We start from the raw sequence: 144,179 nt of genomic DNA on the forward strand, positions 1-144,179 counted from the left end.
TGATACGCAAGGGGTGGGGCCGTCACTGCAGCCTCTCCCCACACACCAGCCGCTGCCTCCCCAGACACTAGGAAGGGCTCCTGCCAGGGCCTGCTCTCTTGTGCCCGTGGCTGCAGGCTCGCCGGCACAACCCATCCCCACCGGGCCTCCTGTGACCCCAGCTGCTGCCACCTCCTCCTCTGCAGCCTGTCCCCACCACAGTGGGAACTCTCACAACCCAGCCACCATCACCTCCACGCCCCCTCCTTGCCGGGGAGGAATTGTGCACTCTGTGGCAGCCTCAGGAACAGACCTCTGTGGGTGGCCCACATTCAGAGGTGGGGCTGAAACCACAGCTGAGCCCCAGGGGCTGTGCAACTAAGGAGTAAAAGCTGAAATCTCTCCTTGCAGCTGGGCAAACTGCAAATTGACACCCCTGTGACCAGCTTTGTAAACCCAGCACTTACAGAACATCTGAATGGACATTGAGTGCCCATTGAGTGGGTACATACACATGAGGGTTGGGCCAGGCCAGAGTCTGAGGTGCTCCCATCGTGCCCACAGTGGGTCCAGATCCATGATTACTGCAATCCTGGGACCTGACTTCAGTGGAGCTATGCTGGTGGCCTGGTGAAAGCAACGTCTGAGAGACACCAGGGCCAATTGCTGGCATGCCCATGGTTAAGGTGGGGCTGAGAGCAGTGCCAACAACAGTGTAATCTGAGAGCTCGCACAATGGGTGAAAGGTGACACAACAGAGCACACCCACAGGTGAACAGTGGCTTCTCTCCCAGTGGGAGTGCTCCAACCCCAGCTACCTTGCACCACAGATCAGAAACACAGCTAAGAAACAGATTTGAGGACCTCTACTCCAATAACTAGGGAGCAGACCCTGCCCCTGACAGGCAGGGACAACCACAGAGCGAAGGAGAGGCCCTGTTCAGTATCCAGTGCAGGCTCTGGTCACCACAACATCAGTCACACCTCCTATCAGAGGGGATAATGGCCAGCATACACGGAGGAAAGAGGTGAAAGACATCTATAGTAAAAACAACCCTCACACCAAAAAATATTAGATCCACGCAGGCTACAAAGGGGCACTCCCACAGAAAATTAGTCCTCCAAGACAGTCTGAGGGTCTGGCATTGGGTGGAAGAACTCCCAGAGCATTTAGCTTGAAGGTCAACAGGGCTTGGAGGAAGGAGATCCTCAGGGCTGGGGGAAAAAGAAACTCCACTCTTGGAGGGTGCACACAAGGTCTCACGTGCACTGTGACCCAGCACAAAGAAGTACCTCCATAGGAACCTGGGCTACACCTACCTAGGGAGTGTCTCCTGGGGAGACAAAAGTTGACTATAGCTCACTGTTGGGGCAAGGACACTGATAGCGGAGGCCCCAGGGAATACTGATTGGAGTGAGCTCTCCTGAAGGTCCACACTTCAGCACCAAGACCCGGCCCCACCCAACAGCCTGCAGGATCCACTGCTGGAAAGCCTCAGGCCAAACAACACAGCCCCACCCATCAGAAGACAAGCTGCATAAAGTCGTACTGAGTTCACAGCCACCTCAAAACACACCCCTTGACATGGCCCTGACCATCAGAGGGACAAGACCCAGCTCCATCCACCAGAGGGCAGGCACCAGTCCCTCCCACCAGGAAGCCTGCACCAGTCCCTCCCACCAGGAAGCCTGCACAAGCCCCTGGACCAACCTCACCAACGAAGGGGCAGACACCAGAGCAAGAGGAACTACAATCCTGCAGCCTGTGGAAAGGAGACCACAAGCACAGAAAGTTAGACAAAATGAGATGACAGAGAAATATGTTGCAAACGAAGGAATAAGATAAAAACCCAGAAGAACAACTGAACGAAGAGGAGATACGCGATCTATCTGTAAAAGATTTCAGAGTAATGATAGTAAAGATAATCCAAAATCTCATAAAAAGAATGGACACACAGACCAGGAAGACACAGGAAATGTTTAACAAAGAGCGGGAAGATTTAAAGAACACAGAGATGAATAATACAACAACTGAAATGAAAAATATCCTAGAAGGAATCAATAGCAGAATAACTGAGGCAGAAGAACGAATAAGTGAGCTGGAAGACGGAGTGGTGGAAATCAATGCCAGAAAACAGAAAAAAGAATGAAAAGAAATGAGGAAAGTCTCAGAGACATCTGGGACAACATTAAATGCACTAACATTCTCATTATAGGGGGTCCCAGCAGGAGAAGAGAAAGAGAAAGGGCCTGAGAAAATATTTGAAAATATTATAGCCCCAAACTTCCCTAACATGAGAAAGGAAACACTCACTCAAGTCCAGGAAGCTCAGAGAGTCCCATACAGGATGAACCCAAGGAGGAACATGCTGAGACACATATTAATCAAACTGACAAAAATTAAAGACAAAGAAAAAATATTAAAAGCAACAAGAGAAAAGCAACAGATAACATACAAGAGAATCCCCATAAGGTTCTCAGCTGATTTTTCAGCAGAAACTCTGCAGGCCAGAAGGGAATGGCACAATATATTTCAAGTGATGAAAGGGAAAAACTACAACAAAGAATACTTTACACAGCAAGGCTCTCATGCAGATTCTACAGAGAAATAAAAGGCTTTACAGACAAGCAAAAGCTAAGAGAATTCAGCACCACCAAACCAGCTTTACAATAAATGCTGGAACTTCTCTAGGCAGCAAAGAGATCAGCAACTAAAAGCAACCTTGTACATATATAGACTGCTATATCAGAACTTCATGGAACAGCAAACCCCAAAACTGCAATAGATACACGTGAAAGAAAAAGCAACCCAAACACAACACTAAAGATGGTCATCAAACCACAAGAGAAGAGAACAAAAGAGGCAGGGCAGAAAAAAGACTTACAAAAACAAACCCAAAACAATTAAGAAAATGGCAATAGGAGCATACATATTGATAATTACCTTGAATGTAAATGTATTAAATGCTGCAACCAAAAGACATAGACTGGCTGAATGTTTTTGAATACAAAAACAAGACCCATATATATATGCTGTCTACAGGAGACCAACTTCAGATCTAGGGACACATACAGACTGAAAGTGAGGGCATGGTAAAAAATATTCCATGAAAATGGAAATCAAAAGAAAGCTGGAGTAGCAATACTCATATCAAACAAAATAGACTTTAAAATACTGTTACAAGAGACAAGGAAGGACACTACGTAATGATCAAGAGATCAATCCAAGAAGAAGATAGAACAATTGTAAATATGTAAGCACCAAACATAGGAGCACCTCAAAAAGGCAAATGCTAACAGCCATAAAAGGGGAAATCAACAGTAATAATGGGGGACTTTAACACCCCACTTATATCAATGGACAGATCATCAAGACAGAAAATTAATAAGGAAACACAAGCCATAAATGACACATTAGACCAGACAGACTTAATTGATATTTATAGGACAGTCCATCCAAAAGCAGCAGAATACAATTTCTTCTCAAGTACACATGGAACACTCTCCAGGAATAGATCACTTCTTGGGCCACAAATCAAGCTTCGGTATATTAAGAAAATTGAAATCATATCAAGCATCTTTTCCGACCACAATGCTATGAGATTAGAAATCAATTACAGGGAAAAAAAACTGTAAAAAACACAAACATATGGAGGCTAAACAATATGTTACTAAACAACCAATTGATCACTGAAGAAATCAAAGAGGAAATAAAAAAATACCTAGAGACAAATGACAATGAAAACACCATGATCCAAAAACCTATGGGATGCAGCAAAAGCTGTTCTAAGAGGGAAGTTTATAGCAATACAGTCTTACCTCAGGAAATAAGAAAAATCTCAACTAAAGACCAGTCACAGGAACTGAAATTGAAACTGTGATTAAAAAACTTCCAACAAGCATAAGTTCAGGACCAGAAGGCCTAGCAGGCAAATTCTATCAAACATTTAGAGAAGAGTTAACACCCATCCTTCTCAAACTATTCCAAAAACTTGCAGACGAAGGAACACTCCCAAGCTCATTCTACAAGGCCACCATCACCCTGATACCAAAGCCAGACAAAGATATCGCAAAAAAAGAAAATTACAGGCCAATATCTTTGATGAACATAGACACAAAAATCCTCAATAAAATACTAGCAAACCGAATCCAACAACATATTAAAATGATCATACACAATGATCAAGTGGGATTTATACCACAGATGCAAGGATTCCTCAATATACATAAATCAGTCAATGTGATACATCACATTAACAAACTGAAGAATAAAAACCATATGATCATTTCAATAGATGCTGAAAAATTCAACACCCACTTATGATAAAAACTCTCCAGAAAGTGCCTGTAGAGGGAACATACCTCAACATAATAAAGGCCATATGTGACAAATCCACAGCAAACATCATTCTCAGTGGTGAAAAACTAAAAGCATTTTCTCTAAGATCAGGAACAAGACAAGGATTTCCACTCTCACCACTTTTTTTTTTTTCTTTTGTGGTACATGGGCCTCTCACTGCTGTGGCCTCTCCCATTGTGGAGCACAGGCTCCAGACACGCAGGCTCAGCGGCCATGGCTCATGGGCCCAGCTGCTCCACAGCATGTGGGATCTTCCTGGACCAGGGCATGAACCCGTGTCCCCTGCATCGGCAGGCAGACTCTCAACCACTGCGCCACCAGGGAAGCCCCTCACCACTTTTATTCAGTATAATTTTGGAAGTCCTGGCCATGGCATTCAGAGAAGAAAAAGAAATAAAAGGAATCCAAACTGGAAAAGAAGAAGTAAAACTGTCGCTGTTTGCAGATGACATGATACTATACATAGAAAATCCTAAAGATGTTACCAGAAAACTACTAGAGCTCATCAATGAGTTTGGTAAAGTTGCAGGATACAAAATTAATGCACAGAAATCTCTTGCATTCCTATATACTATCAATGAAGGACCAGAAAGAGAAATTAAGGAAATGATCCCATTTACCACTGCACCAAAAAGAAAAATATACCTCAGAATAAACTTATCTAAGGAGGCAAAACACCTGAACTCAGAAAACTATAAGATACTGATGAAAGAAATCAAAGATGACACAAACGGATGGAGAGATATACCACGTTCCTGGATTGGAAGAGTCAATATTGTCAAAATGGCTATACTACACAAAGTAATCTATAGATTTGATGCAATCCCTATCAAATTACCAACAGCATTTTCACAGAATCCGAACCAAAAAATATACAATTTGTATGGAAACACAAAAGACCTGAATGGCCAAAGCAATCTTGAGAAAGAAAAACAGAGCCGGAGGAATCAGGCTCCCTGACTTCAGACTGTACTACAAAGCTACAGTAATCAAAACAGTATGTTTCTGGCACAAAAACAGAGATACAGATCAATGGAACAGAATAGAAAGTCCAGAGATAAACTCACGCACCTATGGTCACACTAATGTATGACAAAGGAGGCAAGAACATACAATGGAGAAAAGACAGTCTCTTCAATAAATGGTGCTGGGAAAACTGGACAGCTACATGTAAAAGAATAAAATTAGAACATTCTCTAACACCATACATAAAAGTAAACTCAAATTGGATTAAAGACCTCAATGTAAGACTGGATACTATAAACCTCTTAAAGGAAAACATAGGCAGAACACTCTCTGACATAAATCACAGCAAGATCTTTTTGATCCACCTCCTAGAGTAATGAAAATAAAAACAAAAATAAACAAGTGGGACATAATTAAGCTTAAAAGCCTTTGCACAGCAAAGGGAACCATAAACAAAACGAAAAGACAACTCATAGAATGGGAGAAAATATTTGCAAATGAAGCAACCAACAAGGGATTAATCTCCAAAATATACAAACAGATCATGTAGCTCAATATCAAAAAAACAAACAACCCAATCAAAAAATGGGAGGAAGATCTAAGTAGACATTTCTCCAAAGAAGACATACAGATGGTCAAAAATCACATGAAATGAGGCTCACCATTGCTAATTATTAGAGAAATGCAAATCAAAACTACAATGAGATATCACCTCACACCAGTCAGAATGGCCATCATCAAAAAATCTACAAACAATAAATGCTGGAGAGGGTGTGGAGAAAAGGGAACCTTCCTACACTGTTGGTGGGAATGTAAATTGGTGCAGCCACTATGGAGAACAGCATGGAGGTTCCTTAAAAATCTAAAAATAGAGCTACCATATGATCCAGCAATCCCACCACTGGGCATATATCTGGAGAAAAACGTGGTTCAAAACGATACATGCACCCCAGTGTTCATTGCAGCACAGTTTACAGTAGCCAAGACATGGAAGCAGCCTAAATGTCCATCGACAGATGAATGGATAAAGAAGATGGTACATGTATACAATGGAATATTACTCAGCCATAAAAAGAATGAAATAATGCCATTTGCAGCAACATGGATGGACCTGGAGATTATCACAGTAAGTGAAGTGAGTCAGACAGAGAAAGACAAATATCATATGATATCACTTATATGTGGACTCTAAAAAAAATGATACAAATGAACTTATTTACAGAACAGAAACAGACTCAGAGACTTTTAAAACAAACTAATGGTTACCAAGGGGAAGTGGGGGGAGGGATAAACTGGGAGATTGGGATTGACATATACACACTACTATATATAAAATAGATAACTAATAAGGACCTAGTGTATAGCACAAGGAACTCTACTCAACACTCTAATGACCTATATGAGAAAAGAATCTAAAAAAGTGGATATATGTGTATGTATAACTGATTCGCTTTGCTGTACACCTGAAACTAACACAACATTGTAAATCAACTATACTCCAATAAAAATTAATTAAAAATATAAAACAATGAAAATAAAAGAAATGAGGCAAGTAAAAATGTATGGAAATAAAGGAATATTTTAAAATCCTATAATAATATAGCTAGAGAATGAAATCAAAGCTGATCTAACATGTAAAATTTAAGTCCACATAGAAAGAGTGAGGGGCTAAAGCCATGAATCAGAAGAAAGAGTGAACTTTCCTTGTGCCAGGAAATTTGACCCCAAATGGTCAGCGTAAGTCACATCCTTGAGTTACAGGGCTTTAAAGATAAAAAAAGAATCTTTTGGGCAGCTGGGAAAAAAAAAAAATTAAATCACTTAAAAGAGGAGGTGGTAGGAAAGGGATGTAAAGCTGGCCTCAGTTTCCTCCGAACGTTGTTCAAAGCCAGAAGGCAGTGATGCCAGGCCACAGGCTGCTCAAGAGAAAGAAGGACCAGATGAAGCTTGTATACCTGGCCAAATAATTTTCACCAGCAAGGACTCAGGAAATATTGTTTCTCTAAGTCCTTTCTGAGGAAACAGAAGAAAACTTTAGCCAATCAAGAGGCAAGTGGTGACAGCCCAGTATTTTGTAATGATAACACCCAGAGTGTGGGTTAGGATTAGGGAGACAGGACAGAATGTACCTTTTATATGTCCCGGACAAGGCAGAAACAATAAAACTAACAAAACTGAGAAGTGAGCAGGAAGGAAGGCAAGAGGTGGAATAAACTCACTGATTCTCATCTACAATGGCCGAGAGCCAAAAGACATAAAATAAAGCTGCAAGTCAATCAAAAGTAGTGTACACGTACATCACAGTACAAAGGTAATATTAAGACTGGCAAAATCAGGTGATGGCAGGGGTGGGGGAGCAGGAAAGAAATGCTCATCTGATCATTGGCCACGGAGGGGAGCTAAATGTCCATCAACAGAGAAATGGATAAACAAGATGTGGTACATATATACAATGGAAAATTACACAGCCATAATAAGAAGGAACGAAATTGTACCATTTGCGAGACGTGGATGGATCTAGAGACTGTCACACAGGGTGAAGTAAGTCAGAAAGAGAAAAACAAACATCATGTATTAACACATATATGTGGAATCTAGAGAAATGGTACAGATGAACCTATTTGCAAAGCAGAAATGGAGACACGGACGTGGAGAACAAATGTATGGACACCAAGGGGCGAGGGGGGTGGGATGAATCGGGAGATTGGGACTGACATATATACACTACTATGTCTAAAATAGATAACTAATGAGAACCTTCTGTATAGCACAGGGAACTCTACTCAGTGCTCTGTGGTGACCTATATGGGAAGGAAATCCAAAAAGGAGGGGATATATGTATACATTCAGCTGATTCACTTTGCTGTACAGCAGAAACTAACACAACATTGTAAAACAACTATACTCCAATAAAAAAAAAATGTAAGACTAAGGGATTCTCTCTCTGCCATCATATAAGCTGTAAGTATAAAAGTAACCACCATACTAAAAGCACACGCTTTCCTGGATAAAAGAACTACATACACACACATACACACACAGACACACAAACCCCTCAAACAAAACAAAACAAAAAAACGCATAGAGAAAAAGAAGAATGATACGAATTGAACATAAAACATAATAGTAAGACAGATACAAGATGATTGTCATGAGAATGAACGTAAATGGACTTAGCTTATCTATTTTAAAGATTTCTTGAATGGATAGACAGAAAAACTCCATTTTGTGGATGATTCGGAAAGATTGGAAATAAGGGTTGGGCACATCCCAGGAGGCTTATGCAAACAATAACATAAGGTCTGGGGTCTTAATACCAGTCAAGGAGGAATTTAAGCCAAAAGGCATTAAATGATATAAAAGGGAGCACTTTGCCTTATTTGTTAAAGGGACAATTCCTAATGAATATATAATATCATACCTATGGACAAAGCAAGACAGTAGCAACGTTTCTAGAACAGATTAGATGAGCTCTATGGAAACAGGAGACTTCAAGTCCTCCTGTATTAGTTTGCTGGGGCCGCCAGAACTAAATACGACAGGCTGGGGGGCTTAAACGGAAATTTATTTTCTCACACTTTTGGAGGCCAGCAGTCCAAGATCAAGGTGGCAGCAGAGCTGGGTTCTCCTGAGGCTGCTCTCCTTGTCTTGCAGACGGCCACCCTCTTGCTGCCTCTTTACATGGTTGTCCGTCTGCACACGGGTACCTCTGGGATCTCTTCCTCTTCTTGTAAGGATGCCAGTCATTTTGGGTCAGGGCCCTTCCAGGGGCCTCATCTTGTTATAATCACTTCTGTAAAGGCCTTATCTCCAAATACGGGTACATTCTGAGGTGCTGGGGGCTGGGATTTCAACATATGAATTTTGGTGGGGAGGGGACCACAATTCAGCCCGTAACACCTTCTCTTAAAAAGGAAAGATGTGAAAACCCACATAGCCTAGTAAAGTAGAATTGATGGATGTAGTTCAAATTGTTTGCCATGAGGGAAAAAAAGCATCGTCTTTTCGAGCACCCATAGAACATGGAAACTGGCCTGTATTAAGCCACAAAGAAAATCTCAGTCAGTTCCAAAGGCTGGACATGTTACAGGTAAAACTGACTGATCCCAGAGCAACCAAAGAGGAAACTATTAGAAAGCAAAAAGCCAATTCCACTGGAAAATTTCAAAAAAAAATCTCTCTGACTCCCTTTGGTGAAAGAGGAAATAAACCGAAAAATTACAGAGTTTTTAGAAAATAATGATAATAACACTATATGTCAGAATGTCTGAAATATAATTAAGTCAGCACTCAGAGGAATATTTATTGCCATAACTGCTTATATCAAGGAAACGGAATGAAAACAAATTATCAATCAAAAACTAAGAGGGAGAGATTCATAAAACTAAAAGTGGAAATAAGAGCAGTAAACAGTAGAACTAATCAATGAAAACTTATTTAAAAATAAATCCTTAGAGTAAACAATAAAATGGATAGAGCATGAGCTACCTGATACATATTACAAAAGAACACAAAGACACACAATAGGAAATAAGGGGAAAATAACCACAAAGACAGGAGAAATGGGGAAAAGAATCATAAGACTGTGGTGCTTTAAATAAAATTTGGAAACTTGGGTTATAGTGGATAATTTTATATGAAATCTAATTTATCAAAACATTTTAGTAGAGAGAGAACATCTAAACAGAGTTATTTCCATAGAAGACAGAGAATGTTGTCAAGGTGCTAGCTCCTCAAAGAACACTATGCCCAGGGAACTTCTTAAGGGAATTCTACCAAACTCTTAAAGAGCAGATGCTCCATTTCTGTACAGAAGCTCTTCCTTGAGCACAGGAAAAAGGGTAAACATCAAATTTCTTTTTAAGAAGTGAATGCGGCATTGATAGTAACACCTGACAAACTGCAGAAAAAGAAAACTACAGACCCACTATGCTTGCGAATATGGCTAGAAAATGCTAAGTAAAGTACGATGAAACAGAATATAAAAGCACGTTAAAGCAATAACACATCATGATCAAATAAAGATGATGCCAGAAGCACAAGTGGTTTAGTATTAGGAAAGCTCGTAATATAACTCACAATGTTGTTAAATCTAAGGAGATAAAACATGATATCCTCCACAGGTGATGAAAAGGCACCTCACAAAATTGTAAGATTTATGATAAAGTTCTCAAGGAAATAGGAAGAGATGGTATGTGAGTCAGGGTTCTTCAGAGAACCAACAGGACACAGATTTATTTTAAGGAATTGGCTCCCATGATGGTAGAGGCTGGCAAGTCCAAAATCTACAGTGCAGGCCGGCAGGCTGGAGACCCAGGGAAAAGTTGATGTTGCAGCTCAAGTCCGAAGGCAATCTGGAGGCAGAGTTCCCTCTTTCTGCAGGGACCTCAGTCTTTTTCTCCTAAGACCTTCAACTGATTGGATGAGGCCCAATCACATTGCAGAGGGTAATGTTCTCTACTCAGCATTCACTGATTTAAATGTTAATATCACCCAAAAATACCTTCATAGAAACACTGACACATAAAATTAACCATCAGAGATAGATTCTTCCTCAACATAAGAAACTGTATCTTTCTCAGCCATTAGTGTCAGTTTTTAAAGTTGGGAACAAAATAAGGATGCGCTTTACTATTTAGCTCTCTACTAAAGGTACTGGACAATGTAGTCAGACAAGAGAAGGGAAATAGAGGTATAAAATTGGAAAGAATGATATGATACTATCACTAATCGTATACCTGCAAAACCCCAAATACTCGCCTGAAAAGCTCAGACAAAAGAATTCATGAAGATAGCACAATACAAAATTAATACACAGAAACCATCAGGTTCCATATTCACAAAAAATCAACCAGTTAGAAGTTTTAATGGGAGAAAAGATCTCTTTTGCAATAACAAAAAAGATTAAATGCCTAGAAATAAATTTAGTAAGAACTTGGCAAGACCTATGTCAAGGAAGTTTAAAAATGTTCTGAAGGAACAAAATAGATGTAATTAACAAATAGAAACACACTTCCTCTTCTTGGATAGGCTATCTCAAGATCAGAAAGGGGTCAACTCTCCCTAAGATAAATTATGTGTGATCCCCACCAAATCCTAATGTGTATTCTGGAGGGGGGCTGATTCAGGTGTTGATATGAAGAAATAACTTTGAAAAAGAAGGGTAATGTGAATGAAGTAGCCATGATGACTATTAAAGCTGTTAAAGGTTTAAAGTTTTAACACCTGAAACAGCAGAGTTCCAGCAAGTGATGGGACAGACCAATGGAGAAGAAATATAAATGGAAGAAGAAAGTTCAGAAAGAGACCCAAATACACACAACAATTAAGTGTGTGATGCCATTTTAAACCAGTGGAAATGATGAACTATTTAACTAACAGTGTTGACATAACTGGGTAAGCCATCCGACAGAAAAACCATACCCCACATCTTGCACGCGCATATATTCCACATGGATTAAAGATTAAATGTTTAAAAAAACAAGCCATAAACACACTAGAAGAAAACATGTTTATATGTTTCTTTATAAAGTTGGAGTCGGGTAGGCTTTTCTAACAGACTCCAATCCAGAAGACTCAGTAAAACATGTTTCGTAAATTTGAATATGTGTGTGTATACACCTTTCTCAAAGGCAGAAACAAAACCAAGAAAACCCCAAAACCAACACAAGCAAAGCCAGAGGACATGACAAACTGGAAAGAAAAACTGCAACTGATAATCATACCCCTTAAAGTAATTATCATCACATACGGTTCTTCTTATGTGACGGGCACTGAACTAAGCACTTAAAAAGATCAGCTCAGTTAAACGGTACACCAGCCCTGAGAATTATTACTAACCTCATTTCACAACTGGGAAATTCAAGCAGGGAAGGGTAAGTAATTTACCGAGGTCAGAGAGCTAGTACAAAGAGACCTTCATATATGAACCCTGTAACGTGTATACCAATATAGAGGATTCCCTAGAAATTGACCAACAGCCCCATAGAAAAGTGGGCAAGAGATTCGAAGAGTTCATAAAAAAAGAACTCCAATTGGCTCTTACGTATATGAAGACGTATAAAGTTGCTCATAATAAAAGATATGCAAATTAGAACTTCACTAAAATATCATTTTCCACCTATTAGCTGGGCAAACGTTCGAAAGCGTAATACTCAACTTCCTGACGAGAAAACAGGGAAAAAGGCTCAGTCATCGATTACCTGTACGAGTGTCAACTGGACCAAATCCCTAGAAAGACAATTGGACAGTGCTTGTAAGGATGACAAATGTAGGTGTCTTCTGATTCACAGTTCCCTTCCTGGAAATGAATCCTACAGATGGACCTGCACACATAATGATGTTTGTATAAGGTTATTCATTGCAGCAACGTTTGTAGGAGCAAAGATGGGAAACCCAGATGTTCTCAACATGGGACTGGTTAAACAGAGAATAATGCATCTGGAAAAATGAGCGATCTCCAAGGTAAACTACGTGACTTTTTTCTTCCTTTTGAAAGAAAGCAGCCCAGCATATATAGTTTGCTACCTTTTTATGGAAAAAAGAGGGAAATAAGAATATATGCCAATCAGTGCCTAAAGATAAATTGAAAGTCTACATGACAAACTCATAACAGGTCACCTTGGCAGAGGTTGGGGGGAAGGGGTTGAAACTAGATAGATGAGGGGTCAGTAGTGGGAAGGAGATTTTTCACCACATGTTGTTTTGATTTTTGAACTTTGCGAATGTATAACCTATTAAAAATTAAGTTTAAAAAACTGGCTTAAACAGTGTGCTATATGCCATGATAGGCATTAAAAAAAGAAGAAAGGAACAGAAAATAAAAGGTGCACATATTACAAAGGAGATAAGATTACCATCATTTGCAGATGACATTAGTTTCTTCTTGGAAACTCCCAGAAAATAAAAGCAGGAAAAAAAACTTGTTAGAAACACTAGTTTCCTAACATTAACCTAGTTTTCTATGTTCAATTACAGGACATAGAAAAATAGGTACTTTCAGATATATGAGCAATAACCAATTTTAAAATATTATAGAAAAAAAAAATACCCCACCCGTAATGACAACAGAAAATTCAAAACCCTTGGGAATTAAATTATCAAGAAATAGGCATGGATCTACATGAAATAAACTTTACTGAGGGATGTGAGAGATGACAGCTAAAGATAGAACTACACCATTCTATTGAATTCGAAGGCTCTGTTTTGCACAATGTAGATTCTTCCTAAATTCATCCATAAATTTAGCATGATTCCAAAACAGATCCCCACAGGATGATTTTAGAAACATTACCCAATATTTCTAAAGGACATCTAGGAGACTAAGTATATGATACTATTATGTGAGATGACTAACTGCAGGATATAACATATTAACCCTATTTTAATATTAATTAATTATATTATTCCTCCTATGTATTAAAACCATATCAACAGTGACAGTAACTAAAACACTGGGCACAGGTGTGGAAGCAGATACTCACATAGAATCCGAAAGGGGCAGCAATGGCCCTAGTGAATGTAGGAATTTAGAAGATGCTCAGGCTGGCGATTACTCAATCAACAGAATCAAGTCTGTTGGCTGATCATGTAGCAAACACAGCATGAATACGTCGTTTAGAAACATGGAAGTTAAGTACCAGGGCAAACAAGACTGAAGGTTACCTCTGCAAGCAGCATCTAAAGGTGGGTAGGGGGGAGGCAGGTGACCACTGTTTTTTTGTGATAAGCCTCTCTTGAGATTATCTGAATTTTTAATAATGCTGTAAATGTGTTACTTGAATTAAAATAAAAATTAATTGAAAAACCCCTAAGCCATCCCTTTCCATTCATGATCCCCACTTCTTGGGGTAACAGGTTAGTGTGAATTTCATATACTCCCTAGACTCATAGTTTATACCCTCACATTCACATTAATATATTTCTCTTCAAAAATGGATGCCGTTTTGGCATATTATTCAGCAAATCGCTTTTCTCGCTCTACACTATTCCCTTGTCTGCCCACATTTCTGTTTCTTTAGAATAGATTTCTAAAAGAAGTATTGATTCAGCAATGACTTGGATGTTTTAGGGCTCTCTCAAATGATTTTTCCAATTTACGCTTCTCATCAGCAAAAGAGGAGATTGCGCACCACTTGGGCAGCTTATTTGCCCTTGAAAACTTTGTTCATTTGATTTTTAGCTACTTCATTTATCCTTAAGACCGCACACTTGCAGGTTTCTTGACCGTATTTGTCAGCTCTCGTTCATAGCTTTTGCATGTTTTTCTCCCGGGCTCTCATGTTCTTTTTCTTCAGTGCTTAAGGGTACCTTGGGTTTGCTTTAATGAGGGTAAGACATGCAGCAGCAGAAATGACTGTCACGAAGGAGGAAGTTTGTTTTACTCACAGATCCCTAGAGACAGGAGGCACAGCGTCCCGTGTGGGCCACTCAGGGAAGCACCAGGCCAAGGGAGCATGCAGGAGGGAGAGGAAGGGAGAGAGCAAGAGGATTTACTGTAGTTTCCACAGGAAGCAATGAGCAAGGCAGGGTGAATAGGTTTAGGACTCTGCCCAGACTGAGTAATTTCAGCAGGCTCTGGGGCATGGGGGCTGCCCTTAATCGTCTGGTACCTGACCCTGGGGTGATTAGGGCAGTGGATGGTGGCCCAGAGTGTGACAGTCCGTAAAGGGTAAAGGAGATCTCAGGGATGCAGGCTCTGGATTGGTTGCTCTGTATTTGAAAGACACACAGCCAGGTGAGTTGTTTGCTTGCAGGTGAGTTGCCTGCTCTCTCTGGGAGTTGGCCAGCCCTGGGAGTCCCGTCTCTCCAGGGTCAGCAAGGACCCAGATTTCAAAGCATCAGAATATTTAGAATATTTGTATGCAATTTTTACATGTGAAGGACCTTTTCAGTTTTATTTATTTACCACGGTGACACACCGGGTTGAGACCTTCCTTTCTCTGTACCCTTCGATTTCTCTGAATCTGTGATCTCTGGGCCCCCTGCCTACAATATTTTGTAGTAACAATGTGTACCTGAAGGGGAGTTCTGAGGATGAGATGTCATAATGCATCTAAGATGCTAGAATTTGCTGTTCAATAAATGTTAGCTTCTCTCCTTGTATTTGTGACAAATACTTTCCCCAATATTTTCCGTGGTAGCGTTTTTTTCTTAGCATACATCTTTTTAATTTTTTAAAATAACTTTCCTTTCAATTTCCAATTTTTAACCTTACCAAGACAGTAGCTTAATGGTTGAGATCATAGGTCTGGTCATCAGACAAGCTGGTTCTCCAGTCTGGACTCTGCCACCACACGTGGGGACTTTTCCGCATCTCCCTAACTCGGTTTACTTCTCCGTGACACAGCCAAGTTCTCCCGCCACGGCAGGAGATGCGTATTTGGGGACTGCCTCCAAGATTTACTGCACATCTGGCCAGTATATTTGGCAGAGTCTATTTTGGAGAAAAATGGAGGAGTGGATACTCTTGATAGTTGCTGGATGTAGTTTCATTACAGACACAGTGGATACAAGTCTGTGAAGCCACACAGGATGAAAAATATAAAGGCACAAACGCCATTCCGCAAAGTTTCACAACAGCACCACCTAGTGGCAATCATGAAAAATCACATTTGCAATGCCACACACAGCTGATGGATCGCAAAACTGATAAACCTGGGCATCTAGCATAGAAAAAAGTGAAAACTGAAATCAAATAATCTCCTTTATTATTAGAAATTATACCTCCTATTCTGTTTCTCCAGTAACTATTGCTTTCCCTCCTAATGGTCTGACCCTCTTTTTTTTTTTTTTCCTTGTCTGGGTATTGTCAACCAAAAAGTGTCTAGTGCCCGAAAGAAGGGTACTTTTCGAGTGTTGCTTACGGCTCAGGGATGATGTCCGTCTCCATAAAGTATTTCTGCTTCGCCTGAGTTGGCGCACACCCCCCTCTAGAGACTGACCCATCGGCTGGATCCTTAGGCTTCTGGAAGGCGTGATTTAGCATGGCACCTGGGCGGGAGAATGTAGTGCAGTCCTGGAAGCTTTGCTTTTGGAGGTGGACGAGGCTGGGTCCATTCCCAGGGCTAACCCTTTGCTTGTGTTTTCCTGGGCATGTGACTTGGAGCTGGTTTCTCACCTGTAGAATTTGGAGAATGCCATCTCCTTGCTGGGTGATTGTGGGAGTGGGTCCGGAGCATTCCCAATCCGGCCGTTTTCAGTCCCCGTGTGACAGCCCTGTTAAATTCTTGACTGTTTAGATGTGCTTATTGGGGGCTTTTCTATAGGCGGTTTCTCTCCACTCCTCCCCGGGACGGTTCTCTTCTCCCACTTCCAGCCTATTGTATACCTTAACGGTTGGACTTGGCCCCTGCCTTCATTCGGTTTTCTCTTGGATACTTTCCAGGAACCCACATTAAAGTAGGGGAGGTAAGCAGAGCGTGACACGTCACCGACAGTAATTTCAGAAGCGTGACTTGACCCAAGTATTAAAAAAAATCCCAAACCCAACAAATTGGAAGTATTATTTATTCAAACAAACCAAACTCTTTTATCTCCTTTTCAATGGTACATATCTCAAATTGGAACAGACAGGTAGAAAAATAAGATTATTGTAGAAAATTCCACTTTTGAGGTGCATAACAATTTGAATACTTGTCAGTAGCTAAGATAGCATCTTCTCAGACAGCATGAATACCTCTGTAGTCCAGCTCCTGGTCCTATCACGACTTTGATTTAAATCAACATGATATACTAAAAATAGAGGAAAATTTCAAAAGGGAAATATAAAATAACCTGAAGCGTTTTCAGAAATACAGGTTACACTTAAGCATTGTGTATTAAAGGATGTAAATGTGAGATACACACATAAGTACATGTTCTAAAGCACTCTTTCAGGACTTTTTCTTTTAGAATACAAGGCTTGTAGCCCTTCAGCCCAAAGAGAAACACTGCTGGTGCAGAAAAGTCACCCTTTTTGAGAAAAAAATGAGTGGCTGCTTTACGTGAATGAACATAGGGATTTTACATTTTAAGTATATTTAACGGTGCGAATTAACAGATACAGTAGGAAATACATCATCCTAGATTACAAAAATTCATCTCATATTAGCACATGGTAAATCTCATTCATTCTTTTCCCTCTCATTATGCTAATTCCAACCCTAAACAGAATTTCCAGCCTCACTGATAAGAATGTATAAGATTACATCCACAATTAGGAAATGAGAAAAAACAATTCCAAGTTGTTCATACTAGCAGCAAAGAACACAAAACTGTAAAAGAAACTGGGGTTATGGAAGTTTCTTTTTGGTGATTTTCATTATAAGTGAATAAATCCTTAATTAGCTTTGCTTATTTTTTATCTCACAGAGATAAGTTTTGAAGGTTTTCTTAGCTTTCACTCAGAAGTGTTGACTACCAGGGCGTGAGGCGCAGGTGAAATTTTAAAGCAAGTTGAAACCTTAGTTATATTAGGAAACTTTCAACTACCCTCACACGGAGCGTTTAAAAAGAAGAAAAAATAAGCCCTCTTGGAGACACTTGCCTTCTCATGCGATTCTGATCCATGCGTGCATCATGAATAAAAATACAATTATTCCGGGCTTCCCTGGTGGCGCAGTGGTTGAGAGTCCGCCTGCCGATGCAGGGGACACGGGTTCGTGCCCCGGTCCGGGAGGATCCCACATGCTACGGAGCGGCTGGGCCCGTGAGCCATGGCCGCTGAGCCTGCGCGTCCGGAGCCTGTGCTCCGCAATGGGAGAGGCCACAGCAGTGAGAAGCCTGCGTACCGCAAAAAAAATACCAACAAAAAAACCCAATTATTCCAACCAAAAGGAAGGAAATTGTATGGAAAAACATCAGTGTCAAATTAGGCTAGGTTTCAAAGATTTTTAAGACCTCAAATCTCCTTTTAGTGCTATCATTAGTATGACAGCTGTGCTTGTATTCAAAATCTATTTTATAAACCTATAATTAATAATTATATAATTTATAAATCTACATTGGCAAAAAATATTCTATTCAGACTGATAGGTGTGGGGTACACCTGTGTGTTACGTGCAATTTAAACTTTACCCAGGTGATCCTCTACAGATGACTCTCCACCTGCAAAAAGAACTGCCCACTTCTCATTGCTGTTCCCAGGGTACTGGCAAGCCCTGACCAGACGATATCTAGAGGTGAGATTTACCATCACACCCTCTCCCGTATCCTGAGATGCTAGCTCGACACATCAGAATCACCGCTCTGCCAGTGGTGTCCCAGCAAGTACCCGAAGGCTTTATGGGACACATGGAGGCCCTTGAGCACCAAAGCTCAGGTGCTGTGGGGTCACTCTTGCTGTGGGCTGCATCTGAGTTTATCTGGAACCTTCATGTGCCTCTTGCCAGCCTTTAGGTACTGGGTGCCCTTTAAGAGCACGTGTGCTGTGAGGTCACACAGTACAATGTAGTTTACAAACACTGGACGTCTGTAGGCAGTATCTGATTATAGGAAACCCAGAGAAAGCTGAGAGATGGGGGGAAAACACTGTACTGATTGGTCACATCTTGTCCTTGTGACACTCCTACTCGATCCCACTAACTAGAAGTTTTGCAGACTGCATCACCAGGAGGCCCGGCTTTGCTCTCACGACCACATCTCACAAGGTTGCTGACCTGGGGCATCAGGCTGTTTCCACTGGCCACCCCCCTCTCCCCACAGGGAAGGCATTCTCACCAAGTCTCCCAGGGAGCCCGGAGCTGCACGGTTCTGATGAGGGCTGGCGTGCACTCTGCGACTGCGTGGACTCGAGGATGCTGGTGCCCAGGCTCTCAGTAGGCATAGCAGTGCCCCAAGGGAGCCTTCTGCTGCCCTCAAGCCCTTCTTTCTGGAAGTGTACCTGACAGCAGGTGTCCCCAGAGAAGGAGTACGGTCAAGAAGCTGCAGGACTCTTTCTGAGTCAGTGGGCTGGCCAGCAGGGCTGGGTGGACATGGCCATATCTGAGTTTTCCAGCTTTCAGTGCAACTACCAGGGTGGCTGCAGCCAGGAGGCCTCCCCAGATGCTCAGATCCCAAACTCTGCCAACCTCCCTTTGGCTCCAGACCCTTGACCCCTGCCCTATGAACTTCCCAGGGCACAACCCTGAACCTACAGCCTAAGGACAGGGTCCTGCTTGGGAGTTCAGGTGTCTCTAGTTTTGTTAGAACACAGGTGATGGCCGCAAAGCAAGTTTCTCTTTGACAAATTACGCATCCTGAGGGGTTCCCTTGGAAAATTCCTAAAAAATGTAGGCCGTGCCAAAAACTCAGGGAAATGAGTTTCCTGCGACATCCTGTGTTGTTCTCAGTTTGTCCAGACCTTTGCAGTCATCTGCTGACCAAGGGACACGACTTCTTACCCCACCACCCTTCCCAGGTTCTAGAATTTTCCCACTCCCAACCATCACCTACTCTGTGTTCCTTGGATGCCCCAATCTTCCCCGGGATCGGTGTAAGCGTAAGGGGCCACCTTTTCTCCCTGTTTCCGTGCTGACATTTGACACACGACTCCAGCCTGAACGTTCTTGAAGTTTGGGGGTTGTGGCTGCGTGAAATAAATCACATCTGCAACTGCTTCGGCAGCTTTAAGGGTAAAAGGAATCTGAGGATTCCTGGAATTGAAGCTACTTTTCCAAAAGAGCTAATTCTGCTTATTTTGTTAGCACACTTTCGATTATATTTTTATTTTTTTCCTCCCCACTCTCTTGCTATTTAATTGGTAAACTGCCATAAGTTCAAATCTGAAATTCTGAAAACCCACTAGAAATGTACACAATAACTTCTGTTGTGTGGAGGGTTTTTTGCACTAGAAATCTAGTATCCCTCTTGGCAAAACCCATAATTTTACATTTTATGGTGTTTAGCTGTTTTTCCTAAAAAAGAAAAAAAAACCCCACAAACTCAGTGGCAAGCTTTCCCTCTGAACAGTTCTGTAATAAATTCTAGTAAGTTTGTGCAAGAGAAAAATGCACTGGAATTCCACTCAATTATTTGGTTTCTACTAATAAGGATAAAGTCTATGAAACCCAATTATTGTTGTTTATGGAACCAGCTGTCGGGCAGTGATTTATTTCCAATGACATCAAGTGGCCCTAGGCCAGAACTTGAAACTGAACCATGCCTGGCAACTCCACCGGTGGGGACTTGGTAAGAGGGATTTAACCAATTTCCATTTGAGAGGAGAACCTATTAAAGAAAGAAATAATCCTTCCTCTCCTCTTAAAGGAGATGACAGAATCCCCAAATCAAAACTGCTTTGCAAAATCTACTACCCAAAGCTCTGTGAAGTTGTTAATGCTGCATTACTGTGAGTTACTTTCATAGTTTTGAACTGTAATTGACCCCAAATTTATCTCTGACCTCAACATCTGCGTTACACAGAATCAGGTAAAAAAAAAATCCTTACAAAAGTTTGGGAGTGGACTGCGTTCAGGGAGACCTTCCCTGTTGTCACACACAAGGAATCTGTTTCTTTAATGCCAGGTACTTGTTTTTTGGTTCATGAGAAATACAGAATTGTTCACCATGGTAAATGCCATAGTGATCAGACACCAATCACTTGTTCTTTTCCAGAGGAAAAGAATGAATGAATCCCCATCCATTACTATTTTTCATCAAGTTTCAGTTTCTGAAGACAGGATTTCATTTCAGGCTTCTGAATAAATTATCAAGACTATAAAGCATCAGCCTATTAAAAACAGAAACAAAAACAAAACATTGTTCATGTAGAAGCATCCATGTCCCATCAGAGAGTTGACAAGATTCTGACAAAAACCTAATGCTAATTTTCGTCTTTCCGGAGAGGACCATCTTCCATAACCTTCCACAGTGTGCTGTGAGGTAAAAACGACACCCCCAGAGGACTGCTACCCCCTTTCCTGTTCAAAGCAAGCCTCCTTGAAGGTTTGCCAAGCTAAGCATCAATTTACATAACTGGAGGAGTTGAGTGTCACTAACAGGGTTTTGACTCAAAGTCCAATTTTCAGCAGCAAGGTATGCCAGGAGAATGTCGTACTTTCAACTATCTATTTCATTCTTGTTGCTAAGTTATGCTTTTGTAATTTAAGCATTTCCATTAAAATGTCACATCCAATGACATCTCAGATGAAAAGGTAGAGAAATTTGATAGGAAATACAGAGCATTATAGCAAATTTCATTCAAATACCCAAACTTGAAATCTAACTTGCTTTTATCAAGTGTTTTGGGAACAGTGCCTGCGAGTCTACAACTAGAGAAATGGTCCCCAGCTTGGAAACAGAACACGGGAAAATGAAACAGAAGATGCCTGAGTGAGGAAATAAGTAGCAAAACTAACAGGGTCATACTTGCAATTCCCTCCTTTTATTTCAGGGGTTTGGATTTTTCACACCAAGGGGAAGGCACTGTCTAGGGTTGTTGCCTTCACACCTAGGTAAAGCGGCCCACAAAATAGGAACCCATGAAAAAGCCAAGAGGGCAAAAAGAGAATTGGAATTCCAGAGGTTTCTATCTCTGAAATGTATTTTGAAATTATTACCTCTCAACTAGCTGAGAGTGGAAATGATAATGAGCTTCTGATAACAGAATCTCCTATCATCCCATTTCAAGAGGGCATCGTTCCCACCACGGCCATGCCTGAATGAATCTTGAAGAACACAGAAGGTCCATGTTCTAAGACACAACTCAAACCTTCTTCACAAGAATCCCACAGATTCTTGTGGCTTCTAGAGGGTCTGTGAGGACACCAAGAGATGTATAAGTGGCTCCACATCTCTTTGGCATGGTCACCTATTTCTCAATACGGAGGTGACCTGGGGAGACACTGTGCAGGGCAGGTGGCTGAAACATCCATAGGAAGCCTATTTTGAACACACATAACACTCCAGCCAGAGGAGATACTTCAGTTAGCCCTTCCAATGGGGTTGTAGTATATATCCAACCCATCCCAATAGCAATGCAAAGGGAACCCTGAACTTGGCACCCAGTGACAGAAGGGATATTGGCTTTAAACCCTTCTTCAAATGACATCACGTTAAAGTCATCTGCTTTTCTTTCACCAAAGCCCTCAAATAAATGACAGCAAGTGTGGATTTCCCCAAATAAGGATACCACTGCACACCCAACTCATCACCAAAGACTGAACACGCCAAAGGGAAGATGCATGTAGGTCAACTGTTGACGGACTTGGTTAAGCTGTTTCAGATGGGTGTGCTCGAGCCTAGGGAGTCCTGCAAAGAGAAGCACATGGTTCCAAAGCACAGGAAAAAGTAGAAATTCCCTAGCATCTTTTGCATGTCTTGTGCCTTCCTTCCTCGGAGAGCTGGTCAGGAGTATGGGTATTTAGCCATTTATCTATTCCCCAAAAGAATAATCAGCAACCTACCTTCAGAGGAGAATTGGAAAAAGAAACAATTAAGCTAGTGAAAGAGAATTTGTTTTTCTCCTTAATACAGTGTTTGTTCATTTTAAGTAAGAGTAAGCTTATGTGACGGTAACCAGCTTGGTGACAGAACGTCTCCAGGTTGACGTGTGGTTCAGCACCTATAAGGTCTCGCCTGCTGGAAAGAGGATTCTTAAGGTGAGGGCAGCGGCTGGAACCAGGCTGCCTGTACCCCCATCAGGCACAGGACCCTGGGAAAAAGTCTCAACAGAGGTAGTTTTTACTTTTATACCCACAATACTATGGAAGTACTGAGTACAAAGAGTAGGTTTCCTTCCCACTCGAAGGCCTTCCATCTTCAGAAGAGGCTGGTGAAGACTTGAGTGCTCATCTCTCCCTAGTAGAGTCCAGCTCCCGGTCAGAGCACAGAGAGACCCAGAAAAGGGGCCTGCTGCTCTTTCTCCAACTCAGAAGGGGGCAGGATGGTTAGACCATCAGGCCCCAGACTTCTTCTGCAGTCATACTGTGAGCCTTCTTGTACCACGTTGACGCAGGCCGAGCCTGGTACAAAATACCCTTAAATGTGATTAATACAAAAAGCTTCCCATTAGCTAAGAAGAGTTATAAACTATATGCACTTATTTCTCCAGAGAGAGGAGGGAGAAGAGAACAAGCCAAACAAGCAAGGCTCTTGGTTTTCTTTTCTTTCCTTTTCTTTCTTTTGGGGGGTGGGGGGGTGGCACACCTAGATAGTTTGGCATAACCAGCTACATAAAGCCTGAAGCCCAATTCACTCTGTTTTGATTATGAATGAGGTGTCTTTTATTATCATTTTCCTTGGAAGTAGGAGAGTAGGCGGAAGCTTTAAAATCAAGAATCAAAATACAGTGAATCTGGAAGGCATCTGGGAGCAGAACAGAGACTTAAGACTAATGGACACAGGAAGAAACCTTGCCTTATAACCCCTGCCTGCTGCCCCTTGAATTGTCATAATCCTTGAGTTCAAGGTTGCTAGAGTTTAGGCTTTTCTCTTCATTTCCAGCGATGCCGGACGAGAGAGGACTCATCATTGACGACCTCGGGATCTGGGGGTAGATGCCGGCACCGGAACGGAAGTAGCAGCAGGATGATTAAGGTAAGAAGGATGATTCCACACACGCTCATGAGAGTGTAGGACACGATCCACAAAATGGGCTCACTCAGAGGCAGGGCAGGGACGCAGTTACTGGCTATGTCCTCTGTCGAGAAAGGCCCAGAAATTTCAGACACCGGAGCACCTGCGATTTCTGAGGAGACAGAAGGGGGAAAATCCACAGCTGTGAAATGAGCAGTCCACCTCTATCACATGACAAAAGAGATAACCCTGTGCTTTATCAGTCAGGCCACATGGGCACCAGGTTCCAAGGGCCCAGGCCTCTGCGCACGCACCGAGGGGGGTCTCGGTGGCCGTGTGCCTTCAGAGGGTCCGGTCCCCTTCGCGCTGGAACGGCAGCACGTTTCAAGGTCTGCAGGCGTTGGACCCACACGGCGGGGAGCAATGTGCGGAAGGGCCCACGCGGAGGCGTCAGGTGATTCGAGGAGGCTGGCAAGGCCGGAGCGCTGTGCAGGTGAGGGCGTGTCAGTCAGAGCCTGTCAGGAGCTGTGTGGTCGTGCTTCCTCAGAGGAGATGAGGAAGGAAGAGCGGGACAAGGAAGTAGGAAGAGAAGTAGCATCTAGAACAGAAAACTCAGCCGCACCTGCCAGACTCTCACGGATCTCCCCCGTGGAGTCCACCGGAGTGCGTGCTCCGCGGTGGCTTCCCCAGGAGGTAACATGCTCACGTCAGCCTGACCCACATTCCTAATGGGTTCCAAGACCAGCTGGGTAAGCCTGGCCCAGGAGACCCTTCCCCACTGCACTCCTGTCCTATGTCACATCTCCAGTGTACACAGGACGCAGAATCAAGAGTGGTTCGTGAGGGCAACAGCAGATTCAGGACGTGACGGGTAACCAAGAAAAAGCACGGCTGCAATTCATCCCGTGACTTTTGCAAACTGACTCTTGAAAAATGTTCTTCCTGGAGAAGGAAGTTGAAGTGATTTCCTGAAGCAGGTTGGGGATTGCCAGTATTTCATTTGTCTACACTAGCCTGATCGGCTCCTTTTAGAAGGATAGAATTTGCTTGGCATCTCCAGTTCTACCTGGAAAAAGAAAAAGGCCTCATGACCCATTTACCTGTATTTAACTGCAGAAATGAATATTTAGGTGCCAGAAAAGAACATTGCTAAGCATTAATTTTCCTGTAAGTAAAGCCTCCAGATCCTAAGACTTACCAAGTAAGATCTTTTTTTTTTTTTTACTGAGGAAAGAAAAAGTCAAAATAACAATGGAATAATAGTTAAAAGTATGGTTTAAAATGCGGGAAAAGACAAACTCAAATAGTTTGCAAAGAGGTTACGTTTTCTTGTTACAAATGTGGATTTTGTTAATGTGGATCCTCTGATCCAAGGAACAGAGCCTGCAAATACCTACGAGCAGAGGGATGCTGGCCTTCAGTTAATCTAGACACCCAAGTGCCTACAGCATCTTCAGCTACCGGCAGCCTGCCAGGTCCTTTTGAAAATCAAGTTTTGTTGGAACACAGCCACTTTCATTCACTTATGTATTGTCTATGGTTATTTTTGTGCTAAAACAGCAGAGTGGGACAGTTGTGACAGAGACCATCTGGCTCAAAAACCTAAAATATTTACTATCTGGCTCTTCGTGGAAAAAGCTCGCCAATACCTGGCCTATAGCATTTAACAAACATTTTAAATAACAAAAAATCACTCCACTCTTCTTATTACAAAGGCGGTACATACGTACAATAGAAAGTTTGAAAATATAAGTGAATAAGGAAATAAAAACTCATAAATTCACCACTCAGAAACGTCAATATTCATAGAGTATAATCATAGGCATCAATTTTTTAAACAAAGATGGGATCATGTAACGCATGCTGTTTCATACACTGTATGTTCACATTACATGTGATAAAAATCTTTTGATATCACAATGATATTAATTTTTGATATTAATTTTCCACAATGCTGTTTTTATGACTACACAAAAAGCCAAACTATAGATGTATCGCATTTGCTTATCAATCCCTATCTGTGACTTTAAGTGGTTTTCAATATTTCCACCATTATAAACACTGAATATGAAACACAGTGTACCTAAATCTCTTCCCATATTCTTATTATGTTTCAGAATGAATAAATAAAGTAAAATATGGCTCAAGGTAGGCTCACTTTTAGGCATCTGGATATATGCTGACAACAGGCCCACAAGAAAGGCTGAGCCACTGTGCACACATGCCCACCAGCGCAGGATGGGGGTGCCACTTCCCACTCTCGCACCAGCATCTATAAGGAAGAGTGATGGTCCTCAACCCAACATCATAATGTTTACAATTCTTTGATTACTAGTTGGGGGACCATTTGAAAAATACACTCACTGGCCATTTCTATATCTATGATCATTTCTATCTTTTTCTCATGGATTTGTAAGAGGCGTTTATATGGTAAAAAACTTTTTTCTTGCTGCAAATGTCTTTCCACAGTAGGTCATTTGTCTTTTCAAAGATTTATTTACTTTGTAAATAGAGAAGCTTTAACAAATGCAATTATGAGAGTGAAACATGCTTAGTGCAAAGACAATCTCTTAATAGAGCAAAGCACAAAGAAATGAAAAATCACTTGAAGCCACTTCTGCTTCTAGACAAGATGGAAGAGGAACCAGATTTACCCTCCCACCTGAAACAACTAAAATAGAAAAAGAAAACAAACATGAAAAAAAGACTCTGAAGATATTAAAACTTGAACAAGGAGAGACAGTAAATCCTGAGAGATGGGGAACAGATGGTGTGAGCCGCACAGGTGCCCTTCTTGCTGCCTTGGGAGAGTTTCTGGGTTGTGGCACAGAGAAGGGTGACACTGGCGGAGTATGGTGGTCTCCCCAAGTTGGGGAGACAGAGGCAGAAATCCAGAGAAGCAAAGGCTGTTAGAGTTTGCACGGAGAGGGATGCAGAGGGGACAGCTACACAGAGAAATGCCACACATCTCCAGAGGGCCTCCCCTGAGCCTCCAGCGGAGTGCTGACCTTAAAATGAATGAACGCCAGTGAAAGAACTACTCGGAAGGATTAAAAGAAACAGTGCTTGGAGTTCACGCAGGGCTGAGAATAATGCCTATGGACAATTATTTCCTGTTCACTCTGTTTCCCACAGTGAAAAAAACAAACAAAACCCCAGAAAAACTCACTCAATTCACAGGGTACTTAGAGTACTAAGGGTCTTTCCTCTGTAATAGGAAAGATTAATCACAGACTACACTGCTCTGATCCCTCTGATAAAGCTTAAAAAGGATCAGTCTCTTCCTAAGGAACTTAGCTGTGACCCAGAGCAAACCTCAAGAGTAGTTTAGAGAATACAAACGTATTCAGTGCCCGACCAGGTAAAATCCACAACGTCTGGCGTCCAACACAAAATTACCAAGAGGCAAGGAAAGAGGAAACACAAGACGTAGCAGGGGAAAACGAATCAGCTAAAACTTAGCAAGAAGCGACACAGGTGACAGAATTATCAGACAGGATATTAAGACGGTTATTATAGCTCTGTTCCACTCAGGAAACTAGAGGAAGTATTAGACATGTTAAACAGAGACGTACAAACTGTACAAAAAAGAAAGACCTACATCAAGCTTCTAGAGATTAAAAACTGCATTACGTGAGATGAAAAATACACTGAATGGTGTGAATAGCAGATGATACGCTGCAGAAAAAAGACACGTGAACTTGAAAACATACCAGTAGGAACTATCGAAATGAAACAAACAAAGAGCAAAATACTGAAAAAAACAGAAAATCAGTAAACGATGGGACCACCTAAATGAGAGGAGAGGATGGGAGACAGAAAAAGTATTTGAAGAAACAGTAACAAAAATTTTCCAAATTTGATAGAAAGTATAAACCCACAGATCCAGGAGGCTCAAAGAACCCCAAGTATAAGAAACATGAATACACCAGTGAATTGCTAAAAACCGGTGATAAAGAGAAAAATCCTTAAAGCAGAGAGAAAAGGAAATATTATGTACAAAGGAACAAAGAAAAGGATTACAGAAGATTTCATGTCGGAAATAACACAAGCCACAGGATAGTGGGGCAGCATCTTTAGAATACCAGGGGGAGAAACTCTGCAGCCTAGAATTCTATACAAAGCAAAAACATTTTTCCAAAGTGAAGATAAAAAAGATGTTTTAGACACACACGAGCAGAAACAATTTATCATAGGCAGACACACACGCGCGTGCACAAACACACATATGCATAATGAAGTATTATTCAGTCTTAAAAAATAAGGATATCTTGCCATTTGTGTAACATGGATGAGCCTGGAGGACATTATGCTAAAATGGAATTAGCCAGACACAGAATGACAAATACTGCATGATCCACTTACATGTGAAACCTAAAAAAGTCAAACTCATAGATTCAGAGAGTAGAATGGTGGTTGCTAGGAGCTGGGGGGTGGGAATGTGGGGAGGTGTTAAGGCACAAAGGTGCGGTTATGCAAGATGATTAAGTCTGGGATCTAATGTACAGCATGCTGATTATAGTTAACAATACTGTATACATGAAATTTGCTAAGAGGGTGTATCTTAAGTGTTCTTAACACTACCAAGAAAAAAAAAAAGGAAGAAAGAAAGAAACTACTAACTCTGTGAGGCGATGAACATGTTAATTAGCTTGAGTGTGGTAATCATTTTACAGTGTACACATATATCAAAACATCAAGTTGTCTACCTTAAATATGTATCACTTTTGTCAATTATATCTCAATAAAGCTGAAAACAAGAAAGAAGTCATCACCACAGAGCTGCACTACAAAATGAACCAAAGGAAGCCCTTCCAGCGGAAGAAAAATGATATCAGGTGGGAACACTGGACCTACATACAGAAAAGAACACTATAAATTGTAACTATGTAGGCAATTGTAAAATCTTCATTTCTAACTTTAAATATTTAAAAAGATAACTGATTAAAGCAAAAATAATAACAATATATTGGGTGGTTTGTAACACACATCTAAGTAATATGTGTGACAATAACTGCACAAACGACAGAGGGGAGAAAGGGAAGTACGCCGTGTAGGTTCTTATACTACAGGAAGTGGTAGATGTGACAAGGTAAAGGTGGATACTACAAACCCTAGAGCCACTAAAATAACATAGCAAAGAGTCACAGCTAATAAACAAGGGGGAAAAAAGGCTCAGTTCAAAAGAAGGCAGAGGGGCTTCCCTGGGGGCGCTGTGGTTAAGAATCCACCTGCCAATGCAGGGGACATGGGTTTGAGCCCAGCTACGGGAAGATCTCACATGCCGCGGAGCAACTGGGCCCGTGTGCCACAACTACTGAGCCCACGTGCCACAACTACTGAAGCCCGTGTGCCTAGAGCCCATGCTCTGCAACAAGAGAAGCCACTGCAATGAGAAGCCCACGCACCTCAACGAAGAGTAACCCCTGCTTACTGCAACTAGAGAAAGCCTGTATGCAGCAACAAAGACCCAATGCAGCCAAAAAAAAAGGCAGAAAAAGAGAAAAAGGGGAAAGAAAGAACAGATGAGACAGAGAAAACACATAGCAAGACTGCAGACTTAAACCAAACCATATCAATCATCACATTAAATATAAATACTCTACACTAGGGGTTTGTGGACTTTTTCCATAAAGGACCATGTTAACATGTTAGGTTTTTTGGGTCATACATGATTTCTATCATATATTCCTTTTGATTTTTTTAAACAACCTTTTAAGAATGTAAAAATCATTCTTAGTTCACGGGCCACAGAAAAGCAGGCTATGCTCCAGATTTAGCCTGCTGCCTGCTGTTTGCTCAAGTCTGGTCTAAACACCCCAGTTGAAACACTGAGATTGTCAAACTAGATAAAAAGCAAGACCAAACTATAGGCTGCTTACAAGAAGCCTACTTTAAATGTAAATACTCCATTATGTTAAAAGTCACAGGATGGAAAAAGATGTATAGTGCTAATGCTGATAAAAAGAAACCCAGAGTGGCTATTTTAATATCAGACAGAGTAGATCCAGAGCAGAAGACTGTCAGATAAACATGGTAATTTCATAACAATAAAATGTTCAATTCATAAATATGACATAATTTCTGCCTCTAGCAACAGAATTTCAAAATATGTAAAAGAAGAATGGTAAAGTACAAAAGGAGGAATAGACTTCACAAATATAGTCATAGATTTCAACATCCTTTGCTCAATAACAGAGCAAGGAGACAGAAAGTAAGTAAGGATATAGACAACCTGAACGATTCTATCAATTTGACAATTACACAAAACTCCACCCACACAGCAGCATATACATTGTTTTCAAGAGCACATAGGACATTTACCCAGATAGAGCATATCCTGGGCCACACTACAAGTTTCAATAAACTTTAAAAGATTCAATTCATACTGTGTTCTCTGGCAACAGTGGAACTAGACATCAACAACTAAATTTAAGATAGCTGGAAAATCCCTAAATATCTGGAAACTAAATAACACATTTCTAAAACTATAAAATGTCTAGGAAAAACACAGGAGGAAATCTTTGTGTCATTGAGGTAGGCAAAACATTTCTTAGCTCTAACACCAAAAAGCACAATGTATAAAAGAAAAATACTGATAAATTTTATTTCATCAAAATTAAGAACCTGTCCTCTTTCAAAGACAATATTAAGAGACTGAAAAGACTGGGAGAAAATATTTGCGAGTCACATTTTTTTTTTTTTTGCGGTACACGGGCCTCTCACTGTTGTGGCCTCTCCCGTTGCGGAGCAACAGGCTCCGGACGCGCAGGCTCAGCGGCCATGGCTCACGGGCCCAGCTGTCGCTCCGCGGCATGTGGGATCTTCCCGGACCGGGGCACGAACCCGTGTCCCCTGGAGAGTCACATTTTTGATAAAGGATTTGTATTCTGAATATAAAGAACTCTGAAAACTCAAAAATAAGAAAACAACTCAATACAAAAATGGGCAAGAAAATGTGAAAAGACACTTCACCAGAGAAAATGTGTAAATGGCACATAAGCACATGAAAAGACATTCGAGACCATGAGTCATTAGGGAAATGCAAATTTAAACCCCAATAAGATACAACTAACTACCTGTTAAAATGAAAAAGAGGGACCATATCAAATGCTGGTGAGGATGTGGAGGCACTGAAACTCTCATACACAGCTGGTGGAAATGGAAATGACAGAGCCATCTCTGAAAAACAGTCTGGCAATTTCTTAGGCAGTGAAACCTATCCCTCTCCTATGACTCAGCCATTCCACCCCTAGGTGTTTACTCAGGAGAAATGAAAATTATGTCCAAGGACTTCTACACTAATTTTCAGAGCAGCTTTATTTATAATAGCCAATAAAACCTGGAAACAACCCAAAAGTTCAACAGGTGAAAGGGGTAAGCCAATTATGATATATCTATGCAACTGAGCATTGCTCAGCATAAAAATGAATGAATTACTGATACATGAAAAAAAGAAATCAATCTCAAAATAATTATGCGAGTGAAAGAAGCCAGACAAAAAGGAATGCATGCTATGATTCCATTCATATGATATTCTAAAAAGTGAAAAGTAATCTATAGTGACAGAAGGCAGATCAGTGGCTACCTGGGGTTGGGGTCGGAGGCAGCAAGGGCTGGGGGGCAGGAAGGACAGAAAAGTACAAGGAAACTCTGGGGCATGATGAAAATGTTTATCATCTTGTATGTGGGGATGTCTTTTTAGGTTGCACACCTAATGTAAAACTTACCAAATTGTACCCTATAACACAAATGGCTCATTTCATACCAATTATATCTCAATGACGCTTTCAAAAAATCAAAAGAACAAGGCAGTCAAAAAAGTATGTCAAAGAATAACACATGTGACATGATTGCATTTAGGTTAAAAAAGAAAAACAAAACCAACGCCAGCTCTGCTAGGTACCTAGGGATTTTAGTATTTTAGTATTGTTCTTCAAGTGGAACGCCCAAGTTTACACGTTTCCATATATGAGACACACACACGTCTGCCTAGATTTAAGATGGGGTTACAGCCCAGTAAACCCATGATGAGTTGAAAATATCATTAAGTCAAAATGCATTTAATACACCTGACCTACTGAATATCCTAGCTGAGCCCAGCCTACCTTAACAGTGCTCATAACACTTACATTAGAACACTTACATTAGCCTACAGGTGGGCGAAATCATCCGATACAAAGCCTATTTTATAATAAGGTGTTGAATATCTCCTGTAATTTACTGAATACTGTATTGAAAGTGAAAAACAGAATGGCTGTCTGGGTACAGAATGGTTCTAAGTGTGTCATCGGTTGTTTACCCTGGAGATCGTGGGGCTGAGTGGCAGCTGAGGCTGCTGGTGCCCAGCACCCCAAGAGCATCGACGGCAGATTGCTAGCTCAGCCGAAGATCAAAATCCACACCTCAAAGTCAGCTTTCTACCGAATGCATATGGCTTTCACACCATCATAAAGTCAAAAAATCTCAAGTCAAACCACCATAAATCTAGGACCATCTGTACATATAGACAAATACAATAAAAATAGTAAAAAAAAAAACCCAACATCATCCAATTTTCTTTAATGTACACGTATTATTTTTATAATCAGAAAAGTTATGTATTTGTTTTTAAAGTTTTTGAGAACTAGCCCCAATTTAAGGTTGTCAGACATAATGTATTATCTGGAAACAACAGCCTTCTCACATTCGCTAACCAGCCACCCAATGTTAAAGTTGATTTAAAATTACTTCTGGAGAATATTTTCTAGAAATGCCATTCACTGAAAAGCCTGTGTATTTATTACACATACTACTAATTCTGCGGTCACAGAACAGATTTTCACTTTTCACATTGGATCTGCTTATGAGAGGCCATAGTGTGCCGTGGCTAAGAGCACGGTCCCTGGGGTGCAAGTCCTAGTTGCCGCTTATGAGCTGTGTCATTTTGGTCAAGTTACTGAACTTCTTTGCCCCGCAGTTTCCCCATCTGTGAAGCGAAGCCAATAATAGCAGAGTCTTGTTGTATAGATAACCAAGTCAACAGGAGTTAAGCACTTAGCAGGGTGCCTGGACTAAGGTGAGTGTTTACTAAATGTCAGCTGTTAATACAGTTACTTTAAATTCTTTCATCAAGGGCTTGGGTTAAAATTTTAATTATGCATTTTCTGTCTTGTCTCCTAGAAGGTCAGGACCCAGCTGATAATGAGTGCCTGAGGAAGACAGCTCCTCTACCAACTATAAAAATTATAGTAGTCAGGTCTTTTCCACCACAGCATACAAAATGAAGTGACCCGTTCCCTCCCATGGATTAGTTGGTACTGAGATGCTTTCTGAGTGGACGTGGTTTACTTGGAAGAGTGTCCTGGAGTTATAGGACCAGTGCAATGGATTCAGTACCGTTTTGCTCTGAAACCATGTGAAGCCACTTACCATCCCAAAGCCTCAGTGTTCTTTTCTGTAAAATGAGGAAGCAGGGCTGCCTAATCTATGTCTTTGGGGGCCCTTGGCTTTGCCATCTTTTGGTTGTACTCTAAGTAGATAGCAGAGGCATATCTCTGAGACACTGTTCTTAATAGCTAACTTTCCTATTTTTAAACATGAACCAGAATATCCAGTTTCAACCTGCCGCAAAGAAAATTCACAGTTAAACGACTGCCACAATCCATGATGTGTCTCAAATTGTCTAAGCTGAAATCTATACAGTTCTTGGGTGCTAAATGTCTCAATCTATAAAAAGAGATGGGTGGTATTTCAGAAGTTTTGGATACATTAAGAGAAAGCTGTCAGTTTTAACACGCTACTATTTTCCTAGCTATAGGACATTTGGTCCAGGCAACAGAGAGGCAGGTGAATGTGCTCCAGTCCCCGGTACCTGTTCCAGGTATGTGCGACTATGTGCTGCAGACCCAAGCTGGCCATCTCCATGACACACCACGACTGCCACCTTGTTTATCTGGCTCTGATCTGAGACTAGAATAGTGACTGTTCGTAGGAGTGGAGGGTGAGTTGAGGAGAAGCAGGGGCAGCAGAAGAGAAGCATCTGGGGATCTTCTTCCAAAATACCCATCAAGCACCCACCCACCACCATTCCTGTATACCTTGGCTGAAAAAGGAGGTGAGGATGTAGACCATGCATATTTTAAAAAGCTCCCCAGGAGATTCTAATCAAAGAGCTCCCACTCACTGCCCTCTTTCCCACCCCAAACCTTATAGAGAAGCCTAATCCCATAAGCTAAGTGTTATCTGACAAACACAGATTATTATGAAAACCAAAATAAAGACACTAGGGGAGAAGGGCAGCTCCCAAAGATTTTCAAGTTCTGGTTGGTGCAAAGGTAGAACTTTCTCCTGCTATAACACACAGAATTGAGTACAAAAACAACCCTTAATTTTAAATTTGTAGCTGAGCTCAGAAATAGGTGTTAGGGCTAGGTTCCAATTCCCAACAAGTTGGGGGTGGACAGAAGACTTGACCCCAGCACCAAGGACATGGGTGCTAGAGATGACATGCCAGCAAAAGTCTGGCCCATCAGTACAGGGAGCCAGGTAAACTCTACCAACAAGGAAGCCTGACTCTGAGGTTTGAGGAGGGTGGAAGCTGAGTGCAAGAAAGGCTGTCCCATGAGAAACAGAACCTCAAAACCAATACCTAAATCATGGCTGGCATCTAAATTTACACAACTTGGTGTAGAAACACTATACTTCTCATGGTTTGAAAAACACTCAACAGAAACATGCAAATTGCTTTACAGGAACTTTTTTACAACCCAGAGTGCACTGAACTCTCTCAGATTGGAAAAAACAAAACAAAACAAAACACTCTCACTAAAGATAAGCTCACAACAAAAAACTACAAACCAAGTGAGAAAAAAAAATCCACCAGGAGAAAACAGTCAGCAGACACAAAAACAAGGAGATTAGTTCTCTATAAATGATAGAAAATACAACAATCTGCTTGCATTATACAACAGCTGTGTTTAAAGGGATTAAAAACTCACTAAAATACCAACAAGATTATTTCTTTAAACAAGCTGATTCAAAAGTTCATAAAAACCATTGTAAAGCAATTATACTCCAATAAAGATGTTAAAAAAAGTTCATAAAGGAAAAGAAAATTAAGACTAGCAGGGAAGTTTTGAAAAAAGAACAATAAAAGGAAACTAATACTATACAACATATCAATGGAACAAAAAGAACTAATACTATACAACATATCAATGGAACAAAATAATAAATATATATCTCCCAGGGCTTCCCTGGTGGCGCAGTGGTTGAGAGTCCGCCTGCCGATGCAGGGGACACGGGTTCGTGCCCCGGTCCAGGAAGATGCCACAGAGCGGCTGGGCCTGTGAGCCATGGCCACTGAGCCTGTGCATCCGGAGCCTGTGCTCCGCAACGGGAGAGGCCACAACAGTGAGAGGCCTGCATACCGAAAAAAAAAAAAAAAAAATATATATATATATCTCCCAAATATTTACTCGAATTTGGTGTGCAGTAATAGTGGGATTTCAAATTAGTCAAGAAATGATAGTTCATTTGATAAATGTTATAGGAACAATCTGGTAGTCATCTTGGGGAGAAAAGATTTAATCTGTATTCTATGCCAAGGGAAATCAAACATAGAAGTATATACTTAAACAACTCACAAAATAATTTTAGTGAGAAATGTAATTTTAAAAGGGACATTAAACCCAAGAAACTTAAAGCAAAAGACTGATATATTTACATGCATAAAAGTAAACATTTTTACACTAAAATTCATCAGAAGCAAAGTTTAAAAATAATTTCTGATTGAGATATGAATTTTAGCTTTTCTTCCTCCAGACAAATGAAGACATAAAGAGCTCTTACAAATTGACACCAAAAAGTAAAAACCCAACAGAAAAAAATGGGGAAAAGATAGGAGTGGATAGATCACAGAAAAGGAAAAGCAAACACCCTTAGATATATGAAAAGAAACTCAACCTCACCCATATAAAGCAATACAATTAAAACTGCACTGAGATGATCTTTTTTCACCTATCAGATTGGCAAAATTCCCCAAAGTGCGTCACTATGTTGGTGAGTCTGACTGGAGAAACAGGCCATCACATACATTGCTAGAGAACTAGTATAGTCAGGTATAAGTGAGTATAACCTCTATGGAAAGCAATGTGACAATATTCACCAAGATTACAAATGATACACCCTTCAACCCAGTAATTCTACTTCTAGTTATCTAACCTGGAAGTATACTTTCTTATTTGTGAATAGACATATATAAACAGTATCCATTGCAGCACTGTTGTAACAACAAAAGATTAGAAACAACATAAATGCCTATCAATAAAGATTAATTAAACAAATTAGGAAACACCCATACAATAGGAGATCATGAGGCTCAAAAAAGTAATAACGAGGGAAGATTTTATGTACTCATGTGATTGAATCTGAGAGAGTGGGGTGCTGTATAAATCACTGTACCTTTTGAATATTACCCAGCCGTTTTCTAAAATTAAATAAAAAATGATAAAGGAGATAAAGGAAATACAAGCCACAACAAAATTATTGCAGGCCACTACAGAAAAGTAAACTAGTACATTTGAGAAAGTACAAAACAGAATTTCTGAAAATGAAAAATACAGTCAACATAATTTAAAACTCACAGAATAGGTTAAATAGATTGAACACAGCTGAAGAGAGAACTAGACCAATATAAGATGTACCTGAGGAACCTACACAAAATGCAGCAAAGAAAATATGAATGAAAGGTCAAGGGTTATGGAGGAAAAAACGAGAACTCCCAAAATTTATTTCATAGGAGATTAGACGAGAGTACAAGAATGGGTGTGGAGATACAGCTGAGAATTTTCTAGGGTTGATGACAAGGAACATGAGTTGTCAGAATCAGAGAGCACAGTGAGTCTTGAGCAAAATGAAAAAATAATCTAGGGCTTCCCTGGTGGTGCAGTGGTTGAGAGTCCGCCTGCCGATGCAGGAGACACGGGTTGGTGCCCCGGTCCGGGAAGATCCCACATGCCACGGAACGTCTGGGTCCGTGAGCCACGGCCGCTGAGCCTGCGCGTCCGGAGCCTGTGCTCCGCAACGGGAGAGGCCACAAAAGTGAGAGGTCCGCATACCGCAAAAAAAAAAAATCTATATCTAGATATATCATGGTGAAAGATCAAAATGCTAAAAATTTAAAATAAAAGAAGTCTCAACAGCACCCAGAGAGAAGGAATAGATTACCCTTAAAGGTATAACAACTGAAACTCACTGGAGTCTTTTCACCAGCAATGATGATGGCAGGAGAGTATTAAAATAGCATCTCCAGAACACTAAGGGAAAACAGTTGACCTAAATTCCACACACAGCTAAATTATGATTCAAGAGGTGTGGCAAAATAAAAATTACCTTTCACAAACTTTTATAAGAGAAATCCTAAAGTACATTCTGCAGCAGAAAGAAAATTGCTGTGTAGTGTCCCAGTGAATGGAAAGATGACCATTTATTTATCTGTTCTCCTTTGAAGGACTTTGGACTGTTTTTAGTTTGATGAAAATGATAGTTTTATGTAATTATCATGAATGCAGCACTTTGGTTAGTTTTATGAATGAAGCTGTTTCTGGTCAAGTCTTTCAGTGGACATACACGTTCATTTCTCCTTTGCATATAGCTAAGAGTGAAATTTGCTCAAATCCATTGAGTAGGAGTATTTTTAACATTAGTAGAAACTGTTGAGCAGCTTTTTAAAATTCATACTAAACAATGTCAGCAACTAGGAATCCCTTAATTGAGGATTGGAAGGGACTTCCACAAACCTAACCCATCCATTATGCTCAATGGTGAAGTATTTTAATCACCCCCATTAAAGTAAGGAGAAATGTCCATCACTATTTTCTATTCAATAGTGTCTCTAAAAGCATCAGTAAAAGAAAAATAACTAAAAGATAAAAGATTAGAAATGCTAAAAAGCGTATTATTTGCAGATCATCTACCTTTCCAAAGAGAATCCAAGGGATTCTAACAACTATTTAAAAAACGGAGAATCCAGTAAGGTGGCTGGACAGAAGATTACTACACAATAAAATGGAAAGCCTGTATACCAAATAATCCATTAGAAAATACAATTTTAAATAATCTCATCTATAATAACAGTAAGCGCTAACAGGTATCTAGTAATAAGTATACGTGTAAGACCTTTTTAGAGAAAACCACAGGACCTTGCTGTAGGACATCAAAGATGACCTAAACAAATGAGATTCAGCACATTCATGGGGTAAAGACTCATACAGTAAAAATTTGATGTCTTCTCAAGTGAATCTATAAATTCAATGTAGTTCTGATCAAAATCTCAATATGATTCTTCAGGGATCTTGACAAGCTGAATAACAGGATAAAAGTAGCCAGGACAATTTTAAAGATGAATAAGGAGAAGAGTCAAACACCTACCAGACATTGAATCTTATTATAAACTACAGAAATTAAAACCATATGTTATAGCACAGAGATACACCACTATCCCCGCTGGGACAGAACAGAATGCTCAGAAATAGACCCAGATATATATACATGCCAAAGAAATTATTAAAATTCAGTAGGTACCTTGCAAAAACTATTTACCCTGAATCTAATCAAGCCTCTAGTCCTAAGTTTCCAGGAAATATGATATCAATCAAAAATGTTAAATGATACCATCAGGAAATACTCAGATGAATCTGAGTATGATACATTCTATAATACAACTGGCCTTCAAAAAAAATAAAAGCTAAGGAAAACAGTTTTGGGACAACTGGGGAAAGTTGAATATGGCTTAGATATTATATGATATTAGGTAAATGTTGTTACCTTTTTAGGTGTCATATTGATATTATGGTTAAGTAGGAGAATGTACTTATTTTTAAGAGATGAACAATGAAATATTTAGGGGTGAAATGTCATGATATCTGCAAATTTGCAAATGGTTCAGCAAAAAAAATATATATACATATACACATACTGATACATGGCAAAATGTTAAAATTAAGTCTAGATGGTCAGTATGCAGGATGTTATTTTATTATTTTTAGTCCTTTCTGTATATTAAATTTTTTTACAATAAAATATTGAAAAAATCAGTGGCAAAACATATATTCAATAAATGATGCTGAGAAAATTCAGTGGCCTCATAAAAATTAGATTCCTACTTCACATTTTAGAAGAAAATGAAACAAAAGTATAAAGTACCTTTAGAAGAAAAATAATCTCTATTTTTTTAGAGAAAGGAAGAATTTCTCAAATAAAGTACAGAATAGAAGCCATAAAAAGGGATTAGTAAATTTTACTTCATTAAATTAAAAATGTAAATAAAAGACACAAAACCCAAGAAAAGCCGGACAGATGAGGAGAAAATATGTGCCATGCATATAACCCAGAAAATCAGTATCTAAAATATATGAAGAACTTATGTATGTCAATAAAAAGTAATTAGAAAAACGTGCACAAGCTGTTAATAGAAAAATTCACTATCAGAGAAAAAGCTTAACCATCCCATAGACATATCAAAAGTTATGTCATCTCAGGAGCAATTAATTAAAATGTGGCACTATTTCATACACATATTGGCAAAAAAGAAAACAAAACAAATATGATAATACTTTGAGGGAATGAAAATTCTTGTATAACTTTGGTGGTCCAGCTACTTGGAAGACAAATTAGTCAGCAGGCAGTAACACTGAAGGCTGGCATAGCAAATCACCTAGAAATTCCATTTCCAGAAGATCTCACTCACGTGCACAAAGATGTTCAACACAGTTGAAATATCAGAAACGACCCACATGTTACTCAAGGCCAGAGTGGGTAAATAATCTGGGTATATTCTCACAATGGAATACTACACAGCAGTCAAAATGAATGACCTAGTGCTCATTTCAACGTGGAAATGCTACCAAATGTAAAGTCGAGCAATCAGAGCAAGTTGACAAGGAATCTGCACAGCACTAAGGCATTCATATAAATTAAAAATGCCAAAACACCAAAACAAACGAACCTACGTTTTGGTATAGGTACTCGTTAACAGTAGGCAGGTTCTAAGATGAGCCCCAGTGACCCCTGCTGCCTGATATCTACTCCGTGCAGTCCCCTCCCAAGTAGTATAGAACCAGGGTTGCTCTGTGTGACCAGAAGAGTAGGCAGAAGTGATAGCACGGCACTTCTAAGATTAGGTCATAAAAGGGCTGTGGCTTCTGTTTGGGGGACTCTGTTGCGTGCTCTCTCTCTCTCTCTCTCTCTCTCTCTCTCTCTCTGGGATCACTTGCTCTGGGGTGATCAGTGCCCTACCTTGAGGACATTCAGGTAGGCCGGTGATGAGGTCCAGATGGTGAGGAAAGAGGACTCCTGCCAACAACCACGTGAGTGAACTTGGAAGTGGACCCTCCAGCCTTCAGGTGGCTGCAGCCTCACAAGAGACCATGGGCCAGAACCACCAGCTATGCCCCCTCTCAATTCCTGCCCCTAGGCACCTGCACAAGGCCATGGAATGCTGCTAAATTGGGGGTAATTGTTATATAGCAATGGATGACTAATCCAGGGTAGTTATAACCACAAAGTGAAATTATAAGTGTGCAGTAATTAGGAGAAGAATATACACAGATTTCAGGATAAAGAGTAATTCTGGGGAAGGCAGTGGCATGGGGCTATATTTATGTTTATTTCTATGAAAAATTTTTGAAGAAAACATAACAAAATGTTAGCATTTGTTAAATCTGGGTGTTCCCCAGTGTGTATATAATACATGATTTCTTGCAATTGAAAACATTTTGTTATTTAAAACATGCTATAACTTAAAAATAAACACTTTTAAAAAGAAAAAGAAAAGCAGGGTATCTCTTCCACTTACTATGGTGCTTTATTTAGACCACTGTCTACCTCCTAACTGCTGCCCTGAGGGAAGTAATTACTTTAATGGCTAAACAATTTGCACTAAAGAGGAGACATATCAGAGTATATTCCCACTGCTGGTAAAATCAAATGTTTAAGTACCAAGACCTTAAGTACATTTAAAAAAAAATAGCCACAAAAAAGTTGTATAAGAGCACCTAAAAAAGAATTCATGATGAAGTGCAAGAGACCGTCTGCTTAGAGACACTTAAGATTAAACTATTTGCAACAGTAATTCACTCGGGAAACATACGGTGATTACGCTCTCTGAGGTATTAAGTAAAGTGGATGATATAACAGCTGTTGGCATCATAGCTTCTACTTTAATGGTATTTAACGAGAACAGAAACTGTGGGGAAATTGCTGTAGTTCTTAGATCCTCTGGGTTAGAAGAAGGGAAAGAGTCACAGTTGGGAGATACAGTGGTGTTCCAGGTTGTACAGTCCCAGGTAATGCTACAGAGAAAGCTCTCTTTCAGTGATAATCTAACAGTGATATCTAACAGGTTGAAAGAGTTAATACACAGCTGAAAGGTAAACATTTACTCATGACTAAGACAAAAAGAAAATGTCAAGTCTCAAGGATTCCAAGCCTTTTCACTAATACAAAGAAATCTGCACTGATATTAAGAAGATATATTGCAAGATATCAAATATGTACCTGGGGTTAGATGATTTTATTTATATAGAATAGGAACTGGCCTAATACTTAATTTTTCCATTGAATATTTCTCTTTTTCTGTTCTCCAAATTGTTATTCTACTTCGTGGGAATTTACTGGGCCTCTATTTTAAGACCACGATTTAGGGTAGTAAGAAATAAGACTGAAACCTCACCTCCTGAATAAATCAGCTGTGATCATTTGGCATTTTGCCTGTGTACCCTCACCTCCTCTGTTTGCCTCCAAACCCCCCAGCTGGTTTTAGATCAGAGTGAAGGTCTGGTCCGAGTACAGGCTACCAGCATGGTCAGCCAGCATCCCTGCCTGTCATACAACTACATCTAATGTCTAAGACTTTTTTCTTCATCAAGTTCATATTTTCTTTCCTTCACTACATGGCAGTCTTGTATTTCACTACAACCCTTGCTTTTCTTGTTTTATCTTTTTGTTGTCAGTTCTTTTTCTACCTCACATTTCTTGTTCTCCCCCTTAGCATGTTACCAGTACAACTTGGGGATTCCCTTCTGTTCCTGATCCCAAATCCAATGTACTGGGACATTTTCAGTCCTCTGAAACCCTATCCTGAGCACGGCATCTCCCTCGGCCTCCGCCCTGGTGCACGTGCTCCAGCGACTCCATCTCCTGCCACTTCTGTGATTTGCTTTCTCCTCGCTAGCTTGGGCTATCGGTCAGAATTCTCCCTCTAAATCGTGTGCTGTGGGAACACTTCATTTCAAGCAAGCTGCTAACTCTGTGACATTTCCAAGTGGAAGGGGTTTAACCACCCTATCAACTTTACTGTGCTCTCCTGGTTTCTCTGAAGATACACCCAATCCTTAAGCTAGACTTCACCAAATAATGCTGCTGTGTCACCCTCATAGCAACTCTTCAAAAAAATACTATGAGAAAAATGCACTCACGATTTTAGAATTTCTAGAAATAGCAATGACAGGCATTTACCTCTGATTTCATAACGAGGATGTCTTTGAGGAAGAAAATACACACAGCTTATCTATGCATTTTCTTTTTTATTCATTTTGCTTTTACTGTCCAAAAACTGTAATTCATCCCCAAGGCCCCATAGAGTATTTTTATTCCTGGTATGAGATGCCGTTTTAAGTTTAATATGAGAGATAATTGCAATGACTAACATTTAGTGCACATTTGCCATGTGTCAAGCACTGGACTGAAAGTCTGACATGGGTTATTCTCACTTACCCCTCTCCGCAATCGCCCAGTGCACTTTGAGGATAAGACTTTGATCTCTGAGATAGGCGTGAGTGAAAGAATTCAATGCCAACTGATTCATCATCAAGAACTGCTTCCAAGTCAGTTATCTGACATCAGATAACTGCTCTTGTGAGGGCCCCCTGTCCAATCCAAGCATCGCTTACCTGCACAGGGGCTGGCTGCGAAGCCCACCCTCTTCCGAGCTCTGTCAAAGACCACGTAGAAGCCCTCCATCACAGTAGCACCAATCACCAGCGCGTTTGTGGAAGGTGAAATGCCGAATCGGTAACATTCATAATTCAGGCCAGCCCCCATCATGGGCTGAATGTAAAGCTGTTGAAGAGGAAAGAGCAAACAAGAAAAAACACGAGTCAGGCAACGTCACCAAGCTGTTGAGGCTGCCGTGTGCTCAGATTCTCCAAGGTGCCCTGGGAGCTACGGAGGATGGAGAGGATGCTACCAGCCCTGACATCCAGGAGCTGGGACCATGTGCCTGGTGACAAACACTACTGAGGTGATAGGCACATGCACACCACCTCTGACTGTGCACAGGTACACCCATCCAGGAGACGTCTATCTGTCCGTCCATCCATCTGTCGTCTACGTGCTCAACACTTACTGAGCACTTAATAAGGCCTAGACGCTGTCCTCGGTACAGCCATACAAAGATGAATAACAGCACATGCTCCCTGCATGATCAAAACATACATGATCGAACTGACACGTGAGGAAGATGAACATCAGCGCACTTGCCCCGTGCAGGGAGGACCGGAGGGAAAGGGGTCTCAAGGCATGAAGGTGAGCAAGGACACGCCAGGATTGTTCCCAGAGTCATAACCTGCTGGACATCGTGCAGGTGGTGAGTCCAGCAGTCAGAGCCCTGCACTGACGGGTGTCTGTCTGTAAACCCTTCTTCACGGCAAGGAATCATCCTATTCTTCACATAGTCTTGGCACCTCGGCATCTGGTATATGCCGGGCACACAGTAGGGCCTCAGCAGATGGGTATTAAATGAATGAGCTTGAGCAGTGTGATGAAACAGACAACTTCTCCCGAGGGTCAACGTAACTTAAGAAAAGATGGTGGATACACTTGGCTACCACCAAAACGCTTCCATTTAGGGCTCTGTAAGCAGGTCCTAGAACATACACACACACACACACACACACACACACACACACACACACACTCCTACCTCTGAATGAACTAATTCCATACTAAAACCCCCCCAAATCACCAAATAAAATGCAAATGATGACACCGATACAAACATGATACAAACTGAATTTGTATCTTTCCCTCTGTCCTTTCTGTGTGTGTGCCAGTTGACTTCCAATAAAAATTCCAGACTGTAAATTCTGTAACATGTTGGGAAAGCTCCAGTATTGCTGGGTCTCAGAATAACATGCCTGCTTTCTAACTAAAATAGCACAAATAGACAAACCGGTGGTATTTAGACTGAAACTATTTACGTTTTTAGGATTCTATGAAAAAAAAAATCAGAATTTGCCTGTGGGCTGGGCTTGGGGGCTGCCTTTTTAGACAGGCCAAATCGGATTCAGCCCACATGTGTTTCTGGAAAATAGGTTGGGGACGGACACACTGTTTTTTGGCATGACTCTCCTGCACTAGCAATCAGTTGCCCATCTACTGTTGCTGATGCCTGAACGGTCCTGGGCAGGGGCCTCATTCTAAAACTTTGGTGACAAGGAGCCTTGATGATTGGCCTGAATGTTAGGAAGGGCTTCAGTTGGGCAGAGCTGGGGTGTTAGGAGGGTACCCCCAGCGCTGTTCCCAGGCGTGCGCTTGTGAGGTTCTCATCGGGTCATGGTTCCTAACTGCCATCCTTTCTCAACAAGGCAATGGAAAGCAAACGGGATTGGGACGGTGAATAAGAAATGAGGAAAACACGGGAAAGCAGATTTTTAAAAAGTGAAAATGTGGACAATGTCAAAATTAGACAAAAGATATCTACAGTCTTCTAAGTGAGAATAAAACTGAATTCTTATCCAGAGTTATGCAAATTAAATGCAATACTCCCAAACATCCCTCATTATATCTTCACGCTCCCCAGTGCTCAGCCCTAAAAATGGCTGGCGGTCCCCAGCAGACCTTCAGCTCTGCCTGCCCTGGACATAATTATAGATTTTCCCCATGAGTGCCTGCTTTCCTCCTACTTCTTATGAGTCCCTGACTGTCGACTCACCCACATGCCATTTATTCTCCAGTTCACATTCACCTTTGTCCTCAAGCTGGGTTTCAACTTTAGTTACAAATCGCCTTGATGAAATAATGTCCACATTTTGCTGTTGGGCTGACCAAAATTTAATCACAGAGAGCACATTATTTTAAGGATGCTGAAAACATATCATTCTAACATCACTCCATGCAGTGGTGTTCATCCAAGGATACTGCACTCTTCTGAAAACGTCTTTGGCAAGTATTATTATTTCTTTTTTATAGTTAAAGAGACTGACACAGAAAGGGCTAAGTGATTTTTTCAAAGTTATAGTGTGAGTCAAGGGCAGTACTGAGAATATAACTCAAGCTTCCAGCTCTCAGCGTATGTGTCCTCTGTTGGGCCGTATTTCTCACAAAGCTTTCAATCCTTTCCCCTACAACTCTCCATTTGTGGAATGCACTTTCCCCCCATATAAAGTTGAGAATGGGGAAAAGCCAAATTATCATTTACTTTTTTCTTCTGAAATTATTCCTCTCTCCCTATCCCTAGTCCCACTCCTTTATCCCCAATTCAGCAAACTGCAACAAAGACACATTGATCTGTCCATTCAACAAACAGTTATTATTATGCACCACCCTCTACCACGTGGCAATGCTAGGGAAGGAAGGATGATCTTTAAATCTCATGGTTCTCATCTTCAAGGAATTAAGAATTTAATGGGAGAAGAAATATAAGTGTGTGTGCGATTAGAGAAAAAAGAAGTCAAATGAAAAAGCCAAGGGCATAAACTCTACCCTGGAGATATGATTCCGGGCCAGATGAGTGGAGACTAGAAAACATGCATTATGAGTCTGAAGGGCAAAGCTCACGAATGGGTCATTCTGCTCAGCAGAGGTTCAACAAAGAGGAGTTGTTTGCACTGGGTCTTAAAGGATGGGAAGAATGTGGATACACAGATGGAGTGGGGAGGCGGGGGCATTTCAGGCAGGGGGGTTGGCGGAAGCAAAGGCGAGGAGACGGCAGCGGGCACCCAGTGCTGGAGGAGAGCCACCAAGAGTGGAGGGTCAAGGGCGCAGCAGGAAATACGCTGGGGAGTCAGCACGGGTCCCGTGAGGTCATGGAAAGCCACACTGGCGAGTGAGGCCTCCAGGACTGTAGTAGTGGGGTGGAGAGCTGTGGCTTAGCAAGACGAATCTGGCGATAGTTTTAGAAGGAGGAGAGGGTGGGGGTGTGTGGAGGGTCCTGAGGTGGCAGTGAGAGGGGATGTGAGTGAGGGCTCTGGGGATGGAGAGGGGGAGGAAGAGGTGAGACACATGATGGGGGAAGACGGAACTTGGTCTATGTAACAAGATGCTTAGGATAAAGGAGGAATCAACGATTTACTGAGTATGGAAAAACTGCTGTTTCCATCTCTGAGCATCCAGTGTTAGTCTCTATTCATAAATCAATCAGAAGTAAACATACATTGATGTTGTGGTAGGTTCTGCAAAAATGGCCTCAATTCTTAACTTTCCTTGTAGCCACACCCTTGTGATGTGACCTTGCAGCTCTTCCCATTGGGAGGTGGTGTCTACGTCCCCACCCCGGTTACCCGGGCTGCCCCTGGCCTGGTTTGGGAAACATTGTGCAAGAGGTGGTGGCCAGTCCCAGGGCCTCGACTTCAGGAGCACCTGAAGGTTTCTTTTCTCTCTCACAGAATCCTGCTGCCACTGTCTGAGGCAGCTGCTGGGTGGTGAGAGACAATGGCCCCACCCCTCCACCAATCGAGCCACCAGATATGCAAGTGTGGCTGTCGGAGATCATCCTAAGCCAAGGCCAACCTATCCCTGGCCAACCACCAGCTGACTAGAGACCTTGTGAGCAAGCCAGACGAGACCAGCAGACCTGCCCAGACTCACGAGCAGAAATAGAAGCTCGCTGATTAAAGCCGCTGGATTTTGGGGTTGTTTGTTACGCAGCACTATCGTGGTAATTGCTACCTAATACAGGTGTGATATTGAAATGCACTCATTATGCATGAAGTGCTTTACTTTTGCACGTTCCATGTTAAAAAGAGAAAACACAGTCCAAGTTCATACCTGAGGCAGGATAGTTATGCGGAATGATCTGCTGGAGTTTTCATCTCTCAGGTAGATGGAGATTTTAGGGAAATAAGACCAAGGTGTTTCAGAATTTGTCCAGCATGCCAGCTGGGACCCCGTCCAGAAGCCATCAGAGAATTCTGGAATCTAGACAAAACAAGGTCACACGACAAACCATGACGAGTCTGGCACAACAACAGGAAGCAGCTCTCAGCTCTCCTCATCACCTTGCCAGAGGCCCATGGTGATAAACACTGCTTAATTTGGATGTAAAGCAAGACATCAGTCCTCTGGAAGAGTGACGGTGACGACAAAATCACAATTATTAAAATTACCGAGGCATGTGGAAAACTTACTGGTATTAGGCACTGCTAGGAGCACTTCGCAGCACGAAGTACTTTAATCCTCAAACACCTGCATCAGGGCAGTAACATCATCCCCTCCACTTTACAGATGAGGAAACCAATGCTCAGAGAAGTGAAATAACTCACCCAAGGTCACACGGCAGTAGGCAATACCCTTTAGAAGACAGACCAGATCTTAAATGTGGTGCTCAAGGCCCTTTTGGGCATCAAGTTCCCTATAAATTCCCTGAGCCCAGTAAGCTTCCTACTGGTGCAGAGCCCTGCGGGGGCTCTCTGCTCTTTTGGAACATCTTTCTCCTCCCCCAGATCTCACCTCCAATGCCACCTTGTCCAGGAAGCCCTCCTTGACTGGCCCCCACAGTGCTGGTACTCCACCATATATCTCTCCTCCTTGACCTTTCTCCTTGTAGCAGTTTTAATTTTAAATTTATTGGTGTGGTGTAACTTCTGTTTCTTGCACTAGAATCTGATTCTTCTAACGACACAGGTGTGCTGTCTGCTGCCCCAACTCCTCCTCATAGCCTTAACACCTGGCCCACAGGAAAGACTCAGGGAATGTTTGTGGGTAAAAAAATGAATGGCCGAGAATGCAGAATGTTTGTTCACCTGTGCCTCTCATCCGGGGACCAGAAGGGCAATGCCAACCATGCTTATCCACTAACTGCTGAATCTGCAAGTTAATTACAAATTACTTCTGTGCCTTCTCAGCAGGCCCAGTGAAGTTTCCAGAGCAGGCCTGCTCTGTTCCTGCCAGCTCCCTGAGGGAAGGACTATGTTGGATGTGTCTCTTTTAACACACCCAGCACACTGCACTGCTCAGGTCAGAACTAGAGGAGCATGTGATGGGGCAGAGCTAGGAGGGCATGTGACAGGGTGGAGCTAGGTGGGCATGTGACAGGGTGGAGCTAGGAGGGCATGTGATGGGGGAGGAGCTAGGATGGCATGTGATGGGGCAGAGCTAGGAGGGCATGTGACAGGGTGGAGCTAGGTGGGCATGTGACAGGGCGGAGCTAGGAGGGCATGTGATGGGGGAGGAGCTAGGAGGGCATGTGACAAGGTGGAGCTAGGTGGGCATGTGACAGGGCGGAGCTAGGAGGGCATGTGACAGGGTGGAGCTAGGTGGGCATGTGACAGGGCAGAGCTAGGAGGGCATGTGACGGGGAGGAGCTAGGAGGGCACGTGACAGAGGAGGACCTAGGAGGACATGTGATGGGGAGGAGCTAGGAGGGCATGTGACGGGGGAGGAGCTAGGAGGGCATGTGATGGGGAGGAGCTAGGAGGACATGTGATGGGGAGGAGCTAGGAGGACATGTGATGGGGGAGGAGCTAGGAGGGCATGTGATGGGGAGGAGCTAGGAGGACATGTGATGGGGAGGAGCTAGGAGGGCATGTGACAGGGGAGGAGCTAGGAGGGCATGTGATGGGGAGGAGCTAGGAGGACATGTGATGGGGAGGAGCTAGGAGGACATGTGACAGGGGAGGAGCTAGGAGGGCATGTGATGGGAAGGAGCTAGGAGGGCATGTGATGGGGGAGGAGCTAGGAGGGCATGTGACGGGGCAGAGCTTGGAGGGCATGTGACAGGGTGGAGCTAGGAGGGCATGTGACGGGGCGGAACTAGGAGGGCATGTGACGGGGTGGAGCTAGGAGGGCATGTGACGGGGATGTGGGGTGGAGCTAGAAGAGTGTTGACTTGGAGGAAGGGGTATCTGTCAAGGTCCCCGAGGAAGAAGCACATGAGCTGAGTTGAGGGGCAGGTGGGCGTCAGGGAGATGTGGTGGGGAGAGCAGGCAGGGCATGGAACCTGTCCCACTAGACAACGTGACGGCCATGGAGGCTGGCGCTGAGGGCAGGAAGGGGCAGGAGACGAGGCTGGGAAGGACCTAGGGGCACCATCGTGCATTTATCAGAGATCATTCATCAGGGATCTGAGCGCTCTGGCACATGGGGTGGGATTAAGGCATCCAAGCAGGATTTGTGTAGGTCACTGGTTCTTTGAGTCTAACCTCCAAGGAATCAGCCTGGGCTAGACAGATGCATTTGAAAGTCAGTGACCAATGGGTGGGAAGTGATGGTGTGGCCATGGATGGGATCACTTAGGAGAGGGTACAGGGAGAAGAGAGGGGCGTAGGACCCACCCTGAGAAAGGGAGCAGCAAAGGAGACCCCCATGAAGAGGAACACAGGCATTAGAAGAGGTCCTGGGAGGAGGGTGTTACGGAAGCTGAGAGAACAGGTAAGGAAGGTGAGCAGGGGTGCTGCAGAGGTCAAGGAAGATAGAAAGTGAGCAAACTGGGTGTCCCTGGCCGAATACGGAGTGAGAGCTGCCTGCTCAGGGCCTCGCAGACATGTGCTGCCGCCCTCGGGGCAGAGAACCGGGAGGAAGCTCGTGCGGTCTCTTCACCCATCACAGGTCCTCCACTGAAACTGTCAGTGCCGATTTGCAAAGTCTCTAATGCTGGCCTTCATAGGTTTGTACATTTTATGAGAAGGAAGCCAGTTTGAAATATGTATCACAGGGAAGGACCCCTCGCTGGATGAGCTGAGAAGGGGTGGCGCAGTCATTTTGCTGGATTCCAGGAAAAGTGAAGCGTGGCTAGGGCTGCACGAGAGGGCACAGAGCTCCAATTTCCAGCTGAACAGTGAGGCTCAGAGGGGCCAAGTAACTTGCCTAAGAGGCACAGCTCGGGACTGGAAGGGGGACCGTCTGCCTCCAAAGAGGTGCTTACAAGTCTGGAAAGCCTCCCTGGGGGACAAGCCTTGTGTCCCGGGGGAGAGTTTGGACACTCAGATCATAGAGTTGAAAGCCAGAAGTCAATTTACAGGAGGTGCCTTCCTACTTCTGGGTCTTACAGAGGGAGAAGCACCGTGCCTGAGCTGACGAGGGGGCCACAGCTGGGCAGGAAGGAAGCCCAGGTCCCCGCCACACACAGAACTCCCCACCAGGCTCATTTAAAACTACAGACCCACATAGAGCACAGGGAACTAGATTCAATATCGTGCAATAACCTATAACGGAAAAGAATCTGAAAAAGAATACATATATATGTATAACTGGATCACTTTGCTGTACATCTGAAAGTAACACAACATTGCAAATTAACTATACTTCAATAATTAAAAAGAACTACGGACCTACAAACCATTCATTTCTAAAATGCCATCTGAAGAATCTAGGCCCAGAGACAGAGCCCGGCATCTGTATGGTGTTTAACTCTTCAAAGCCGGTCCTCTCCTTAACTAAGAAAGAAAACCCAAGCCAAGAGAGCCGGCTGAGATGAACCTGGCAGAGGGAGAGAACGCGCACGTCTCTGGTCCACACACCATGAGACAGAGACAGCTCCCACCCTCGCTGAGCTTTCCCTGCTCCAGACAAACATTCTCCCCAGGCCTCTCCCTCCTGATGGAGGCATGAAATCAGAGGATAATTTTAGACCAGGCAGACAAATTTTGTACTCTCATTCCTTCTCGTGCTTTAATTACAGTCAGGCACTGCGGAACACGTGCTGTGCTGACCTCAGGGGTGCTAGCGCCCCTCTGCCACAGTCCTGCTGGTCCCCGCCAAAGTCACGGACTCTGCAGAGACCCAGGCTGGTCACGGGCTTGTTGGAGTCACATGCTGATGTTGCCAGAACGTCCTTGGGACGGCTGTAAAACACTCCTAGCTCAGAATAGCAAATCTGAGGGTGCTCATGTTAATTTCACTGAGGCCAGTTTTACTCTGAAGAAGGCAGCATATTGCCCTGCATTTCCAGCAGTCTGGTTTTCAGCCAGTTTTCTAAATTTAAGGCACTAAGAATGTGACCTGCCAGTTTTTTCTGATTCAGCAGATATTAGACACGCAGTGGACAAAAAAGGCAGTCCGCTGCTCCCTTGACCTTTCAGCTCACAAAGGACCTCGGTGTTGTTTCTTCCTGCTTTTTCCCATCTGCATTCTTTTGACTTGCCTGCTGTTCTTCCGACAGCACATTCAGACTTTTCAAGTTTGGGTCCAGGACAAGCAAAACTCTGCTCTTCCTTCCCCTGTCCTGCTGTCACCTGTAACAGAGCAACTGCTGTGCATCTCCTATCCATCATTCTTTGGATTTGGCCAGCCCGGTGGAGTTGTGGGACTGTCAGCCCCAACTGGGGTCACTGCCAATAGAAAGACTTTGTGTAGGAAACGCTCATTTTTGGTCACTTTGCCAGAGTGGCCCTGCATGAACAGATGCTTACGAAGACACCCACGAAGTCGAGAGAAACGTTTATCTTGTGTCGAGACAAACAGTAGTAGCACTGTGGTTTGGACATGAAATAGAAGCTCTTCTTGACCGAGCACATGGTGCCAGGCTTTTATGCCCGACCCTCCTCACAGTCCCACGACAAGAACACGGAGACGCTCAAGGGGCACAAGAGCCCTCTCCCGGCACTCAGCTAGTAAGTGGCAGAAGCTATAGATGAAATTCAATTCCATCTGCCCTTTAAGGCTGCGGTCCTCCCACCTAATGCCCTGTGGTCTATCCTGTTGCCTTGAACGAACTGGAAAGTTGGGGTCACATTGGGAATACTGTTAACCAGGCCCTCAAAAGGCATGTTGTCCTTGACCATGATTTTAATTGTATTTCAAAGCATGGCCAGAAAAGAATTATTACATTGGTGGATTACCCTTTGTCTTCTGAGAATCTCACTCTTTTACAGAAGTAGGAATTACAATCCCAGCATAGCTTGGATGAAGGCCAAAAAAGGAGTACAATTTTTGGTTTGTTTTAAAGGCTACAAACATATCCCTGGTTTACTACTTACTTTACTATAGTATATCACCAAGTGGTTCTTTTCCCCCTGAGATTAAAAAAGTTACTATGCTAACTACAATGTTATTTGAAATACTAAAAAGCACTACACCTTCAGATCCAAGTCCTCTGAGGTTAAAGTGAAGGAATTATTTGCTGGTTAATATCAAAGAATAAGACCGTGAACTTAATAAGTAATGGTTAAAATAAAACCACCTCAAAATCCTCAGACGGAGACTGTTAGACTACGTGGCGGTATTCCCCAGTATGCGGTCATGACCTGGTGTGACCTCTGAGATCCATCCTGGGGACTCACCAGAGACGTGCGGGCCACTGCCTCGACCACGGCGTCAAACACCTTCTGGGGCAGGCGCAGCAGTGTGGTGCCACTGTCCACGATGGCCTTGTCCGCGTTATACTAGAACGGGGAGAGGGGGTGGGGAGAAGGCACATGAGCGACAGGGCACCCACATCAGGGCACGGCTCCAGCCCGCCGTCACCGTGGATCTGTGATACACACGTTTGGCAGTCACGGTACCTCCTTGGTGGCTACAATTCATTTCATCTTCTCAGAACTTGGGCACCGAGAACTTCCTTGCCCAATGTTCTCATTATAGATAAAGAAACCGAGGCCAGGAAAGGGCAGTGACATTGACCGAAATCAGTGTGGCCAGATTCCGGCAGGGATCCTCCAAAGAGGGAAGACCCATTTGTCTTCAGAGGTTGAAATGATACATTAAATGTCATTTATACAAATCATGAAAACTCAACTCTCTATTACCCTGCTAGTGGAGAAGGAGGGGGAAGGACAGTTTTTCCATAGATATCCCATATTTGCATTTAGAATGGAACCAAAGCCACCTTCAGCAAGAGAATCTCACACACACAGAGGCATTCCCAGCCCTGACCCCGCCTCTGTCATTCTTTATGTGGCCGAGTGGGAAGAATGGAGGTCAGTGGGCCAAGACCAGAGTAGTCACCCAACCTCTAGGGACATAACTGTATGAGCAAGGCTGCCCAGGAATGGAATGCGTCGTGGGCAATTTAATCCTCCTGCTTCTACGGCAAATCCATGAGCCGTATGACCAAATACACCAAGCAGCTCAAAAGGAAATAAGGATTTGTTTAGGTAGCAGGTGGGAGGAGTGAAGAATTTTGAGAAATTGAAATACAGCAACTGACGCATAGTTTTTCAAATGTAAAACGAATTTCAGTTTAGAAACAAAGTTAATTGAAATATAATCTAGTTTGTTCGCGCTTGTATGTGTAAGAAAAGCTCGCACACTGAAATGCTGGGCGGTGGGACGTTCTGGGTTTTGTTGTTTGCTCTGTGTGGCAAGCATGGCTGATTGTGGGGGGCAGAAAAGAACCAGGAATATGAGAATCAAACCTCCGAATAAATGCTTACACTCTCCAACACACACTCACACACAAACACATACACACACGCACACACACACGCGCGGAGTCGGTGCTTTCTTTTAGGCCCTCCCACCTGATTCTATCACTGGACTCTTCAATGGCAAGTAAATGCCTCTTGACGATAAACAGATTTGTGGACTTAGGACTGAAACACCACCCCAATGGAACGGACCATCCCTTTATCAAGCTTTGACTTGTTTTTTCAGAGGCATCTGTGTATATGAGAACTTATGGTACAACGTGATGGTTAAACTGAAAGGCAGTGATGACAGGTAAGAGTACAAGGAATGCTGATGAAATGCTGGTGGTTTTTGTAAACCATTCTGAAAATATTGTAGAGGACCAGGTCTCCCTCAGATCCTCATAATCACGTCATCATGTGCCACAAACAAGCCAAACTGCAGCGAGAGGGTGTGAACGAGGTTAACGAGAGATGTGGTTTCCCAGCTCTGCACGTGTGCCTCCTTCGAGCACCATCAAAGCCATGCACATCTTTAGAGCACATGTTTCTTCGAGTGAGAACTGTATACTGGGGGGGGGGGGGTTAGCTGTGAATGGAGGATAAAGCTGATTTACTTTTGGCTTCATTTTGCTTATCTTTTAGTCCCACTTTACACTGATAAAACCCTGCTTACTTCTCGTTGTCCTGAACCGAGATCAGGGACCATCAGGCCAAGATGATATGGTTCTGGACAGTTCTCTTCACTCACCATTTCAGGCTAATTCCTCTCTATTAAGAGAAGCAGTTGAAAGGAAGCAATGGTTTTTGGGGGGGATCACTGGTATAAAATCATCTACAAAAAGGCCCTGTAACTTTTAACGTCATGAACTTTTGATTTATCTCGCAATGTAATGTACCCTCTGAGTTCACATTCAGGTCCCAGCTGTAATATTTAAGTGACCCAGGCACACACAGACAGGTAGACACAGTGCGGAAATACCTCTCTGCAGTCCAGGTTAAGGCTCTGACCTCCGATTTCCAATTTCAGAATTTCTATCTGGTAATACCACTCCTCCTTAATAGGGGTATACCAGATGTCTCCTTTGTACAAGGTTGGTTCAATTCCACCCAGGACCTGGGATGGAAGATATTTACAGGTATAAGAGAAAAAAATATACAGGCATGTAACAAGTTACACAGAGAAGCATGTTGTTATAAGGCAAAACTTCACTAGAATTAGTAATTTCAAGTTATTGGGATGTTATAAATAAATACATACACCTGAAAATTAAACAGGGAACATTCTGGGGCCATGTGTCCAAAGATCAAAGACTTTTGTACCCTAGTCTAATCAGGATGCTTTGATGGCTTCCCTTATCTAAAGTTAGTACATACAGTTCCAGCTCCATGATACTGAGATCCCCACCCCTCCGGCCCCCGACCCCAGCCACTGGCAAAGAAATGCAATAAAATTGTAAACCATACAGACTGAGAAAAATTTAGTTCCTCAGAAGACAGAGGATGACTTCCTGCCCCACACATTTGCATGGAAAGCAGAACAAAAGAGCTTCCCTAACCCAAACTTCATTTGCACATCTGTATAGCATCATCCCACAAATCCAGGCTACCCGCTCCCCTGAAAAGGTGATAAAAAAGGTGCTGAGAGCAGGTGTATTGTTAGCAATCAAAGTAGATGAGCCTGCTTCTCATAGCTGGAGAGCAAAGGGGTCAACATCACCGACCCTGAGGGGGCCCCTTCATGGACATTCTCCCCATCACCTCCTACTTTAGATGTCTGGGTGCAGGGCCCATCAAAGGGACACTTGGGTTATGGCATGTTCACAGTGTTGATTCTGCTTCACTATGTGTGTGCTGTGTATGTAAGTGGGTGTATGTAAGTATGTATGTGTATGTTTGTATAGCTGTGTATGTGTGTTCATGTGTGTATATGTATGTGTATATGTGTGGGGCTGTGTGCGTGTGTGCGTGTATTCAGAGCGAGAGAAAGGATGTACAGTTTTCCCCATCTCCCCACCAAATTTATGAAATCAGTCCTCTCCCGTTGATTCCCCTCCCCAGAGTAAGGCCCACCTGCCACCCCACCCCACTGGTCCTCATGTGCCCCTACCACACCCAATCAGAACAGTTACCTTCCAAACAAACTTTTTTTAAAAAGCTTTAAAGGAATCTTACTAACTCAACAGTGCAAGACAACTATACCCCAATTGGAAAAAAAAAAAAAAAGGTATGGGAATAAAAAAAAATAAAGGAATTTGGGGAAGCAATGAGAATCATCTTATGAGCTGGCAGGATGATTAGGAAAGATAAAAATAAGAGCTAGTTTTATCCATTTTTAAGGGCTCTCAAACAAGGATTATTCATATCAGACAGTACCTATGTATGCCTACATGTCTAATATTTCTATCAGGGTCTTAATAAAGCAGAAAGAGCAGCCCCACTGATCTCTGATGTTCCCCCTTTAAAATGAAAAGATACCCACAAGACTACCTCCGTTGGTACCAGATCCAGCGACTGGCAATCCAGCCCCACACATCTGCATGGAGAAAACATTGGGGATCTTCGCTTGTGCCACGAGGGAATCAAAGAATGTCTCCAGAGAACTTGATGGCTGCGGGAGGGTTGGGAAAGAGCACAGCTGCTTCAGGACTCGCAGTGTAGACAAGGAGTGACCCCACGCAGGCACCAGGCATGGTATACAACATGGCATTTCTTTATATTTAATATTTTCAAGGCTAAGGAATAAACGAGCTTATGATTAAGTACACTGATTCAGAAACCTCCAACAGAACTCCCTAAGACTTGGTATTTTTCCTTTTGGGATGGCGGCTCTGTTGGAAAAATAAGATAGTATTTCCGGAAGCTGTTAAGAGGCTGCCCCATTTACCATCCTGACTGCCTTGTGAGGCAGGCGTGAGAAGATGTGGAAGTGGGTTACCCAGGTAGGTGGTGGATTCTAATCTTAGACAGTTCAGAGTAAGGAGAGAACAGTGTCTCCACGAGCTGCCTTTACAGCTTCAGAAAAAGTTTTTATTCACCCGTTTCAGCTGTAGTCGTCCATCATGCAAATGACAGGTGCCTGAATCATGAGGACAGGTCACATCCCAGATCCCGGACCCTGGGAGGTGGCTTAGCTCTGCCGGCTGTCTACTGAACTCTGGCAACCGGGAAAGGAACGATTCTATTCTCCTGCAGTTTAAAAGCTCGTTATTCCCCATTGCCGTATGTCAATAATGTCCTCTGTGCTTCTGTTACATGTAACCACACCTTCAGAGACCAGCTGTATTTCTCCAGGACTGAAAAGGAGGGATGGTCTGTGAGCAGGTCTTAGCTGGGGGTGGGTCACAGGTGCTGGTGGTCAGGAAGGAAGGTCATAGACCTATGTTTCGATTTTGGCTTTGACAACTGGGAGAGAGATTAGAGTTGGTTACTACGAATGGTTAGTTCTTGATGAAAACAACTGTAGCAGCAAAGATGCTCTTGGCATCTTCTGAGCATCTACGGTTCATATAAGGAAGGATTCTTTATAATCTGTAAGAACTGAAACTCTAATTCTAGAGGGAGTGAGAGGAGTGTTACCGGACAGACAGAAACCTTCCCATTTCTTTAGTTCCTTTGTGTTTGGCCTCCTGTCTGCCTCTTTCCCAGCCGCTGTGGACTCTCTTGCAGAATTCAGTACCATCTCTATATGTAACCTTGTCTAAATACTTTGTGTTTGGGTCAAGGAATGAGACAAAGCCCCCTTTTGAAACGGGCTGGGTCTGGTGATGACCCAGTCAGCGTCCACCTCCTTGAGAGGCAATGAGATAAAACGCTGCCCGGAATTGAATCCTGGCTCCACCGCCCACCTGCTAACCGTGTGACTTGTCCCTTTGTTTCCTTATCTGTAAAATGGGGATCATAGTCGCATCCCAGGGCCTTCTGGGGCTTAAATGGGTCAGTTCACACAGAGTGCTTGGAATGGTGCCTGGCACACGGGATAGGATCTATTATTATTCTGTCAGGTCATTCTTCAGTAGGACTCGGGATCCTTTAAGGTTCAAAAGCACACAGCTGCCCAGGACCAGCCCAAGAGAACCTGATTCAGCAGGGATGCTGCTGGATGCGGGCAACTGTAGTGTGAGAGACCCCACAGGTGGTTCTGACCACATCCTCGATGAGAAGCAACTGGCATCGGCGGGGGGCCACCACACACTGTGACCCCACTGGGTGCTCGGGGAACCTATTTCAGAAACACCTTTGGGCCGCCAACCCAGACCGCCCTGCCAGTCCTGTTTCTAGCCGTGCTCCACTTCCTACAAATCCTGTTACTGTCTCCCCAAACCTAGGGAAGTGAAGACAATTGTTGGCAATCTTGGAATTTCACAGGTGAAAAGATAAAAAGTCATGTGGGGAGTCTGGACACCCAAAAGAACCCCAAAGCAGTCTATTCTCAAGGAAGTTTGACATATTAATAATTCCAGATAATTTAGCTTTATGCTACCATCCTCTAAATAACCAGCATCAAATCGATCATACATCTTTTATTTTCAGAGTCACAAGAAGATGAAACGTTTTGCCTGAGGTCACATCGTCTGTGAAAAGTATTTAGGAATATAAGTTGCTACAAGTTTGGGAACTCATGTTAAGCATTTCCTACAGTGCTGAGCTAAAAAATCGGCTCCAGAAGCCATCTGGGCTCCGTAGAGGGGGCTCTGTGCTCTGACAGCCCTAGGCAAGGGGTAAACCTCTCTGACCCTCAGTCCACACATCTCTAAAATGGGGATAACAGGGGCCCACAAAGTCTGCCTTGTGGGGAGGTCTCAGACACCTTGCAATGGTCTCAGTAGGGCTTCACGGGCTATCTTTTGTCCTTGAGAAGCCATAGTGTTGGGAAACGGCCCCTGCCTACTGGCCCATCTCCACCCCCTCACGTCGCTGCCCTGCGTCGCTTGCTCGTAAACCTGAGCTGGAACAAATGTCCTTACGGAGAGAAAACAGGCCTTTCTGCACCCACGATTCTTTGTTCCACACTTAGCTCCGGCTCGAAGTCTAACTCTGAACAAGGAGAGGCCGCGCCCGGGTGCCCGTTTACAGGCCAGGAGGAGCAACCTCTCCTCAAGTGTATGCTAACCTGCCCTGGTCTCCCGGAGCCCCGGGGACGCACGGGTGTCGGATCCGCCTGCCCCTGGCATCCCTTCCGGGTGGACATTTCCCAGCCCACCTCACCCATCCTGCTCATGAACACACTTCCTCTGGGTGGGATCAAGGACAGATAACTGGAGAACATTCAATCCTGGCTTTCCCTGTTTTGTGAAGGTTCTGACGCTGAAGAGAGAGAGGGTCCCACCGTCTCTCCTCGCTGCATCGCTAATTCCAGTGGCTGGCAATCCCCAGGGCGCGCTTGCAGGCTGTCTGTGCTCCCACTACAGAGTGAGGGGAAGGCAGCACCATGCTCTCTCTGCCTGGTGGGACACCTCTTCCTGCCGAGGTTCCAGTGTCACGTCTTTATGTGAATGTATGAATTTAATAAATGTGCTTATTCTTAATCCTGCCCAAATAAAACCCCCTAAACAAACACCATGATCAAACGGATTCAGCTTCTGTTCACACCTGTCAGCTATACAAGTAAAATAAACGAAAGGCAAATGTAAAAAGTGATGCTATGACTGTACCTTGTAGGAAGGTTCAAAGAATGTCACCATTCATCTTAGATTTTAAAAATGCTTAGAGATAACCTTAATTGTGCGAACACTGATCTTTCAACCGTGTGATTCTCACTGACTGTCTCGGACAGCTGGACCCAACTGTTGGCCCCTCCAATGTCTGGCTTCAGAATCTTGTCCCATCACTTGATTTCCTTAGATCCACCCATGATTCTTACCTTGGCCAGGGTAGCATAAGCCAGTCCAAGTATCCCATTCCATTTAATCCCAGGCAAAAAGAAATTCTCTGACTCAAAGATGGTGGCAATGTTGACCAGAAAAGAACTGTTGAAGCCTTTTGGGATGGTGACAACGTCCTCCCCAACGAAGCCAGTCCAACTCCCTTGCGTGTACTTCACGGTGACATCAAAGCCCTTGGGGCGGTAAGTGCTGGACCTGGAAAAAGAGAAGAGGCAGCGTGTCCTGTATCCCGTCCACCTGTCCCTGTTCTGACCACATGGCGATCATGGCTGCAAAGACAGCGGCCCTACGCCCAGAAGGTCTGCGTAAGCAATTCTTCATAATTAAGACTCCTCACGCTGACAAGATGACGTTTCCCATAAAAAATAATCGCTAACATTTGGGTAATGGCGTCTTCTGCACCATGCGTAAGGGAGCGCTGGGGTCAACGTGTAGCCCCGAATTTAATTCTTCCCTCCGCCAGAGTCCTGCCCCGTAAGCCAGGTGTTGTACTTAAGTGCATTGGCCTGGGACACCGCAACTGGATGTGGGCTGCCTGGCCCTCTGGCTCTGCGGGAACCCTGCACTGCTACTCTGTGACAAAGGGAGGGGCTGGCAGCCCAGAAAGAGGGGCCACCAGCTTGTGGCCTGGGGTTCAGATTCACACAAACAGCCAACGGGATGAATAAAGATCAAGCCACACCCCCCCAGTACCAGGGCTGTCCCTCCTCAGGGCCCGCACGACCTCCTGGTGTCACAGGTTCCTTCTCAAGGTCGTCCCTGTGCCCCAAGCTGATTATACTCATATCAAAACATGAAGGAGGATGCTGATGACAAGTCACTGTGACAACCCCACAACCCCTAAGGGTAAGAGTTACTGAAACAGAATAACATGAACAAGACGGGACAATGGGTGTGTGTGGGGGGAGATGGAAATCCTGCTCTCGGGATTTCAGAGACAGGCAGTAAACAAATGAACCCCTAGAATTCCAGGCGATGATAGAGTGATGAGTCACCCAGAGAAGAGAGCAGGGTGAGGGGAGGGTGGTCACTGAGGCCTCTCTGAAAGAGGACATTTGGGTAAGACCTGCCTGAAGACAACAAGCTATGGGGCTATCTGGGGAGGGGCAGCCTGGAGAGAGAACAGTAGGTGTCAAGGTCCTGGGGTGTCCAATCCTGTGAGGTCATTCTTACACCTAATTGAGCTTGAAAACTCTGTTGACTAGAGGCAGGAACCCAAGGGGCATCTCTGAGCAAATATCTGGGCATTCAAACCAGGCTTCCCCTAGGAAAATGATCAGATTCCTAAGAGAAGTGTCAAATCACCAAATCTATCCTTGTAAAGTGTTCCTGTTTGTCTGCAGTTTGCATTTCATTTTGTTTTAATACGAAATCTCTGAACATTAATACATGTTACTAAGTGTTTGCTACAGGAGTATATGAATTTGCTGTATGGATTATATGGTCTTTTTGGGAGTCAGGGAGAAAGTTAAGTCAGGGATGATATGACTTTTTTTCGATACATCTCATAAGCTTTAAAAATGGTAACAGTCTTTAATTCAGTAATTGTACTTCTGAGAATCTGATCCTAAGAAAAACACCCATGATGCAAACAGAGATCCATGAACAAAGACAGTCATTATGTTTTACTTATAACAGCAAACAGTTGGAAACAACCTAAATGCACAGTAAAAAGGAAATAGTTTAGTAAATTATGGTACATCCATATGATGTACCTGAAAAATGCTGTTGAGTAAGACAATGACAATGACACAGTAAAAAAATAAGGTAAAAGAAACATTTGTATATGTGGCAGAATCTTCTTCAAAAAATTTAATACATTCCGACATTAGCAGTGCTACCTCTGGGTGGTGGGGTTTTGTAGGGGAAACTCTCATTCTTGTGGTTAGATCCTTCCATATTTTCTGCATATATAACTTTTTATAATCAGGGAAAATAGGTTATTTTTAAAATGTCTGGCAGACACATTTTGGAGAAATTTAATTTATTCTAACTTCATAATGGGATATGAAATATGAAGAATATTTAATCTTAACATTTTCTGACTACTTTAGCTAACTCCACCATGATCTTAAAAAGAGAGCAGCATTAAGTGCACATTTTACGTCCAGACGTCTTCTGACAAGGGCAGGCACAGACCGAAAAGTAAGTGGGGACGCACCCCGGGCACATGGAGCTCTAAGGGACCCATCAGAAGTTATACATATAAAGCGCGTAGCAGGTCATTGAAATGCAGGCACTTGAGGGTTGGTGTTTTAGTGCCAAGTTTTAGTGCCAACATCAATTCAGTGACGATGCCTGGCACACAGCAGGGACTGCACACGTTTAGGATGAAAAGCAATTAAAATACTAAATTGTCAGTCCCTTTTGACAATTTGGGGTCACTCCATAAGTTTAAAACTGCACTACTGCGGGGGGTATAGATCAGTGGTAGAGCATTTGACTGCAAAACGCTACGGCTAATGGAAGAGGCTAATTATTTTGAAAGGCTTAGAGAATGTAATCTAGCACAGGGTTGGCAAACTTTTTCTGTAAAGGGCCAGAAAACAAATCTTTCAGGTTTTGCGGGTCACATGATTTCTGTTACTACTCCACTCTGCTAGTGAAGAAGCAGCCACAGACGACAGATAAACAAACGTGTGTCTGTGTTCCAATAAAACTTTATTTACAAAAACAGGCAACAGGTTGGATGTGGCCTGTCAGCCCTAGTTTGCCAACTCCTGATCTAGAAGATTATTATCTCCCCAAATATTCTATAGTACCATGACTTCCTTTGGAGAAGTTTTTTTTTTTATTTTTACTCTGTCCAGACTACAGAAAACTCATTAGAATCTGCCAGTTACTGATAAGATGGACCAGGCTGACCAGCTAAGTAGCACGTCCTCTGCAGTGTACTGACCAGCTTGCTATTTCCCTCATGGGCGAACATTCTGGATGTTTCGGTGCCATTTACAGAGAGACGAGAGGCAGCTGGAGTTACACTGCCTGCAGGCAAATAGTACTTCAACCACTTAGGAGCCATGTGTGACCTTAAGTCAAGTTAATTAACTCTCTGGACCTCGGTTTCCTCAACTAAAAAGTCGGGACAAGTACAGTACCATACCTCATGGGGTTAATATTAAGAGAGTTAATACTGTAAACCATTTAGAACAAAACCCTGGAACACAGCAGGTACACAACAAACACAGCTGCTATTATTATAATTATCTAATCACTTGCTACCTTTTTTCAATCTATGGACTGCTATTAGAAAACGTAAGATATTTTTTTCTAGAAAATGTTCCTATAGAGATACTCTTTCTGAATATCCAAAACTGTCTCATTCTGAAGTCCAACAACCTCCAGGAAAAGAGGCAAGTCTTGGGTAAGATTTGGTTAAAACGATCCAGGGAGGGGAGGAACCTTCTAGGTTTCTAAAAGATGGAGCTCTTCTGTGCTCTGGACCAGGGCTGTCCAATAGAACGTCTGCAATGACAGAAATATTCTCTACCTATGCTTCCAATACAGTAGCCACAGGTGGCTACAGAGCACCTGAAATGTGACTGTAGATCTTCCTCAACATACGATGGGGTTACATCCTGATAAACCCTTGTAAGTTGAAATTATCATTAAGTTGAAAATGCATTCGATATACCTAACCTACTGAACACCCTAGCTTAGCCTAGCTTACCTTAGCCATGCTCAGAACACTTATATTAGCCTACAGTTGGGCAAAACCATCCAACACAAAGCCTATTTTATAATAAAATATTGAATATCTCCTGTAAGTTATTGAATATTATACTGAAAGTGAAAAACAGAGTGGTTGTCTGCGTCCAGCATGGTTATCAGTGTGTAGCTCTTCACCCTCATGGCTGTGCGGCTGACAGGGAGCTATGGCTGCCGCTGCCCAGCATCACAAGAGAGGATCGTCCAGCATATTGCTAGCTTGGGAGAAGATCAAAATTCAGAATTCAAAGTACAGTTTCTACTGAACGTGCATTGCTTTTGCACCATGGTCAAGGTGAAAAATCATCAGTCAAACCATCATAAGTCCGGGACCATCTGGACAGTTTGACTACAGAACGACTCTTTATTTAACATTAATTAATTTAAATTTAAATAGCCACAAGTACCTTCAAGATGGTGAAGGAGTAAGACGTGGAGATCCCCTTCCTCCCCACAGATACATCAGAAATACATCTACACGTGGAACAGCTCCTACAGAACACCTACTGAACGCGGGCAGAAGACCTCAGACTTCCCCAAAGGCAAGAAACCCCCCACGTACCTGGGTAGGGCAAAAGAAAAAAGAAAACACAGAGACAAAAGGATAGGGACGGGACCTGCACCAGTGGGAGGGAGCCGTGAAGGAGGAAAGGTTTCCACACACTAGGAGCCCCTTCGCGGGTGGAGACTGCGGGTGGTGGAGGGGGGAGCTTCGGAGCCGTGGAGGAGAGCACAGCCACAGGGGTGCGGAGGGCAAAGTGGAGAGATTCCCGCACAGAGGATCGGTGCGGACCTGCACTCACCAGCCCGAGAGGCTTGTCTGCTCACCCGCTGGGGCAGGCGGGGCTGGGAGCTGAGGCTTGGGCTTCGGTTGGATCACGGGGAGAGGACTGGGGTTGGCGGCGTGAACACAGCCTGAAGGGGGCCAGTGCGCCACAGCTAGCCGGGAGGGAGTCCGGGGAAAAGTCTGGAGCTGCCAAAGAGGCAAGAGACGTTTTCTTGCCTCTTTGTTTCCTGGTGCGAGAGGAGAGGGGATTAAGAGCGCTGCTTAAAGGAGCTCCAGAGACGGGTGTGAGCCGCGGCTACCAGCGCGAACCCCAGAGACGGGCATGAGACGCTAAGGCTGCTGCTGCCACCACCAAGAAGCCTGTGTGCGAGCACAGGTCACTCTCCACACCTCCCCTCCCGGGAGCCTGTGCAGCCCACCACTAACAGGGTCCCGGGATCCAGGGACAACTTCCCCGGGAGAACGCACAGCGTGCCTCAGGCTGGTGCAACGTCGCACCGGCCTCTGCCGCCACAGGATCGCCCCGCATCCGCACCCCTCCCTCCCCCTGGCCTGAGTGAGCCAGAGCCCCTGAATCAGCGGCTCCTTTAACCCCGTCCTCTCTGAGCGAAGAACAGACGCCCTCCAGAGACCTACACACAGAGGCGGGGCCAAATCCAAAGCTGAGCCCCTGTGAGCTGTGCGAACAAAGAAGAGAAGGGGAATCTCTCCCAGCAGCCTCAGGAGCAGCGGATTAAATCTCCACAATCAACTTGATGTACCTGCACCTGTGGAATACCTGAATAGAGAACGAATCATCCCAAATTGAGGAGGTGGACTTTAGGAGCAACTGTAGACTTGGGGTTTGCTTTCTGCATCTAATTTGTTTCTGGTTTTATGTTTATCTTAGTTTATTTTTTAGTGCTTGTTATCATTGGTGGATTCCTTTATTGGTTTGGCTGCTCTCTTTCTTTTTAAATTAATTTTTAATTTTTTTATTTTAATATATTTTTAAAACATTTTATTTTAGTAACTATTTTCTTTTATTATTATTTTCTTTCTTTCTTTTTTTTTTTCTCCCTTTTCTTCTGAGCCATGTGGCTGACAGGGTCTCGGTGCTCCAGCCGGGTGTCAGGCCTGAGCCTCTGAGGTAGGAGAGCTGAGTTCAGGACATTGGGCCACCAGAGACCTCCCAGCCCCACGTAAACTCAATCAGCGAGAGCTCTACCAGAGATCCCCGTCTCAATGCTAAGACCCAACTCCACTCAACGACCAGCAAGCTCCAATGCTGTACACCCCATGCCAAACAACTAGCAAGACCAGAGGACAACCCCACCCATTAGCAGAAAGGCTGCCTAAAATCATAATAATTTCACAGACACCACAAAACACACCACCGGACACAGTCCTACCCACCAGAAAGACAAGATCCAGCCTCATCCACCAGAACACAGGCACTAGTCCCCTCTACCAGGAAGCCTACACAACCCACTGAACCAACTTTAGCCACTGGGGACAGACACCAAAAACAACACGAACTATGAACCTGCAGCCTGTGCAAAGGAGACCCCAAACACAGTAAGTTAAGCAAAATGAGAAGACAGAAATATGCAGCAGATGAAGGAGCAAGGTAAAAACCCACCAGACCAAATAAATGAAGAGGACATAGGCAGTCTACCTGAAAAAGAATTCAGAGTACTGATAGTAAAGATGATCCAACATCTTGAAATAGAATGGAGAAAATACAAGAAACATTTAACAAGGACCTAGAAGAACTAAAGAGCAAACAAACAATGACGAACAACACAATAAATGAAATTAAAAATTCTCTAGAAGGAGTCAATAGCAGAATAAATGAGACAGAAAACAGAAAAGTGACCTGGGAGGTAAAATATTAAAAATAACTACTGCAGAGCAGAATAAAGAAAAAATAATGAAAAGAATTGAGGACAGTCTCAGAGACCTCAGGGACAACATTAAGTGCACCAACATTCAAATTATAGGGGTCCCAGAACAAGAAGAGAAAAAGAAAGGGTCTGAGAAAATATTTGAAGAGATTATAATTGAAAATTTCCCTAACATGAGAAAGGAAATAGTCAATCAAGTCCAGGAAGAGCAGAGAGTCCCATACAGGATAAATCCAAGGAGAAACACACCAAGACACATATTAATCAAACTATCAAAAATTAAATACAAAGAAAAAATATTAAAAGCAGCAAGGGAAAAGTAACAAATAACATACACTGGAATCCCCATAAGGTTAACAGCTGATCTTTCAGCAGAAACTCTGCAAGCCAGAAGGGAGTGACAGGACATATTTAAAGTGATGAAAGGGAAAAACCAAGACTACTCTACCCAGCAAGGATCTCATTCAGATTCGACAGGGAAATTAAAACCTTTACAGACAAGCAAAAGTTAAGAGAATTCAGCACTGCCAAGTAGCTTTACACCAAATGCTAAAGGCATTTCTCTAGGCAGGAAACACAAGAGAAGGAAAAGACCTACGAAAACAAACCCAAAACAATTAAGAAAATGGTAATAGCAACATACATATCGATAACTACCTTAAATGTAAATGGATGAAATGCTCCAACCAAAAGACATAAACTGGCTGAATGGATACAAAAACAAGACCCATATATATGCTGTCTACAAGAGACCCACTTCAGACCTATGGACACATACAGACTGGAAGTGAGGGGATGGAAAAAGATATTCTATGCACATGGAAATCAAAAGAAAGCTGCAGTAGCAATTCTCCTATCAGACAAAATAGACTTTAAAATAAAGACTATTACAAGAGACAAAGAAAGACACTACATAATGATCAAGGGATCGATCCAAGAAGAAGATATAACAATTGTAAATATTTATGCACCCAATATAGGAACACCTCAATACATAAGGCAAATTATAATAGCCATAAAAGGGGAAATCGACAGTAACACATTCATAGTAGGGGACTTTAACACCCCACTTTCACCAATGGACAGATCATCCAAAATGAAAATAAATAAGGAAACACAAGTTTTAAATGACACATTAAACAAGATGGACTTAATTGATATTTATAGGACATTCCATCCAAAAACAACAGAATACACTTTCTTCTCAAGTCCTCATGGAACATTCTCCAGGATAGATCATATCTTGGGTCACAAATCAAGCCTTGGTAAATTTAAGAAAACTGAAATCGTATCAAGTATCCTTTCTGACCACAACGCTAAGAGACTAGATATCAATTACAGGAAAAAAACTGTAAAAAATACAAACACATGGAGGCTAAACAATACACTACTAAATAACCAAGAGATCACTGAAGAAATCAAAGAGGAAATCAAAAAATACCTAGAGACAAATGACAATGAAAATACGACGACCCAAAACCTATGGGATGCAACAAAAGCTGATCTAAGAGGGAAGTTTATAGCAATACAATCCTACCTTAAGAAACAAGAAAAACCTCACATAAACAACCAAACGTTATACCTAAAGAAATTAGAGAAAGAAGAACAAAAAACCCCAAAGTTAGCAGAAGGAAAGAAATCATAAAGATCAGATCAGAAATAAATGAAAAAGAAATGAAGGAAATGATAGCAAATATCATTAAAACTAAAAGTTGGTTCTTTGAGAAGATAAACAAAATTGATAAACCATTAGCAAGGCTCATCAAGAAAAAATGGGAGAAGACTCAAATCAATAGAATTAGAAATGAAAAAGGAGAAGTAACAACTGACACTACAGAAATACAAAGGATCATGAGAGATTACTACAAGCAACTCCATACCAATAAAATGGACAAACTGGAAGAAACAGACAAATTGTTAGAAAAGCACAACCTTCCCAGACTGAACCAGGAAGAAATAGAAAATATAAACAGACCAATCACAAGCACTGAAATTGAGACTGTGATTAAAAATCTTCCAACAAACAAAAGCCCAGGACCAGATGGCTTGACAGGCGAAATCTATCAAACATTTAGAGAAGAGCTAACACGTATCCTTCTCAAACTCTTCCAAAATATAGCAGAGGGAGGAACACTCCCAAACTCATTCTACGAGTCCACCCTGATAACCAAAACCAGACATGTCACAAAAAAAGAAAAGTACAGGCCAATATCTCTGATGAACATATATGCAAAAATCCTCAACAAAATGCTAGCAAACAGAATCCAACAGCACATTAAACAGATCACACACCATGATCAAGTGGGGTTTATCCCAGGAATGCAAGGATTCTTCAATATATGGAAATCAATCAATGTGATACACCATATTAACAAACTGAAGGATAAAAACCATATGATCATCTCAATAGATGTATAAAAAGCTTTCAACAGGGCTTTCCTGGTGGTGCAGTGGTTGAGAGTCCACCTGCCGATGCAGGGGACACGGGTTTGTGCCCTGGTCCGGGAGGATCCCACATGCCGCAGAGCACCTAGGCCCGTGAGCCATGGCCGCTAGCCTGCGCGTCTGGAGCCTGTGCTCCACAACAGGAGAGGCCACAACAGTGAGAGGCCCGTGAACCGCAAAAAAAAAAAAAAAAAGGTTTCAACAAAATTCAACACCCATTTATGATAAAATCTCTTCAGACAGTAGGCACAGAGGGGACTTACCTCAACATAATAAAGTCCATATACGACAAAACCACAGCCAACATCGTTCTCAATGGTGAAAAACTGAAACCATTTCCTCTAAGATCAGGAACAAGACAAGGTTGCTCACTCTCGTCACTATTATTCAACATAGCTTTGGAAGTTTTAGTCACAGCAATCAGAGAAGAAAAAGAAATAAAAGGAATCAAAATCGGAAAATAAGAAGTAAAACAGTGTCTTCCCTGGTGGCGCAGTGGTTAAGAATCCGCCTGCCAGTGCAGGGGACATGGGTTCAAGCCCTGGTCTGGGAAGATGCCACATGCCGTGGAGCAACTAAGCCCGTGTGTCACAACGACTGAGCCTGCACTCTAGAGCCTGTGAGCCACAACTACTGAAGCCCACGTGCTGCAACTACTGAAGCCTGTGTGCCTAGAGCCTGTGCTCCGCAACAAAGAGAAGCTACCACAATGAGAAGCCCACTCACTGCAACGAAGAGTAGCCCCTGCTCACTGCAACTAGAGAAAGCCCGCACGCAGCAACGAAGACCCAACGCAGCCAAAAATAAATAAAAATAAATAAATTTAAAGAAGTAAAATTGTCACTGTTTGCAGATGACATGATACTATACATAGAGAATCCTAAAGATGCTACCAGAAAACTACTAGAGCTAATCAATGAATTTGGTAAAGTAGCAGGATACAAAATTAATGCACAGAAATCTCTTGCATCCTAATATACTAATGATGAAAAATCCTAAAGAGAAATTAAGGAAACACTCCCATTTACCACTGCAACAAAAAGAATACAATATCTAGGAATAAACCTACCTAAGGAGACAAAAGACCTATATACAGAAAATTATAAGACACTGATGAAAGAAATTAAAGATGTTACAAACAGATTGAGAGATATATCATGTTCTTGGATAGGAAGAATCAACATTGTGAAAATGACTATACTGCCCAAAGCAATCTACAGATTCAATGCAATCCCTATCAAACTACCAATGGCATTTTTCATAGAACTAGAACAAAAAACTTCACACTTTGTATGGAAACACAAAAGACCCCGAATAGCCAAAGCAATCTTGGGAAAGAAAACCAGAGCTGGAGGAATCAGGCTCCCTGACTTCATACCATACTACAAAGCTACAGTAATCAAGACAGTATGGTACTGGCACAAAAACTGAAATATAGGTCAATGGAACAGGATAGAAAGCCCAGAGATAAACTCATGCACATATGGTCATCTATTTTTGACAAAGGAGGCAAGGACATACCCTGGAGAAAAGACAGCCTCTTCAATAAATGGTGCTGGGAAAACTGGACAGCTACATGTAAAAGAATGAAATTAGAACACTGCCTAACACCATACACAAATATAAACTCAAAACGGATTGAAGACCTAAATGTAAGGCTAGACACTATAAAACCCTTAGAGGGAAATATAGGCAGAACATTCTATGACATAAATCACAGCAAGATCCTTTTCAACCCACCTCCTAGAGAAATGGAAGTAAAAACAAAAATAAACAAATGGGACCTAATGAAACTTACATGCTTTTGCACAGCAAAGGAAAACATAAACAAGACAAAAAGACAACCCTCAGAATGGCAGAAAATATTTGCAAACAAAGAAACTGACAAAGGATTAATCTCCAAAATATACAAGCAGTTCATGCAGCTCAATATCAAGAAAACAACCCAATCCAAAAATGCGCAGAAGACCTTAACAGACATTTCTCCAAAGAAGACATACAGATTGCCAACAAACACATGAAAGGATGTTCAACATCACTAATCATTAGAGAAATGCAAATCAAAACTACAATGAGGTATCACCTCACACCCATCAGAATGGCCATCATCAAAAATCTAGAAACAATAAATGCTGGAGAGGGTGTGGAGAAAAGGGAACCCTCTTGCACTGTTGGTGGAAATGTAAATTGAGACAGCCACTATGGAGAACAGTATGGAGGTTCCTTAAAAAACTAAAGATAGAACTACCATATGACCCAGCAATCCCACCACTCGGCATATACCCTGAGAAAACCATAATTCAAAAGGAGTCATGTATTACAATGTTCACTGCAGCACTATTTACAATAGCCAGGACATGGAAGCAACCTAAGTGTCCATCGACAGATGACTGGATAAAGAAGATGTGGCACATATATACAATGGACTATTAGCCATAAAAAGAAACAAAAGTGAGTTATTTGTAGTGAGGTGGATGGACCTAGAGTCTGTCATACAGAGTGAAGTAAGTCAGAAAGAGAAAAACAAATACTGTATGCTAACACATATATATGGAATCTTAAAAAAAAAAAATGGCTCTGAAGAACCTAGGGGCAGGACAGGAATAAAGATGGAGATGTAGAGAGTGGACTTGAGGACACGGGGAGGGGGGAGGGTAAGCTGGGACGAAGTGAGAGAGTGGCATGGACATATATACAATACCAAAGGTAAAATAGATAGCTAGTGGGAAGCAGCCGCATGGCACAGGGAGATCAGCTCAGTGCTTGGTGACCACCTAGGGGGGTGGGATAGGGAGGGTGGGAGGGAGATGAAAGAGGGAGGAGATATGGGGATATATGTATACGTATAGCTGATTCACTTTGTTATACAGCAGAAACTAACACAACAATGTAAAGCAATTATACTCCAATAAAGATGTTAAAAAAAATTTTAATAGCCACATGTGACTAGTAGCTACCCTTGTAGGAAGCACAGTTCCAGATAATGTGAGAAAAAAGTAATTCTTAGCTCGTATTCACTGGGCCCCTCGAACTAAACCTAAACCTCAAAGAATAGAAACCCCATAGATGAACCATAAGCAATTCTGAGGGTCATTAATGTATAGTTTCCAGGAGCAGACTTTTTTAAAAAGTGCACTCCTCCATCTTTATGTTCTAACATCCCATCTCTTGGGCACTAAAATGCTTTGGCTCTCAACTGTTCTGCATATTAATTAACTATGTGGAGAGCGAACCCCAGATTGACTGCTCCTTTGCAGTATCAATTCTGGGTGCACAGAAACAGCCATCCATGAAGGATGTGAGTAGCCAGGAAAAAGTCCACTCACAGCAATAAAATCACTTTGAACCAAATTCAGGGGACATTCTGCCTCTGATAAGAGTGTTCAGGGAATGCAGGACTGGAAAGTGAAATCAATCGAACTGACGAGAAAAGAACCACAGAACATTTTATTATTTTAAAGAAACCCAGAGAACATACAGTGAAAAGGTGAAAGGGCAGAATTCAAAAGAGTTGAATCCTGGGGTCGGCTCTGGTTCCCGCAAGCCACCCCACGCAGGGAATGCTGAGTCTCCTGGAAAACTCTGCCCAGAGACTTCCCCGGGGCTCTTCCACACATTTCACAGTTCTGGGTCTACCTTTGGGGATAGCTGGCCTGGACCGGGTGACCAGATACCCATTTTGCTCTTCTAAGGTCTGGAAGTGACCAGATCAGAGTAAACGGGGCCACTGACAGCCCAGGGACTTCCATCCATCCTGGAGCGTCATCAACGTCCTCGCCAATGGCAAATGCTTCAGGGCTCCAATATGGCAGGACCTCTCCTGGACAGGCAAGCAATGGGCAGGCTCAAGAAATTATCTAAATAATCAGGCAAAAATGTCTGTCATCAGCACATGGAAAGATGAGGCACTGGGTCTCAAGGCTCCAGTTCAGCCACCTTAAGGAAATTAGCTGGTAATTTTCTAGTATCCCAATTCTACTTACAAGCATCAGTTGAGGACAAGAAATTGCTCTCTTGCCACAGTTACTCTGTGGGCTTCACCCCAGATGGAGTATAGGAGGAGGAAGCTTTTTAATGAAAATAGACTTAATTTCCTGAAAAGATTAGTATAAGGTCAGGGGGAATGAGTCTTTTGACTCTCTCATGAAGCCAATTGACTGGAGGCTATTTTACTCGCTAAAAAAGAAGTACATCTAAAAAAAATACATGATAGTCTTTTTGCTATATAGTAATTCATTGGAACATTCACCAACATGAAAAGAGGGCTTCTGGTGGGACAAAGCTACACAAATGACTAATGGTAACCTGATGTCTGATTCCACAAATCAAAGAGATCTTGTCAAAGTACCCCAAGTCAAATCTCCAATTACTGGGACATGTTTCAGGAAGCATTAAACCTGAATATCCAGAGACTGGGGGACTTGAATCAGAGGCTGACAAACCCAACCAGAAACCTTATTATAACTAAGAGAGATCAGAGGGACAAAGCAAATACAGAAACATCACAAGGCAGGGAGCTGCATCTCAGAAAAGAAACCTTTGTCAAAAATTGAGAAAGGACGTAGAACGTTCCCTCGGCTTCCATCAAATACCATGGTGGAAGGTGTACCTTAGGCCAACTCTAAAGTTAGCTGAAAGCATCAGACAAATTAATCCTACACACTTTACTATGTAAATTATAGTTCATGTCTTTATAATGATAAATCTGTGTTGACATAAGCCTATGAGAAGCGCGGAGAAAAAAACAGAGGAAAGGAGAGAAAGAAAGGTTACTAAAAATTTAAGCAAGTATTTACCCTACAACACACATGTGTTAGTAGGGATGCTGTTTAGGAAGAGAACTTGCCTAAAATTCAGAAATGCGATGTTTTACTTTTGATTCAGTTAGGAAGAAACCTGATAGCCCTATTGAAGAAGAGATCTCCTTAAAAGAAAGGCAGTACCAGGGCTAGAGGTCCAACATGGGTCATGTTTTAAAGGTATTAAGTAAATGTCAACAATACTTGCAAATAAGGAAAGCAGGTGGAAGTCTGAATGACGAAGGTGCCAATGGGAGGACGCTGACAGTGCAGGGGAGTCTGGGGCTTCTGAAAGTTGGCAGGTTCTGCTACGTCTCTCTTTATTTGCTCAGAAGGGAGAAATAGATGAGAACCTTGAGTGCTCAGAAAGCTGGGAGGGAGCCCGGAATTCTTCTGTGGGATTAGCAGGAGGGCAGGCCTGCTGGGAGCTATGCATGTTCCCAGGAGTCTTCACATTAAATCAGGTTTGCGAAAGAGCCAGAGGAGCTCCACCTTTAAGTAGAAAAGAGAAAAGCCATCTGCCAGCTGAACCCCAAACTGGCTAGCAGGAAGCTTAGAAGGATGTGTCCCACTGAAGGCTGAAAGAGAACCATGGTTCAACACAACCATGAACAAAGTCGAAGGCAAATGAGAAAGACAGCCCGTTGTCTACCATCCATTAAATACTGTACACTTATTAAAGGACACTGTACACAGTATTTGTAATGTTGACTATTATTTACCCTTGTACATTTCCATAACTGCATCTGCAGAGCAAAAGGGTAACCTGGTCGAAAGCACACTCTGACCTTCATTGACCCCTGGCTGCGCCACTTACCTACTGGGAAGGAAATACCCACCCCTGGTGTTAGATTTACACATTTAAGTCTATAAAGTGGATACACACATGACCCGAACTTGGCTTTACTGTGCTGTACCGTTGCTGTATTGTATCGTATGTCCACAGATGCGTGATGGAAAACAAAATTGCTCTGGGGAGGAAAACTGTTAAAGATGTAACTGAGCTCCAGGGCTGTCTGTTCTGTCTCTACGGCAGGCAGAGCCCCCAGTAGGCGTGGGGAAACGGCGTGAATGTGTACACTAGGAAGAGCCTTGTAGTGGAGAAAACACAGAGCTGGGATTGCCTTGCCACCAGGATAAACATCTTTTACATAGTTTAACATACACTGCGTTTCCTAGGAATGCAACTACTGTGTAAATTGAGGAAGGTGATATTTTCAGGGGGAAACTTTACTAAGATTCTTCACCAATCTGGGAAATTCACATCACCAAACCAAGCTGCTCTGGGCGTCGGAGTCTATTTTAATCCGATTTGTCAGTCTGCACTGGGCGCTGCATGTCTGTGGGGATGCTCACAGCCTCAGGCACCCTGCAACTTCATGTGTATCCTACCCAGGGTGTTTACACATAGAGGTACTCATCACCTTCCTGTGAATTCCCTCCTTTTACCCCGCACCCCCAAACTCCTGCATATTGCATCAGTGCGTTTAGAATTACACATGGAGATGAGTCACACTACCTTTGCGTTTCAGTTCAGGGCATTACAAAGCGCTCACTCTACAGAGGGGGTGCCAGGGCTCAAGTTTGGGACCTCTTGTCCTAGAAGCCTGAACCTGGGCCAGTCTCTTGGTTCCTGGACCTCCTGGGCTACGTGAATAAAAATGAGAGGTTTGGACTGACTTCTGTTCGATGATGAAGTGGTTGAGGGGAGCGGGCTGTTTGGGGCAGAGGATTTAGACAAACCACAATTTGAGTGGGAAAGGGCAAAGGGCAGCCGGCGATCAAAAGTCAACCTCCTTCCCCTGGCTGCACACCCGCTGCCCCAATTTCCAGGCATCTGAGGTCACAGTAACAACTTCAGGGCACACATTAATCTTCACAAAGCAATCACAAGCCAGGAGTTTCATCCAGAATTTCAGTGATTAAAGGTTATCAACACGCTGAGTCATAAACTAAGCTACAGATTCCCTGAAGGAGGTGCCAACCAGCTATCACTGTAGCCCCAGGGGCCCATGTAGCACCAACTACCACTGCCTCCAGCTGGACACACAGGAGACCATACCTCTTTGCACCATCAAAATGGAGACCAAGATGCATGGGCAGAGAGAGATGAGCACTTCGGTATAACGTCTCCTGCCTTACTGATGCTGCCCGGGCTTTGCAGAAGAGAGATGAGCACTTCGGTATAAAGAAGAGAGATGAGCACTTCGGTATAACGTCTCCTGCCTTATTGATGCTGCCTCGGCTTTGCTGAACCTTCCCAGTTGTTACTTTCCCTCGTATGTTTCCTTCCTTCCCCACCCCCCCCCCGCCCCACAACTGAAGTTGGGGTTTATTCCCCAGAACCAAAGACTGTGGGTAGGGAAAGTGAAAAAGGAAAGACACGAAGAAGATTTGCAGCAGGAAAATGTGATACGCCAGCTCACGACCCTAAAAAGCAAACCACACGTCAGCTTACTCGCCTTATCTGTTTCGTTTAAATTCTAGGGTCACAAAAATAGATGTGAAATTAAAACGTGCACAGCATTAGGGCAGCAATAGATACCTGGGGGATAGTGACTCTGACCCCATGGGCCCCTTCAGAGATGAACAGTGACACGCACGAGTCCCAGGGCCTGGACACGCAGACTGGCCTTATTGCAGAGACTTCTATCTGCGTTCCACACTTCCTCACAACTCTGCCCACAGCTGCTAGCTTGCAGCCTCAGGCCTGAGTGCTTTGTGTTCACAATACATCCTTTCCAATGAGTCACGGATTCCTCTTGTCAGAAACACCTCCTGGCACAGGAAGTGTTTCAGTGAACCACACCTTGACCCATGCCACCAATCTTCAGGGAGATGCAAAGGTGGCTTTCCAAGCAACGCCAGGCTGCTGCCTGGAACAGTCTCACACTCACCTCCAATGCCCCCTGCCCGGCTCAGGCGCACCTCCAAGTTAGGACTAGAGGGGCCCAACAAACATCAAAGGGTCACCTCCCTGCGACTCAGGTCTGACTACAAAACTGCTGTCTGACTGAGTTTCTATAAAGCGGCGCTCATGAGAACACACCCAGGTTATTAGGAGAATCCTCCTGTGAATTCATCTGGAATGGAGGTTTACATGTATGTACGCACATACGCGTGCCACACCTGCACACCACACACAGATATACACACCACCATGTGCACGTACACAGATACCTCCACACACACAAATACATACATATATACAGACCACCATATGCACATACATACAAATATATACATACATACACGGATATATACATGAGTATATCCCCCTCAAAATGAAACAGCGTTTTGGTGACTTTCTCCCAGTGTGTTCTGAAGTGTTCATGCGGTGCTCCCAAGCCCGGCCGTGCGAGGCACGGACCCATCACTCACCTCTCCGTGTCAAAGTATGAGTCGACGTAGGGATGCGGGGCCCCGGCCACGGCGAAGTTGCTGCTTCCAGTGTCAACAAGTATCTGCAGCTTTTATTTTTAAAGGAAAAACAGAGAAACCATCAGGTTACCTGAATAAGGCAACACTCTTGACTACTTCTTTTAAAAATTAAGTACCAAGAACAATGTATTACTTGGAAAAAACTTACGTCGATTAGAAATATCTTTAAAAAGCTGTTAGAAAACTGAACCCTGAACAGTCTGTCGTGAAGCTCGCATGGGCGAGGTGGAATCAGTTTAGCCTCAGAGAGGAACTCAACCTTAAACGAAGGTAAATTCAGTGGAATAAGTGGGATTTTTCCTTTTTCAGCTGCTGGCACCTGGTAACCAGGCAGAGCCCTTTCTCACCCTGGGCTCTTGGCCGGGTTTGTCACTTGGCTGGGGTAGCCCTCCTCCTGCCTTTCCAATCTCACTTGGAAATCCTCATTCACCCCCTCCTCTCCCTCCACACGTCCAGGATGCTTTCCCAGACTCGTCCTGGCACTGGGCATCCCTCATCTCTGCTGCATAGCACCTAGGAACACCTGTCAGAGGTACCACTTTTTTTTTTTTTTAGTTTTAACGAGCTAGCATTTACACACAAATAAAAACAGAAGATCTTGGATTTTCCACTGGCGCGCTCTGGCATGGTGTTCTCCCAAACCAAGATACAGGAATTCCTCTTATTCCCCGAAGGTCCCTTTCTGCCCCTTTCCAGTCAATCCCTCCTGTTTCTCAGAGGCAACCACTTTCTGAATCCTATTACCAGGGATTGAGTTCACCGGTTCCTAGACGTTATATAAATGGAATCATGTGGAGTTTTTGTCAGGGGAGCGAGAGGAAGGTCCAGCTTCTTCTGCTCAACATGTTTTGGGGCTTCTCGCACTGAATAGAGAGACGATAAATGCCCCTTTATGCCTCGTAACTCTGGGAAATGAATTCTCTTAATTCCGTTTACGAACACAGTCACTAGAAAAGCTGCAGGGCCTCACGACAGAGGCTTCGGAAAGATTTCAGACAGAACGCAATTAAAAAAGTATATTATCTTGTTCTCCATTCAAATATTTGATGTTCAACAGCCTGATCTCCCAAGCCACAGCCTGGATTGGAATGGGCTTCACCTGAATTTCACATAAACATTCCAAGGGCACCAATTAAATCTGCATGAACTTGGATTCTACAGGAGGGGAAATGGGGATGCCGAGGAATCCTCGCATGTACCACCGAACAGTTGGTAACAAGGAAAATTAGGTGGAGATCTGTCTGCAGGTCCATGGGGCTGGGCCAGATAGTCCTACCAGGCAGAGTTCTCCCTTTCTTGCTGCTTCTAAATGCTCTGATTTTCAGTGGGCATTCATGTCAGAATCTCTGCATGTTTTTTTTCTGTTTTGTTTTGTTTTTTTTTGCGGTACGCGGGCCTCTCACTGCTGTGGCCTCTCCCGTTGTGGAGCACAGGCTCCGGATGGCTCACGGGCCCAGCCGCTCCACTGCATGTGGGATCTTCCCGGACCGGGGCACGAACCCGTGTCCCCTGCATCGGCAGGCGGACTCTCAACCACTGCGCCACCAGGGAAGCCCTCTGCATGTTTTTAAAAATACCTCCTTAACTTCAATTCTTTTAAGAGATGGGTTTATCTCATTTACATCCAATTATACACATTTTTCTTAATCTTATCACTTCCTCTGTCACATTTTCTGTTTTAATCCTGCCCTTCAGGATTTTTATGGAGGCCTCATCTGTAGCAATGAATGATTAAATCATTAGCCACTGGTGACTGATTCAACCTCCAACCCGTCTCCCCTCCTGGAAATGAGGCTGAAAGTTGCAACTCTCTACTCTCAGGGTTGGTTCCCATCCTTCAGGGCTTTCCAACAGCCAGCTGACTGACGTGACGCAGGTGCGGTTGGAAGGGACTTGTTATGAGAAACAAAAGACACCTTTATCACCCTTATCACCCAGGAAGTCCCAAGGGTTTCAGGAGCCCTGAGCCAGGAACTCGGACAAAGACCAAATACATATTTCTTTGTATAAATGTGTTTCTTCATATAAATCACAATATCACATATGGACAGTGGGAACTCAGCAAGGGCCGGAGCCTCACCCATCATTGGAATAAAGCTCACTCTGTCCTCACAGCAGACATAGTCCAAGCTGACCTAATAATATATGTAACTCACACGGCCTTGCGTCCTCAGTGCCGTCTCCACGTCCTGGATTGAAAAGGTTCCTGAAGGCAAGATGAGCTTTTAAAGTTGCTCTGATGAAGGTAGTAGAGAGATGAAGAAGAAAGGAAAAGAAACCCAAAAGCCCAGAATTCCAGGCTCACGGCAGCCATGAAAGCAGGCCGTTTTTACAAGCCTTTCTTGGGTCTCACTGGCAAACACGCACCCAACAGCCCAGCAGGATGCCTGTGGAAAGGCCATGCCACCTGACAGCCGATTCCCAGGCTGGCATTCCACATCCACACACGATGCTCCTGCAAAACCAGCCCCAGGCAGAGCAGACACAGGACCGCTGTCCTGGGCATAATGGCCCCATTCCCTGCAGATATTTCAGTCTGCTCTCCTGGGTGTGGAATCCCACCTACAGCCTCCGCATCACACATCAGAACCAAGTCCTCTTATACACTCCCGTCCTCGCTTCTGCCACGCTGCACGTTACCCCTCCTCGCAGAGGCAGGCGACACAAAACAGAAAGTCACACCCAAACATAGACGGCGTTATTTTACACAGAAGACTCCTAATGGCCAGGCGTTCGTCCCCAGCTGTTTCAGCACAAGACAGCTTTCAAGAAAATTCAATTTGCAGTCACGGCTCGACCAAGTTGGTCACCACCTCGGCCGTTCCTGGAGGATAAGATTTGAGGCGAGAGACGGCCCAGATAAATGAGGCAGCCACAAAGCCAGGGAAGGAATGGATTTCTAGAGAGCAGTAAATGCTCTGAGTTGGGCTTCAAGTAATGCTTCTGAGCTGCCCACACCTTTTTTCTGTGCGATGACCTGGAAACGGACTTTTCTCACATTGACTTCTCGTGCCAGGGCCATGATTTTCCCTTTGCAAGTCCTAGTCTCAACTGCAAAGGAAAAAAAAAATACAGTCGCTTGCCCTATAAATTTTGCAGCATCCACCCTGAAACCACTGACAGGCAAAGGCTCAGGGTGCAGAAGTCTTCTGGATGCCTCACCCCTACTCCACTCGCTGCACATGCCCTGCTGCGTCCTTATCCCGGGAACTTCCAACATCACTTCCTGTCTCCTTGGGTTCAGCTCCAAGTACACACAACAGTCTAACCACAGAGCCTGTCGCTCAGCCCCATAAAGGGACACTGAAAATACATACAAAATCGGGATATGCTTTGCACTTTCGAAGCACAACTGAAAATGATGCAGAAGTGTGTAAGAAACATCATCCCTGCTTCACAACAAGAAATGCAGAAAGGCCTCCGAGAGCTGCAAGTCCCCGCTTCCTGCCCTACACTAAGCAGCCTCCTGTAGAACCCACGTGCCATTTCTTCCAGAATTTAGGAACGCAGACAAAAATCTGTCTCCACAAGGAGCAAGCGTCCTGTGTTCTGATGGTCACTGGCTTTTCACTGCTCCCATCTTTCTGCCAACCTCAGGGCTCTTTTATGGAAGAAGCAGGTCCCCACTGTGCATCATTTTCACACTGGAGCCTGTCTTCTCCGGAGAACATCCAAGCACAGGGCACCCCCATGCAAGTGGGGCCCACGTGAGGCTCACCAGCCTTTCTCCATCCAGCACCTTGGACAGTGCCCAGGGCAACCTAGGTGCTCAACGAACAGCTGTTGAATGAATGAAAAAGTGGGGGACTGAGAGACTTCCACCGAATGGAGATGACCACATGTAAAAGAGATAGCTAGTGGGAAGCAGCCGCATAGCACAGGGAGATCAGCTCGGTGTTTTGTGACCACCTAGAGGGGTGGGATAGGGAGGGTGGGAGGCAGACGCAAGAGGGAGGAGATATGGGGACATGTGTATATGTATGGCTGATTCACTTTGTTATACAGCAGAAACTAACACACCATTGTAAAGCAATTATACTCCAATAAAGATGTTAAAAATAAACAAATAAATATAGGAAAAATGCACATTCCAGACAAACGGAATGTGTTTATTGACTTATAAAAGCAACCTGCATTACGCACCGACCAATTCTACACAAAATGTGGAGAGGGCAAAAGATCTCAGATGACCTTTTCCAGAAGACAGGGTGTGAAAATCCCATTACCCTCTAAGTGAAGACTTTCTTCTTTGCAGGATGCTTCTTTGACAATATTCCCCAGTTTTAGCAGCCCCACTCAAACTTGCAGAACGAAATTTTATAAAATAATCATGAAACAAGGACAGCCATTATGCACAAGTTACTGCTGGGAGGGAACCGGACGGGTTTTGATGGTGGACAGATTTTTCTCCATGTCAGGAGGGCAGTCCTGTCCTCACGTCACTGTGGCTCTTCATTTTGCTGGGCAGTGACGGAGCACACAAGGCCTGGGACCAAGACCACGTCGTCCTCCTGTCCTGTTCCTCTGCTCCCTCGTGCGGGAAGGGGGCCGCTGACCTCTTTCACAGGATGCCTGCGAGGAGTAAATTCAGTCATATGAAGCGAGTAATAACTGTTAGCGCTGATCACACACGCAACTTTCAGCAGGAGGTGGGGAGAGAGGTCAGTCATCGGTGGCCATTGCCACAAACTCCATGACACTCCAAGGAACCTCTGGCCAGGGCCGGTTCTGGAACGATTTGAAGCTAACAGATTCTCTAGGAAGATTCCTTTAGGGGACAGTCAGGACTCTATATCGCCATGCCCTGCTCTGCCTAGACAAAGCTTACTTGTTTTTTTGTTTGTTTTAAATTTATTTATTTTTATTTTTGGCTGCATTTGTTCTTCGTTGCTGCGCGCGGGCTTTCTCTAGTTGCGGCGAGCGGGGGCTACTCTTTGTTGTGGTGCGCGGGCTTCTCATTGCGGCAGCTTCTCTTGTTGCAGAGCACAGGCTACTGTAGGCGCATGGGCTTCAGTAGTTGTGGCACGCGGGCTCAGTAGTTGTGGCTCGCGGGTTCTAGAGCACAGGCTCAGTAGTTGTGGCGCACGGGCTGAGTTGCTCCGCGGCATGTGGGATCTTCCCGGACCAGGGCTCGAACCCGTGTCCCCTGCATTGGCAGGCGGATTCTTAACCACTGCGCCACCAGGGAAGCCGCTTGTTTTTAAAATGGCACATCTTATGGGGTTTTATTTTCCTCCTTTTGTTTTCATACAATTATGAGCCACCTCTCCTGCTCTCTGCCAGCGAGCGGAGGTTAATTACAAACCACACACAGTGCTGTCTTTGAGACCCAGGCAGAGTCCTACGTCCTCCAAAAGGCCTTTCAGTGGCGGCCCTGATCCATTCCTCTCCTCTGACAGCCGTGGCCTGATTTTTGGCCCCCTCCCTTGTCTGATGTCTTTTACTGGCCTCTCATTTCTCCGAGGTGCACAGGTGTCCTCTCAGTGAGCCTGTAAGTTGCTCGAGGGCAAAGCCCTTTTTATTAGTCTTTGGAACAATCTCCATAATGACTACCTTTGATAGGAATTCGATAATCACCTGGTTCATAAGATGGGGAGGAAATACACATGAACTCCACCTAGGAGTGGAAAGCTGATAAAGAAGGTAAGCCTGCCAAGAAGCTGGAGAGAATTCACTGGGCGAATTCCTGATACACTTGTGCACATACTTTATTTAGCTTTTCTAGAATTGGCTAGAGTGGCTAACTTAACTTCCCAGTTGCTATATGATCACACGCTTCCTCTTAATTATCCAAGGCTAACCAGAGGTAGGAACAAGATGATGGGGTGGGGGGAGTTTGTTGGTGCCTCCACCTGACGCCACACTCACTCCAGCGGCTGGGGCTCTTCCAGCACCCAGGGCGCAGTGTGCTTCCTTCCCAGCCCTGTCTGATTCCCAGTAAAGCCCTAGTCATACCTGCAAAAAAACAGAAAAAAGAAAAAGATGCCCTGCAGCATCCATGTCAGGCCTGAGGTGCCCAGGAATGAACGCTCACTGCTGGGCGCAGCCCTGAACCCCAAATACACAGCTGACGGATGAAGCCCCCACACCCTGATCCCTGGGCGGACGGCTCTGAGTGTGCCCTGCGCCACCTCCAGGATTCCCCGTAGCGCTGCCCTGTATTAGTCTTCTCCTCCCTCCTGCCTTGCTGCCCTGCCCCTACCAGTGCCTCCGGGTAGAGAGGAACAGGGAAGGCTGACTCACACAAGCCTTGCCTCCTGTGCCCCAGAGAGACCAGACGTCTGTCGGAGGGGCTCCCTCCCCAAGGTTCACCACCTGTGGAAACCTCCAGACTGTGCACGGCTCCCACTGTCCGTTCTCAGTTGGCGGGTGATGCACTGGGCAATGACCCCACAGAAAGCCATTTGCTAATTCTGCTGTAATAAGGAAAAAGGCGGCATTAAGGAGAAGCACTGGTTCCACGTCTAGTTAGTGATTAGCAGCCGGAGGTCTCTCAGATATCGCTGCCTCTTTTTCAGCAGGTTAATAGATAGGAAAATGAGCAGATAATTTCAATAATGGCTCATTTAACACAACGATTCCTAATTACATTAGCAGCCCATCTGCTGAAGTCTGCCAGCAAGCAGAACGCACAGCGGCGGGGTCCTTGGCGGCCTGGCTCCGCAGGGCTGTGTGCCCACAGTTGTGACATGGGATTGTAGGTGCCGATCTTGTTAATCAGGGTCTCTTGGGGCTTCAATTCTGGAAATGAATCTCGTTTTACTTCAACACGCCTTGTTGAAGGAAGCAAAAATAATTGCCACGCGCCATTTCTCCACGTTCTAAAATTAAGGTTGTTTTTATAGAGAAGGAAAAAGAAATCATTTTCAAAGGGCTCCACTTAACACAAACAGATGTTACCGAAGTTAGCTACGAGGGGCTTGATTATACAATCCTTTCAGGCTCTGTGACCCGCGGATGGCTTCCCTGGTTCCTGGGAAACCTCAACTGCCGAAAGGATGCTGGGCGGAGAAGGGACACCCGCCTGGCTGTGTCTGATCCGAACGTGGCGGCAGTTTTCCACTGAAGGCTTAGGGCTTGGCAGGTTGAGGCCGGCTGCAGAGGTCGTAGGCTGTAGGAAGGTTAAGTGTGGCGGTCCTTGTTCTAGGAGACTAAAAGTCACCCCGAAATCAGAATCCTTCTGGACACGGGAGCTGTCACTACCTCTGCAGCTGAAACCTGTCACCGGGGTGATGGGACAGTTACTGGAGGGAGGGGCTGCTCTGTGATTGAGTTTCCTAACTTTTCAAACAACCCATCCCTGTTAGGATGAGTGGAAAGGCCGGATTTCTAAGGTGGGGGGAGGAGATTTTATCACACACCAGAGCTGATGCCCTTAAACGTGCTGCAACTATGTCCATTCGTGGGATGCTGGTTTCAAGTTCACTTTCTACCTGTGGTCCCAGGATACACCCTGCACTTTCTCTAAAGCAGAGTGGCATGAAAACTATCAGCTTTAGCGTCTGTTAGACCTGGATTTGAACCCTGGCTCAGCCTCCTGTGAATGAAGAATACCACCTGCCATATCGATAAACAAAGGCTGTTACAGCCATCGAGCCATCACGTCACAGCCTCCTTGATGGTGCCCCCTGAGGAAACTCAGGATGAGAAAGCACAGAGTACTGGCCCCAGGGAGCTGAGGTGCACATCAAAGGAATGACTTCAGTGAACCCGGACTCTTGCATCTTCCCATACAGAGAAAAGCACTAAATCCGTTAAGCTGAGATGTCTGGTTTTCTTTCATTAACAATAATATCTTGATGTTCCGACTACCTGGTCTTTGCTGCAAAAACTCCTGTATGTCCCGGCTCCCTCCTTGCCTCTTCAGAGCGGTCCCTCAGAGCCATCTGAGATGCTGTGTCTTGGACTTAAGTCCTCAGTTTTGCCCGCTGAGTAAAACATAACTCAACTTTTATGTTATGCTTTTTTTTTTTTTTTTGGCAGTTGACACTCCTGTTGGCCGTGGAACCTTAAGTAAACTACTATCTCTGAGCCTTGGTGTCCTCACCTGTAAGGTAAGATGATAGAGTGTTGCTCTGAGGGGCACATGAGATGCCCCTCATGTATGTGTGATATACCCAGAACAGTGCCTGGTACATTGGGGTGCTTCAATTCCTCAGAGAGGGGCAGTGTGACGTGTTTTCCTCTTGCTACAGGGCTGACTTCTCAAATACATCACTGTGCCAAACATCACACGCATCCAGCTCCCCACCAGACTTTCACTCCGAGTCTCCACACTGCAGCGAGTGTGGACGCAGCCCAGAAGTAACGTGCATAAGCTCCAGAACTGGCACCCCTGTGTGTTTAGCAGCCTTTCCCCATGCACCGTGGCTGGTCCTGCTGCAGGTGATGCTGAGAGGGACGTGACCATGCGCTGAAACATCTGGGGATGCCCTGTGTCAGCGGCACCTGCACTTGGCCGGAACCAGGCAGAGATCCGTCCGGGAACGCTCTAATCCCAAAGCCAGGGATGCAGTTTTCGCTCACCCTGTCTTTTCTTCCCCACCATGGAGTCGGTATGCCCTATCTATTCTACTTCCAGAATGTTTCTAAAACTGTTCATGCTCCCCTCTCCCCTTCCACCTCCCTGGCTCACCCCGGGGTCTTTGTGTCGCTAGCTCTGAGCACAGTGCCTGGCACACAGTAAGTGCTCAATAAAGCTTGCTGAATGAATGAATGGTGCCCAAACACCACTGAGGCCACCCTGTCGCAAGAGACTTAAGTCCAGCTAGTTTCTGCTCTCTCCGGCCTGGGTTTTCTCAGGGTCCAGTTTCCCTTAATATTCCAAGGCTCCAGCCATCCATTCAGGCTGCTGAGAATTAGAGACAACATCCGTACTCAAGTCCAAGGGTGTGATCACGCATCCAGGGCTGCCCCTGGTCCAGCTGAGCCAGGGCCAGAAGCCGGAGCCACTTCGCCTCTGGGCTCAGAGCTCAGAGAGTAGCTGCCATCACACCTGAAGAAGGTACTTGGTTGTCTGCCAAGGGCTACACGTGGCAGCACAGTCTCCAGGGATCACGGGCTACAAGGGGAGATGCTCTAAGCAGCCTCGCGTCCACCAAGCTTCTGGAAGTAAGAGCTGGAAGCCAGAAAGTACCTCAATGTTTGCAAGGGGCAATTCAGAGACAGGTGGGCTGGATGCTTCCACCTGCTTGGCCAGCTCCTCCCTCTTTGCAGGCAAACTCGGGGAGCGGGCTAGGGAGGCAGAAAGAACACAAGGGGCGCCCTTTCTATGGCGGATGTCAGGGCCCCAGGGACCTCCCTGGGCTGCGGAGTTCCCCTCAGCCTCTGAGCTTACACAGTCTGCCTGCTGGCAGGATGCAATCCCACCGATTGAAGAATGAAAGCGGATATTTAAACAGACACGGATGAGAGTCACAAGGCTGGGTGGACCTCATTCACTGACGCCAATAAACATGATCCTTTTTCCCACAGAAAGGAAAACTCACGCCGAACTGCCTCTCAGAAAGCACTACTAAAAAGGACAAAAGCAGGTCTGTCTCCTTATTTTGGTGATTGTGGGGGGAAGGGCTAAATAGGGAAAGTGTGATTAACAGAGGGCAAGTCAGCCTTTTCTTCCCCAAAGAGATGACTACAGCCGCTCCCTCCAAAACCCATTACACATTTCCAGGGTTTTTAGGGGACATCATTTTAGCTAAAAATCGGTTCTTCCTGCACATTTTTCAGAAGAGTTTAAACAGATTCTCAACAAAGGCATAATGTCTTAACCCTCAAGACATTTCTAGAGTTTCACTAAATTTTCCCTTTTGCTCAAGAGTTGATAACTTTGAATGGAAAGCCATTTCAGATCTGAACTTGCAGAAGAAAAGACATGGGATTAACTTCATCCTGGCTCCCAACATTCAAATATTGTTACAACTTTCAGTAAATGTGAAAAAAAATTAAGATAAAGCATATATACTCACTGCAGTAACGGGCAAGATTTTCAAGTTACTATTACTATAAAATGGTTACTCCTCACTATTATTCTAGGTATCAAGATTCATTTTGTAAATTGTAGTAAAATACACAGAACATGAAATTTAGCATCTTAACCACTTCTAAGTGTACAGTTCAGCAGAGTTAAGACATTCACACTGTTGTACAACCACCACCACCATCCATCTCCAGAATTTTGCATCATCTCAAACAGAAACTCTGTACCCACTAGGGACTTCCCTGATGGTCCAGTGGTTAAGATTCCGCGCTTCCACTGCAGGGGACCTGGGTTCGATCCCTGGTCGGGAAACTAAGATCCCACATCCCACGTGGTGCGGCCAAAAATAAATAAATAAAATCAAAAGAAAAAAAGAAACTCTGTACCCACTAAACTAATTCTCTATTCCCCACTCCCCCAGCCCCTGGCAACCACCATTCAACTTTCTGTCTCTATAGATTTGACTCCTCTGGAATCCAGTATTTGTCCTGGCTTATTTCACTTTGCAAAATGTCCTCAAGTTTCATTCACATTGTAGCAGGTGTCAGAATTTCCTTCCCTTCTAAGGTTGAATAACATTCCATTGTATGTATATTCCACTTTTTTTTTTGGTCCATTTATCCATCAATGGACACATGGGTTGCTTCCAACTTTGGCTACTGTAAATAATGCTGTTATGAATGTAGGTGTACAAATATCTCTTTGGAATCCCGTTTCAGTTTTCTTGGGAAGATTCATTTTTTTTCAGTGAATATTTAGTGAGTGGTGACCACGTGCTGGGGCCATGGAGACAGAAGATATGGGCCCTTTATGGAATTTATCACCTAACATTCAGACCCAAGACCAGCCTTCTCTTCTGTAATGGGTTTCAGTCTCTGCTGACTTGGCTATAGGACTGGTGAGGAATAAAGTACAAATAACTGTAGTTGACTTGTTGGAGGTTTTTCCACTGAATTAAAAGTTTAATTTCTAAGCCCTTTCTCACTCCAATCAACACTCTTAAAGAAAAAAAAATCCCCCCAGTTATGATGATATTTATCAGGGTACTATAATCGATTTTAACACTGTGTAAAACACAAAAGAATTAGGAAAGTAAATTTCCTAATAGGGAAATGGACTGCCAATCATATTATTTTGCATTTGAGTATACAGATGACTGCATCGTAACTGCACTGAATCTGAAACTGACCTGGCCAAATAGCTTTTCGAGGTTAGCCTCTCGGAGTTTATTTGAAATAAACTCCACGTGCGTGTAGTGAAAATACACGTACAATACTATCATCAAGTGCTTTGAAAGCAGAAATTGGGATTTAAATCCTAAGTATCACAAGGGTACAAACACCTTCTAGCAGCAGTGATGACTGTACATGGGTATGTTAATGGTAATGACTGATAATCTAAGATTCCTCACATGCATCTCTGTGTCAAATGCTGTGACCTAGCCTTTAGGACGACATCTTCTCAACATCTAAAATGGTATCTCCATTTTACAGAACCTCTTTGCACACTGATCTGATAGGCCCAAACTTGGAATGTATAAAACAAAAATGCCATTGTTTTCAGATTTGCTACCCTTCGCTAATTTCAGTTCAGCCATTTAAGAAACAGACATTTCTATGAGGTTCCTAAAAGGTTTTGGTTTTTTTTTCTTCTTATTAAACCCACGAGGAAAAAAAATATTTTAATAGGCATATGGCGATCAAAGATATCATTCTCTGCTGGAAAGATTTTTTAAAGCCCTTCCAAGTAAATTCCTCTCAGGAAAGACATTAAATCTCCACATTATTTATGGTGTCCAGATATTTTGAAAGAATGCTAGCCCAGAAGAGAAATAACGGATGCATCCCTCTTTTGCATCTATGCCGGCAAAATACAGATGTTTTCCTAATTAGGGTATAGAACAGCCACACGGAAACCTTCCAGAACATTTTAGAGGTGGGAGAAACAAAGACCTAGCAAAAAAAAAAAAAAAACTGCAACGTATTAACCTTGGCAAAATCTCTAGCAAACATGTGACTGCTCTTGGGTATCATCATCAAATATGACAGATGCTGCAAAAGTAGACACAGATCCACCTCTTCCTAATTCCAGCCTTTTCCACGGACAGTGGACCCACGTCCCATTGACCACTCAGGACAATACACCCCCAACTCCCCCGTCTCTCCTCCACATCGTCAGGTTTTCCCTCCTCTACCAGGACCACACCCACCTTATAAGCAGATTGTGATATTTCCCATCTTAAGAAAGATGACACACAACTTTCTTCACCCCACATCTTCCTCCCACCTCGGCCCCATCTCTCTGCACTCCTTGTGACTCTCATCCGTGTCTGCAACTCCAAAGAGTTGACAGCGAATCCTCTCCTCCGATTCCCACTGGAACCCACCACCCGGTGGGAACAGCTCTTCCCTACATCAACCACGATCCCACGTGCCTAAGTCAACCCTTAAACCCCCCTCCCCGGGGCCGTTGTAGGATTTGTCACTGATCACAACTCTGTTTCCCTCGGCTTCCGGACACACCATCTTCTAGTCTCCTCCCATCTCTGTGGCTTCTCAGGGCCCTGGCCGATCCCTCTTCCTCTCCCCAGCCTCTAAGTTTTGGGGTGTCTCAGTCCCCATCCTTGGAGCCCACCTCCTCTGTCTAGACCCACCCCACAGGGATTGCATCCAACCTCAAGACTGTACACATCTCCTCTACCCAAGTGACTCTCAAGTATAGGTCTCCATCCGGAACCTCTTGCTTGAACTCCAGATGCAGATTCAGCTGCTCCTGGACCACTCACCTTGGATGTTACAAAAGGCATCTCAATTTGGCTTTTCCAAAACTAACCTCCCAATTTACCTAGTAAACCATGTCGCACTCATCCACAACAATCCCAGCCCCCTCTTTTCTCTTACCCCCTCTCCTACAGCCCGCTGGAAACTCCTTGGGGCTCCCCCTAACACAAGCACACGCTCTTCCCAAGAAGGGCCTTTGCACTGGCTGTTCCTCCTGCAGGCAACACCCTTCCCCACGTACCTCACTCCCTCTTTCTTTAGGTCTCAGCTCCCAAGTCAAAGGTGCCTTCCCCAGCTAACCTATACAAATTAGTCACACTCTCAGCATGACTTTGCCCATGGTTTAATATTTTTCATAGCCTCTACCCCCATCCAAATACAGTACATTGACTTGATTTGTCTGTCTTTCCTCACTAAATTGTAAGATTCAAAGTGGCAGGATTTCTTGTTACCATGTCTCACTGCTGTAGCCTCTGTGCCTAGAAGAGGGCCAGGCAAGTATTCAGGGCACATCAAATATTTATTGAATGTGTTTAGTCACTTGTGAATTATAGTAACCGCCTTAACAAAACAATAACCAAACTCAGCCACGAGATTAGATGTTACAGAACACAAAAATTGAAGCATTGAAATGAACCTTAGGGGGTCATTGTTTTGTCCACTGGAATCACTCCAGGAATTAAAAAAATATACAGACTCTCCAATCCAAAGAATGAAGCCTGGAGTTCAAGCACTTAACAAGATGACTAATTATCAGCCAGGTATGGGGACCACTGATGTGGTCCAGCCTCCCCGTAACGTAGCACTGCTGTCTAGAACCACCCTGACAGGTGGTCAGGTTTCTGCCGGATGCCTCAGAGATGGGGAGCTCATTACCTTATGCCCTAACTTGTCACAGGTTCAGGGTATTCATTCTGGAATGCTCTTCCTTGCTCAGTTTAATTCAGCAAATATTTTTTTAAGGCCCTACCTACCCTGTGCCAGGCATGATACTCCATCCTGGGATGAAGGGGTAGCAAGAGGGACTCGGTGCCTGTCCTCAGGGAGTTTCCAGTCAGCTAAATAGTTCACGGTCCCCACGGCTTCCCAGGAGACCTAGCCTGCCCTCTGCAGCAACGCCCTCTTCCATGAAGCAGCTTGTTGAATATCTGAAGTGTGGTGGAGTGTGCCCTACATAGAGCCCATGGCGTCCCTCCCCTGGGATGGTGGGTGGGCAGGAGGTATATCTCCCTGGAGTCCTCCAAGCCTTGGTCATATGACCTGACTCCCTGCCCCTTCCCCACCTTGGTAGCTTCTCAGGGTCCCGTTGAAAGTTAATATCCAGCCTCCATAGGAACTTCCAACAATCCACTTATCAATCACCTAATGATCAATTTCCATACATGTCAACTCAACGTTACCCACGCCGCGATACACACAGCAAACACTGAATTGCAGTCACACCTGCCCACTTAGCACAAAGACCTGTGAAAATAATTCATAGTAAAACTTGTATTACATGATTTCACAGTTCCCTAATACATTAAAAAGTATAGAAAAGTCGACATCGAACAAAGGCGGGATATGAACTTGATAAAGATTTTTTTAGAGCTCCAGTACACCCTGCTCTGTCCAATCAGGGCCTCTGTTAGCAGCCAACTGAAGTTTTAAAACAATCAAGTTTTAATCCTTGACAACAATCCTAAAAAAGGCTGGGCTTGCAAGTTTGGAAAATATAGATTACTGTCTGAAACTACCAAAATTACCTCAAACTGCATCTCCTTCACTGACAAAATAGATTTCCTGCAGAAATGAGTGTGAGTGCAGACTTTGGAAAGAAATTTCCCCACGCCATTTCCCGAACTCTGATTTAAAAGAAGAGTCTCGCAGCCTTACCACCGAGTGTTAATATGTGCCTAACGAGTGCACCCGCCACACCTCTTGATTTCTGGACAAAAGGGAGATTTGAGCTGCTCAGTCTTCAATCTTCTCTCCCTGGAGGAGGCTGCCAGGTTTGGAGATCAATGAACTGCCCAGATGGAGATGAGACCATCAGAGTCACAGCTGAAAGCCTCAGACGCTTAAGTGCCAGGTTTTGTACAAAACATCTCAATCCTTTTGGTTTCAAGTGCTCCGAAGGACAGACAGCGAGACGGTCTTAGCCTTTGGATAACTGGCTATAAAAGAAGCCACAATTTTCTGATTCACCCGAATGTCACGATTTTGCCCCGAGTGGATGTGTCTCGATTTGTGAAAAACAAAGAAACTTAATTCTGTGAAATGTGTTTCTCGTAGGTCTACCTTCAGTGCAAGAAGAGAGCTGAACAGTGCCCGGCACACAGTGGGTGTTCAGTGTGTTTCTGTCATATTAACATTCATTTACTGAAGAACAAAAGACTTCATAGGACAAGTATTTTTTATGGTCCAGATGGGATCTTGCAGCACAGGGACGATTCTAGCCCGGGAGGTCCTCCCCTTCTCATTCCTGCCAACATAAAATGATCCGAGATGTTGGGATGGGAAGGGTGGGGGGGGCCTGGGACACTGGAAACCTGTGGAATCTGAGTGAGGGGTCGGGGGCCAGAGCTGGAACGGCCAGATGCATTCCGCCCCCACCAGGAGCTGCACGTAAGCAGGAGGTGTTAGTTTGCTGGGACGCCCAGAACAAAATACTACAGGCTTGGGAGCTGAAACAACAGAAATTCATCTTCTCCCAGTCCTGGAGGCTGGAAGTCCAAGATCAAGGTGTCAGCTGGGCTGGTTTCTCCTGCAGCCCCTCTCCTTGGCTTGCAGACGTCAGCCCTCTTGCTGCCTCTTCACGCGCTCATCCCTCTGTGCCCGGGCTCCCCAGTGTCTCTCTGTGTACCCTCATCTCTTCTTTTTGAAAGGACACCAGTCAGATGGGATTAGGGCCACCCTGACAGCCTCATTTTATTACTCTTCAGAGGCCCTGTATCTCCAAATGCAGTCACGTTCTGAGGTTACTGGGGGTCAGGGCTTCAACGTATGGATCTTGGGGACACAGTTCAGCTCCTAACAGGGGCCAGGCCAGCACAGTGCGGGGGTGAGGCCCTGAGACCCTGCAGACGACGCAGTTTCGATCCGAGACCCCGTGGGCACGGGAACACTGACATCCAGATCCAGGGTAGGAGGAGATGGCGGTGAAGACGGATTGGACACCTGGTTGAGTGTGTGCATCTCAGTCTATTCAAATAAACTGTCCAAACCAAATAAACTGAGGCCTGAATACAAAGGCTCAACAGATTAGGACAGACTCATAAACAAGTGTCACTCTCACCGTCATCATCACCAGCTGCCCTGATGTCCTCACCACCAGAGCCCAGCAGGAGAGGGGATACTGCTCCAGGCTCCATGGGAGGAGGCTGGATGCAGGGCCCTCGTGGAGTGGGGGGCAGGAGTGAGGGTCAGCACAGGCCTGCACGGGACCCAACAGCAGCCATGGGAACCTTCCCATCCTGGCTTGAAGGCGGGTCGGGAGCCCAGTCCCAAGCCAGAAGAGAAGGGAGCTTGAGCGGTCCAGTTACGGAAGCTGGCCACCCTGATGGAGGACAGAAGGGCCGTCCCAGGAAAACTCCCTACTCGAGTGCCTGGGCGATGCCGCTTTCATCCGGGCACCCAGCTCAGATGCCTCCTGCTGTGCGCTCGGCAGGGCCTCCAGCACCCACAGGGGCGTCTCCAGCGCCTTGCTCCCCGCCGGCCTCCTCCGGCCTCTGCTTTCCACTGGAAGCCAACCCACCTCCCCACGACACACACAGGCGGAAAAAGGGGAGCAGATGCCGCCCTGACTTCTGAGACTGTCTCGTGAAAAAGTGGGCACTGCTAAAACCGAAGGGGTGTAACTCCTACAGGCTAGTTGGAAAGAGGGGTAAGTATGCGCACCCAGGCACCGCCTGGCAACCGCCGCTGCGAGTTGATATTTATGGTTTAGATAAAGCTTTCAATTGTCTAATTCTATTCTGGGACTGCTCTGGCGGAGAAGCTTATTAAAGAAGGCGGCCGGTCCATTCTCCAGAAGGCCAAGTGTCAGGGACAGACTGGCGCGTGAACAAATGAATGGATATTTTCTGAGCATCTGTGCTTTCCCAAGAGCTGGCCTGAGGACCAGACACATTGGCTCCGTTCAGCAATGGGCAGTTTCTCTTGAACCAACCAGGTCCACCGTCCCTTACAAGGCTCCTGAATTCTCACAGACTAGTGAGATTTTTGGATAAACTGCCCCATCAAGGAAAATATATCTGAGTATTCAACCCCGATATGTGTGTCTATCCATAACTTATGTGCTAAGAGGCAGCTTGGGGAAGTGGTTCAGAGCACACGGTCTGGGACCAGCTCACTCATTTTGAAATCCTGGCTCTGGCCTCATGCAGTGTGTTGCCTCAACACTGTGACCGTCTGCGCCTCTGCTTACTCATCTGTAAAATGGGGACAGTGGATGGTACCCTTTCATCTTCCCAAATGTCAATAAGTAGCTCTGGCAAACCAACCATAAAGTACAACTTATCTCTAGGTTGTTATTTTTCTTAAACAGCTGAAATCCTCTGGAAGATTTTTACCCAGGTAGAAAATTCAGTTTCCAGGTCAAGGGTTGAAAACTATTTTTATAGGTAGCAAACTTATATCATTTTTGGTAGTAGAAACCAAATCATGATGGAGACACTTAAAGATATCATCTTCAAAGGACTCTCCAAAGCAGGAGTTTCTGTCGAAAAGCTGCTTCCAGCTCAGGGTTAAAATATCGCCTTAAGGACTTCCCTGGTGGCACAGTGGTTAAGACTCCACCTGCCAATGCAGGGTACATGTGTTCGAGCCCTAGTCCGGGAAGATCCCACATGCCCCGGAGCAACTAAGTCTGTGCGCCACAACTACTGAGCCTGCGCTCTAGAGCCCACGAGCCACAACTGCTGAGCCTGTGAGCCACAACTACTGAAGCCCGTGTGACTAGAGCCCGAGCTCTGCAACAAGAGAAGCCACCACAGTGAGAAGACCGCCCACAGCAATGAAGAGTAGCCCCTGCTCGCCTCAACTACAGAAAGCCCTCTTGCAGCAATGAAGATGCAACACAGCCAAAAAAAACCAAAAAACAAAAAAGACTGAACAAAATAAATTTAAAAAAATAGGGCTTCCCTGGTGGCGCAGTGGTTGAGAGTCCGCCTGCCGATGCAGGGGACACGGGTTCGTGCCCCGGTCTGGGAAGATCCCACATGCCGCGGAGCGGCTGGGCCCGTGAGCCATGGCCGCTGAGCCTGCGCGTCCGGAGCCTGTGCTCCGCAATGGGAGAGGCCACAACAGTGAGAGGCCCGCGTACTGCAAAAAAATAATAATAATAAAATAAAAAAATAAAATAAAATGTCACCTTAAAGGACATGTTTTAATTATATTTATTTTTTTTAATACTTATGAAGCAGCATGTTGCTGACGGCCACTTAGAGTTGCAATAAAAGCCAGCACATCTGGAACTGTGGCTTTCTGGGAGATAAAGGCATGTAACTCACCTTCAGAGGTCTTGTCTTTAAAAACAAACCAGACCAATGATGTGCTGAAGCCTGAAAACTACGGCGGCCTCTGTAAGAAGAGGAGTGTGTGTGGGAACAGAGGCTGTGCTCATACGGCTGCAGAACCTGCTCAATGCTGGAGAATTCTGCCCTGGACAATCTCGAGAGAGAGGCACCTGCATGCGCTGGATCCACTTTCTTAGATGCACACTGTCCTCTCTTTTCTCCACCTTGCTGTCCTCACTTGAAGCTTTTAAAGAGCGTCCTCGTTTCTTTGCAGCTGCCTCACAGTCCATGGGACAGATGTGCCACAGTTCACACCCCCAGTCCCCTTCCCATGAGCATCTGGGTCGTTTCCAATCCTTTGGTATTACAAGTAAGACTCCAAAGAATAGCCTTGTGAATTACTTTTCATACTTTTGCCCAATGTAACTTTCGTGTAAATTCCTAGGGGTGGCTTTCCCAGCCAAAGGCTAAATGCATATGAATCTGCCCAGACATTTCTAAACTCCCCTCCATAGTCTCTGTAGGATGGGATAATATTTTAATAGAAATTTCTCTTGTCATACAAATGCCTTCAAACAAGCTCTGTAAATTGCTCTTGCCCCTGCTTTAATGAAATCTTGGCCAAAGCTATATTTTTCTAACAGCTTTGTGGCAATAAATTTATTTTTAGGTATTATAAGTCCCATCCTGTTTAACGTCAAAGCTTCTTTCTGGCATCCAATATAATGGGCCCGCCTGAGGCTCAGAGAGACAGAGGGCAAGGGGAGGTACGGTTGGATTTATTTCTATTTCCCCACCTCGATCACAATGATGTCCCAGATTTCTCCAGGACTGAAACAAGGGGGAGTGGAAAGGTAAGAGGCGGGAACTTTGTTATCTGACTTCATGCCTGGTAGATTCTGGATGTGGCTGATGTCTACATGCAGGGGGCTCCTTAGAACCACTGTCTCTTCCTTCCCATCCCCATCACAGATGGCTCCCACCTGCAGCTTCCTGCAGTGGGCAGAAACCACTGCTAGTCCGTTGGCCCTTACTACTCCCTCCTTAGTCTCTAGCACCTGACAGTCCAACCCAGGGGTCAGCCAACTTTTCCGTATAAAGCCAGATGGTCAGGATCTTAGACCTTGGCAAATGGTGTCTGTCTCATGCACTCAACTCCGTCACTGCAGCATGAAAGCAGCCCCAGATGACATGTGAACAAACCATATGGCTGTGTTCCAATAAAACCTTATTAAGGAGACCGGCAGACGTGGCCCACAGGCCTTAGCTGGCTGAGCTCTGGTCTATACCCCATACAAACTCCCCCTGGTGGTCCTCTCTGGCGGGGTTCCTTCTGTGGCGACCAAAGCCTAGATTGCTGTAACAGGGACACACCTTGATCACTGGAAATAAGCACCTTGTCCATAACAGCAACAAAGATGATAGTGACAAGATTTTTAGACGTGTTCTTCTCTTCTTTGGAGAGTTCAAGGAGAGGAAAAGAAGGACAAATTGCTCTAAACTATTTTTAAATTATTATTAAGCTATTATTTCCCCCCCCAAAGATATGATGATGCATCATTTGGAATGCTTTTGTCTGCAAGTAAACAGAAAACTATAGGTTTAGAGTAGCCCAAACAAGTAGGGGTTTATTTTTCTCCATATCATGAAGTCTCTTGAGAAAGTTGGTATTAGATAAACATCTCAGGGAAAGTCAGTGTCAGATCTCTGCTGTTCCCCCTGACCTACTGTTCAAGGTCAGAAGTTGGTTGCCCCTGTGGAAGGCGTTGCATTTGCATCAAACACAGGAGGGAGGAGAAATTATAATCCCAGCCACACCTGCCACCTTTATCAGGCAAACATACACTTTCCCTGAAATCCCTCAGGAGACCCCATTTAGATCCCATTGTCCACAGCTGTGTCCTTAGTCGCAAAGAATGCTCCAGTGAACAGATTCAGGCTGGAGAGAAGAGACTGGGGAAAGTGTTTTAGTTTGATCACTCAACTGAAAATATCTGTCACAGGTCAGGTAACAGAATCATTACCATTGCCATGTTTCAAAAACTAGACATGGACACACATAATGAGAACATACTCCATACCCTGTGTACACACAGCCTTGAACGTCCAATCAGCCTTGTCATGTTTCTCTTTTAAATACAAAAAGACAGCCACAATCACCACTGTTTGAGAAAAGCCTCTAGGTGATATGCAGAGACCATGACAAACACCCTGAGGAAAGGAATTCAGAATATAAGGCAGGAAGCTGAAAGAAAACTTCAAAAAAAAATCCTAATTTTCTCAGAGTAATAGAAGAAAAAACTTCAAAAAAAAATCATAATTTTCTCAGAGTAATTTTCTCAGAGTAATAGAAAATCATAATTTTCTCAGAGTAATATGCAACTTTGAAACAAGAATAAGGCACAATCAAAAGAGAAACATTCAGAAGTGTTCTTGAAAATTGGAATTAAGATAGCAGAAATGAATATGGAAAGTAGAACCAAAAGACGAAGAGATGGGAAATAGGAGAGACCACACAGGATGGCCCCAGCATCTGGATAATAGGAGGTCCAAAGGAGAGAACAGTTACTAAAAAATTTCTCAGAACTGAATGTCTTCAAATTCGAGACTGAAAAGACTCACCAAGCATCCAGTGTAAAAAAAAAAAAAAAAAAAAAAAGACATCATCATGAAGTTTCAGAATACCAGGTCTAATAATAACACATTTACAATATCTCATGTATAGTTCATATACAGTTCATAGACAAAAATCAGAAATCACAATGGCACTGGGCTTATCAACAGCATCAAGGCAGATGACAATGTAAAAATAGCTTCAAGACTGAGGGTACCCTACATAGAAAACCCTAAAGTCTCCACCAAAAAAACTATTAGAACTAATAAATGAATTCATCAGAGTTGCAGTATACAAGATTAATATTCGGTTATCTGTTGCTCTTCTATATAGTAATAATGAACTATCAGAAAGAGAAAGCTTTAAAATCACATCAAAAAGAATAAAATACCTAGGAACAAACTTAACCTTACCTTCAGACTTAGTACTCTGAAAACTATAAATATTGATGAAAGAAACTGAAGACGATACTAAGAAATGTAAAGATATCTTGTGCTCTTGGAGTGGAAGAATTAATATTGTTAAAATGGCCGTACTACCCCCCAAAGCAATCTACAGATTTAATGCAATCTCCATCAAAACACCCATGGCATTTTTCACAGAACTAGGACAAACAATCCTAAAATTCATATGGAACCAGAAAAGACCCCGCATTGCCAAAGCAATCCTGAGAAAGAAGAACAAAGCTGGAGGTATCACCCTCCCAGACTTCAGACTATACTACAAAGCTACAGGAATAAAAACAGCATGGTACGGACACAAAAACAGACACATAGATCAATGGAACAGAATAGAGAGCCAGAAATAAACCCACACCCTATGGTCAATTAATCTATAACAAAGGAGGCAAGAAAATACAATGGAGAAAAGACAGCCTCTTTAACAAGTGGTGTTGGGAAAACTGGACAGCTACATGTAAAACAATGAAATTAGAACATTTTCTCCTACCATATACAAAAATAAAGTCAAAATCGTTTAAAGACTTAAATGTAAGACCTAAAACCATAAAACTCCTAGAAGAGAACACGGGCAAAACATTCTTTGACATAAATCGTAGCAATATTTTTTTGGCTCTGTTTCCTAAGGCAAAAATGTAAACAAATGGGGCCTAATTAAACTTAAAAGCTTTTGCACAGCAAAGGAAACCACTGAGAAAATGAAAAGTCAACCCTTGGAATGGGAGAAAATGTTTGCAAATGATATGACTGACAATGGATAATATCCAAAATATATAAACAGCTCATACAACACAATATGAAAAAAACCAACCCAACCAAAAAATTGGAAGAAGACTTGAATAGAAATTTTTCCATAGAAGTGATGTAGATGGCCAATAGGCACATGAAAAGATGCTCAACATCATTAATCATCAGAGGAACACAAATCAAAACCACAATGAGATATCAACTCATACCTGCTAGAATAGCCATTATCAAAAAGTCTACAAATAACAAACACTGGTGAGGATGAGGAGAAAAGGAAACCCTCCTGCACTGTTGGTGGAAATGTAAATTGGTGAAGTCACTATGGAAAACAGTATGGAGGTTCCGCAGAAAACTAAAAATAGAATTGTCATATGATCCAGCCATTCCACTCCTGAGTATATAGCCAAAGAATAAGAAAACACATGCACCCCAATGTTCATAGCAGCCCTATTTACAATAGCCAAGATATGGAAGCAAGCCAACTGTCCATCAATAGTAATGGATAAAGAAGATGTAGTAAGTGTATATACAGTTGGAGAGAGGAAAGGGGGAGGGGCAAGATCGGGCTAGGGGATTAAGAGATACAAACTACTATGAACAAAATAGATAAGCAACAGGATATATTGTACAGCACCGGGAATTATAGCCATTCTCTTGTAGTAACTTTTAACGGAATGTAATCTATAAAAATACTGAATCACTATGCTGTACATCTGAAACTAATTCAGTATTGTAAATCAACTATACTTCAATAATAAAGAAAAACGTCTCTGAGGGATACATCAAGGTGCTGTTGGCCAGAGGAGCCGGGACTGCCCGGCTCCTGTGTCTCCACTCCCCCTTGGGTAGGGATCGGAGGTGGTGCTGACTGAAGGACCAGCAGGAAACGGGAAGAGGGTCCCAGTGACCACTGGCTGTGCTTACCCCCAGGATCCCCCCACAGAGCTCTGGTGAAGCTCGGCTGGGGCATGAGCTCGGATTTGAGTTTCAGCAGGTCCCTGCCTCCCCAGAAGTCTGAACACAAAATACTGGGATTTCTCAGTTCTCCGGCCAGCCTCACGGTTCATAAACCCAGGACAACAAGGCGTGCGTTCGAAGACACAGAGATGAGCAGGCAAGTGAAGTACCTGCTCAGACGTGGAGAGGAAGGTGAGGACTCCGCCCCGACCGCCAGCCCAGCCCGAACGGGCACTGCAGCATCTCCTATTTGGGTGAAGCAACCAGGGAGGTGGGGAAACGGAAGTCACCCACATCCTACAGCGTAAATGAGCGAAAACGTACACACGCTTCCTGATCAAAGGACAACAAAAAATCTCTTACATATTTTTGAAATTTGTGTCTACTGAAGAATCGATGTGCTGGAGACGCTAAGCAAACTATTAGGTAGTGAATTCTTACACACACATGGGAGCGACGCTTGGGTGAACGTGGTTACGGATTAGATGACACGTCAGTGTCCCCGGATCAGGAACTTGGCAGTTTTGTGTCCTCTGCATCCCTGCTCTTCTACATCACAAGGCGCCAGCCACTCAAAAGGTTTTGAAAATCCTTATGTTCACAGCATTCGATTTTCAAAGGAGGTTTTGTGGTTGTTTTTAACCTCAAACGAAATCTCTCTCTGCCCCCCAACCATGTTCTCCCAGTGCTTACACATCACATCCTCCTTTTCCAGAAAGAAGTTCAAAGTACACGCAGCAATGAGAGGCTCGCTCCGGACTGACTCACAGAGGCTTTCGTGAGTTAGATTCTAGAACACTCCAGGAAGTTAGGATTTTAAAGCAGAGCTTTAAAACCGCTTTGTGACTCGTGGGCCCAAACGATGCTCTCAAATACATTCAGCGGTAGAGAGTAATCATTCTTTTATTCCTCAAATATTAGCCCAGCCTGGGCCAGCCATGGCTCCAGGCAGGAGGGATGCCGTGGCCGCTGTACATTGCGCTGATGCCGATAATTCTGTGCCCCTGACCCTAAAGTCTCCTGGGACGCTGCCTGCCGGCTTCTCTCGCCAGCAGCTGCAGGACCACAAACCTGCCCCCATTAGCCCTCACCCAGGACCAACCGGAGTGGATGATAACTGTCCAGCTCCTTTGCCCTTCAGCTGGGACAGCTGAGTCTAGGTGACATTCCCTCTCAGAGATCCCAGGGGACTGAGCCCGCTGCCCATGCCTGCAACCTTTTCCTCACCCAAACTTCCCCTCCCCTCACTGCCCCATCCCCTTCCAAGTGAACTGTCCAACTCACATGCTCATCTCAGTCTGTTTCTGGGGAAACCCAAACCAAGACCCAAGTCTAAGTGGTCTCCTGCACCCCACCACCCCTGGCACCCCGAGTTTAACTTTCCTTCCTTATTCAGAAACTCTCCCTGACAACCATACTTAACTCCCCTCCCCCAACTCCTCACACCCTGCACACACGTGACCTAGAAGCATGTGGCATAATGTTTTCATACTTTGCAAGGCCTTGGTTCTAATAACATCGAACCTCAAAGCACAATTTTAAAGCAGATGAATAAGGAACTGCTCCAAAGGCCGGGCATGTCGGAGCGGCTCCCCGTGGCCCACTGTGCTGATGCTGTCTGCCCTCCTGGTACAGGCTTTGCTGCCCGGCTTCATCCTGGAACACGGGTCCCCCTTTCTAAAGGGGTCTTTACCCACGCCCATCACCAGGCTGTACGGTCTCTCGGTACCCATCAAAAATTCTGTTTACTTGCTTTACAATCTGTCTTCCCAACAAGCACGCAGGTTCTAGAAAAGCAAAGGCCATCTTCGTCTAGTTGACTGTTGCATCCCTGGGCTTAGGATAGGGCCTGGCATACAGCAGGTGCTTAATAAATACACAGAATGAAGGAATAAAGCATGCTCATCCTTTGAGTCTAGTTCAAAATTCTTTCACCTCTTTAATCCACAATCACTCGAGTTAGAAGTGCCTTACTGCATCTGGCAAGGAGAACCACGGCACTGGAACAAGACAGGATTGCAAAGATCTGGAGACCCACAGGTGTGAGCCTGCTGCCACTCCCCACTGGTGCCCACACAGATGCTTCTGACGGACAGCCTCCCTCCCTGCTCTGGGCAGGATTTCAGATCCCTGGTACTGCTGACATTTGGGAACAGGTAATCTTCTGTTGGGTGAGGGGCTCTCTGTCCTGTGCATTGTAGGATGTCAAGCAGCATCTCTGGCCTCCAGCCACCAGATGCCAGTGGTACCACCCAAACTGTGACACCAAGAACGTCTCCAGAGAGAGCCCAATGTAACCTGGAGAACACGATTTCCCTGGATCGGGAACCACTGAGTTAGACTTACTTGCTACCCCTAGGATAAAGCTCTATACCCACCCCCTCTTGAGAGGGCTAAAACCCGAGAACCCAACACTCACATTTCCTTTTTGCTTTAGTGAAAATGACCACTGTCCCGCTAAAGACGGGAAGTGGCAAAACAAACGTAAGTGGAACCATCTGTAACAACTTCTAACCTGTACTCTATGAATGCCCTGCTGGTAGCACCCATCCACAAACAAATGGTTACATGTCAGCAATAAGGTAACCACAGGATGGGGTTGCGCACTGAGCGCAAGCAAACTTTCCAGCGCAGAACACGGGATGTCCGCTGAATCTAATCATTTAAAATACGGCTCTTGTACGTGTATGTCTTTTAAACTTTCCTTTTCCAAGTAATTCATTTTCATTGATTTACAACGGACTGATCGGGACAGACTGGAAATTTAAAAAGGATACAGTCAGCACAGAGACTTTGAACAGCACGGCCCTAGAGCTCCTGCTCTGGAGAATGCGCACTCCACCTTTCCAACCTGCCAAGTGCAAGGAAGCTTCCGGAACCCAGTCTGCTACAGGTAGAGATCTCCTAAATGGGCAGAGTTAACACTTAATCAGACAACAGCCTTTAGGAAGATGAAAGAACCTACCGATTCCGTTCAGGAAACCACCCAGCAGAGGAGACTCTGGCTTCTTCGTGGCCTCCCCTCCAAATAGTGTCCAAGGGATGGGGCCAGGCTTGTTGCTTAAGTGGCGGACGGAGTTGAGAGACGTGATAAAATGCAGATTCTCAGGCCCCGGTGCAGGCTCTCTCGCCCTGTCAGTCTGGCCTGGGTCTTGGGAATCTGTATTTGTAACCAACCCTACAAGGCGTGCTTAGTCCTCCCTGCAGCTCCCTGGTTGGCGGAGCAAGGACTCCAGTTCTGCCCTTGGAGGCTGCAGCACCCAGCCTCCCCCAGCTCCCCAGGGCCTGAACCAGATTCTGCATCTTAACAGACCCCCAGGGGACGCACCTGCATGCAGCTGCTGAAAATTAGGGCTATCGGAAGCTCTCCCCAACAAAACGGATTATAATCACTGAGTGTCAGAGCTTCTAGGAAGCATCTCAGGTTACCCGGTGAAATCCCCTGTTTACAGACGAGGAAACTGAGGCCCCGAAAGGCTGAAGAACTTGCTCACCCACATCAATATCTGGCAAGCAGCCCATCTGGGATGAGCAGCAGAAACGCCTAATTCCCAAAGGCTGTGACAAACGTGCCGACCTGCCTGCTCCTTGGTGGCCTGTCTGATTGGGAAAAGCTAATGAATTTCCCCAGGAGGCAGCCCGATGTGTGGGGCTTGGAGTCCACACCCACCTTCACCAAGCAGCAGCTTCCCTTCTGGCAACGTATCCTGCCCTGAAAGGGGGTCAGACCTGATTATCCCGCCCTCCCTAGGCTACCTGGAAACCTTTTTGATTCGCGTTTTCCACCCTTTTTCCCCACAGTGCCCCCTTCTGAGGGGGCTGCCTTGTGGGTGGTCCTCTTGGGTTTCTGGCAGGGGGTTTGCAGGGCAGACAAGCTGAAGTCGTTCTCAGCCCACTGCCAAGAAGTGCATGTATCCAGCAGGGGGCTGGGGAGGGCTGGAGGTGCGCAGGCTCCTTAGGAGGGCCGGGTGTAAACCCTCCTCCCCTGTGTCCTCAGTCTAGTGGGAAATGGAGGGAGAGGTTTTCCACCGCCCTTTATGGCTCATGGGCACGATGAAGCCGGCCCAGGACATCACCCTTTACCCCGCAGACAGTCCTCTTCATCTTTCTAAAATGGCAGGGCTGAGACTGTGTGTTTCTAGGTACTGGAATATGATGCGCCGTATAATAAAACTAGGAAACGCCCAACCTGAGACCTGTGCGGGGTAGCAAGCATTCACTCAGAAACAAACCTACGTGTTTTGTTTCCTTCCTGTGGTGACGTCAGCTCTCCAAGAGTCTCTTCACCTCTTTGAGAATTCCAAGAGCAAAAAAGCGACTTTTTGATTGAGTAGCGATAGGCAAAAAAAGCAAATAGTCCAGGAGAGGATGAAGGGGGGCCACATGACAGCCAGTCCAACCAGGCATCACACACACATTCTCCACAGCCCGGGAAACTGGCCCAGAATATGGGACACACACCTTAACTCACACCATGCCCCTCAGTATCCATGCACGAGGCACAGAAGCCGAGGTGGGCCGTCCACCTGCCTCACAGGTGGGTTCTGTTTTCCAGGTGGTATCCGTTGTCACTAACAAACAATGAGGTCCACTGTCAACATTCAGCCCGGGCTGGGCAAGGAGAACAGAGTGAGTGCAAAGGAGGAACCTGTGACAGATGGCAGGGGAGCCAAGTGTAAGCAGAAAGCCCATTGTTAGTCCTAAAAGAAGGCTCTTAGGCTCCAGGGAGAAGCGCCTTTCTCAGCATCAGACGGGACCCAACGCCCACCCCTGCTGCCCTCTGCCTGGGGCTGGGGCGAGAGTCCGCAGCCACCAACCCCATCCTCAGCCCAGGTGGACCCTGAATCCAGGCTTGACCTGTTCCATTCAGTGCCTGGAATATAAAATAAACCCACGGCGTGCTGTCCCACACCCCGAGGAAGGGAAATGCCGCCTCTGAGTTCCTCTCCTCAGGCCTGACCCAGCCCACCGTGGAGGAGAAATCCCTCTCGCCATGGCTCACCTCGACCTTTCCCTTTTGGTTTTAGTTAGAACGGGGTCAGCGATCATTCTAGGAGGAAACAGGAAGCCCAGAGGAGGTCAAGCCACCTACCGACAACAAAGGAAGTCAGGCAGAAGAGTCTAGAAAACGCTGGAGATGCTTGAGGGGAAAAGGAGTGGATTTCATATCAAACAGATTCCATTGAAAAGGGGTGACAGATGCCTTACAAAGTCTTTAAAACATGAAACACAGCTTTCAACATGAGTATTTGTGAGTCATCCGTATTTAAATACCAGTGATCTGAGCTTGTCTAAGTGGGCTTTTCCCAGGTTATGCAATAATTACAGCAATTCTAGAATTAATGCAACACGACAAAAGACATTTAAAAAATTTAAGCGATTACTCTCTAGTGAGGAGACTGATACCAAAATACAGAAAATAACCCAAACCCTCCCCTCCCCTCCCCGCCCCCCCCCCCCCGTTCCCAGCACAATATCTTGTCACAGACTCTGTGTCGACGCAACACCAAAACCACCACGTGCTGCTGCCTTTGATGAAAATTATACTTGAATTCCAAATTAAAATTATCAGCAATTAAAAGATGGGGTAGAATGAAAGAAAAAAAATCCACAGAATGATAAACTTAGAATGAACTTGTTATGGGTTGTGTCCCCTAAACCCCGCCAAAAAAAAGGAATGCTGAGGCCCTAAACCCCAGTTCCCGTCTTGATAGATGTATCAAGCCACGACGAGGTCAGAATGGATCACGACGGCCCTCATCGAAAGGCTGGTGTCCTCATAACAGGCGGCAAATTTGGACATAGAAACACGAGGTTGGGGGGAGAATGTTACAGGAAGACAGAGGAAGAGATGGGAGGGATGCAGCTACGAGCCAGGGAACACCAAGGACTGCCTGCAGCCACGAGAATCTGGAAGCAGCAGGAAGGATCCTCCCTCAGAGCCTTCGGAGGGAGCGCAGCCACACAGACACCTTGACTTTGGACTCCTGGCCTCCAGAACTCTGAGAGAGTATGTTTCTATTGTTTTAAGTCACCTAGTTTGTGGTCATTTATTACAGCAGCTGCAGGGAACTAAGAAGAACTTAAAAGATCTTCAACCAATGGGGAAAAGGAAGCACGGGGAGCTTGCCACCTGCCCCTCGTCAAGTATGTAATGCCACTAGGATCTGGGCCCCTGCAGTGGGTCCAGGACGCTTCCCACTACCTCCAAGTCATTCACAGATAAATAAAGATGGTTCTTTAAGAAAGAAAGTCACTGCAACTCAAACAGCAGCGTGCAGAGCGGTGAAGTGCTTAGACTGTGGACTGGGGCAGACCTGACGGATAAGCCCGCTCAGGCACTCATCCGTGTGACTTGGGCCAAATGACTTGGCCTCTCTGAGCCTCAGTTTCCCCATCTGAAAACCAAGTCAAATAACCGTACGTACTTCAGCAGGTACATGCTGTTGTGAAGAGAAAATGAAGTGATCCAGGCAAGACGCTTAGCATGGTGTCCAGAACCCAATAAGCCTGAAATCAAGGTTAGCTATTAATACACAGTTGTTAACCACTTCTCAGACTCTGTCTCTCCAAGTTGTTTGGAGCGGATTCCTTGGCCTGGCCTTTCACAGTCCTCCATAATAAAGCCTTTGGTGTTGAATTATTGCTCCAAAGCTCAGGAAGGGCATCTTTCCCCCGAAAGGAGCTGGTGGGAACCGAGCTTTGACTTTCTGGCTCTTTCCATCCCAGTGGTCCATTCTTTCTTCATTGTCCTTAGTCGTTTACCGTCTCAATTTTTTCCATCAAATTTCTTCTTGCTGACCCTTTTTCAGCCTCCCCTGCAGTGAGCTTAATGTAATTTGAGGACACTGGGTGGCTTATTCTGAAAAGGACAAACTTTTAAATTGTATACGACAGACACATATCTTCAATCCAAAATCTCCCAGATAACTGGGTACTAAGAAGCAAGTAAGCCCACGTGCCATGATTAAAATGTGAGTCCCCCAAATAATTTGTTAGCTCTTCACATACATTCCAATGTTTAAATCCGAGACGCATTTTGCTGTTTTATCTCTATTAGTGGAGATGACAGAAAATCTTTCAACAGAAACCCCAAAAGACTTTTTGAAGCCATTACCAGGTATATAGCCTCAGACCTTCAGCTTCTTCAGTTGGATTTATTGTGTTAGCGTGGAAGTCTTTTTTTAAAAAAAATAATGGAAACTGCTGTAATTATAATCACTTTAGAACACCATTATTATTATTAATAAGACCAAATTACATGGTTCAAGCAGCTGTTGGTTCTCCACTGTTAGAGAGAAGTCACAGAATGGTGTCAGAGCCTCGGCGCTCATCTCCATGCCAACGTGAGGCTGCTCACACACGGCCCTCCGGGCGCATGACTGCGATGTCTTGAAGGGTGTCAGGCAGAATGAGGGACCCCTGTTCTTGATTAAAGCATTCAGGGAATGAGCACATTTCCAACAGTTGCCTTTCCCATGGGAGAGCAGGGATGGCGGGGCTCTGGTTCCTGTTGAATCTTCCCACATGGTCGCTCCTATGCACACCTGGATCCAATTATTCATGAAGCTGAGCCTTGAGCTTTGCCTGCAAGGAAGGGGACTCGATGGAGGGAATGGCAGGGACTGGGAGAGTCTAGTTTGTGTCACGTGTTAAGTTCCTAATACCTTGGGGTGTACGGTTCAGGGATCTCTGGCTGAAAAGGGTGACAGGAGGCCAAAAACCAAAGAAAAGAAGTCGGAAGGGAGGAAGGGAAGGGACCAGGTATCTGCCAGGTCATTGAGAACTTGGGTTCTGGAGTCCAGCTGCCTGGGTTCAACTTCTGGTGCTTTCCTTTTTCCTTGTCCCGTTGCCCTGGGAAAGTCACTCAACCTCTCCAAGTCTCAGCTGTCCCATCCCCTGTATCAGGGTAAGAACTTGGAGCTGTTGTGAGGATTTCCTACAGTGGCACATTAGGCACACGGCACAGTGCTAGCCACGAGGGGAGCCCTCCACACTAGCTATGACTATTATTTAATTTTCAAAAAATTCTTGATTATTTACTGCTTGAATGTACAATTCCATTTTTCTCGCCACCTAAGCAAGTTTTCTTTTAGGCTTCAGAGAGTTAGCAGAGAACATATGCGTGACTCTCGGCGATGAACAGAGCAGGAAAAAACTTCCTTCAAGTTCAAAAGTCCCCCCATGGCTGCCCCCTCTTGCCTGCTGCAAATACCTGACTGGTGGTCGGAGATGTTTCAGGGGGAGGTAGGCAAGAAATGAATCCCGATGCAGTCGTCATTAACACCTAAGAGTTTACAGTAGGCATCTGGAAAGCGCACGCGTGAATTCTTCTATAAAGCAGCTTATTACTAAATCAGGCCAAGAAGGAGGCACAGAATATTTCACTTCCCATCAAGTGTAAAAATTAAATCCGGATTGTTTAAAACAGCCCTCCCCGGAAACATGCGAATGTGTAACTGAGAACTAACCTTGAATGAGCTATTTCCTTGGCCAAGGTAAAGATATCAGCATAAGATACTCCATACATTCTTGTTAATTCATTAAACTTCATTATTTTAGAGTAAAGGTCATTGGATTAATTAATAAAGACAAACTATTATTTAGAAAAGTTGTTTTGTTTGTTTTTTTGCAAGCCCAAGAGAAATATTTTCTCATTCTTCTAGATGCCTTTTTCCCTTCCCCTCCTCTCTGGAGGAAGACAGGCGTCAGGACCCAAACTGCCCAAATTTACTTTACTTTAGTTGAGAGAATTCCCTTCCACTTAAAACGTCAAGGCACACATCTCCCAAGTGGTGACTGATTTAAGGCCTGTTCCAAAAGATTATCCTTGGGCCACAAAAAGAGGTTCACACTATCTCATGAAATCTTGGGAAAAGTGAAATGTACCAGGTTCTCACACCAGCGCGTGTTCTCACGTGGTGGCTTTTATCAGCTCCAACCTCTTGTCAAGTTAAGCTTCCTCAGCTGACTCTCCACACACACACCCCCCCCCCCGCCCTCCCCCTGCTCTCCAGCCACCATCCACCCGAGGAGATGCCAAAGACAGCGCTTAGATGAAAGGCAACTAGAATCAAAGTTTTGAGCCGAAATACATTTTTGAAGGCTTTTCTTTTTTAAACTAATTAAACAAGTATAGAAGTTATTCAGTAGAGTTTCTTTTTTTAAAGAGATTAGCATGGCATGTCTTTCCTCTTAAGAAAGTCTTGAATAATTTAATTAGAATTACACCAAAGTCATGAGTATGTGCTATTTATGGGGGAATCATGGCTGAATTAAAACCCAAATGACAGTGTTAAAAATGAAGTATCTTCAGACACCGTATTCAATGGATAAGAAAAACTTGACTTCAACTCACAGATTAGGTAGTTTCGAAGGAAGGAGGAGGGGGCCAAACCAACTCCTGGGATTTTGTTTTTCTTAAGATGACCGGGCCTGGGCACATTTGTTTCTTGCTACAAAAAGTGCTAATAATTGAAAATGAGGATAAGATCGCTGTTTGATTTTATTTCTATTTTGTCACTGGGAGACCTCTTGGTACCCGGAAGCCTGGCTCAGCGCATTTTTTTTTTCCCAGTCCCTTTACTGCATTTAACACGTTCCCCACACGTGTGTAGACTCTTTGATCGGCGCAGAGGGGCTAAGCAGCAGGGCCAGCCCAGAGGAAGCTGACCAGCCAACCCCGAGAGAGGAAAGTGGAGCCGGGGAAACGCTGCTCCCTCCGCGAGCAGCCAGCGAGCGAGTCTCCTTGGGCAGGGTTGCTCTGAGCTGAGATAAAGCAAGAATCCCTTTGAAAGGGTACTGCGCCTTTGGAGGCCGTCCACGAGCCTCCTTAGCGATGAGACAGCGCGGGGGTAGGGGGCGGGAATATTAACGCTAAGTGATTCCCCCGGTAACAGCAGCATCGCTCCCTGGGCCCACCGCAAGGTCTCCTCGCTGAAAAGACGTGTCGCTCGCCAGAAGGCAATCCCATTAGAGGGAAGTTACAGGTCTCTCGCCTCGCAGCCACATGGAGACGGAGAGCTTAACAAGTTCTGAAGCGCTTGCACACACCTCCGGCTGCGCCCGGGGCAGGACTGCCACCGCTCCGAGTCCCGAGTGCGCGCGCCCCGGCTCCCGGTCCGGAGCCCCTCTGCGTCCCCAAGATCTGCTCTCCGGGGACAGCTGCTGTTTTGGGGGCGACGCTAAGCTGCGTGGAGGCACAGCTGGGCGCCCCCAAGAGCCCCCCGGCTGCAGGGCGCCCGGTCCGAGCGGGCTGGCGAGCGCGCACCGACCTACCTTCTGCGGGGGCGTCCCGATCAGCATCTCCAGGTAGTAGCCGCGGCCAGAGTCCCCCTGCAGGTTATCCACCATGGCCAAGAAGTTGGCTGCACCCCCGGCGGGCTCCAGGGCGAGCGCCAGGCCGTCCGCGCGGGGCTCGGCGGGGGGTCCGGGCCCAGGGGTGGGCGCCGCCCCGCGGCTGCTGGCCGATGCCACCCGGAGAGGCAGCGTGAAGGGCGCGGGGGCCGGCGCCGGGGCCGCGCGCAGCAGCCACTGGGCCAGCAGCGGCAGCAGCAGCGCCCGGGCCAGCGCGCCCATGCCCGCGGCGGGGCTCGGGGGGCGCGCCTGGCCGGGCCCGTCCCGTCCGGCGACAGCGGCTCAGCGACTCTGCGGCGCGCTGGGCTGCGGGGCAGGGCTGGGCGCGCAGCGGGGCCGGCGGCGGCGGGGGGGGACGGGAGGAGGACCGGGGAGGAGGCGCCGGAGCCGCTCCAGCCCGCGCCAAGTTAAGCAAGTTGGTCGCCGCTGCCCCCTCTGGCGGGCAGCGGCTGCCCCGCAAGGACCGGGCCCCTCCCCCCTCCCCGGCCAAGGTCAAAGCGAGGCGCGTGGTACACCCGGGTCCACCCAGGCCTGCCCTGTTCACCCTCGCTTGTCTTGGGCCGCGCCTCTTCTCCGGGAAACTCGAGTCCCCAGTTTCCTCGGAACGCGCCCCGGCTGCCACGGCCAACGGATGTGACGAGACTCATCGGATACCAGGGGGGAAAGTTTCGGGAACCCTTAAAGGGGCAGCGAGGGCCTCAACTGGCTCCCTGGCCGCGCGCGCCCGGCTGCCCCGCCGGTGTTCCCTGGCCCCCTAGTGGCGGGGACTTCCAGGGGTGACGTGGGGGTCAGAGGGAAGCGTAGAGAAACGCAGAAAAGCCGCGAGCATCTCTAGGAGTGAAAGAGTCTGCGCCTCCCCTCGCCAAGTACGTCCCTGCAGCCCTGCAGCCGCCCGCCCCCTGGGGTCCTGCTGCTTCTCGGGGCCTCTTCTGTGCCCACCCCCTCCAGCCCCGTTCCTGCCTATCCCCCGTCCCCACTTTGGGGGCCCCTGAGTGATTTTGAAGAGGTCTGAGTGGAGGCTGGGAGAGGCAAGGGTTGCGGGAACCCGGGGAGGACGCGAGAGCTTTGGAGACTTCTCTCTAGAAATCTGGGGGAGGTAGGGGGCTTGGCTGCTGTAGCTGCACCAGCCTCGGTTCTTCCTTTGCGCCCACCGTTTGAGCCGGGGAGGTGGCGTCCGCAGCTGGCTTTGAGCCTGGGCTTCTCCGCCCACTGCTCGACCGTAATGCAGATGCGATGCTGCCAGTAGCTGCTCCTTCACCTGCCCCAGGATTCCCTCAGTCCACCCAGCAAGTTACAGTCATCATCCAAAATCAGGGCCATTGAATTTACAGCTCTGCCTCCATTCCCCGCACCCCCCCCCCACCGCTTCCCGCTCCCCCCGGGCTCTCCGCGGATTATCTAATTAATACTTGTTTAGCCACAGACACCGAGACCCAGAAATGCGTTCAGTAATGCGAGCCACAAGGGTTTTTATTTTATTTTAGATACGAAACGCAGGGGAGACAGTTCCATAAGCTAAAGTCCATCGATTTCTACGGAAACAAGAAGTAGAAAACTCTACCTCCTCCAGCTGAATTGCGTTGGCTGTTTTAAAAAAAAACAAGCCCATCTTCAAACAGCGGGGAGGTTGGAGGAAAGCTTCCCTCCTCCCTGTAGCTTCCAGTTACTTCTACTCAAGATTTGATTTTTATTGCTGTCTTCTCAATTTTAGAATCAGGTCTAGCTCTGCAAGGGACCCTTATGTCAGAGATCTTCAGCTGTATTGATTTTCAGATGGCTTTAACTATAAATCACATTTCCCCAAACTATATCCCAACTATAACGAATCCCCAGCCACACAGAGAAAGGCCTGGTTGGGTCCCGTGGTATAACCTAAGTTGATATTCCCCATAAATCTGCATAGTTATCCCAGAACTACTACATTCATATATTCACATTTCAAATTCAAGGTTGTAGAAGAAGTGTAATTTTTTTCAAAAATGGTTATTTATACTCTTCAATGTCCAGTCTTGAGGGGTTTCCAAAGACATCCAGACAGTTCTCAGAAGACTGTAACCTTGTAAAAAGCCCGTGAAATTTATTAAGGACACTGACATATGGGCTACATGACATAGAAGTTGCAACATTAGAGACGTTTGCTCTAGTAATTAAACAGCACAAGAGAAGTTTTTTAAAATCCAGTCTAATTAAGGTTGGTCCTTCAGGACACTCCAGACTCCATCTAGTATGAGTATCCATGAGCTTTTCATTTTAAGGGGGCTAGTTTAGGTTTGTGAGTAAACAAGTGCAGTAGGTATAGTCACAGAGAAACTTGTGCAGTTTTAATGGAGGGCAGAGCTGCCGCGTCAGAAAATGATGCAGGCAGAAGGGACAGCATCTGATGACCGTACCCTTTGTGGTCTCTGTTTTTATGAATGGTCTTAGAGTTCTTGGTCCCTACTCAGAACTATGGTGTTGGCTGGATTTGGGGAACAATCATTTTACCTCCCAGGTGTTTTAACTGAAATCGTGTGTGGCAGTCTTCCCGTTGGCTGGCTTCGGGTTTCCTTTACAGCATCCTTGAAGGGCTTCTCCAAGAAAGAAGCCACTTTCCATGGTGCTGGTGACCCATGCAGTGGGGAGGGAGGAGGTGACCCCCTCACTCCTTGATAGCAGCCCCGCATCCTCTCCAGACTGGCCCATGCTCCCTCACCTCACCCATAGCCTCCCCTTCTCCCCCTCCCTCCCTCCAGCCTGAGCACCTCCATTTTCAGCCATACACTTCCTTGGTCCATTCAGGAAAACCAAAGCCCTACAGTGGGATGGGCCCTCCCTCCTTGCAAAGAGCAAACACCATCATCGTGTCCCTGGACAGCAGGAGGTGAGGAAGGGTCTCACCTCCCAGCCCAAGGAGCTCACCAGGGATTCCTTCCAGGAATACGAGGTGCACTTGGCCAGAAAGTTTGTCATTGATGCGTATGTTGATGTTCCCTGGCTCTTAGGACTAGCTCTGAGTTCCTTTTATACCAGCAGTTCTCAGACTTTTTGGTCTCAGGCCCCCTTTACAGTCTTAAAAATTGAGGACCCCAAAGAGCCTTTGTTTATGTGGATCATATCTACCAATAGTCAGCAAATGAGGAACTAGAACTGAGACATTTTAACAGTATGTAGTCATTCATGTAAAAATCATAATAACAAACCCATCACACCACAAGATCGATAACATTTTAATGAAAACTAACTTCTGACAAAAGTTCGAAGTGACATTATTTTGCATTTTTGCAAATTCCTCTCTGCCTTAATAGGAGGCAGCTGGATTCTCATATCTGCTTCTATGGTACATTCAGTCTATTACGAAGTCTCTAGAAAATTCTACCAACAGGCAGGAGAGAATGAGCGTGAACAAGGAAATAAAAAGAGTTTTGAGCTAAAGGACCCCCTGAAGGGTCAGACCACACTTTGAGAACAGTTGTTTTGCACTAGCTTTCTATGGTTTCTATGTTTGCATCTTAAGTCCTTCTCAATATATAAAGATTCCTTTGTACCAGGCACTGTGTCAACAACTGGGCGGAAAAGGCAAGATAAGAGCTGGTCCTTACGTTTGCGGACTAGATGGAGGGGCGCTTTCCTTTATCCTAGCGGCGGCCCCCCCAGACTTAGCAGGAGGGGGACCCAGGCCACCTGCAGCCCAGAGGAAGCTTGTGGATTTATCTCTTCATTCCCCTGCGGCTTCATGTCCCACCTGCCCCCAGGCTCCTTCTCAGCAACTTAAGAAAGTTGAAGTTAAAGGCTCCTCTTCTCTCGCTTTTTAAACCTGTCCTGATCCTGCCTCTCTGCAGCCACTGCTTCTGATGCCCCCCCACTGGAAATGCTGCCTGCACCCCTCGTCCCAACTTCTTCCCCTCCCCCACTCACTCCTCACCTCCCACTCTGCGCCCACACATTGACAGGCTGTGTCCCTGTGGACAGTTCTCCATCCTTGTCCCTACCCACCCCCTTGACAGCATTGCACACTGGGCTCTTCATCCACGCCTGGCATTTTCAAGCCTGACTCTTCACTAGGATCACCGGGGATCCTGCCTGCGCCTTGAGGCAGAGCTCCAGAATTGCTAGTTTTCAAAGCTTCCAGGAGGATCTGGAATCTGAGCCTGGAAGAAATGAGATAAAACGTCAGATGGAAGAGGCTCAGTGCCCCCATAATCCTGAAATTTCAGTATGCATCCCTGAGGTCTTTCAAATTCAAAAAAACGATTCCTTGCTGTGTTGACTGAAAAGACCTAGAAAACGTGAGCATCCCCAGTGCCTGAATTAGGGTTTCTAAATATCATTTCCCTCTATACCAGGCCTCCTTGGAGAAGGCTGACTCCAGGCTTGGAACAGAAACCCAACAAGATGACCCTGGGACATTCTGTCATACCAGAAAGTAAGGATGTTATCAAAGATTCCTGAGGTCCTATCAGGAGCTGGGGCAGAGCTGCAACAATTGAAACGTCATTAAAAGTAGTAATTGCAATGGCTCAGAACACTTCAATTATGTTGAAACTTACTCGTTCATAATGTTCTTTTAAAAAGTCCATTGTTTATCTTTGAAGAATGCTGAGGAACCCAATTCATTGTTTTTAAAAACTGGCAGAGAAAGGAAAAGAATCGAGCATTTATTATTTTGACTTTCTTGTACAAACCATGCCTCAGTGGAACCAAATAACTGATGAAGGGAAATTCCTCTTTATAGAAGTATTGGAGCTAATAAGTAAAGGAATGATTGAATTAGACTGTTGTCATTTTGCAGCCCCTAAAGAATTAATGGATCTGGGCACTGAGCACACACAGCTGATAACAGCACACAGCATTCTGTGCTTCCTGATGGAAGGCCACCGTGCTGCCTGTGAAATGTTCTGGTCAAAAAATCAAACCTGAATCTGATTAAGCCTCTAGACCACAGGTTGGCAAACCGTATCCTGGGAGACAGATCTGGCCTGCTGCCTGTTTTGGTTAATAAGGCTTTGTTGAAAAAAAAAAAAAAATAAGGCTTTGTTGAAACACAGCCACACCTATTTGCTGAATTAGTTGCAACAGAGACTGTATGGCCCTTAAAACCTAAAATATGTACTGCCTAACCCTTTATAGACAAAGTCTGCCAACCCTGCTCTAGATCACAAGGGTCCCAAGACCCTTATCAATCAACTGCGATTTAGGGACTTTATTTAGATCCCGATTTGAACATATTGAAAAAGTTACTTATGAGACAGAGACATTTGAACACTAGTTGGATGATGTGGAATTATTAACACTTTAGATGTAATAATGGCGCTGAGTGTGTGTGTGTGTGGAGTTCTCATCTAGTGGGGGCATATACTGCCGTGTTTACGAATGAAATGAGGTTTGTTTCAAAATAATATGGGTTGGTGGGGAAAGTACCAGGCAGGGTTCTCAGTGAAACAGATAATCCTAATAACTAACCCTATCCACAGGCATCATTATTATTCCCATTTTACAGATGACAACCGAGGCACAGATTCAAAATCTGAGTTCTGATTTCAGATCCTGTGCTCTTCGTCACGGGGCTTGGGCCACCCCTTTGATGTGGATTTTCTGAAGATCACAGGATGGTCGAGCTGGGAAGGACCTCCAGAGGAACACCTGCCGGGGAGAGCCTACCAACAGCGTCCACGGATCCACATCGCTCCTTTAAAAGACACACGTTGAGTGCCCCTCTGTGTCAGATGCCACATTACAGCCAGAGCCACATGGACCAATAAGACCAGACAGCCCCTTCCATCAGAGACCACAGACAGACTGTAAATATACTTCTTTTTTGGAGACACCACTCCAGCTTCTGAGTGGAGGAGAGTTGAGGGCGGTGAGCCTGGAGACGAGACCAATTTGGAGGTCACGGCAGGAGTCCGTGAGGATGATGGCAACGGGCACTGAAAAGGAGAGTTTAGCGTTTCATGTTGAGAAGTTAAACCTGCACAACATAGGGTAGAAGGATGATAAGGCTCACATTAGCACACAGTATACAGACATCTGTGTTATCATGGCTTCTGTGTGCCCGCGGCTGGTGCCCGTCCACTTTCAGAGCTGAGCCACAAATCCCATCTCACCTTGATCCTCAAACGGTGGGAGGCGGGGGTGGCGGATGTCCCTGTTTATGAGGGGATGCTGAGGGACAGGAGCAATGAGCTCCCACCACATCCTGGACGCTCTTAGCTCTAACTCACATCCTCTGACTTATTCTCCGAGGTGGGCATCCTGTGCTCAGGCCGTGGAGATGGGCGCCCAGGCAGGGTCGAAGGTCAGCCTGAGATCACGGCCAGTAACTAGCCAACCTGATATGAATCCGGTCCATAAACTGCCCAAGCCTATGTTCTTTTTCCTAAACCACGTTGCCTTCTTTATTTTTTTAAAATTTTATTGACATTTAATTGATTTACAACCTTGTGTTAATTTCTGCTGTACAGCAAAGTGATTCAGTTATACATATATATACATGTTTTAAAAATATTCTTTTCCATGATGGTTTATCACAGGATATTGAATATAGTTCCCTGTGCTCTACAGTAGGCCCTTGTTGTTTATCCATTCTATACATAATAGTTTGCATCTTCTAATCCCAAACTCCCAATCCTTCCCTCCCCTCCCCCTCCCCCTCCCCCTTGGTGACCACAAGTCTGTTCTCTTTGTCTGTGAGCCTGTTTCTGTTTTGTAGATATGCTCATTTTTGTCCTATTTTAGATTCCACATATAAGTGATATCATACGGTATTTGTTTTTCTCTTTCTGACTTACTTCGCTTGGTAGGATAATCTCTAGGTCCATCCGTGTTGCTGAAAATGTCGTTATTTTATACATTGTCTTCTTAAAATGACTCATCAGGCAGATCTTGGGACACAGGGAAGTAAGGGCTCACTTCCGACTTCCTTATACCAACCTTCCCTCGTGCATTTAAAACAGGTCATGACTTTACAGAAAGCCATGTACACTTTCAGGAACACATCACTTGGATAAATAAGGCCCATCAGTATTATATTACATCAGCTGGGTTCCACCTAGGCAAGGCTCTGCCTAGAAAGGTAGGCTGCCAAACTCGTGGACGTTTCCAAATGTTTGTCTACCGCCAGCCCTGCTCTTTGAATGAGTGCGGAGGTAACAGCCAAAGGAAGGCCCAAAGACTGCGAGCCCAGAGACCTGGGATCGACTTCTGCCGCAGACCACGGGAACATCCTCAGACAACTTTCTTCTGCTCTCTCAGCCTTGGTTTCTAAGGAAACACCCTCCTCCAGGGGTGTGTTGTCATCGAATCAGCATGAATGGCGCCCCCTGGAGTTGTGTATCAGCGTGGTTTTGATTGCTTTATTAGGCTCCCTTGATTCTCTTTGTTCACACTGTAACTGCTGCAAAGCCAGGATGCAGATGCTAGTCACCTGAGAAGGCATGCATTTGGTTATGATTCCTGTGCCATGGGTAGAGACCACTGTCCTGGGCGTTTCAGTTGCCAAACCACTAAAGGATCATTTGAGAAAGGTGTATGAGTCATGGGATTGTCTGAAACTTTCCGTTGTTAACGTCCAGAAAGCCCAGCATAAATGCTTGCAAAAAGGTGTCAGGAGCTGGGGGATTCCTGGGGACCACAGTAGGAAACCCCTGTGGTGGCAGGATAATGGTCCCCTAAAGATGTCCATGTCCTTGTCCCCGGAACCTGTGAATAAGTTACCTTGTATGACAGAAGGGACTTTGAAAACCTGATTAAATTAAGGCCCTTGAGCTTGGGCGAACAGCCTGGAGTATCCCAATTTCCCAGCTGTGGTCAGAGGGAGCCATGATTACAGAAGAACTGTCAGAAAGATGCAATGTTGCTAGCTTCGAAGAGGGAGGAGGGGGGCCACAAGCCAAGGAATTCAGGTGACCTGAGAAAGTTGTAGAGGCAAAGGAAATATTCTCCTTCAGAGGCACCAGAAAGGAAAGCAGCCCTGTTGGCACTTTGATTTTAGCCCTGCGAGATCCAAGTCAGACTCTGACCTTTAGAAGTTTAAGATAATAATAATTCATGCTGTTTTTAAGCCACCAAGTTTGTGGTCATTTGTTACAGCAGCAGTAGGAAACTAACACACCACTCTTAGGAAACTGTATCCCTTCAAACTTTAATAGCACAGAGACTGATGTTGTAGGGAAAAACACAGACATTGATGACTGTGAGTCCCAAAAGGATTCAGGAGAGCTGGCTGGAGTATGAAAAATTTTAAGAATCACTTACCAGCTTATTTCACCTATATTTTATGTTTATATAGCAATACCTAAATTGGGCCGAAAACCTCTTTTCTAGGCATTAAACAAAATATCTAAGTGCTAAGAAAGTATCGTATGATGATTTAACGGTAACATTTTTTTTTTCTCAGTGGTGCATGAAATAGTGGTTCTTTCCGCTGAGGTGTGTATCTTACCATGATTAGAGTTGGTGAAATGGACAACACTTGTGGAAGTCTTTGCTACACGGTAGACACTCAAGAAATGCTGTACCTTTCTGGAAAATACTGTCTTAGATTTTAAGACTCTGTGCCCGTGGCTGTGTATATCTGGGATTTGGGGGAGTGGCCATCTTCACTGTCATCCTTCCTGTCACTTGGCTCTAGGGTGTGGTCGGGATGCCCTCTCTCCCCCTCTGCAACTTCGCTGCTCTTTTCCATTGCACTAGGAACGGTTTCCATTTCTCATTCAAGAGACTGGGACTCACTTGGTTATGATGGCACAGGTGAGAGGGTGGAATCTTCGCCGCATTCAGCGAAGCTCTGGAGTTCAGAGCTCCTTCAAGTTCGGTGATTTTTACATCATCGTAATTAATGAATATTCGTGCCAATGCAGGCAGAGTCCTTGAATGGTGAACTCAGAAGTGGGTTGCCGGTCACAGACCAACTCATTCTCTGCACGAAAATCTTCTTTAATGTGCTGTTTTTACTTCGGTCACCATCTGAAATCGCTTCCCTTTCCTGGTAGAAGTCTGGAGGAAGACAAATTCAAGCTAGCGCCTGCAAAAGCATCTGTTTTGACAGGGGCCATTTAGAGAATGGGACTGTCTTTTATGTGGATTTATGAGTTTGTGGGAGGAAAAAAGTAAAAGCATGAAAAAGGGAGGGAGTGAAGGGGAAAGAATAAGGAAGAAAGGGCAGGAGAAAATGTGAGTCAGACTGCAGTGGGTGTGGGGAACGGCTGGGAAACAGCATCATCTCCCCCTCCCCCTCCCAGCAGATTCCCGTGCCCAATGCAGTTTCAGAGCCTCTGGCTCGTCCAGTTTAAATCAGATCAGCTTCACCTCGCACAGGAGAAAAAAGCAACATGGGCCCCAGAAACCACCCTCTCTCTCAAGCTCAGGGCACAGGATGCCCTCCCTACTGCCCTCCCCCGCAAGCTCAGGGTGCAGCAGCCATGTGAGACATCGGGGTGGGGCTGGAGGAGTGAAGGCAAAGGACCCCAAGGGGCAGATAATCAGAAAGGCCCTTGGTCTCCAAAAAGCAGCTAACCCTGGCACTTGACCTCAGAACCCCCCCCTGGGTGGCCTGCCGTGTGATGTGGGACATCTGGTCTGGCAATGTCCTAGCAGACAGTGGAGACCGAGAGGGCAGTGCTGCATTTCCTTGTAGGATGCCATTGTCAAAGGTGGGAGCAGGGCTCCAGGCAGCAGTGGAATGCCCAAGCATGCCCGGCCCCTGCCCTGAGCTCCCGGGCCCTTGTCTTGATACTGCAGAGAAACCAATAAAATCCCACCAGCAGAAACGCTGGAAATGGGGTGGGCAAACTCAGAGCAGTTACGGGAGAACTCATTAAAAATCTCAGAAATTCCACCAGAGCGTCACATATAGGGTGACTGTCCAGCTGTGGCCTGCAGGTAGGCACTGCCCATCCCCCATCCCCGGCTCAAAATAGCACCACCCCCAGCGCCCTGGTTCTTAGGTCTGGGCACCTGCGCCCACCCTGCCCCTGCTCCATCCCCAAGAGGAAGCACATCAGCTGACACCCGGCCCCCATCCCATTCTCTCCTCTCCCAAGGACTCCCACTAAACTGGCTACAGAGAGAACCTGCGCTACTACCTAGATTCATCAGTCTTAGCTTTTACTTCCCAATACGTGCAGACAGTGAGAAGTTCCCAGACACTCCAGGAGAACCAGCGGCTGAAGGGGAGCCACTGGTCGGAGGGGGCAGTGGAGAACTTAACACAGAATTCTAAGACTTTGCTCCTGAGGGAAATTTCAGGAGCTATTCTAAGAAGGAAATAAGAGATTTTACTGTTAAAAAAATGCAAGTGGAGCTCAAAAAAGAATTCTTGGAGATAAAAACATAATTTTTGAGAATAAAAGAAAAACTCATAGAGGCAGTGCATGGCAAAAGGGACAGAGCTGAAATCTGAAGTGTAAGTGAGCGGCTCAGTGTAGGTCAGGGAATGGCTGGCAGCCCCAGAGTAAAGAGATGAAGAGGTGGGGACCACGAAAGGATAGATTTATGGGGAAGGGGATCTAGGGGACTTTCACTTTCATGTCACAAGTTTCAGGAAGGTAGAACTGAAATGACGGAGGAGAAGCAAAGACCAAAGATACAAACATTCCTTGAGCTAAAGACATCAGGTCAAAAATCCTCACCAAATACTGGGTGCAATTACTGAAAAGGACACTCAGGAATTTCAATGATAAAGAGGAAATTGTTTCAACTGTCTGGCTGGCAGGGGAGTGTCTCCAGAAGCCTGAATGGCAGTAGAACAACCAATCCGAGGGCTGGTCCCAGTGTGAGCAGCTTTTGGAGGGAAAGAGCTCTCTGCCCCAGGCCTCTCTGTCTTGTCACTAACCTTAACCTAGGCACCCCCATACTCTACTCATCTTAGACCAAAGCGCACTTTTCAAATCTTTTGCTCACGCAATACTTTGCCTAACTTTTGGTCTTTGTTTTTTTTTTTTTTTTTTTAGCGGTACGGGGGCCTCTCACTGTTGTGGCCTAACCAGTTGCGGAGCACAGGCTCCAGATGCGCAGGCTCAGCGGCCATGGCTCACGGGCCCAGCCGCTCCACGGCATGTGGGATCTTCCCGGACCGGGGCACAAACCCGTGTCCCCTGCATCGGCAGGCGGACTCTCAACCACTGCGCCACCAGGGAAGCCCTACTTTGCCTAACTTTTGGATTCTTTCTGTAGATCAGAGAAGTCGAAATGAAGACTAAGTAATTAACAGATGGCCAGATCTCTTCCCTAGCTTCCCCTTCCGTAGTCTCACGAACAAACTGTAGGAACAATGTAGCATCTAAAGAAAGACAACAAGGAGTCAACAAGCCTGCACACAGTGGGGGATGGCGATCACTCTGACCCCCATCTCAATGATTAACTGAGATTACTTCCGTTCCCCCCCCTTTTAAATTTATTTATTTACTTATTTTTGGCTGCGTTGGGTCTTCGTTGCTGCGCACTGGCTTTTCTCTAGTTGCGGTGAGCGGGGTCTACTCTTCATTGAGGTACGCTGGCTTCTCATTATGGTGGCTTCTCTTGTTGCGGAGCACGGGCTCTAGGCACGTGGGCTTCAGTAGTTGTGGCACGCGGGCTCAGTAGTTGTGGCTCACAGGCTTAGTTGCTCCGCGGCATGTGGGATCTTCCCGGACCAGGGCTTGAACCCGTGTTCCCTGCATCGGCAGGCGGATTTTTAACCACTGCGCCACCAGGGAAGCCTCCCACCCCCCGCCCCACTTTTTTTAAAGATTTTTTTCCTGATGTGGACCATTCTTTAAAGCCTTTATTGAATTTGTTACAATACTGCTTCTGGTTTATGTTTTGGTTTTTTGGCCATGAGGCATGTGGGATCTTAGCTCCCCGACCAGGGGTCAAACCCGCACCCCCTGCATTGGAAGGCGAAGTCTTAACCACTGGACCACCAGGGAAGTCCCCCCTTCTTTCCCTTTAAAAGCTTTCATGGCTGAGCAGAATCTTCGGGGGCGGTTTTTGGGAGACACTGAGTCTACTGTTCGCCCAGATTGCTGTCTTTCTGATTAAAAGCAAGCTTCCTTTCTACCTACCTTTGCCTCTCTCGAGGATTGACTTTTGAGCGGTAAGCAGCTGGATCTGTCGGTAACACCAGGATTCTCTTTCCTTTGGGAGGGAACGGGGAGTGTGGTGTGCCTTCCTGTGCCACTTCTGAAAAAGATCTTATTCATGAAATACATCAACCAAACGGAAAAAAATGAATTAGAAGGAGGAATTCAAGAAAAGGAAGGCGCAGTGTATAAGAGACAGTGACCAGTGATACTGTAAATCTCAGAGCTGAATCTGAACACCTGTCGAGAATAGGACTGAAAGGCTTAACGCAATCGTTGAGGAAGGATTCTTGAAGCAGAGGAGGCAGGAGGTGAAAAAATAAAACCGCTCAACAACTGAGAACCCAGTGTCCTGATTATTTCACCAAGCTCTTTCATTTAGGCGAGGAGGGGTAGGGCGGGGATGAGGGGAAGGGGTCTAGCCTGGGTTAGGGTGGGGATGGTGGGGGTGTGTGTGGGAAGGGTTACTTGAGGAGAGAGGGGAGATGCCCCGGGTCCCACAACAAGGACTGAATCCTGACGCAGGATTCTCCACTATGTCCCATCTTCACACTGCCTTACCTTCCTTATCTGTAAAATGGGAGAGAAAACCCACTTCACTGGAGACGATGAAATTAGTACATAACAAATGCCAATCACTTCATCCAGAGCTAGCACATTTTAATTGCTTGATAGTCACTAGCTTTTATTTTAATGAATAACGATTATTATTATTGATGGGATAGAAAAATACAGGTTCAACCATGTTTAAACATATTTTTTAAATTTAAAAACGTAGAACTTCATTTATACCATTATAAAAACTTACCAGGGCTTCCCCGGTGGCGCAGTGGTTGAGAGTCCGCCTGCCGATGCAGGGGACGCGGGTTCGTGCCCCGGTCCGGGAAGATCCCACATGCCGCGGAGCGGCTGGGCCCGTGAGCCATGGCCGCTGAGCCTGCGCGTCTGGAGCCTGTGCTCCGCAACGGGAGAGGCCACAACGGTGAGAGACCCGCATACGGCAAAAGAAAGAAAAAAACTTACCAGAAACCCTTTCAACGTATACTCTGCGTTTGGAGTGTTGACACTCCTGCCCTGGTGACATACCTGTGCCCCATGGCGTCCTGTGGAGGAAATCCCTTTCTAAAGACCTGGGGCAGGCGGGTGTGGTGCCCTGTCCCTGAGTGAGCCAGGCAGGTGGACCCGGCCAGGCTGACTGGCTTGGGTTGGGTCTGGAGGATGGAGTTGTTTGCTTTTTTCTGGGAGGCTGGGGCCTCTCCCGCTCAGGTGGATGGGGGCCGAGCCTACAGCCAACAAGAAAGCACCTGAAAAAGAAAGTCGCAGGAGACTTCTGCCTCGGGGCAAAGAGCAGGATGTGGACCTGTGTACAGAGTGAGATGGTAACTGTTTGTTTTTAAACCACAAGAATAGGATTTGAATCACAAGCCAGCAGTGCACTCAGGAGCTCCCTTCAGCCAGCCAAACCCCTGCAAAGGGCCTTACTTCCCTGCATGAAGAGGAGAAAAGGTCAAGAGCGACCTCTCCCACACACCTGGGGGCCAGGTGTTCTCACCTGGGTTACCCTCCCGTAAGAGTCACTCAGGGGTTTTGGTCAGGGAGGGTGGATCCAGAGCTCTCAGTACTGGACTTCCGGGCTTCCTGGGGGCTTGGGGGATGAGGACCTCTGGCGAAACTTATCTTCCTGGGAAGTGTTTAAAGCCAGACAATCACCATTATAATAGTTCCTATTCATCAGCCGCCTTATGCCAGGCTCTTACACACTTTATCTCATTGAATCCTTAAGCAGCAGTGGGCAGTGAACATTATCACCCCCAGTTTACAGGGGAGGCAATGGAGACCCCGACAAGTTAAGGAACTTGCCACGTGGCAGGTGGAGAGGATGTTGGCCCCCAGGCTGGAGTAACAGTTTCACCGCATAGCTTCAGGAAGAATTTGAGGGCAATATATTTCCTTAGGCTTTTCTTTCATCAGTACCTGTAGATTACTTCCATCTGAGTGAAGCTTTTATTTGGTTTTGAAAGAAACTACTGTTAACACATCTGTAGTTTATCAGGGTGTCCTGGAGCTCAGCTCTCCCGACCTCCACCCCGTGAAGTGGAAGCAACCTTGCCTTATCGGGTCTTGAAGGCTGGTGGCTTTCTGTTTACAAATGAGGGTGGTGAACTTGCCTTTCGGCTTGGGGATGTGATGGCTGCCACGGCTCTCTTTTCCCAGCTCTTTGCGATAACCTTGGGCTGGGGCATTTTGTACTCGAAGCTCAAGGCTAAATAAATAAGCTCCTCTCCTTGAGTCTTGTTTTCACCACATTGGACATTGAACTTGATGGACTCCCTTGAAGAAAACCAGGCATGAACCCTAGGGATGAGCTTGCACAACCCAGGAAGGACAATCAAGGGTATGAAAATGATCTTTGGCTCCGAGCCCCAGAAGGGAGTTGGTGAGTTCTCAGGTCCCATCTGATCTGGGCCCTCAGAAGCGTTTGATTCAGGGCTGACCTTTCCACCTTCACTCTTTTTTTCTACTGATCTCTCTGCCATCTCTGCCCCACTTTTCCTCTATTCTCCCTGTTCTCTCTCCTTCTCAGGTTCTGGCTCCTCCCTCCCCAACCCTTCAGTGTTGGAGATCCCAGGGTACCATCCTTGGTCCACTCCTGTGTTCTTGGGGTCTCACCCAGATGTGAAGTATCACGTCAGTTTTCAGTATCAGCTCAGCCCTCTCCTCGACTCCCAACACTAGGGCCCTAGGGCCTCTGCCTCCTTGACAATCCACTGGGATCTTTAATAGACATCCCAAGTTCAACATGATCAAAACCAACTCCTGCTTTACTACCCTTCCCCTCCACCCCTCCCCCAAACCATCTCCATGCTATGCTCTCCACCTCAGTTAATATCCCACCCATTCTTCTAGTTGTTCAGAACACGAATTCAGGAGACACCCTTGATTTTTCTTTCCCTCACACCCCACGTGCACGCATCAGGAATCATCTGACTCCACCTTCAAAATTTATGAGAAACTGACCACCCACTTCGCATTCCTCCACTGTTCCCTGGTCTGGGCCACCATCATCTCCCACCTGCCCTAGCCTCCCAGCTGGTCTGCTGGCTGTCACACCTGTCCTCGTAGTCTGTTCTCTGCCCAGCTGCCACAGTGACCTTGTTAAAATATGTCACATCATGTCACTCCTCTGTTCAAACTTCTGCAATCGTTCCCAGGGGCTCACATCTTGCAGTGACCTGCAAGGCCCTCTGGGGAGGCCCCTCCTCCTGGAACCCTCGGGGCATCCAGCCTCATTGCTATTCCAGGGAATGCTCAGATGAGCTGCACCCTTAGGGCTCTTTGTTGCCTGCTCCTTCTGGAGTGTTCGCCCTCTGGACAGCTTCACACTGCACGCCCTCACTTCCTTCAAGCCCTTGCTCAGAGGCTACCTCTCTATTCCCAGTCACAACCACGCCCTTCTCCCCAGACTGGCCCAGGTGCTCCCTGACCCTTGCCTGCCTCTACTGTTTAGTCTTCCAGCCTTCCTTTCTTTTCCCTCCCTCCCCTCCCCTCCCTCTCTCCCTCCTTCAGTTCCTCCCTCCCTCCCTTCTTTGCTTCCGTCCTCCCTCCTTCTTTCTCTCTTCCCATAGCACTTTTCACTTTATAACAAACCAGACAAGTGAATCACTCATTCTGTTTTCTCTTTACTGCTCACTGTCTATCTCCCTGCGTACCCCCCTCCCACCGCTCATAAACTCCACATGGGCAGCAATCTTTGCCTGTTTTGTTTGTTAACACATCTCAAACACCTAGGACAGAGGTTGGCATGCTGTAAGTACTCAGTGCATGTTTGCGGGAGGAAGGAAGGAAGGAAGGAAGCAAGAAAGGAAGGAAGGAAGGAGGGAAGGAAGGAGGGAGGGAAGGAAAGAATTGAAGGAATACCACGATTGCCCCCAGGGCCCCTCTTCCTTCCTAGAGTCCCAGCATGTCCTACAGCCTGGGTAGCCCTTAAAAATTCTCCTGGCTAATGTGGTTCCTGCCGCCGTGGGCTGCACTCGGTGCACTGCTGGGGTCACCTCTGCTCTGCTGGCCACTCTCCAGTGACATCGCTCTTGTGAGTGGGAGGCTGTGTTAGTTCTTAGCTGAGCTGAATTGTCTACTAAGCTATGAAAATGGCGGTGCCCTGGGCCCAGGACATGTGGTTGTAACCCATTCTTCATCTTCTCCTGGGCGGGAGACACTCCGGGTGCAGACCAAAAGAAACATCTATCAGGGAAAGGCTAGAAGCAAACAACAAAGTCCTACTGTATGGCACAGGGAGCTATATTCAATATCTTGTAATAAACTATGATGGAAACGATGTATAACAATCACTTTGGGCATACCAGAAAATAACACAACATTGTAAATCGACTAGACTTCAATCAAAATAAATATTAAAGGAAAAGCTGGAAGAACAAGCTGAGGACATGAAAATTCTTGTTTTGTTTCTGCCGATACTAACAAGAATATCCTAGTAAATAAAACTTTAATTAAAAATGATGTCATGGGGGTTTAAGTCACTTTCAAGTGAGTGGTCACTGAAGCTTCTAATTTTTGGCAAAAGATGGATGAGATAATTTTTCATCATTTCTGTCACTAAATATTTAGGATATATAGAACTCATCTTACACATGTCACGTAAACCCAGTTGATTCCCAGAATATATATATGTTAAACACTTTTCTAAGGCATGATTCTTTTAAGTCCATTTATTTCTTACTACACCTATTTCCCATGTTATATAGTTTTGTGCTAAAATGCCTTTACAAAAGTCATTGTGATATGTTCCCTCTATACCAACTTTAATGAGAGTTTTTATCATGAATGGATGTTGAATTTTGTCAAATGCTTTTTCCATGTCCATTGAAATGATCATGTGGTTTTCATCCTTCCTTTTGTCAATGTGGTGTATCGCACTGATGGATTTGCAGATATCGAACCATCTTTGCATCCCTGGAATAAATATATATATATATATATATATACATATACACACACAATGGAATATTACTCAGCCATAAAAATGAATGAAATTCTGCCACTTACAATAACATGGATGGACCTAGAGGGTATTATGCTTAGTAAAATAAGTCAGACAGAGAAAGACAAGTACCTTATGTTACCACATATGGAATCTAAAAACAAACAAACAAACAAATGAATATAACAAAACAGAAGCAGACACAGATATAGAGAACAAACTGGTGGCTCCCAGTGGGGAGAGGGAAGAGAGGAGGGGCAAGGTAGGGGTAGGGGATTAAGAGGTATAAGATACTATGTATAAAATAAATAAACTACAAGTGTATGTTGTACAACACAGGGAACATAGCCAATATTTGATAACAACTTTAAATGGTGTATAGTCTATAAAAACTTTGAATCACTACGTTGTACATCTGAAACTAATATAATATTGTAAGTCAATTATACTTCAGTAAAAAAAAAAGTCACTGTGCTGTTTGGGAGTTCAGATTCATAAACTCTGAAATAGTGTTAATGTGAGTAGATCTGGATATGGACATAGTACATGGTTTTCAATTATACTTCTAGCCAGAGACAACACAGTAAGATGTTGGATTTGGCCCCAGCTCTATATGCTGGGAAATTCTGCTGGGGAGAAAATCAAAGAGGAAAATGGAAACATGTTATATTGTACTTGTAGCCACGTGTGGTCTGGTTACCTTTCCCATACGTGTTCTGGCTGGTCCCCTCTCTTTCCTTCTTTCCTTCTCCCTTTTTTTTCTCTCTTCCTTCCTCCCTCCTTCCCTCTCTCCCTCCCTTCCTTCCTTCCTTTCTCTTTCTCTCTTTTCCTCCCTCCCTTCCTTCTTCCTTTTGAACTTGTTGCTTTCTGAGGTTCACTTTCATGGGTATCTTCTATCAACCAGGCCGACTGACCCTGGAACCTCAGGACCAAACATCTGAAGCAGAGCAGAGAACCTGCCCAGGAGACCAGCTTGGGAGGCTGCTTAACATTTATTGGGAACTCACTGTGTACACAGGTATAGATGCTGTACTTTTATTAAGTTGTTTATAAACAATCAACCCTGTTTCACAGAAGCAGAAACTAGGGTGCGAAACGGTTAGGGCAGTAGCCTGGAGAGTAAGTGGTGGGTAGGTAACTGGGATGAGATGAGTTTTCATTTGAGAGTATTTTGCAAAATGTAAAACCCTATACAAACCTAAAGGAAGCCTCAGGGCTTTATTACTTGTGCGTCTCTAGAGGAGAGGAAGGATAGGTTATTCCAATGCCTGAATAAAATCTTTTACTGCAAGAACATTTTACAATATTAAAATGAGAATATTGCAGGGCACAGTTCACAACATCATTAAGGGCTTCACTGGCAACTCTGTGGAGCGCTGGCTGCCTGAGAGGAGCTTGACACGCATCCTAACTCTCACATCATCGTGTCTCATGGTGAGGAGATCTGGGATCTGGGGTCCGTTACCCACCAGCCAGTACTCACCTCCCTGCATCTGCAGTGAACTCCCTGCAGTTCAAACAGCGCTCTGCCCATCCTCCTGTTTGGGGAGCACCAACAAGTCCTAACGCACTTGGAAGGTTCCCAGAGCACCCCAGTCCACAGTGACCCCTGCCCTCTGCCGTCACACACACCGCATGCGGCACACACACACACACACACACACACACACACACACACACACACACCCTACACACACCCTACACACACACACACCCTACACACACACACCCTACACACACACACTACACACACACACACCCTACACACACACACTACACACACACACACACACACACACACACACACACACACACAAGCAAACAGACCTCCTATTGATGGCTCATAAGCCACAGCCCCTGGGCATCTGCTCTCGTGGGCAAAGGTTTCTCCTGGGCCTGCCCAGCACTCTGACTCCGGACAGACTCCTCTAGAACAAAAAAAGAGGGTTCTGCCCAGAGCGTCAGCAGAGATGGGTTGCCGTGAACATATCCGGGCACCTGGGGATGTGGTTTGGAGCCCAAGGGTCCTAATCTTGGGGGACTCTGCAGGCTCTCTGGGGGCACAGTCCCCTGAGAAGCCGTGCATCTTCCCTGCAGAGGAGGGGTTCAGTCACAGCCCCCTCTGTGCCCTGACCCCTGTCCCCTCTCCACACACTCCCTTCCAGCCAAGGCAGCTCAGTCAGGGAACGTGCGTGAAATGCCCTGTGTGAGGAAAATGAACAGTGTTGCTTATCCCATGATAGGAATTTATAAACCTGGGGGCACATTGTGTCTGCAAATAGTTCTCTTTCCTGATCAGTTGACAGAGGTTTGGAAGATCCCGCGAGCTTGGCAGTTCTCACCCATCACCAGCACCTTCCCTTAAGCATGTAGGTTTGGGCTCCAGGGCAGAAGGGATTAGCCTGGGTCTTGTCTGCAATCCACTTTCACAATTGAAGAAATCGTTGAAAACATTTCAAGTGACACCTGGGCCGGTTTAGAATCACGTCCCTCTTGGGAAATCCCTTGGGGGTAAACGTTAACTTTCTCCAGGGCCCCCTGCTTATGTGGGCAGGGAAATTGTGCCCGGGGTTCCTTTTAAGAATATAAATGTGGATTTCAGATCCATTGGAATCCATTCAGTCCCTGGTTGATTTTTCCTCTCACTGAATCAAACTTTTTTTTTTTTTCCTTTCTAGAATATTTTGAAAAGAAAAGAAAAGAAAAGAAAAGGCCTAGGTTGGTCTGTCTGCTGTGTGTCAGCCTGTTTGCAGCTGAGTCAATGAATCCCTCTTTGTTCGCTACTACAAACCCCACTTTGATCTCCCCCCGTCTTGTGTCCATGTGTAGCACTGTACCAGGTAATGAAAGGATTTTTCTTGTGTTTCCGTTCTTTGTTTTCAAGGAACAACAGAGAGGGGGTATTTCCAGACTAGTGAGTACGTTCCCAGAAGCAAGTGGCTGAGGAAGTGACTGCCGTAGAACGGAGTGGAGTTGAAGAAACCGCATCTCTTAGCTGCTTATTTTCTTTTTTCCCCAAACGGTGACCTACCAACCTCCTCATTACCAGGGTCAATTTCTGTCCTCAGAGACCTGCTTCTGGAGGAGATGGACTTGCAGATCGTCTCAGGATGGAGCCAGTTGGGACGGGACAGCCCTGGGGGGCCGTTCCCTAGCACAGTTCGCAGGAATGAGGTCCGTCGGGCCAGTGTTGTCCACACCCTGCTCCACAGACCTCGTTTGCTTGGTTTAACACCTGGCTCAGAGCCATCTGGAAATACCAGTTTTATCACACTAATTAATTAATAATCCAGGGCTGTGACCTCCCTGCTCAGTGGGACCACGATGGCGAAGAAGAATACGGGTGCTTTCAGGAGAGACACCCGCTCTGGGGAGCCCTGGCAGCCTTTCCCACCCCCCGCCCAGGAATGTGTCCCGAAGTCCTCAGCTCCTGGGGTGGGGGGCGTGTCAGCTGTCCCTGCCGCCCTCTCAGGTGTCACCTGCTTCACAATCCTCTCCTGATGAGGTGCTCCAGGACGTAAAGGGGACACTGTGACTGCAGGCAGCCAGCAGAGTCACATCCGTGGGAAGCAGACGTGAGAACCCAGGACAAGGGCTTTGGTCTCAAAGACCAGGAGGAAAGTCAGGCAAGCCCCTAGTCTCAGGACCTTGACCTAATGGATGCACAGTGTCCGCTGAGGGTGGCCACGTGTCTCAGAACATGCTATGTTTCATGACCTTCACTGGGCCGGGGGGGGGGGCCAGATGCTCCTGTCCGATGCCCAGGGGTGCCCTGCTCAGGGGCAGCTGGAGTGCAGTCTTTGGGGTGAGGGTAATGGTAGCCATCAGGGGCCGGGGAGAGGCCCTCTCCTGCCCAGGGAACCTCTGTGCTCTCTGCCCCTGTTGTTCCTTTCCACCTTCCTCCCTCTCATGGCTATCATCCCGTGCCCATGCCCCTCGTCATTCCTTAGCCTCCAGCGGTGTTGGAACCTCCCTTCGGTGGCACTCAGAACTGGTCACATGCTACTCCCCAGTTGACACGGCCAGTGACACCAGCAACAACTTTCCAGAATTCAAAGGTCTCAGCTTCACTATGTCCTCCGCACCTCACGATAGCCACAGGAAAATGGGTAGACGCTAGATTATCTTTCTAAAGAGGCATTTATTAGGTTTTATAATAAACATTTTGCCGTTTTCAGACATCACATATTTGAAAAAAGGTTTTTTGGTCGTTGATCAGTGTCTAATAAAGCTTTTCAGGGGGTTATACAATCTATAGCACATCATCACCATCACAAAACCTAGGAGTAGAAAGTGAATATAACGACACCAAGTATGCTAATGTTCTCCTTATTTCAGGGGACGAATAAGTACCTTGCGTCTTTATAGTGATTTATGTTTAAAAAAATCCACATTCAATTCACTCATTCAATTGGATTGTCTCAGCCAGCTTTCCAGGGGTCGGGGGCAAGAAAGATTATTTCTAGTTTACATTTTGAGGAAACCGAGGCTTATATACTTGATGAACTGTTAGGAGTCACCAATAACTAGTAGGCTTTGATTTGATTTTAGATTTTCTGACTTTTTTCTACTGTAGACCTCAAATTCCTTCCTAGAATTATGGCTTCTGGGTATAGACACCAAAAACAAGTGTGGGTGCACGTGTGCACATTCTCCCAACACCAGATGCAGCCATTCAGAGATGCACCTTCTCTGTTCTTCCGATGACCTACAGAACACAGGCCCCTCGCCGACCCTCCACACACACCTTTCACTCGTTTGTCACGCTTTTTTTCCTCCAGTTTCTCCATGGAAGCTGATATATCAACACAGCCTCGGATGGCCCCACTATCCCTGGCATCGTGCTGGGGACACACCTGCTGCCCAAAGTTTGCAGAATGTGGCCTGGCTAGACTCGCCTCATGACCTGGAGAAGGAGGGTTTCTGGACAATTTTCCTGATGAATAAAAGTGAGCAACTACGTAATTCTGCGATTGAAGCAAATCCTCACCACAGCTTTTCCTACCTGAAGACTGGTGGTGGATCGTCTCAACAATACAGCCCTTTTACTGAACAGTGGCCAGCGATCGTGTCTTATCCACTCAGAGCGCCACAGAGCCCATGTACTGTGAGTTCCTGGAGGAGGGATGGGGCCCTGGGGTGGGGGGGCTTGCCCTGCCGTAGGTTCAGCAGGTGGGGAGCCCCAGCGAGCACAGGAACCCATGTCGGGGCACCTGTGCTCCGGAGCCTCAGGTAGGAACTGCAGGTGAAAACAGGAGTGCTGGTGTTCGTGGGACAGTATTAAGGGAGGGCTGGGTTAAACCAGGGTGTGTGAATACCGGGTGATAAGAGAAATTAAATAACATGGTGCTGGACAAGCTGAAGTTAAGAACCAGAGCGTGTATTTCAGAAGCCTTTTGAGTTCTTTTTACTGATGACTGGGAGAAAGACAAACTATCGCCTCCTAGGTCTTCATGTGGAACAAAGGGTAGGTCTCAGTAATTGATGATTTTAAAGGAACAATGAAGGTGGAGAGAAATGACTATTATCAGGCAAGAGAAGTCACTATAGCAGATACAGTGAATCGGTCTCGAAGACTCCCAGTTCTGTTCCAAAGGTGACGATCAGCCTGATGTATGTTCTTGAGCTGTTTTGCAGGATCCAACCCCCTTTGAGTGCTCAACCACCAGGCTAACTGGAGCCTAAGGATTGATGACGCTGACCTTTGCTGACCCTTATGATGTCACTCAACTAGGTACCTGCATGACACCAACCTGGAGTAAGCGTTGCCTCGTTTTAATGCTAATATCTCTGCCCCGAGGGCATGGGTTGCTGCCATATTTGGACATGAAACTTAAGTTGGAGCTGTTGTCACACTGGGCAAGGGCTCTAGGACTCCACCTCTACATGGAAGGTCACACTTGCCCTTTTATGAATGTGCCTGCACCCTGGGCTTAAAACTTCCCTGATTTTGCTGTCCGGGGGGGGGGGGGGGACAGTGCTTTGAGAGCTCTCTGCCTGACTCCTTATTTGTCACAGATAATAAAGCTTCTGCTTTGATGGAAGGTACTCGGTGTGTTCATTAGCTATGTACCCAAGTGATGGACACATAGAGTTCAGTAACAGTGGCTGTTGGATCAGAGACACACCTGGGGTGGGGGAAGGAGAGAGGGAAAAAGGTGGAAAGTAAGGAGTGAGGGGGAAGGTGGGAACAAGCGAGTGATGGGTGGGGTCATCTCGTGGGAGAATTAATAAAGAGAAACCTCACAAGATGGAGTTGGGAGGCCAGAAGGGGGCGCTCTGATTGCACCTACCACTGGACATCAACACAGATCCCCAGAAAAGAGAAGTACCTGGTCTCTCAGGCAGGAGGGGACCCGGCTTTACTAACGCCAGCAGGAGGAAGGGAGACTTTCTCTTTGCCTGGCAACAGCTCAGCCAATGACAAGCCAGTATCCTTCATATGCCCAGTTTCCTCCAATGGACCGTTTGTTCGTGAGAGCCTCTCCCACCTCCCCTTCTCCTCTCTGTGTTTCCTCTCCTTTACTTTACTGGGCTAGTAGGTGGGTCCGCAGAGCTGCCTGTCCTGAGTTACCGTGCCTTGCTGCCCCCAAAGAAACCTGCGTGGCTGGTAAAATAACTGGTTGTTTTATTGGTATAGTTTAACACCTGTTAACCTGGTCCTTGCTGATTTAGGAGGGCTGCCCTGATTTATCCCCAGGGCTACTAACCTCACTTGGAAATTTTAGGTAAAACTAGAAAAACCTGTCTTGTAACTGAATATACTTTCTTCTTGTCTGCAGTTTTCTAACTGAGCTCCGAATACTTTGCCACAGGAAACACTTATGTCACCTCCACCCTGTCTGAGCTGGCCCCTCCCTGGACACAAGCAGCAGGCTTGCCCCTCAGTGTTTTTTCTGTAATACCCTGTCAACTGGGTATTGATAGCGACTTCCCTGGTGGTGCAGTGGTTAAGAATCCGCCTGCCAGTGCAGGGGACACGGGTTCGAGCCCTTGTCTGGGAATATCCCACACACAGCGGAGCAGCTAAGCCCGTGCGCCACAACTACTGAGCCTGCGCTCTAGAGCCGGAGCTCTGCAATGAGAGAAGCCACCGCAGTGAGAAGCCCGCACACCGCAATGAAGAGTAGCCCCCCCTCGCTGCAACTAGAGAAAGCCCGCGCGCAGCAATGAAGACCCAACGCAGCCAAAAATAAATAAATTAATTAAATTAAATCGATAAAACAAACCCCAAAACCAAAACTGGGTCTTGCTCATTACCCCGGCATTCTTTATGCCTTCAATCTGCAAACTGTATTCACTAGGATTAAAAAAAAAAAAAAAAAAAGCTCAAATGTCCTCCCTTTATTTTTCCACATAACGACCCCAAAATCACATTTATACAGGAAAAATTCATCCCCATTTCATCATGATTCCCTACATGGGTTTGTTCCTATGGCTGCCTCACTAGATGTCAATAATGAACACTGGTTTCTGGAGGCTCCCTGATGTGCTGATTTTAGTTTTTATAAAGGTCTTGAGGAGCAAATGCTTTCAGCATCCAGTTATAAAGGGCAGTCTGGGGGCTTCCCTGGTGGCGCAGTGGTTGAGAGTCCGCCTGCCGATGCAGGGGACACGGGTTCGTGCCCCAGTCCGGGAGGATCCCACATGCTGCGGAGCGGCTGGGCCCGTGAGCCATGGCTGCTGAGCCTGCGCGTCCGGAGCCTGTGCTCCGCAGCGGGGGAGGCCACAACGGTGAGAGGCCCACGTACCGCAAAAAAAAAAGAAAAAAAAAAAAGGGCAGTCTGGTGCCGTAAAAAGGGGCACAGACTTGGAAAGTAAACCAGATTTGCAGCCACCCTGGTGCCACCACTTCCCAGCTATGGGACTTTGGGTAAAGCGTCTCACCCTTTCTCGACCTCAGTTTCCACCTCTGTGAAGTGGGGCAATCGTTCTCCCCTCGTGGAACAGGAAGACTCCATGTGCTGTCATAAGCCTGGCGCACAGGGTTCTGGGCCCCCTCTTCCCACCACATTAGGCCAAAGACTAAGGACACCGAAAAACCCCAGATTTGTTCAGTGAATTATTTTAAAGTTGTCAATACAAATGTGACTAAAATTAGAACACAAGTCCACTCTGCTTCATTGTGTACAAAAGGGACAATTCAGAAAACCTTTGGTTTTAGAACAAAAGTCCAGGCGGACCCGATGGCGTAGTCTCACCGTGGTTAAATGGAAGGAGAGAAATCTGGAGGTTAATACAACATCTGATGGGGCTCTTCTGCAAGATGCCAAGCTCTCCAGGCTTGGAGACGCTCATGTTTCTGGCCTTCATGCTGAGAGGCGGGGGTGACGGGAGCCCAGAGGCCTGGGAGGCTCTAGAGCTGATTCCAGCGCCGCCAGACAGAAGCTCTCCTACACCTGCCTTACTTCTGCCTGGTTCTGCTGATGCAGGAAAGCCCTCGGCCCTCTGTTCTGAAGTCTGGTTTGTCAGGGGACAGCGGCATGTCATTCCCAGGGCTGTGATGTGATAAGCAATTTTAGGGCACACGATGGGCCCCTCGTGGTCTGGGCGCACCTGAGCTTCCTAATTTATAAACACAGAGCACTTTCTCATCACCTGTAAGTGCTTTTATAATCTGGCAGATACGCTATTCGTAGAAGCCATTACTTACTTCTCCGTCATGCAATTTGGGGCTGATGCGTCAAAAACGAGGCAGAGCTCTTCTGCCAATGACATGGGAGAGATCACTGGACGGACTTGCTCACGTGACCCTGGGCCCCATGGCGGCATTTGTGGCCGGGGCCTTACAGCCCTGGCTGTCCCCGGAGGGCACTGCCGTCTGCCGGCGTCTGCAACTGGGGCTTGGGGTGAAGGTAAGGATGGGGGAGGCTGTGTTGCAGCCCTAGGTGCAGTGCCGGGATGCGGGGGGCACCCCAAGGGAGGCAAGCCCTGTGCTCATGGAAGCAACGCCCTCCCCGCCGCAGGAGCCCAGGGATGCCCCGCACGCTTCGGCCGCAGGCGGCCTGACACTGATGCGCCTCGGAGAGCGGCCTGACAGACAAATGAAATACACGTTTGCTTCCAGGAGGGCGGGAGAAGCTTACAAGGCACTGAGGTGAGAGACATGGGAGTATCCCCCAGTGAGACGCTTCAGCCGCCCCCTCCCTCTTCCCACCAGGGAGCTTCTCTCTTCATCAGTTTCCCACACTGGGCTTTTAAAGAAAGGCCCCCGGCCAAAGCCCGCTGGAGGGCTAGAAGAGCCCCCTATACGCACATGCATGATCTCTCTTTCTCTGAGGAAGGTGGCGGAGCTCGAAGGCTGTGACAGTTACTGCTCTTCGTGAAGCTACCGTGAAAGTCTGCATCCTCTTGGCCCAGCAAGGAGCCACAGTGGGGGTCCTTCTTTATCCAGAAATGAAGTTTCTTGCTTTTTAACAAACGTCTTGACGAAGAGGAAAAGAAGCGTCTTCACTCCGGAAATGAGGCAGGAAAGTTGGGATCGAATGGCACGGCTCCACCTGCCCTAATTGTTGAGTAAGAATGGGTGTGAGCTGGGCTGTGTTCCCATCAAATCCCTAGGTTGCAGTCCTCACCCGCAGTACCTGTGAATGTGGCCTTATTTGGAAATAGGGTCATCGCAGACGTATTCCGTTATAAAGAGGTTGTACCGGGGCGGGGAGGACCCCAACCCCATAGGACTGGTGTCCTTATAAAAAGGGGAAGTTTGGACAGAGACATTCACACAGGGAAAGGCCACATGAAGATGAAGGGCAGAGATGGCAGCGATGCGTTTATAAGCCGAGGAGTGACACAGATTGTTAACAAAGCCCCGGAAGCCGGCGGAGAGCCTGGGACAGATTCTCCCTCACAGCCTCAGAAGGAACCAACTCTGCAGACATCCTGATCGTGGACTTCCAGCCTCAGAGCCGGGAGATGGTAATTTTCTGTTGTTTAAGCCACTCCACGTGCGGTGCTGTGTCATGGCGGCGCTCGGACATTCTTAAGAGAATGGTGACCGGGAGCCAGTTCTGGGCCCTCATTTCTGTCTTGGAGAAGCATAACGGCCTGAGAAGCTGTACTTGAAGCCTTGAAGCAGGGGAAGCCTGGCTGATGTGACACACTCCCGCCCCTTTGCTCAACGGATCCCAGCATGCGGGTAGGGCAGGGGTTCCTGGGCTGCTTGGACAGAAAAGGACCCCACAGGGCAGAGGATCATCAAGGGAAATCTCTCCTCACTCTGGCAGGTCCAAGATAGGTTTCTGAGCAAAATTTCTTGGGAAGAACAAGTTCTGTGGGGAAGCAGTTTGCATGCGATTGATGCAAGCCAAAGCCCTTCTCGCCTGGGTGATGCGACTTGCCGGGGTCGTGCTGCCACCTGCCTCTCGGCTGGTGGTCCAGGGCTGTCTCTTTCCCACCTGTGACCTTGCAGAGGTCTGCTCCACGGGCAGAGGTTCTCCTGGACAGCCCAGGCCCTTTCAGGCGTGAGGCCACACTGATTTTCCTGACGCACAGTGCTCTCTTTCCAATCCCACTTTCTTTCCAGAAGTGCCCTGGACACATCTGTACCACTGATTCCTCTTCTCGTTTCTCCAAATGAGGACACAGCCAACCACCTTCCCTGGTTGGTTCTTCCACATCGAGGACCAAGTGTTTCTAAGGTCACGGTGCCCTAAGGAAACAGGTGGGCATTTATAACCAAATAGATATAAAGTTCCACAAAGCAAATGTTAATAGTGACCAAAAGCAGTAGAAGCAAGGCCGTCAGAGACTGTGCCTTCCCGATGCTTCCTACAAGACCCACTGCCAACCTTGAGGCTTTAAAGGGTGCTGGGAAAACCCTTCTTGTTCCCAAACATTAGTGCCCCCCCTCACCTCTGAGCCTGTCAAACGGCCCTCAGAAAAAAGCAAGGAGAAGAGAGTTGTCTCAGAGTTTTTAGAATGACTAGTGTCTTGGATTCTCTAGAATGACTGGTGTGAGAGAAGCTTACACACAGTGGCCACTTAATACCTGTGTATTGGTGTAAAGTTGCCAGAAACATCTCCCTCTGGGAGCCCCATCCCCAGTTTAAAGTTAAATGGAAGAGAGTGGCTTCTGAAAGGGCCTGGGCACAGAAGCTTCTGGAGACAGTCTTTTAACTCCCTCCCATCAGCAACAGAAGGATGAGCAGACCAGCTCCTTGCTCCCCGGGGGTTCTGAGGGTGAGATCCAGGCTGGTCCACCTCAAGGCTCCCTGTGTTGGTGGGGCACATGGATGGCCCTGGAGCAGAGGCCTCCGTAGGGATATCCTGGCCCTGCTGTCTGCCAGCTGTGTGGCCTCACACAATTTCCTGAACTTGACCCTCTGCCCCCTCATCTATAACATGGATGTAATATCAACCTTACAGATTGTGTACGGTTCGTGCCCACGAGGCACTTTACACAGTGCCAGGCCGACCGCAGCCCTAAACATACGTCTGTGAAATGAGTGTGTAACGCGAGCAGCCAGCTGTGTGCAGAGAGGTAGCTGCCAGGATGCCTGGGACGTCCTGGGGGAGAAGGAGAACGCTAGGTAAACTTCACCTGAGTGTCCGTGTTTGTTTCCTACCCCAGTTCTTTCGATCAGAACGGGAGTGTCGCGTCAAGCTCACGCCGTGGATCCCTTTTCCTGCTAAAACGCCTCTTCTGAGCAGCTAGCAAGAAAGGCGTTTGAGTGGATGAAGCCAGGAGCCCATTTGGCAAGAGCGCTGTTTTGGAAAATGATCAGCCGTGTGGGCTGGGATGAGATTTTCTGCACATTTTCATGATTTCTTCAGCTTCGTGTACCCTGACAGCAACATTCAGCTGAGGGAAGACCAGGCAGCAGACGGACAGAGATTTTTCTCAAACTTCTTTGTGAGCCAATTTCAAGATAGAGAGAGGGGGAGAAAAACCCTGTTTTCTCTTTTTAGTTTTGAAAGATTTCACATGCAGACAATTTTAAATTCTTTTTTTCCCCAATGAGATGTCTGGAGATGGCTGTACAGGAATGGGGAGGAATTTGTATTTATCGCGGAATTCTCACCCCAACGCCCCTGCCCTTTCCTATACTTTTCACTGACCATAATTCATGGGGCAGATGGGTAGTGTTTTTGCTAAAGAGACAGAGAGAGAGAGAGAGAGAGAGAGAGACAGAAAGAGAGAGAGAGAGAGGCGTATTATGTAAGGATGTTCAAAATGACTACAGTGAAAATAGGTCTGGATGAATTCCATGAGAGTAACGCGCAGAGTTGGGAGTTTTGGTCTGCTCAATTCTTAGCCCATGTGGTCAGCCATCCCATTAATTGATTGACTAGCTGACTCATTGACTTATTCAAATATGTACTGAGCACCCAGTACAGCCAGACAACAGGTGTAGGCACTGGGAATCCAGCAAAAAACAAGGCAGGAAAAACTCATACGCTTGTGGACCTGACCTTCTTGGGTCGGGGTGGGGCGTAGTGGCACAGGAGAGGCCACGTTGCAGCCGTGGACACGAGCCACAGCCCTCAGCAGAGGCTGAGGGACTCGCCTGGGACTCTCCATCCCCCTCCCCACGTGCTGCCAGTTTCCTGGCCATGTCTCTGTTTCAGGCCCCATACTCCTGGCTCCCTGTGCAGGTGAAAACCTCCACTGCCTCCTTCTTTTGGAAATCAGACACACCTGGGCTCAAATCCAGGCTCTGCCACTTACCAGCAGTGGCGCCAGTGGGGCACCGTCAGCCCCATCTCTGAGACTCAGCTTCTGCACATGCAAGACGAGGCTGAGAGCCTGCCGCACAGCTGGCAGGAACATCTGAGAAGGGACCCAAAGGGCCCCCACCAGGGCTGGTGCACAGTTCACGTGCGGTGAGAGCCCACCGGGCTTGCTATTCTCTCTGGCATTTCAGACCAGAGGGACCCGGCGGGGGGAGCAAGACCCTCCCTCTTTCCATCTCCTTGGATGCTGGGTGAGGCCTTTGCAGCACAGGGACTGTCACTTGCCCAGAACCCAGGAACAGATGGATGGAGCCGTGGCCGCTGCCCACCCTCTGGGAAGTGCACCAGAACAGTGGTGAGGGGATGCACCCACATCCCACAGGCTCCCCACACTCCTGCCAGGCCTGGAGAGGCGGGGCGTGGGAGGGAGAAGGAGATTCCACGGCTTTCTTAGTGAGCCGGACCATAACACCCTTCTTTTGCAGGATGCTTGGCTCTCATGTCCTGGTATCAGTGTTCACATATCCAGGGTCTCCACCAGGGGCAGCGCCATGGTCCAGCGGCCCTTACCTTAGAGGGGAGGACCTGGGGGTCCTGGGCTGCCAGGGACACCGAGACTCACCGTCTCCGCCCAGGGAAGTGGTGGAGGGCCCAGATGTCCCCCGGCCAGCTCTCAGGTGTGGTTCACGGCAGGCCTCTGGGGGCACTGCAGGAAAAGCCAGCAGACATGGAAGACGCTGCCCCAATGTCGCGAACTGACTGACGTACTGCGGGAGTGGGTTAGAGCTGGGCTCCCCCTTCTTGTTGCTTCTCTCCTGAAAATGGGGTGCAAGGGACACTCGAGCAGATAGTTCCCAGCTCAGGTGCCCAGTGAGTCAGCCCATTGCCTCCTGCAGAAGCCACCCAGCCGGGCCATAAACGGAGGGGCCAGCAGACCCGATCCTGCAGCCCCCGGCAGCAGAGCTCCCCGCCTTGGCACTAGGTAGCCCCAAATTTCCATGACACGAAGAGTCCTTGCCATGTGGGGTGGGGCAGGGCAGGAGGCTGGAACATGCTTGGTGGAGGAGGGACACCCCCTTGGCCCAGCAGTCCTCCAGGAGCCACGCCTGTCACCTGCATCTGCTGCTCTCTATTCGCCTCTGGCCCCAGGCACAAGCTATAGGCTTTCGTGTACCTGCTAGTGCCATTCATTTGTTTTAAATTTAATAATATTTATTCTCCGGGAATATCTTCCATCAATTCTAGTTTACAGTGTGTTGGGCACGTGCCAGGGCCTGTGGGAGACGGGGGGTGGGCAGGAAACTTGGTTCTCAGAGTTCTGGAAGGCTCCAGACCTGAAGAGTTCTGGGTTTTCAACGATCCCAGGACTTAAACAGCGACAACAAGAGAACAGCAACATACACAGCAACACAACGGCATCAGCGCTCCCCAAGGACCCGGCAAAGGAGGTGAGTGGCCCTGGAAGTGAATCCCACACGCTGAGTGGCCCCGCCCCCTGGTCGGATGAAAGGATGCTTCTTAGGATGATGATATCTTCACAAGCCCAAGCTTTCCCCAGAATTGCTGAGAGGTGCGAGGTGACAAGAGTCAAGATTAGAAAGAAAACAGAGAAAACCAGAGGGATGATTCCATTTGGAAACAAGGTGTGTCAGGAACCACCTGTGCTCCAATTCAGATCTGGAGACCTCACCTGTGCCCCAAGCTCTTTTCGGGGTGGGTGTTGCCGGCTGCACAGGTGTGCACCCTGACAGCACCCGCTGCTGCACCCCCTGTTCCTCTCCCCCCCAGCTCCCTCCCTCACCACCTGCAGTGCCCCCTCTGACCCCCTCCCACTGCCATCACCTGCTCAGAGGACTGGGCCAGGGGCTCCCCTCCAAGGGGTGCCCCTGAGTGAGGTGTATCAGGCTTCTCGGGGCATCTGTGTTGCCGAGACCGCTGGATACCGGGTGCTCACGGCTTCTCCCAGCTCCCCGGCTTCGATTCTGTGTCCCCCACGCCCAACCCGGCCCCACTCAGTCTGCCCCTGACTGAGTGGTTGGACTCACCACTAAAGCACTAGCCACGAGCACTCCGTCTCTGGCTCCACTTTCCAGGGAGCTCGGCTCCTACTAACGGGCCCCACCGACCCAGCCATGGAGTCCTGCCCCGTGAGGCGGAATCCCAGAACTTGCAGCAGCTGGGAGGAAGACCTCTGCATTGCAGGAGTCCCTCGAACAACTCATTTAAATTGCGTTACAAACACGCGAAGTGGGTGGGACTTTGCCCAATTTAGAGATGGGAAAACTGAGGGAGAGAGTAGTTCAAGGACTTGACTAAGTCCCCAAAGCTTCAAATGGGCCTGGGGACTGAAGGCTGCTGCTTCCCAGGGAGGAAGAGGAGGGAGGACAGGGAGAGAGGAGGCCCTGGACCTCACTGCCCTGAGTGGCCTCTGGGTCACGAGCATAAGCAGATAACCTCTGTGTGTGTGTGGCGCGGGGGGGAGTGTGCACGCGCTGTGCACGCGTGTACGAGCATGTGCGCACGTCTCTCGAAGCTCAGTGTCTGCCGTGCGGTCACGCCCCCTCGTGGAGCTCAGTACCACGGGGTGAGGGATGCGGCCCGCAGCTCATGGTGGAAAAGTGCGAGCGGGGCTCTGCTGAGCCCGGCGGTGGGGGCCTGTGAACTGCGTGGGTCCGTCCACGAGAAGTGGAGAAAGGCTGGGGGAGCCCGAGTGTGCTGAGATCCACAGAGCCGGCAGCCTCGTTCACGCAGGTTGTGCCCGCAGGCAGCGTGGGGGGTGGGTCGTCAGACTCGGGGTGGAGGGGATGGGCGCGCCAGCCTGGCCCGTACCTGGTGCTCACGTCACATCACACCGGGGGCAGGGCGTTTTCACAGGCAGTCGAGGCCCCGTGCGGATGCCAGACGCAGTCATGCTGCCCTCAGAGGGGCGGTGGGCGTCCTAGGTGACTTGGGAGGGGTGCACACACGCACACCGAGAAGGGCAGCCCGGGCCGTGGCCTAACAGGCACTCAGCCTGAGAAAGGGTTTCTGCGGACACCCTCTCTAAGCGTTCCCCAAACGCTTCATCCAGGGTCCTACGTGAGAGACCCTGGACAGGTGGTTTTCACCTTTGAATGTATTTAAGAATCAACGAGGGTGCCTGCGAGGAATTCGGATGCGCAGCCCTGACCTCGGAGATGGGAAGATGGTGGGGAGGGGCGGCAGGGAGAACTGGGGCTGAGGCAGTGACGTGTTCTCGGTGTTTGAGGGCCCTGTGACACACACAGCTTAGCTTGGGTTCTCTCCCAGCGCAGAGCCTGCACGTCAGTGATTTGGCGAAGCGATCCCAGGGACTTGGGAAGACATGGAACCCAGCAGAAGGAAGCCACTCCCACCGTGGGCCTCTGGGCTCAGTCCTGCTGGGGGACTGAAAGGGGTGTGATCACCCACTGGCTCCCATCCCGGACTCCCAATGAGTTAGCTGCCTGGATTAATCAGTATGGGAAACAATTTGTAATTGCAAAGCTGTTTTTTGTATATACTGTTGGGATTTGCTTCATTGTTTGACATCAGATGATGCTGTAAGGTTCTGGAGAGTGAATAGCTTGCCACGTCAGTTAAAAGTGTGCAGTCTGTTACAGGTTGACACATTGATGGACCTGATTTAGGCAGAATTAATGATTCTGATAGTGTAGCTTTAGCATGCTGCACAGGATACTGGCAGCCCGGGGGTTCATAGGTGGACTTGGGACCCAGCAGTTTTGAAACGTGTATATGGAGTTTAAGAAATTTATTTTCTAGGGGCAGCCCCCGTCTAACCAAATTTTTCCTTCACCCTGTACACTTGACAGCTGAAAAAAACATAACACGGGAATAATAATGGGTCAAAATTTACAAAATAAAGTACTGTTTTGGTGTGGGGGAAAAAAACCACAACACTTTTAAAGAAACACTCAGGGCGTGTCAACTCCCTCGCTTTCCCACTTGGCCAGGTGAGTGGGCTCCTACAGATGTTCAACTTTAGAGCAGCAGAAATGGACATATATACACTACCAAACGGAAGGTAGATAGTGAGAAGCAGCCGCATAGCACAGGGAGATCAGCTCGGTGCTTTGTGACCGCCTGGAGGGGTGGGATAGGGAGGGTGGGAGGAAGGGAGACACAAGAGGGAAGAGATATGGCAACATATGTATATGTATAACTGATTCACTTTGTTATAAAGCAGAAACTAACACACCGTTGTAAAGCAATTATACTCCAATAAAGATGTAAAAAAAAAAGAAAAGTCCTGGGAGGGAGAGGAGGAGGTGGGCGGGGCCTCGGGGCAGGTGCTTTCCATCTCCTCCCTTGTGCAGCTGGTCGACAAAGCAACGGCCGGGAGTAAAACGTGCGCTGAGCTGATGTGAGGTGGTGCGTAAAAGATGTCCAGCACTGCGTCCAAAAGACAGATCCTGTAAACAGTGGGACGTCTGAGCCTGGAGCTCAGGGAGAGGTTAGGCTGAGCTATAAATGTAGGAGTCATCTGGGTATCCATGATATTTAGAGCCAGGGGTGGTCAACGAGGGCATAGACCAGAGAGGAAAAATGAGCGGGCCAGGGCTGAATTCTGAGTTTCCCCATCCAAAGGCAATCCGAGAAGGAGTGGAGTAGAAGGAAAACCAGGTCAGTGGGTGTCCTGGAATCCTAAGAGGTTAACTAAAGACAGAAAAATCATCAACGTGTCACTGGTGCGCTTGCCAGGAGTGGTGTCCATGCAGCAGGGGGGAACACCTGACAGGAGGGCAGAGGGGAGGCTGGAGTCTGCTTTTAAGACGTTGGCTGTGAGGGGA

At 45.9% G+C, this 144,179-nt stretch overlaps 1 protein-coding gene across 1 annotated transcript; it reads right to left on the reverse strand.

Moving 5' to 3' along the window:
- Positions 1-23,490: 23,490 nt before the first annotated feature.
- On the reverse strand, positions 23,491-109,881 carry BACE2 (beta-secretase 2). Its single transcript, XM_030835451.2, has 9 exons — positions 109,582-109,881; positions 76,214-76,302; positions 59,186-59,402; positions 55,805-55,933; positions 54,305-54,439; positions 52,258-52,359; positions 46,808-46,957; positions 42,712-42,880; positions 23,491-23,951 (listed from the first exon to the last, which is right to left on the reverse strand). The coding sequence occupies exons 1-9, from the start codon at positions 109,879-109,881 to the stop codon at positions 23,698-23,700; spliced, it is 1,545 nt and encodes a 514-aa protein (XP_030691311.1). The 3' UTR covers positions 23,491-23,697.
- Positions 109,882-144,179: the final 34,298 nt, after the last annotated feature.

The sequence above is a fragment of the Globicephala melas genome, chromosome 4 (genome assembly GCF_963455315.2).
Source record: "Globicephala melas chromosome 4, mGloMel1.2, whole genome shotgun sequence".
In the NCBI taxonomy this organism is placed as follows: Eukaryota; Metazoa; Chordata; class Mammalia; order Artiodactyla; family Delphinidae; genus Globicephala; species Globicephala melas.

Bases quoted from the DNA above. Each gene is read 5' to 3' on its own strand.
- BACE2 (XM_030835451.2), bottom strand. From the start codon at position 109,881: ATGGGCGCGCTGGCCCGGGCGCTGCTGCTGCCGCTGCTGGCCCAGTGG. The intron at 46,958-52,257 runs GTGAGTCCCCAG...TGTTTTGTCTAG, and splicing joins CAGTGGCCCGCACGTCTCTG to ATTCCAGAATTCTCTGATGG. The intron at 23,952-42,711 runs GTAAGCGATGCT...CTGTCTCCTCAG, and splicing joins CGCAGCCAGCCCCTGTGCAG to AAATCGCAGGTGCTCCGGTG.